At 57.0% G+C, this 119,134-nt stretch overlaps 4 protein-coding genes across 26 annotated transcripts; 3 read left to right on the top strand and 1 right to left on the bottom strand.

Annotated features, from left to right (window-relative positions):
• Positions 1–8,963: 8,963 nt before the first annotated feature.
• On the top strand, positions 8,964–14,341 carry LOC138930773 (extracellular matrix protein 2-like). Its single transcript, XM_070291200.1, has 7 exons — positions 8,964–9,081; positions 9,368–9,483; positions 9,806–9,938; positions 10,156–10,313; positions 11,174–11,313; positions 13,167–13,493; positions 13,931–14,341. Exons 1-7 carry the CDS (start codon positions 8,964–8,966, stop codon positions 14,109–14,111), a joined length of 1,173 nt encoding a protein of 390 aa, XP_070147301.1. The 3' UTR covers positions 14,112–14,341.
• Positions 14,342–20,588: 6,247 nt separating this feature from the next.
• Positions 20,589–35,005, top strand: BGN (biglycan). The gene is made up of 8 exons (XM_070290499.1): positions 20,589–21,256; positions 29,691–29,942; positions 30,213–30,325; positions 31,091–31,304; positions 31,808–31,918; positions 32,171–32,264; positions 32,367–32,505; positions 33,897–35,005. Exons 2-8 carry the CDS (start codon positions 29,702–29,704, stop codon positions 34,092–34,094), a joined length of 1,110 nt encoding a protein of 369 aa, XP_070146600.1. The 5' UTR covers positions 20,589–21,256; positions 29,691–29,701; the 3' UTR covers positions 34,095–35,005.
• A 4,897-nt stretch (positions 35,006–39,902) lies between these two features.
• ATP2B3 (ATPase plasma membrane Ca2+ transporting 3) lies at positions 39,903–101,215 on the top strand. Of its 5 annotated transcripts, XM_070290496.1 has the most exons (23): positions 39,903–40,152; positions 57,538–57,703; positions 58,134–58,465; positions 61,842–62,039; positions 62,309–62,566; positions 62,772–62,897; positions 63,024–63,149; positions 65,908–65,949; positions 67,040–67,204; positions 67,481–67,695; positions 68,181–68,423; positions 68,748–68,989; positions 71,284–71,518; positions 76,119–76,298; positions 76,415–76,502; positions 77,191–77,297; positions 78,101–78,292; positions 79,637–79,850; positions 80,584–80,795; positions 81,971–82,078; positions 83,395–83,577; positions 88,529–88,682; positions 98,359–101,215. In XM_070290496.1, exons 3-23 carry the CDS (start codon positions 58,258–58,260, stop codon positions 98,382–98,384), a joined length of 3,522 nt encoding a protein of 1,173 aa, XP_070146597.1. In that variant the 5' UTR covers positions 39,903–40,152; positions 57,538–57,703; positions 58,134–58,257; the 3' UTR covers positions 98,385–101,215. The 5 variants fall into 5 exon arrangements, with proteins under 5 accessions (XP_070146597.1, XP_070146595.1, XP_070146598.1 ...); XM_070290494.1 differs by lacking the exon at positions 57,538–57,703 and having other exon boundaries at positions 88,529–88,615; XM_070290497.1 differs by lacking the exon at positions 98,359–101,215 and having other exon boundaries at positions 57,525–57,703; positions 88,529–88,886.
• A 4,491-nt stretch (positions 101,216–105,706) lies between these two features.
• On the bottom strand, positions 105,707–115,306 carry CCNQ (cyclin Q). Of its 19 annotated transcripts, none has more exons than XM_070290476.1 (7): positions 114,918–115,238; positions 112,243–112,426; positions 110,827–110,959; positions 109,197–109,424; positions 108,354–108,389; positions 106,113–106,203; positions 105,707–105,979 (listed from the first exon to the last, which is right to left on the bottom strand). In XM_070290476.1, exons 1-6 carry the CDS (start codon positions 115,033–115,035, stop codon positions 106,114–106,116), a joined length of 789 nt encoding a protein of 262 aa, XP_070146577.1. In that variant the 5' UTR covers positions 115,036–115,238; the 3' UTR covers positions 105,707–105,979; position 106,113. The 19 variants fall into 19 exon arrangements, with proteins under 19 accessions (XP_070146577.1, XP_070146585.1, XP_070146582.1 ...); XM_070290484.1 differs by having other exon boundaries at positions 114,922–115,210; XM_070290481.1 differs by adding an exon at positions 113,370–113,560 and having other exon boundaries at positions 105,707–106,203; positions 114,918–115,194.
• Positions 115,307–119,134: the final 3,828 nt, after the last annotated feature.

Genomic DNA, 119,134 nt, shown 5'->3' with positions numbered 1-119,134 from the left:
TGAAGCAGTTTCCCTGGGACCTTGGCCTCCTCTTTCTGTCCCTTCTGATCCCTACGCTGGGACAGGGACGGGGAGGGGAGGGCAGGCAGCTGGAGAACCAGCCCTTGAGAGGGGCTTGAGACAGCCCTTGGCTCTCTGCGCCTGGGACACCCAAGCAAGGCCACATACCTCCTGCTTTAGGGCCCCAACCCCAGGGCCTGCTAGGGCCTGCGGGTCTGCTTGGAGGCCCGAGAGGCTTGTGGGGGTGCGGGAGGAAGCCAGGGTGCATGGGTGGGGCTGTCCCCACAAGTGTGCTTCCAGGCCCTCCTCTGGGGGAGCCTGGGGGAGCCACGCAGGGAGGGGGGAGGGCTCCGAGGGGTTAGCCGGGCCTCCGCGGGCGTTGGGGCGCCCTGTGCTCCCGCCCTCTCGCTCGGGGGTGGGGGCGAGTCTCTGGGGGTTCCGCGCACGCGCCTGGCGCCCCCCGAAGGCTGATGGGGCAGGAGCGCGCGCACATGGCTTGGGCGAGGCGGGGACGCGCACTTGCACGTGCACTGGGGCGCCACAGCGCCCCCCAACCCCCACCCCGGGGCGGCGTCAGAGGAAGTGGCCGGCGGGACGGCCCCCTCCACGGGGAGACACTTGGGTCTAGACAGCTTGGCAAGGCCAGCGGGGCTGAGTCACATGCGTCTGGAGCTGGAAACGCGGGCGCCAGGACTGGAACATGAACGTGCCCACTCCGGAGGGCCGGGAAGGTGGGGGCTGGGGGGAGGCTCGACCTCGCGTTCCCCCTCGCTGGCCCCCAGGCCCACACTAGCCTCTGCCCCACGTGTGGGGCCCCTCGATGCCCACCTGGAGGGGCAGGGGCAGCTTCCACAGGGAGTCAAGCAGGGCCCACATTATTGGCAAGAACCATCTGGAATTTCAGAAGGGAAGGAGGCTGGGAGAGTGGCCCCCACCTTCCCCTAACCTTGCTCCCTCGACTCAGCCACATCAGCCACCTAGGACCTTTTTGTTCCCAAGCCACGCTTGCTGCTTTCCACCCTCCTTCAGCCCACCTTCCACTGGCACCTTCCTCAGGGATGCCCACAGTCCAGAGGATGCCCACGGTCCTCTCCCCTGACCACCAGTGCTTCTTACTACCCATCAGTGCATCCCCAGCCATCATCTGGATTCTGTGTTCCCTTTCCCTCTCTTCTGTCTTTCCTTTAGTCTATCTGTCTATGTGCCTCTCTTCTCTCTCTCTGGCTGTCCCTCCGTGGCTTGCTCGCTCAGGAACACCAGGTCTCAAGGAAGGAAGCACAACACAGGAATCTGGACCACCTGATGTATTTGGATCTCACAAAAGCATCTGCAAGAAAAGTTGTTTAATTGGGACCAGATCCTCTGGGGTTTTCATGGCATTAAAACAAGATGGGTTTTCTCTAGGGAAGAAACGGCTGGCAACAGGAAGAGGGCATGGAAAGTTTGCCTTTTTTCTTCTCAAAATTTGAAAAGGGAAAAGGCCACTGTACCTTTGTTTATATGTGATAGATGCCCACACACGCACACACGGGCACGTGCGCAGACAAGCTTTGATGTTACTGGGACACATTGTGGAAGGCACAAGAACAGGCCTGTCTGCTTGCTCTGGGTGTTACCCCAGGAGTCTGTCTTCAGCTGCAGAGCCACTATTCTTCCCTGGGTCCTGGCAGAAGGCCTGGTACATAGTAGGGGCTCAATGAACTCATCTAATGACAGGCAGGGGGAGGGCAGGACTGGTAGACCAGACCTTGACCCTGAGTTCCAGATGCATACATAGAACCACCTTACAGATTTGACCACTTGACTGTCTGATCACCCACTTTACACTCGACAGGTCAAGAGCTGGCCTCCCAAGTTTCTGCCCCGGGCTCACTCAGCCTTCATTGTTCTGGCTCCACCGACTTCTCCCACTAGCCCCCTCACACCCTGGGCCAGACTCAAAGACCTCTCCAGAGCAGGGTGCAGCTGCCTCCACACTGGCTCCCTCCTTCTGCCCTTGTGCCCTCAACAAGTCTGTGCTCCACCCTGCAGTCCAAAGGATCCTTTTACAATATAAGTCAGATCACAACCTATGAAATGGGAGAAAATACTTGCAAATGATGTGCCCAAGGGCTTACTTTCCAAAATGTACAGAAGCTCATATAATTCAATAACAAAAATATAAACAGCACAATCAAAAACTTGGCAGAAGCCTTAAATCGAGAAATCTCCAAAGAAGACATACAGATGGGCAATAGGCACATGGAAAGATGCTCCATTAGACAATTAGACAAATGCAAATTCAAACTACAATGAGGTACCAACTCACACCAGTCAGAATGGCCATCATTAAGATGTCTACAAATAATAAATGCAGGAGAGAGTGTGGAGAAAAGGGACCCCCCCCCCCGACTGTTGGTGGGAAGGTAAATTGGTGCAACCAGTATGGAAAACAGTATGGAAGTTCCTCAAAAAAACTAAAAACAGAGTTGCCATATGACCCAGCAATCCCACTCCTGGGCATATACCCAGATAAAACTCTAATTCAAAAAGATATACATACCCCTATATTCATAGCAGCACTATTCACAATAGCCAAGACATGGAAACAACCTAAATGTCCATCGACAGATGAATGAATAAAGGAGATGCAGCATATATATATATATATATATATATAAAACTCAGCCATTAAAAAGAATGAAATTCTTTGCAGCAACATGAATTTGCAAACATGCATGGCCCTAGAGATTTTCATACTAAGTCAGAACGAGAAAGACAAATACCATATGATATCACTTATATGCGGAATCTAAAATACGAAACAAATGAACCTATCTCTGAAACATAAACAGACTCACAGACATAGAGAACAGACTTGTGGTTGCCCAAGGAGGAAGAGGGAGGGAGAGGGAAGGATTGGGAGTTTGGGATTAGTAGCTGCAAACCATTATATATAGGATGGATAAACAACAAGATCGTACTGTATAGCTGCTGCTGCTACTAAGTCGCTCAGTCATGTCCAACTCTGTGTGACCCCATAGACGGCAGCCCACCAGGCTCCTCTGTCCCTGGGATTCTCTAGGCAAGAATACTGGAGTGGGTTGCCATTTCCTTCTCTGTACTCTGTAGCACAGGGAACTGTATTCGATATCCTGTGATAGACCATAATGGAAAAGAATATGAAAAAGAAAAACTATATGTGTGTGCGTGTGTTTATAACTATACATTTTTCTGTACAGCAGACATTAACACAACATTGTAAATCAACTATACTTCAATAAAAAATTTTTTTAAAAGTCAGATCACGTGTAGCTCCTCTGCTTAGAAATCCACAGCAGTTCCCTGCTTCCTTCAAGGTCAAAGGCAAAGTCCACTGGCCACACTTTAATGCACTATCAAGCTAGCCCTGCAACCCTTCCCTAGCCTCACCCCTCACTCAGCCTGCTCCACCACACTGGTCTCCTTGCTGGTTCTCAAAGTGGGCCAAAGCCTTTCCTGCCTCAGGGCCTTCACACTGCTGTCCATCCTCCTCGGGGGGTTCCTTACTGGAGCCCTTTTTGCATGGATATCTCCTTTTTACTCACATCTCAGCCCAAACGTCAGTTTCTCACAGTCCTCATCTTGCCGAAAGTGTTTCTTCCTACCAGTCACCGTGGCCAGCCCCTTTCCTTCTGATGGGGTCCTCATGCACCTCAGTAGACAGTACACTCTGTGAGCACAGGGAAGCTGGCCATGTGGTTCACCACTGTACCGCACACTGTGCCAGGCATGGTGTCTGGCCCACTGCAGGGGCTCAGGAATGTTCTGTGAGCAAAGATCTGTTCTCCAATCCTCCCTTGACAGGAGAGGAGCTTTCCGCTGTGCAGTTCTAAGGAGGCTTGAGGGACGAAAGGGCATTGCTTTGTCATCCTCTAGGCTGCCAATTTGAGTGAGTCCTGACTCATGAGGGTATGTGTGTTCTTGGGGGGCAATTGCATGTAGACAGTGGGCCACGTGGAAGGGAAGAACCGGAGGAGAAGAAGCAAGACTCCCTTCCTAGCCTTCAGAACCTTGAGATTGTGCAGCCAGAAGCAATTGTGATCATCTCATCCAGTTTCTATACGTCCCTTCCAGTTCTCCGATTCTAGAACTTTCTAAAGAGACCATATCCACCACAACGAAATGGGGAGACCAAGGCCCTGAGCAGGGAGGCTTCCTCCTGACATCACATGGCTGAGCTGTCCGGGCAGAGCTGGGAGACCAAAACCCTTCCAACAACCCTCAGGCTACATCTCTGGTTCCTGGAAAATCCAGACACCAGGCTCAGGGTTAGTGTTGGCCTGGGGCCCTGCCTGTCTCAGCCCAGTCCACGAGCAAGCTCTGTGTGCCGGCTGTGCTCTGTGAGGGCGGCTGCAAGGTCCCCACGATGGCCAGGCCCCTAGATACTGGACAGAGTAGATGGCCAGGTGGCTGATGAGCCCCCAGTGGGAGAAGGGCAGCGAGGACAGGACTCCATGGGACTGGGGGGCTGAGAGTGCTCCAGGCCTCGCCCCTTCCTGCCTAGGTGGGTAGGAGCTTAGGCCTCCCTCCTCCAGGCCACTGTGCCAAAGAAACCTGGGAACAGGCTTCCCCCACCTCCAGCCCAGCTAATGGGAACCAGATGGCAGGATGTTTAGTCAGCGCCTGGGGAGCGGCGCGAACAGGGGAAATGGGTTGGGGGCCAGGATTCCAGAATCCATCCCCAGGCAGGGGGAGGGTCAGAGCCGGGGCTCCCACCAGTCCATCCATCTCCAGGGGCCCATCTGGGTCCTACCACGTCCTCAAGCAATGCCCAGATTGGGAGGCAGGAGACCCGGTCTCCGGCATCAGACTTGGGCCAACCCTATCCCCTCTCAGTTCCTTCTCTGTACTGAGCGGGGAGGGATTGGGCTCAGTGGTCCAGGATCCCTGGGCAAACCCTGGTCTCCTGTGCCTACATTCTCCCCATCCCCCAGATTCAGCAAAACATTAGCCCAGGATATCCTGTGTCACCTATGAGCACACAAGCAGATGATGGCTTCATCTTTGGCTCCCAGGGCGCTTGATCACAATCCCCAGACTGTCTCTGTCTCATGGTCCCAAATTCAGTTCTTAACCCAGAGCCCCGGATAGGATGGCAGACCCTGTGTGGCTCACGTAGGACTGTTAGGGGGCCCAAGGGCTCTGGGAAGGCAGTGACTGCTGTGTCCTCACCACATCTGGCACTCGGGACTCAGGCTGTTCCCCAGGCACAAAGGAAGACTCACTTGTAGGGGGAAATCTGTGCCCTCTGCCCCATGCTAGGTCTCACACATTCCTCCCTGGCCCCGGACAGATACCTTGAACCCCAGATGACTACAGGCCACTCCTCCACAAGCCTTCCTGGCCCTGTTCCTCACTCCTCCCCCTCTCCCCTCCACCCAAGCCTTGCCCACAATTAACTCATTTTTTAAGATCGCTTCCAAACATAAGTCAATGCTGGACAGAGCTGTAGGAAAAGCTTCCTCAAGGCTGGCCCCAAAGAGCCATGTGGTGAGACCCAGCCGCTTTGCCAGCCCCCGCCTGCTGCCACAGCTGGGCCTAGAGCTGGGGCCCTCTGAGGGCGGGCCAGGGAGCTGTGGTCAAGACACCCCTTCTTTTCCCCTGCTCTCAAACCCCATCCCGACCCAGAGGGACCCATCTGCCTGATGTCAGCAGTCCCAGTGGGACCTGGAAACTGTTAGCCAAGAAGTCTGTGAGGACCTGTGAGATGGCCTCACCCAGGCGGCTGCCAGGTTGCCCCAGGCCAAGGGTTACTGAAGAACCTGGCTGCCCTGGTCCACACACACTCCCATGTTGGGGTGAGGGCATGGAGGGGGCCTGCAGGGTATATGTATACCCACCCTCCATTTTACAGAGGAAGAGGTGGAAGCCTGGAGGAAAGGGAACTGCCGAGAGGTGGGGGGCACTGGGGCCCCATCCCAGCTCTGCCCACGGGTTCTGTCTCCCCTGGAATTGGGAGGCCTCAGCATTGGCAACTGCATTAGAGTGGCTGGAGCCACCATGGTTTGGGTGGCCTGAGAATCTGCCCTGGCTCCCAAGGACGTTGGAGGCCCTGGGGTGTGTTGTTGGCTCTCAAGGCCCGGACCCTCTCTTTTCCCAGCCACTAAGGTAGGACCTGGAAGCCCGAGGTGGGCAGCCCCGTCTGTGGTGGGCCTCACAGGTCCCCCTGTGTACAGAGACAGAAGCCCTATTCACGGGGGCCACTGGGTCAGGGCCAGTGGAGAATGAATGCAGGCTTCTCAGAAAAGGAGCGAGAGTGCTCAGGTCCAAGGAAAAAAAAAAAATCAATCTCTCTTTCTCCTCAGATGAGAGCAGTGGATTTTGTGAGAAGCGGGGGGCCAGGCCTGGGGAGGCATTTATTGGGGGACAGCCTTCCTGGAGGAGGGCTGGGCCAGGTAGGGGAGGCTCGAAGCACTGTAGCTCTGGGAGCCAGACTGTCGCCTACTGCCCCACTGGTGTTCCATCCTTCCCAGCCTTTCATCTCTTTTGCCAGCTCCAGCGACCATGAAGAGGGTGCTACTCCCCGTCCTGGCTCTCTGGGTGGGGTGCTGCCCTGGAGGGGCCTTGGCCAAGCAAGTCCTTGGCCCGAGAGGGCCCGGGGTTCGGCCAACCCCCACAGGGCTGCCCACCCTGCAGCCGCCGCCACCCAGCGCATCTGAGCCCCCAGACGGTGAGTAAGTGGCACTAGCAGGGAGGCTGGCGTGATGGCACTCTCCCCAACTACCGGGACCCCCACCTCCAGGGCTGGTGCAGAGGGAGAGCAAGCAGATTCACCCTGAGGCTGCCCACCTCATGACCCCCCATGAGTGTTCCATGCAGGGCCACAAGGGACCCATGAGCCTCAGGGAATCCATTCCTGGAGGGCAAGGGGGCATGGTGGACTCTGAGAGGCCCTTGTGCTGATTGCCCATGGTGGGGACAAGGGAGAGAAGACACCCCCTTGCCAAGAGAGGCTGCTGCAGCTGGATCTGGAAGAATGGACCCAGGTTTGCTGGTTGGAGAGTACAGTTGGCTGCCCTAATGCCTACCAAGGGGACCAGGAGAAGTGTGGGAGGCCAGAAGCGGAGGCCCCGCCCAGGCCCAAGGGTGGGATGGGAGGGGCCCGTGAGGGGACCCAGTCCCCTACCCACTGCAGACAGCAGGACTTGCAGGACAGGCCCATGGTCAGTGCTGGTTGAGGAGGGGCTACCATGCCGTGAGGGGCTTCCCCGGGTTGCTCAGCAGTAAAGAATTCACCTGTAATGCAGGAGACCTGGGTTCGATCCCTGGGTGGGGAAGATCCCCCTGGAGAAGGGCATGGCAACCAACACCAGTATTCTGGCCTGGAGAATTCTATGGACAGAGGAGCCTGGCGGGCTAGAGTGCATGGGGTCACACAGAGTTGGACACGACTGAGGGACTAAGCATGCACCATGCAGTGGAGGGGAGGCCTGGGTTGGGAGACTATTATCCCTATTTTGCAATGGCTGACAGCCCCTCAGAGTGGCCTGTAGGCTCTCCTCACCCTCAACACCTCCTCTCCCAGTAGGCACTGGGGCCTCCACCTCCAGGAGCAAACTGTGCCATGTGGCAGCGACCCTTCATCTTCCCAGACGGGATCCCTACCCTTCCCTGCCCAGGAAGAAGCCACAGGGAACTGGAGACACAGGAGCAGGCCCCACCTCTCTGCATAGGGCAACTGAAGGTCTCCTGGGCCCACAGTCATAAGCCAAGGACCTGCTGGTGCCTTGTCCCTGAAGGATCCCTGGGAGTTCTGAGAAGCAGGCAGGGTGACACAGCCTGCTTATCACATTGAGAACCTCTCTCCTAATCGGAGTCCCCCACTCTGGCACCGTGAAAATGCAGGTTGGAGATCAGGGAATCTCTGACACTTGGTGGCTTTGGGTTGGTGACAGAAGGCCAAGAGCTCCTGAGGAGAGGAAAAAAAGGCAGAAGTGAGGCCTGGGGAAATACAGGAGAGAGACAGGCAGGCCAACGGCTTATCTCCCTCCTCGGGAAGGAGGTGCTGCCTCCCAGGCACACAGGGGTCCCAGCCACCCCACCCCAAACTGGCTCCTTCTGCAGGTCAAGTGCGACCCATGCTCACGAACGGGAGCCTGGACAGGCCTGACCACGGGCAGCTGGACAGGCCACCGCTGCGGCCCACCTCCAAGGAGAGAGCCCCCAGAGCCTCCACCCAGCCCACAGTCCCTCGCTGGAAGGTCCTCGCCAGACCCAGGCTGACCCAGAGGAGGTTGACACAGCAAGCAACCTGGGAGAACAAACAGAGCCACAACCATGGGGCCAGCACCATGCAGGTCCACCCCCAGGCCACAGATATAGCCAGGCCTGGGGTGGCAAGAACCCCCCAAGCCCAAGAGGGTGCCATGGTTGCCAAGAAGGGCCAGGGTAGGCAGGTCGGAGGCCGGGAAACCAAGAAAAGGAGCCCAAAACCCCAGAGGTCCCCCAAAGGTGAGGACTGGCTTCAGACACATAGCCCAATCACACTGACACCCCCACCCACTGAGACCCCCCACCTGCTCTCAGAGTGCCCAAGCTGAGTGCCCCCATCTGCAAGGCAAGAGGGTAACCCTCTCCAGGCAGATCTTCTACCCCAGCCTTAGGGCCCCAATTTGGGCCTTTGCCCTTGGTGCTGAGGGCAGGAGGCCCAATGGCCTGTTTTTCTGGTACAGCTGGCTGAGTCACTAGCAGGTCTGGGGAGCCCCGGGAAAGACCTTGCTCCTCAGTGGGGCCTTGTTGCCATGTGAGCAGGCTGAGGCCTCTTCTCTTATCCTCCAGGGGCCCCCCAGCAACCCAGGCCAGCAGGCTGGTGTAAGAAGGATCATAGCCGAGGCGAAGGGGGCAGCAACACCTCGGAGACCACAGGTCATGGGTGGAAAAGAGCTGGAAGCAGGCGAGGGCAGAGCCCTGGGCCTATAGGCCCAGGCACTGTGAAGTGGATCATGCCCTCCCTGCCAGCTTCCTGCCTCCTGGCCCAGGCGGCCATTGCCTGCAGCAATGTCAAGATGAAACGTGTCCCTGCCCTGTCCGACCCTGCCCTGACCACGCTTTACTTGGCAGGTGGGTGGGCCCGCTTTCCCACACCTACTCCCATGGCAGGGATAGAAGGACATACACCTAGGTGTCCACCGCAGTTGGTCTTTGGTCCCCATGGCTGCCACCCCGCCACGCCTGGGGACGACTCACCACCCCTCTGACCTGAGAGGCTCTGACTGTGTCAATCAGAAGAGCCAGCTCCTTCAAGGAGTCTGTAACTGCGGCCTCTGGCCTGTGTGGAGGAGGTACGGAGTGGCAGAGTGGCGGGGGATGGAGGAGCCGGGAAAATGGCTGCCTTGTGTGTGTGCAGAGAACGAAATTGCCAAGATCCCAGCCCACACGTTCCTGGGACTACCCAACCTGGAGTGGCTCGACTTGAGCAAGAATAAGCTGGATGCCCTTGGCCTGCACCCCCACGCCTTCAAGGTACACAGCAGCCCCTCATCTTGGTCTCCTAGGGGGGCCAGTGCCAGGGGCATCAGTGATTTAGGGTGACATGGTCCATAGCCGGGAGCATGGAGGCCAACACAGATCCTGAGGTCCCCAAGGGACCAGCACTCTTGGGAGAACCTGAGTAGAGTTCTAGAAATCTCCAGACAAGCCTGGTCCAAGAGGGAACCAGGAAGCCATGATGCAACCCAACCAGGGTGTCTGTGGGAAGGACGAGCCTAAGGCCACACCTGGAAGGCCCAGCCCCAGCCAGTGGCACCCCAGTCTTTTAGCTTGGTCTTCTCCTCTAACCTCCTAGAATCTGACGCGGCTGAAGCGGCTGAACTTGGATGGGAACTTGCTGTCCACGGTGCCAGCCTTGCCCACCTCCCTGCAGGAGCTCAAACTCAATGACAACCTTCTTCAGGGCCTGGAGTACAGCAGCTTCCGGGGTGTGAACAGGCCCCAGGGGGAGGGGCCAGGGGGAGGGGCCAAGCAGAGGCTCCACCCAAGGCAGCCTCCCGGGGGACGGATGGGGAGCACCAACCCAGAAAGGTGGCCCTGGCCTCCAGGGCCAGGGGGGTGTCTCTGGAGCTAAGGTGGGCAGCTCCCAGCCAGCCTTCTGAGCTCGGCAGTCAGTTCACCTGTCCCCTCGGCCTGCTGCCACAGGTCTCAGCCAGCTGCTGACACTGGAGGTAGAAGGGAACCGGCTACATGACGGAAACATCTCCCCCCTAGCCTTCCAGCCCCTGCGCAGCCTGCTGTACCTGAGGCTGGACCGGAACCAGCTTCGGACCATCCCGCCCGGCCTGCCAGCCTCCCTGCAGGTAACTACGAGCCCTGAGGCCACGAGAGGCAAAGGGAAGTGAAGTCACTCAGTTGAGTCTGACTCTTTGCAACCCCAGAGACTGTGGCCCACCAGGCTTCTCCATCCATGGAATTTTCTAGGCAAAGAGTACTGGAGTGGGTTGCCATTTCCTTCTCCAGGGAATCTTCCCAACCCAGGGATCGAACCTGGGTCTCCTGCATTATAGGAAGATGCTTTACTGTCTGAGCCACCAGAGAATCCCTGGAAGTGAGAGTCACTCAGTCGTGTCCAAATCTTTGCGACCCCATGGATTATAGACTCCATGGACTTCTCCAGGCAAGAATACTGGACTGGGTAGCCTTTTTCTTCTCCAGGGGATCTTCCCAACCCAGGGATCGAACCCAGGTCTCCCACATTGCAAGTTGATTCTTTACCAACTGAGCCACAAGGGTAAAGCTGTGGCCAAAAGACTGGAGTGTCTGCCCACAACAGCTGAGCCAGCTGCCTGTGGGGGCAATTTTGATGCTAAACCCACAAGGCCTCAGCACCAAAGGGCCTTTCCTCCGCCTGATGAAACCTTCCTGGAGTCCAAAATTGAGCCTTGAGGACCATTGTGGACCTGCCAGGTGTCCCTGAACAAGGCTCATGCCCTCTCTGGGCCTCATGATCCCTGGTGCTTGGAATGCCCTCTGAGCCTGTGTCTTGCGGGACTCTGAAGAGTCATGGTACAGCTTGCAGGTGTCAACTGGGATCTTTTGTACAGCTGGCCACATCCCTGAGAGGGGCAGAGACAGTGGGATCTAGTGGAAGGGGGCAAGGAGCTGGGCTAGGCCACCACTGAGTGGTGGGTGGACTGCTTACCCTGAACCCTGGCCCTAGGAGCTGCACTTGGGCACAAATGTCATCGAGGAGGTTAGAGAGGGCACACTGAACCACAGCCACAGCCTCAGCGTGCTGGTTCTCAGCAACAACCGGCTCCAGGAGGACCGACTGGCACCCCGTGCTTGGATCAATCTTCCGTGAGTACTGTGGTAGCCCTGGCACTGGCCAAGTTCTGCCCCCATGAGCACAGAGATAGAGGATGCTCACAAAGGAAGCAGAGAGTTATGAGGGAAGGCAGAGAGACTTCACGGGGCCTGGTGGGTCACCTGGGTCACCTGGGTCCTTGCCCAGGGTTCAGGGTGGCCTGGGCCCTCAGTCACCACCTGCTCCTCCAAGATTTCCGTCTGGCCTTCCCACCTGACAGAACTCCCAAGGCCACAAAATCCCTCCTCTGCCCGTGCCCAGAGGGAGGGCAGTCTAGGTGCTGCAAGCTGTCCCCATGCTGGGTTTAGCTAGGAAGCAATGGGGGCAGGAAGGGGCATGGAAGAGATGGCAGCCACAGGAAAAAGGCCTGTGACCTTCCTGGGGCAGCCATAAGTAAGTACCACAAGGAGGGTAGCTTAAAACAACAAAGAGCTCTGTTCTTGTAGTTCTGGAGGTCAGAGATCCAAAATCAAGGTGTGGCAGGGCCGTGTTCCCTCCAGGGTAGGATCTCTTCTGCCTCTTCCAGTTTCAGGGGGCTCCAGGTGCCACTTGGCTTGTGGCCGCATCACTGCAGTCTCTGCATTTTTCACCTGGCTTCCCCTCTGTGTCTGTCTCTCCTCTTCTGTCTTATAAGACCACCTCCCATTGTATTTCCTGCCCATCGTAAAGCAGGATAATATCATCCCAAGATCCTTCACTCACTCACATCTACAAAGACCTTTTAGCCAAATCAGGTCACATACACGGGTTCTGGGAAGCCATATCTTTGGAGGACACTAGTCACCCCACTATAGGAAGAAGGGTCCAGGATGAGTCCCTATGATCTCATTTGGATGGCTGAGTCAGGTCACCAGCAGGAGGGGCTGGGGAACAGACAGGGCCTTTACAGGCACTGCCTAAAGAGTCAGGATGTGACCCCAGGACTGGCCAAAGGGCTGGGGAGGGACAATCCTTGGGGTCTGAAGACAACAGAGGCAGGGCAGGGGTGGGGTGAGGGAGGGGTTGAGAGTCCGGACCGCCATTTCAGGGACCAGAGCCTCCCGCCCTGCACCCTCGTGTTCCAGGAAAAAGTTACTAGGACGTTTGGGTTTAATTATTCCTTTTTCCTCTCCCCCTCTTGCCAAGGGGGCAAAGGAAAGCAGACAGCAGCCTAGGGAGGGGCCGCCCAGCCGTGTTCTACTCCTGCCACGGGGCCTGGGCAGGGGGCTGGCGGCCAGTCAAGCCTAGGCTGGCGCTGGCCAGTTTTTCTCCGGCTGGTAGACAGAGAGGGGGCTGCTGGCTCGGCAGGCTTAGGAGGCACCAGTGACCCACCTGCTTTGGATGGAGGATGGCATCCACCCCAAGGCCAAAGAGCTGACCCCACCCACAGGGGCTGGGTGAGGGGGGATATCAGTGAGAGAAGCCATTTGCCTTGCCCCAATCTGTTCCAGAAGCATCACCACCCTGTGCTCCTATTTTCCCTCCCCATCAGTCTTCAGCTTGCCTTCAGCCTGGGTAGGGCCAAGAGGTCGAGAAAGTGCAGCGTGGGGACTACCAGGGAGATAGCTCTTGGCCCAGACCACTGGCCCCTCCGCTCGGGCTTAGGAGGGAGGGAAAGGAAAGGGAAAGGAAAGGGTCTTCCATCTCTGCCCCAAGGGCCAGCCTCACTAGCTCTGCAGTGAGCAAGGGAGGACCCCGTAGACCTTTTCCCAGCCTTCGTGGACAGAGGGCACACAAGCCAGACAGGGCCTGGCCCTCCCCAGCTGTTGGGAGACTTGGTGGCAGCTGCCATCTTGAAGCAAGTCCCCACCCTCCTCTGGGGCTTGGACCAGGGGCCACCGACTATAGCTCCCCTACTGCACCCCAGGAAGCTGGAGGCCCTCGACCTGTCCTACAACCAGCTGGTGCACGTGCCCTCCTTCCTGCCCCGGGGCCTTCGCCACCTGACACTGCACCACAACCGCATTGAGCGCATCCCCGGCTACGTGTTCGCGCACATGAAGCCCGGCCTGGAGACCCTGCACCTGGCCCATAACAGCCTGCGCGAGGACGGCATCGACAGCGTGTCCTTCCTGGGCCTGCAGGCCTCCCTGGCTGAGCTGATCCTAGACCACAACCAGCTGCAGGCCGTCCCAAGAGGTCTCCTGGGCCTCCGGGCGCTGCAGGTGCTGCGTCTGAGCCACAACAAGATCAGGTAGGGCTGCATCCCGCTGTTCCCTCACCCCACCCCGCCCTGGCCTGTCCCCACCTCCAGTCCGGGAGGGAGGCAGCTCCACTGAGACCCAGAGACCCCGCCTGGCAGGCTGGCCAGATGTTCTGGCCTGTGGACTCATCACCCAGGGGCCCCAGAGGCCGGCGGCAGGACTGTGGGGTCATCCTTCCCTGCTTCCATGGGCCCATCTTGATTGCTGTGATTGGAGGCCATGCCCAGAGGCTGGTAGAAGAATCTGGGCCAGGGGAGGGCAGGAGAAGTTCGGAGCCCCAAGTAGCCAGGTGACCCTTCACCCTGGGCCTGGTGTCTGTGCCTTGGTGTCCCCACCATCCACTGTGGGGCCATGCTTTCTTTCCTCTACCTGATGCCTGACTCTCCTTTCTTGGGTCTCGGCTCCTCCTGCAACCCCTCCTCCACAGACACGTGCCCCTGAATTCCATCTGTGACACACGTGTGGCCCAGGACTCCAACCTCATCTCCACGCACCTGGAGAACAACCTTATTGACCGGCGCCGCATCCCACCCACTGCCTTCTCCTGCATCCGGGCCTACCATAGCGTGGTCCTCGAGCCCCAGCAGGGGGAGGGGGAGTCTGCCTAGCCCCACTGACAGCCTTCCCCGCCCCCTTCTCTTGGGGGACTGGAGGTGGCAGGAGCCTAGGCCCAGCTCTGATGGATTGATGCACCACTGAAAGAAAGTTCTAGAAGACCCTGCTGCTTCAGATGTGCCCACATCCCATTGACTGCCGAGGCCCCTTCACTCAGTAGATGGCCCAGCCTGGTACGGTGCTGGTTTGGACCTGAACATAATAAATGAATCTCATTCAAGCCCACTTGCCTCCACCGCCCTCCCTCCTTCCCTCTCTCCTGGATCTCAGCTGCCTGTACACGCTGGCACTCCAGGGTGCATGGAGCCCTCAGAGCCCACATCCTGGACATGGCTTCACCAGCAGGAGGTTAAGAGGGCCTGATTCTAGAATCTTCTCCAAGAGCCTCCCCACCCCCACCCTCCCTGGCCAGGGTCCTGAAGTCCCCTTGCAGCTTGGCCCTAGAGGCCCGGCTCACCTCCACTGTTCAGGGAAGCATCACTACCCTCTTGTCCAGGAAGCGTCTCTGTCCCAGAAGTGGACACACAAAAGAGGTGCTGACTGTCCGCCTGGTAGGGGAGACAGCAGCTAGCTATGAGTGCTCAGCCCCGCCGGGCCCTCCAACTGAGCCCGTTGGAGGTCATTGGAACGGTTCACAGCCCCTGCCCTGGGGCATGGGGAGCTCATGGCAATATGGCGGCCAGAGAGAGAGCATATGACAGGCACTGAGGATGCAGCGCAGCTGCTGGATGTGAAGGAAGAAGTGCCCACTGTCAAGACCTTGCCCTGCCAGCGCCTTGGCCTGGGGTCTGGGCCTGGGAGCTGGAAGTCCTGCATCAGTCCCATTCTGTAGTCAGCCCCCACATGCCTCAGCCCTGAGTTCTGAGCAGAGAAAAGGCCAGACTCTGGCAGGGGGCGGGGAAAGGCCTGGGAAGCTGGCGGAGTGTTTGCTTTGGACTCATCCTTGCATTCCTTTTCCTCTTGGGCCTGGGCCCACAGATATGGCACTTCCTGTTTGGACTGGGTCAGAGGTCAGCAGCCCTTGAGGCACTGGCCCCGTGGGGAGGCCCCCGTTGCTTTCCCAGCTCTCACAACCCCTCCTCCCCAGTCTGGCTGCCTGCCCCTCCAGCCCCTCCAGCTCCAGTTCAGTCAGCCCCTAGTCCCCTCCCCAGACTCAGAGTTCTGGCCCCCCCGCAGGCACAGGAAGTTCAGGCTGGGCAACCCCCACCTCCAACTGCTCTTACCTCCCTACTGAGCAGACCCTCTGGGCTAATTCCACTTCACACAGAGAGTGCTTGGCCCTTGGGGCTTCTGTCAGGTGGACTGAACCAAGCAGGGACTGGGCAATCCTTCTATGACCCTCCTCAGCCCCGAGTGGGTATTCACCATTGAGCTCCCCAGAAGCTGACTCAGAGGCGAGGAGAGGTGTGAGGAAGTCTCCTCGGAGGCTCTTGAGGGGAGAGGAGAATAAGAGTAGGCCCAGAGAGAAGCTGGTATGTGACCAACAATGCAAGACAAGCCAAGGCCCACAGGTGCCCTGGACCCAAGCTGATCAGGAGCTGGAACAGGGCATAGGACTTTTATACCCCCTGTCATCATTAGGTAGGCCTTCCCAGCAAAGGAGGGGGTGACTGGGGCAAAGACCCTCTGTTCAGCTCAGGCAACACCCCTAGAGGGCCAGGATGTCAGGGCCTTCAGTTCTATCCAGGTGGTGTCCGTGGTGGCATGACCCCAAGGAGGGTGACAACCCCAGACAGACCCCAAGCCAGGGGAGCAAGCACAGTGCAGCCAAGACCTGGCGGCAGGACCAAGCCCACCCTGTACCCTCTGTTCACTGGTGCCTGCTGGCAGTGGTGCCCAGTGGTGGGCATGGCCCAGTGAGTAACCCAGGAACACTGGGCATCAGAGGGTTCCTCATGGTCATCACGGTGATGGTGGTGATGACAGGGTAGGGGTGACTATATTCAGGTGGTGAAAAGCAAGGCATTCATCAGTCCCTGGACCAAAGTGGCAGAGGTCTTCCGATGGCAGGGGTACGACTGAGGATGAGACCAGTGGGGACAGTGGGAACCAGGAGCAAACACAGAGGCTAATGGCTGCTAGGAGCAGAGAAGGGGGACAGGGAACCAGGGGGCACTCCTTCCAGGAACCTCAAGGGCCCCACCCCACGTACAATCCCAGAGTCCTGCCCACTGACGTTCTTCCGGCCACCTCTTCCTCCTCCCCAGGGCTCCAATCCAAGGGCCTGCCACCCAGTCCTTCAAGGGGCTTCCCCCAGCGGGTTCCAAGCCTTCCTCCTGCCTCATGGTCTTTAAGAAAGACAGGCTGAGGAAAGGGCGTTAGAGAGTGAGGAGGATAAAGGATGTGACGGGCATGCTGCCCCCGCCAGGCCTGCCTCCCCTGACCCCGACCTGTGAGCAGTGGCACCATGGGGGGCACGCAGGGCCAGTCCAGCAAAGCTGGCTGCCTTGCCCCCGGCCCTGCACCTGCTCTCAGCTACAGCACCTACCAGAGCCTGCTGGCCCCAGGGCAGCAGGCAGATCCAGGGCCCACTCCTGGGGGCTGGCGTCTGCCAAGGGAGGACCCCGCCCTGTTTCATGGCCTTCTGGGGTCTCCCTGGCTTTGCAAGCAGCCGCAGATGCAGCCCTGTGGCACAGTCCCCTGTCCAGCTGCCTCCTCTAGCCACACCCAGAGCGTGCCTCTCTAAAGATAGCTAGATGTGGGCCAGGCCCCCACGAAGCCCCCTTCGAGCCCTGAAATTACAGCCCTAGCGGCCTGGGACACAGAGCCGCTGTGTGATTATGTCTTCAAGGGAAGGTCAAAAAAAGCTCTGGCATAGAGAGTGCCAACTTTCACCGACTACGCCTCAGCCATCAGCGCTGGGAACCTTCCAGAATGTGGAGGTTCGGCCCACTCTAAGGAGTGGGACTGGCCCCCGGCATCCAGCGGGTCCCCTGGGCACGTTACACCTGCTGGCCTTGGAGGCTCCAGAATGCCAAGGAACCAATGAGGTGGGAGGGACTGCTCCTAGTTACTGTGGGCCTGGCCCCTGCCCTGGCCCTGCCCAGCCCATGAGGGTGCAGAGATTTGGGCAGTGTGGATGAGGGCAGTGGATAAAACCAGCAAGCTGAGAGTAATGGCAGGCAAGGCTGTGAACTTGGGGGTGTCAGCTTGGGTGCAGGGGCTGCAGTGCCTAGGAGCCTCGAGGGCCCTCTCCAAGATCTTGGCTGAGTTCTAGGCAAGGTGGCATGTTCAAGAATTAACCCTAATGTATGTGTGTGTCAGGTCCCTGCCTGGCAATGGGGCTTCTATGGGTGATGCCCCCTACTGGGCTGGCTGTGCAAGAACCTTTGGGAGCACTTCAAGGAGGGGCTGGAAAGCAGCCCTGGGACACCACTGGGAGCCACCTCCTCCCAGAAGTCCTCCCTGCGCCCCTCCTCCCAGAAGTCCTCCCTGTGCCCCATCCACTGAGCTCCAGGCCGGTGAGGGGGACCAGTGGAAGTTGAGGCTGACTAACTCAGTGTCCAGGGAAGTGACAGAGATGCAGAAGAGATACCTGAAAAAGGACTGGGAAACCCAGAAAAACAAAGAAGGGGAGTGATTAGCAGTGTCAGAGGGGAGCACCAGCCAGACACAGCAGGGCAGGGAGGCCAGGAAGGCCCTGAAAGGGGGCTGGCTGAGGGCCCCTGAAGGTCAGGGCCAGGCTAATCTCTCCAGACCCTAGAAGCACACAGGATGGGGGCAAGAATCTGGGTGGGCTGGCGCTCAGGCTGGGGCAGGCGCTCTCTGAGCCTCTGGGAGCCTGGCCCACTGGGCCACCTCCCAGGCTACCAGGCTCTGCCCTTTAGGGATGTACAGCAAAGGCAGCTTGAGTGGGCTGTATTCTTGACTCCTGGCACAAGGGCCTTCTAACAAGTGGAGGCTGCTAGGGTATCCTGGCTGAGGGGCAGGGGGCTGCTGGCAGGATCACCCAGTCCTCTTTAGTCCCTTGGGACTAGTGTCCAGATTAGGGCTTTGGGGGCCTGTGCAGTGATGTCCCAGAGGTACAGAGCATGCTGGGTAATGGCCTTAGTTACCCCTGGGCTCCTGCTGGCAGACGCTGGCCTCTGCCTTCTGGCCCACCCGCCCCCACCTCCAGTTCCTCAGCCAGCCCTGTCTGCGCTGGTTCTTGTGGAGCTAAGACAGCTGTGCATCAGCCTCCTCTGAGGGCCCGGGGGCCTCAGGAAATGCCTGCTCTTCCTTCCTGCCTTGACCCCATGCCTGCCCTCCCCTGCCTCCTGCTGCCTCCTCCCAGCCCCAGGAGGCCAGAGGCCAGGAGGCTGTGGCTCTGCTGGCCAGCAGAACGTGCTGTGCTCAGCGGCTGCTTCAACTGGGGGTCCCAGTTGTTCCTCGGCTGCAGAGAAGAGGGAGGGGGTGGGGGAGGCCCAGGACTGAGGTGCAGCCTGGCTGGTCTGGGAGTGGCCCCCAAATTAGAGGGCCAGGCCCAGTGACTCAGTGGGCCTTGGGCCGGGCGTGCAGTTATGGCTTATTGCAGACTGCAAACCACAGACAGAAAAGCCTTCCAGGCGCAAGAACCGTATTTACAGACATATTGCCCCAGACGCACCTCCAGCTGTGGGGAAGAGCTCCAAGGTGCAGGGTGTCACCTCACTGCTGCCCCAAGTTCCCTCCAGGAGCCTGCCTGGCCCACCACTAAGCTTTCCCACCTAACTGCCCTCCTGCTCCCCTATGGTCTTCCTTCTGCCAACAATGTCCCTCTTCTCTACTTGTCTGCTCTAAGTTCTCTCCTCCAGGAAGCCTTCCTGAGTGCCTCTGGCGCTGTGTATGGCCATGGCCTGCCCCAGTCGCCTCCCCGCAGAGCTCAGAGCCCAGCCGTAGAGTCCCCAGAGCAATGCAAGGCTCCACAGAGGGTGGCTGGGGGCACCAGGCCAGGTGGGACCTTACTCAGTAAGCAACTTGGCTCCTTGGGCGGTAGGCATGCCTTGTGCCCTTTTTGTTTGCTTGGTTGTTTGTTTTTTTTTTTCATTTAAAAAAGATTTCAATAACTTTATGGAGCTATATTGCATTGACCAAAATGCTTGTCCAGAGTTTTCTATAATATGTTTTGGAAAGATTCTATAGCATACAATTAATTCACTTATTTAATGTGTACAATGGTTTTTGTTTGGTATCTTCACAAAGGGTCCAACATCATCATAGTCAATTTTAGAACATTTTCCTCAAGTCCTAAAGAAAATTCATACCTTTGGCTGTCGCCACTCTATCCACCACGCCCCCCTAAGAAACCACGAATTTACTTTTTGTCCCTGTCCATGTGCCGATTCTAGACATTTCCTGCAGGCTCATGCATTGTGAGCACAAGGTCTTATATGTATTTTGGACCCTCTTTCTCCTCCTTCCCAGCTGTGAACGAGAGTTGCTGCTCTGTGGGGTGACCTGGGCTTCATGGTATGAGTCCTTCTACTGCCAGAGATATTTCAATATGTCACCAATAAACAGGAAAAAAAAAAAAAGCACACAAACAAATAAGCGAAATAAACCCCCGTGTCTGGAAGGGCACGTGCTTCCAACCAAATGTCACTACCTCACCCATGGGAACAAGAGGGAGCCACCACAGCTTTGTCAAGGCTGTGTCCCAGGTCCAACTGGCCATGCCTGAATGGATGCTTCCACACGGAAGAGATCTGGGCCCAACCACTGCCCTGGTAGAACTTTCTAGAACCTACCTGCCGGCTAGGTGGGCGGGACCCTGAGGCCTCACCCATGTTCTACTTTCATTGGCTCCGCCTCTCCCTGACCTGCCCTCAGCCCCTGCTAGGTTGAGTTTTTTTTTTTTTCCTCCTTTGGGCTCAGTGGAGTTCTGTCTGGCCTTCATTTCTTTCCAGATTCTCCTTTGCAGATCTCAGGGGTGCTCCTTGCCTCAGTTTCTCATCCCATCTAAACCCTCACCTCTGTCTCCCCAAAGCTGCTCTTGCAGGAGGCTCCCTGGGCCAAGACTGGGCAAAAAAGGGTGGGGGAGCAGAATTGGGACCCCACGGGACAGGGAGGAGGGGTGGGCTTGTCTCTCAGGAAGTGGCTGAGCTACCAGGGATGGCGTGGGTGTCATGGCTGCTGACAGCCACTTTATGGGACACTTGGTGGGCTGACCCGGTTACTCCAAGAAGTGGCCAGCACCAGCCTCAGCGCTGAGGAAGTGGCACCCTCACCGCGGTTCCTGCACCCTGGGGGACCTGCTGGATGGAGCAAGGAGGATGACTGGCCGGGTCCGCCTCTCTGAATCAGCTTCTGTGCCTCAGCTCAGGGCAGGCAAGCCGGGGAGGAGGACCCCCCAGAATCTGTGCTGCCCCCTGCCAGTTCCCAGCTGAACCCCATTCTGAGGTCACGGGGACAAAAAGGCTGGAGTGGGCCAGGAAGTGGATCCAGCCCTTCCAGCAATCCACCACGGCTCCCTTCCTGATCCCAGACAACCACCTCCTCCCCAGACTGCAGCTGCCACAAGTTCGTTCTGGGAAGGCTCAGGACAGGATACCAGGGGCCCCTCGCTGGACTAGCACTTGGAGGCCACCACCTCCTTGTCCCCCTTCCATTTCTGCCCTCTTGCCTTCCTCTTCCAGGCCAAGCGCCGGCCAGCCAGCCGGCTCCCGCCCCCCTGGTTGGGCCTCAGTGTCCCCATCCGGATGGTGGAAAGTTTGAATCTCTGAGGCTGCGTTGTTGTTGGCCTGGAGACGCCAAGGGGCCTTGTCTGAGTGAGAGAGTGTGCCTCCCCGGGGTGGGGGGCAGGGGGTCGTGGCCTTGGAGTGGGAGGGGTCGTCCTTGGGGTGGGGGGCGTAAGGGGGAGGGGCACAGCTAGCCCAGCCGTCTGCAAGAAAATTACTCCCTTTGAAGCTGCCAGGGGGGCCGGGAAGCCTGCCCCCTCCTTCCCTTCCTCCCTCCCTCTCTCCCTCCCTCCCCGCCCCCTCCCCGCTGTCCCCTCCCCTTTGGCCTACCCGCCCGCCCAGCCTTTACCCTCCCTCCTGCCGCCTCCCTCTCCCTCTCTCCCCGAACTGCCCAGGAGTGAGCAGCTGCTCTCAGACGACACAACACACAGACGGACGCAGGGACTGGCTGACGCCTCAGGCTGCCCACCAGCCACCGCGTGCCCACCGCTTGCCCTCCTCAGGTAAGCCCCCCACCCCACAAGCCCCATCCTGTCCCCCACCGTTCCTACAGCTGGCCTGGAACTGCCCTCGCCCTCGCCCTCGCTGTCTCATCCTCCAGATGCCCCGACCCTGCACCCCCCAAACTCACCCTCCTCGTCCCTACCCCTGCCCCTGCAGACCCCCTCACCGCCATCTCCCGCCCCCACCCCGCCGCCCCCAAGGCTGCTTGCAGATTCCCACCCCACCCCACCCCACCCCCCGCCCCTGCTGCAGGATCCCAGCGTGCCCCTTCATGGCCACCCTGCGGTCCCTCCTTGGTCCCAGTCCCATCTTGGCCTCTTTTCCTCCCTGGGTCCTCCAGGCACCTTCTCCATCCCCTTCCCTCTCCCCTTGCTCAGCCTTGCTTCACACTCCACATCCCCCTGGGCTTCTGCCCCTTGGCAGCCATCCCAGAACCTCATCAAGTCCCAGGTGCGCCCTGCACCCCCTCGCTGGCCTGACTCCGGCCCCTGGTTAGGACAGACCTTCGGGCTCCGGCCTGAACTCAGTACTGGGGAGCGATCCCCAGGGCCTGGGGCTAGACCACGGTGTGGGCTCCGCGACTTCGTTTCCCAGGCACGCCCCAGGCACCCTGCCCAGATATTCCTTGCTTACTCGCAGGCGAGTGTTCTGCGTTCACCTCCTCCTGGGTGAGGCGTGGGTCCACAGAGCCGTGATTGGGGATGGGGTGGGGGGTGGGGGATCTGAGTGGGGCTGCCTGAGTGGCTCAGGCTTCTCTGTCCCCAGAACCTCCTTGAATTGAGGCTCCAAAGAGGGGTGCAGAAGGAAACCCAAGCCACTGTGCCGTGTTAGCCAGGCCAGCTTGGCCTGGGGCCCCAGAGGGCTCTGTGGGTCAATTTGAGGACATCATCATTCCAGGATGGGCACCTTTAGGGAGGGGTGGAGTTCAAGAGATCCCAGGCTAGGTGCTCTGTTCCCCAAAGGCCGCACCCCGTGGGTACCTGGGGGCACCTCTAGAATGGAGACAGCATCCCAGATCTGAAACCAAACAGTGCTAACAAGGTTGCCCTCCAGAACTGGTCCCACGGGACCCCCTACTCCACCCATTGTAGAGGGGGCAACAGAGGCCCAGAGAGGGGCAGGAAACTGCCAAAAGTGGCCCAGCCAGTCAGGGGCAGAGCTGGGGCCAGGGGTCAGGGCTCCTGACTGACAAACCCGGACTATTGACCCCATAGCATCCAGGGAGCTGTTAGAGGCACTCGAGTGTTGATCATGATAGCTTATGGTCAACTGCAGGGTGTGCAGATTAGTGTGGGAGGCAGCCAGGCCCCAGGCCTCTGTCCTAGCAAGCTCCCAAGATGGCTGGCATGCCAAGGGACCTGCCAAGGAACATAGCAGAGTGCCCTGGAAGACTCAGGGGTGGGAGCCCCACCTCACCACTCTGTGGATGGGTCTGGGGCCTAGGCACGGGTTGGCAAGAGCTTCCTGAGTTGGCTCTGCTCAGTGGAGCAGAAGGCCCAGGGTCCTCTGAGGCAGAGTGCTGGTGTGGGGCACAGAGCAGACCTTGCTCAAGCCTGGGAGATTGCTCTCACAGTTGAAGTCTTCTTAAGGGCCGCTCAGGTTGCCGATGTGGCCAGTCCCGTGCACTGGGGTCTCCTGCTTCTGTGCCCACTCCCCTCCCTGGCCAGCCACCCTGTGGGGACTTGTTGGAATTGAGAGAAGCTGGAGGTGCTCTGGAATGTGCATCCAGTCTCTCGGGTTCACGAGGAGGGATAACACATGGCCGCCCCTGTGTGCACACAGGTGAGCACCTGTGCCACCTGCAACCACCTATACAATCCACACCGTGGTGGTTGGGCAGAAGCGCTTTTGTGCAGAATGCCCTATGACCAGCTGTCATAGGCACATCGAAAGGAAGGCACATGGCTGTCTCGCAGCCACAGGGGCCAGGCCGTGGAAAGAGGCTGGCATCAGGGAGGGCTCCCATCACCATGTAGCCAGCAGGTGAGTGGCCGCCCCACAACCCTGGCTGGCTCACCCACTGGCCCACCTTCAGGTCGCAAAGACCCAGGTCACAGAAGGCATTAACCAGCCTATTGCTTTTAACGTCTTGCCCTGGAGCAAGGGCCTCACTGTGTTGATGAGGAGTCCGAGGCCCAGTCCCTTCAACTACAGGTCTGGCGACAGTTCTTTGCCAGTTGATTTTAGGGGCCCAGAAACGTAGGGTACTAGCCCTCTCACCATTGCACAAGATGACATACAAGCCTTGGCCTGAATTTCTCCCCAATCCCATCAGTGGCCCTGGCTCATCACAGAAAGGTGAATGGGGAAGGACTGGAGCAGAGGGGGTATTCAAAAGACAGGAAAGCATCTCCTCTCTTTAGCGATGTTCTGTAGACACTCAGGACCGCAGAGGGTTCCTTCCAGCATCAGCGTTAAGTCCCAGAGGAGGAATCAATCATGAGCCTTCTTCCCAGAGCCACCCACCGCCGGCCCTCCTCCACTCCCTGGAGAAGCCCCAAGGAGACAGTCCCGTCCCAGTGGTCACTTGTCCTTGGTCGCCTGGGACAGTGGCCGGCCCCCAGGGCCACCCAGGAGCACATGAACAGCAGGCACAGCCCAACGCCCAAAGTGCCCATAGGGCCAGGCACTGTCTGGCATGTGCCCCCTGCCCTCAGGCAGGACACCAGCCCCAGCTCCAGGGTCTCCAAAGCTCCACCTGCTAGGCCACTGAGCCGTTGGTCCTTTGGCTAGCATGTCTGGGCATCCCCCTTCCTTGCCCATGTGCCAACATCCTGGATTGTTAGAAAAGGTCTTCCCACACCTACCATGACAGCCTCCCAATCGTCCTCATCAGTTACCCCAGGGTGGGAGATCTCGGTCCCTGCCTTGAGCTGGGCACCCCTCCCTGAGCCTCTCTGCCCTGCTGGTGGGATGGGACACACCAGCCCAAGGGTGTAGCTCTACTCGAGGGGCTGGAGGGTGACAGTGACCTTCCTGGGGGCCCCTGCTATGAGCTGCAGTGGGGGAAAGGGGGATAGGCATGGGCTCCTGAAAGCGGGCACACAGGATCCTGCCAGCTCCACCCTCCTCCTGTTGGCTGGTTCCCGGGCCAAACAGTGCCCTCCCATCCCCTCTGTCCTCTCTGCTCATGTATTGGGCCCACCCACACTTCGATTACACACAAAACCTTTTTGGTGAATCCCATCTTCAAGGAAGCCAGTGGGAGACAGCCTGGGGGGGAATGGGGAAGGGGTCTGCTTAGTCTTGCTCACTGGGGCTGTGGGTCATCTAAAGATGAACCTTCTAGATAAGAGGTCCTGGGGTGAAAGCCTTCCCGTACCTGGAGCCGTCAGCCCCAGGGTCCCCCAGGACTTTCTTCACCCCCTCTGGGAACCTCCCCCAGGCTCTTGGAGCGCCAGCCACAGTTCGGCCCTCTTTGGCTTGTCCCCCACCCTCTCAGCAGCCCAGTTTGTGCTCCTCGATGGGCTGGGATCTCTGACATCCCAAGCCCACCGAAGGTGCCAGGGACTCTGACGACTCCCCCCTGTCTCTCCCTGGGTAACACATCCAGGGTCCCAGCCAGCTCACACCCAGCTCTCCCGGTCCATGGTGTAAAGTCCCAAGTCAGCAGAAACTGCAGCACAGGGCGGAGCTGCAGGACACAGGGCAGCGGGCTGGGAGAGGTCCCAGGCTCTACGCAACAGCAAACCTGCCCCCGCATCTCGCCTACCAGCAGCCTCTAGAAGAATCAGATGGCCCAAAAGGGACACAGCAGTCAGAAGCCCGAATGTCCAAGGGATCACGGATTTGGGCAACAAAACTGGGACCTGAAGGAGCCGGACAGAGGGCAGAGGGAGACTGGCTCTGGGAGCCCTGTCTCCAGAGACAGGGGCAGCTGGGGAGCTGGGTGCCACCTCCATCCTCTCACAGTCTCAGTTCCAGCTTGGCCTCGATGGTGGTCCTAGGGATTTACAGGCCACCTCACCACACAGAGGGGGAGCCCTGGGAGGGGCTGAAGGTCACAGGTCCAGCAAGACCTCCTAGGCTGGCTGCAGAGAGCAAGCTCCACCCCAAGCTGAGCCCCCAGCCCCATGAGGGAGCAAGGCAGCCAAGGGCCTCAGGTTCTGGGAGCCAGGCTGAGAACATCTCCCTGTGGGGTCTGGCGCCTGCTGTGAGCTAAAGGCTTGGGGGACCCTCCAGGCCAGGGTGGCCTGATGGCTTTCCCAAGCCACTTCCCTGCAGCTGCAGGAGGGGCAGGGCCATCTGTCCCCACGGGCCGAGGGGAGCTATTGATGGTGGCGGCCTGAGAGATGCCATGTTTCCAGAAACTGCATGATTCAAGCCTGGGGGCTCCAGACCCACAGGACAGAGCCTTGTTTTCCATCAGCGTCACCTCCAGCCTGAGTCGGGGAGAGGCGATGAGAGAGACAGCACTTCCTGCTAGCCCTGGGGAAGGCTGTTAGGAAATCACTTGGGCCTCCTGTAGCACCCCTGGGAAGCAACAGCACCCTCGCTCTCCCTCGGGCTTTCTTCAACGAGCAGGAGAAGGAAAGCTCTGGGGCGGAAAGACCAGGTGACCTGGCTCATCTCCTGCCTGATTCCTGGCATGGCGGAAGGCCAGCCCTTAGACCTTCCAGCCTTCCAGAGGTTTCCCAGCAGGATGGGGGTGTGATGGGTGTCTTCAAGGCTGTGGGGAGAAAGGTCTGGCCTGGGTAGCACCAGCCACTGGCCTGGGGCCAGCTCCTTGCAGCAGATGGGCTGGCTCCCTGTGGGTCTCTGACGCCCACATCCAGGTCTAGTCTATGCCTGAAGGCTGCAGGGGCACAGGACCCAGCAGGAAGGAGCCGTCCTGGCCAGCCATGCTTGGATGCCTGCTCCCTTCATAGCTGGAAGGCATGCTGAGGCCACGGTGATGGGTTCAGGGGTGGCTGGGGTGTAGACACAAGCAGGGCAGAGCTCACCCTAATCCCCACTGCAGCCACCAGCCCCTCACACAGTCATCCTCACATGCCTGCACACACGTCAGCTTTAGGAAGACCCAGGGATGGCACCCGTGCCCTCTCTCTGGGTGCCACCTAAGGGCAGACTAGAGCTGGAGGGTGTGGGGGACGATGGGTTGGAGTCTAAGAGGGAAGTGGGCAGAAAAGTGGGTACCAGCAGGGCTGAGTGGAAGATGGCATGCGTGTCTGAGTTCAGGTCGGGTTGCTTGGTGGGGCCAGACACTGGGCTTAGGAGTCCAGCATCTGTGACTTGGCAGCTGTGGGCCACACATCTGTAAGTGAGTTCCCAGGGCCTGCCAGACCTCAGGGCCTGCTCCTGCCACCCTTGGCCTGGCGTGAATGCCTGGCATGGCCCCTCCGTGTTCTCAGTGGTTGCCAGTGTGTCTTGTTTGGCTGGGACCTGGAGATATCCCAGTCAGAGGACTGCACAACCTTTCAGAGGGCCAGACAAGGAGAGCCCTATTGGGTGGGGGAGGCGGTCCTCACTCCCACCCATGGGCGCCCAGCCTGAGGCCTCACCGCCATCACCACTTCTTTCCATTGCTCTGAGGAGGTGGAGCTCGTTGAGCTCAGAGAACCCCCTGATGGGGCCCAAGGCTGCCTGAAGTCCTCGGGGACATGCCCGGGGAGGCTGATGAAGGGAAACTGAGGCCTGGAGGCCTGGCTAGGCTGGGGGGACCAACTATGGTTCTCACCCTCTGTGTCCATAGTGAAAACCCGCCTGAGGTGGGTTCTTTTCTCTAGGTCTCCATTTTCTCTTTCATCAAATGGAACTTTGGTCCTGGGCACCTCCTCCAGGCCCCTCCCTGGCTCCTTCTGGCCCTGAGGGCTGGGGGTGTCTTTCGCGGTCTCTGGCAGGCTTGGTGTCCAGCCAGCCCCCCTCCCCTCTGCACAGTTCTGGCTGTTGAGTCTCTTGCCAATTCTCTGTGGGGAAAGGAGGGCTGTGGCAGAAAGCCCGCCAGCCTGCCCACTGCCTGGGCCCGGCCAGGAGCGGGGGAGAACCAGCCAAACCTTGTCCTCTGCCCTGAGGGCTCTGGGGGCCTTCAAGACCTCAGCCTCCCTCTCCCTCAGAGTGAGTTTCCAAAAGAGCCCGCCTTTCCCCACCCCACACCCCACCTCAGCCTCTTTGCGGGGACCCCAGATGCACCTTGGAACCTGGTTCGACTCCTCTGCAGCCTCCTGTCGCCCCCAGGGAGGGTCCCATGAGCCCATGCAGGGCCTCGGTGGCTAGTCCTGCCAGGGCGCTCCATGTGGAAGGCCCAGACGCAGGCCGAGGCTCCCTGTGGAGGCCCCCAGGCCTTCCCGGTTCCCCAGGCCTGGCTGGACCGCCCCGCCCCACCCCAGCCATCCAAGTGGACGGTGGATCTCAGAGCCTCCCAAGGCTTCAGCGGGGTGTTCTAGCCCTGACTCATTCCCCCTGTGAGGTAGCGGCTTTGGCAGGGGTGCCAGGCGAGGGGGGGGCAGCCTCCTCTGCCTCCTGCTCTGTCTCGCCCTTCTGCCTTCACCCTCCCCTTCACTTCCTCGTCTCAGCCCTGGGTGTCCAGCCATGCCTGGGAAGTCTGGGCCCACCCTACCTTGCCTTGTGCTTTGAGAACCTGTGGGAAGGAAAAGGGACTTGTGGTCCAGGTAGGCAAACCCAGGGTCTTCTCCCCACTCTGTGCCGAGACCCTTGGGGCTGGGGGTGGGGTGGGGTGGGGACTCCTCCAGTCCTATGGGACCAGCATAGGGCTGGTGAGCCCTTGAATGTGACCATGGGCGCTCAAGGCCCAAAGGAGCCAGGAAGGCCAGGGGCTCCCCCAGCCAGGAGGGACCCTCACTTTGCTGTGTGACCTGAGAGGCAAGGCTGCTTTTCTGAGTCTATCAGTGGGGGCTGCACGCTCAAGAGGATTGCCAGCCTGCTGGGGGCGCTCTGGGGCTGGCTCTGAGGCTGAGGCCGCTGAACCCCCGGCCTGGGCACCCCACCCCCCACCTCCAGCATCTGCCCACCAAGCGCACTGCCCACCCCAGCTGCTGCAAAGGTGGGAGCCAAGACAGGTCACGTGACCAGCTCTGCCGGGCGGGAGGGGTACGAGAGAGGGCGGCCAGATAGCGATCAATGGGAACCCCAGGGGCAGAGCTGTTGCCCCCACGGGTCTGCAAGTGGCCACAGGTCCTCCCACTGCCTGAGGGTAGCAGGGCTCCAAGGCAGTAGCCCCCCAGGCCACTAGCCCAGCCCCACATCCACTGGGCCTGCCTGGGGCCTCTCCTCACTTTGCAGCCAGCCATCAGGCTCGGGGGGCTCACCCCAATCCTGCTGAAGCCCCAAAGAGCCCCTCCCCTGTCCAAGACAGGCCCCAAGTGAGGGCCTCTGTGGGGTAGGGTTGAGGTCCGCACGCGAGGCAACCCCAGACACCCTGTGCTTGGGTAATAAGCAAGGCAGGCACGTGTATCCCTGTGTCATACTTGGGAAAATGAGGCTGGGGCTTGCCCAGGAAATCTAGGTGAGGGGGCAGCCTCTTCGTGGACAAGGTTTTCTGCTAGAGGAGCCCATCTGGATGGGAGCAGCCTCTGCTGGAGGAGGAGAAGGCAGGCAGATGTAGGCACCAGGGGCAGCCTCGGACAGAGCGGCTTTCCCCCAACTCCCACCCCTAGCCTGCTTCCCAGCCTGAGGGCCTCCAGAGAAGCCTGACCCTGCCCGCCACCCTGGCAGTAGCCTATTCCCTTCCAGTGGCCTTTCCAGGGGGCTGGGCCATGGACAGAGGTCAGGGGAAGGCTTCATGGGCCAGAGGAGGAAGCCAAAGCGCCCTGGGAGCAGCAAGGATGGAGGGGGACGCCAGGGTTCTCCCTCCATCTCTGGGATTCCACACATGGGCTAGGAGGATGCCCCCTCCTCTGCTTTGCTCCAGGGCTAGCCCAGCTCTGCCAAGCATGCCCACCCTAGTGCCTTGGCCTCTTGACTTTCTTAGAAAAACATGGGTGCACTGCAAAGGGGGCTCAGGCAGGAAAGGATTGACCCCAGCCCTGGTAGTTATCTTTCAATCTTGATTCTTCAAGGTCTGTGGGGGCAGAGGGCTGGGTTTCCCTCTCCACCACCTCCACTAGCCTCCCCGATCTCCCCACACACAGGCTGAGGCTGACTCAGTGTCCTGTGCAGGGAGGGGAGTGATGCATGTGTGTGTATGCTCATGCATTGGAGGGGTACAGACTCACTAACTGGAAAGACACAGCATAGCCCACGGTGGCCAAGTCCTGCCTGAAAATGGAGCAGGGCAGAAGGAAGCCAGCCATGCCCCTACCCTGCCCAGGACCTTCTACCCACCCACACCTCCCTCCTGGCCACTCCAGCTTAGGGTCTGGCTGCTCTGGGGAGGTGTGACAGACATGAGGCCAGCACACACACAGAACCCCAGCCCCCCGGGTGTAGGCATCGGCTGGCCTCCCCTGATGGCCCCTCCTCACCTTGGCTTTGCAGGCACGCCCACCATGTGGCCCCTGTGGCCTCTTGCAGCCCTGCTGGCCCTGAGCCAGGCCCTGCCCTTTGAGCAAAAAGCCTTCTGGGACTTCACCCTGGACGATGGGCTGCCCATGCTGAACGATGAGGAAGCTTCGGGTGCAGAAACAACCTCGGGCATCCCAGACCTGGACTCCCTCCCACCCACCTACAGCGCCATGTGCCCTTTTGGCTGCCACTGCCATCTGAGGGTCGTTCAGTGCTCCGACCTGGGTCAGTCTGGGGGGATGGACGTGGAAGGCTGAGGGTGGGCAGGGAGTGACCTGGAGCTGGCTCAGGGATCCTGATTTCACTGTGGGAGGGTGTCCCTGGGTCTGCTTGAAAGCACATGGGGAGGGAGAAGAGTGTCCAGCCCTGGCCTTGGAGCTGCACCCACTTGGAGCCACAGAGTCCCCATGTGTGGGTCTGCATGTGCGCCCCTCTGGGGCTGTGGCCGTGGCCATGGCCGTGGCTCACACTGCTGACTGCGGTGCTGGCCCCCAGGTCTGAAGGCTGTGCCCAAGGAGATCTCGCCCGACACCACCCTGCTGGACCTGCAGAATAATGACATCTCTGAGCTCCGAAAAGATGACTTCAAAGGCCTCCAGCACCTCTACGTAAGCCCACCCCTGACTCTTCCAAGGGGCTGGGACGAGGCAGCAGGCCTGCAGCCCAGCGGGTGTGTGGAGGGGTGGGGTCCCGATGGGTGTGGGCATGCACTTGTGCAATGTGAGAGGGGACCGGGGACCCAGGGAGTCCTGAGAGAGGTTAGGAGGCAGCTGTGGCAAAAGCACTCAGGGTCATGGGCACATGTGCAATGTCAAGACAAGATAAAAGGAAAGTGAAGTTGCTATTTCACTTTCCTTTTATCCTGTCCTGACTCTGTGACCCCATGGCCTGTAGCCTACCAGGCTCCTCCATCCATGGGATTTTCCAGGCAAGGGCACTGGAGTGGGTGGCCATTTCCTTCTCCAGCGGATCTTCCACACCCATGGATCAAACCCAGGTCTCCCCATATTGCAAGCAGATGCTTTCCTCTCAGAGCTACCAGGAAAGGACAGGATCACCCAGCCCAATTCTCTCTGTTGACTGTTACCTTTGCATCTTACTGGCTCCTCCCAGCAACACAGTAAGGAAAGGCTGCATCTCAACCAGGGTGCAAGTAGGGTAACCAGGGCATGAGCTGCAGCAGCCTTGCTGGACCTGAGTGCTGGCTCCCACTCTGCACTTTGCCCATGAGCAGAGGCAGATCTCCTGAAGGCTGAGCTGGGGCTCCAGCATCTGTGAAGCCCCGACAACGTGAATCACTAGCTCAGGGGCAGGGAAGAGGAGAGAGGAGAAGGCAGGCAGGTGGAGAACTGAGGCTTTGTGTGCCACCTCAGGCCTTGGTCCTCGTGAACAACAAGATCTCCAAGATCCACGAGAAGGCCTTCAGCCCCCTGCGGAAGCTGCAGAAGCTCTACATCTCCAAGAACCACCTGGTGGAGATCCCTCCCAACCTGCCCAGCTCCCTGGTGGAGCTCCGCATCCATGACAACCGCATCCGCAAGGTGCCCAAGGGAGTGTTCAGTGGGCTTCGCAACATGAACTGCATTGGTGAGCTAGGCCCACCCTGTGGTGGTCCTCACCCCTCCCCCACGGTGGTGAGGGTGGACAGGGAAGGAGGAGGGTCAAGGAGGAGGGCTCTGCTCGCCAGAGCAGCCGGGTGCCATGGACAAGCCAGCTGGCCTCACAGAACATTCTGGAGGCTTGCCTAGGGTCACACCCCATAGCTGCCAAGGCAAGGTGAAGAGAAACCCAGGCCCATAATGAAAGGGCAAGTATAGAGCTGGCACAGCCTGCCAGCCAGGGGCCAGGTGGGAGAAGCTGGGAGGGCTCCCCTTGTCCCCAAGGGTCCATGCCAGGCCCAAGGCCCTTGGTAGTTTGTGGTGTTCAACAGCAAGGAGTTTGCAGCTTGTCCAGTAAATTAGTGGCACTGCTTTCAGGGGGAGATGAGGGAGCGGGTGCTTAGTGGGAGTCCCTTAGGAAGTGACAGGCCCTGAGCGTGTGGGGACAGATGCTTAGCCTTGGCTTCAGGGCTGAGAGAGCCTCTCTCCTAGAGATGGGTGGGAACCCCCTGGAGAACAGCGGCTTTGAACCGGGAGCGTTTGATGGCCTGAAGCTCAACTACCTTCGCATCTCCGAGGCCAAGCTCACTGGCATCCCCAAAGGTAGGGAGGCATTCTTTCTTTCCCACGTTTTGGGGGTCAGCACAGGTAGCGAGCCCAGAGACATCTGGAGCCACCCAGTGTACTCAGGGAGGGCTTTGGTCACCCCTCTCCCCACCTGGGGCAGAGCTCGGCTCTCTGCTCCACCAAGAGTGAAATCGTGCAGACACACATACACACACACAGGACCAGGCCTCCCCCACCCCACAGTCTCCCCTCCTGGATTCAGCTCAGAGCATCCTTTTTTCCTGGCAGACCTCCCTGAGACCCTCAATGAACTCCACCTGGACCACAATAAAATCCAGGCAATCGAGCTAGAGGATCTGCTCCGCTACTCCAAGTTGTACAGGTAGGCTGCGGAGGTGGGGTCTCAGGGGGTCCTGAGTCTGCCCAGTGCACTGTGGCCCATGGACCCCATCACATCGTCATTTATTCATCTATCCCTTCCCAGGCTGGGCCTGGGCCACAACCAGATCCGCATGATTGAGAACGGGAGCCTGAGTTTTCTGCCCACGCTGCGGGAGCTGCACTTGGACAACAACAAGCTGTCTAGGGTGCCAGCTGGTCTTCCAGACCTCAAGCTCCTCCAGGTGAGAGCCAGGTTTTTCTAACACGCAGCAAAGGGAGGGGGCAGTCGATGTCCCTGGGGCAGCTGCTGAGACCCTAGCTGTCAGTGCTTGGACCCACCGCGGAGCAGAACGGGAGTTCGCTGTGCAGCTGGTCAGATGTGTCCTCTGGCCGGTGACTCCAGCTCCTCATCTGGAAAGACACTGAGAAAGCGAAAGGGGAAAGTAGGGACCCCACTGTGGACAGCGAGGAGGCTGGGTACAGGGGTGGCAAAGTGGCAGGATGCGCCAGAGCCAGCCTGGTAGATATTTGAGCTCAAGGTCTCTCGGGTGGGTTCAGTTCAGTTTGGTTCAGTTCAGTCGCTCAGTAGTGTCTGACTCTTTGCGACCCCATGGTCCACAACACACCAGGCTTCCCTGTCCTTCATCAACTCCCAGAGTTTACTCAAACTCATGTCCATTGAGTGGGTGATGCCATTCAACCGTCTCATCCTCTGTTGTCCCCTTCTCCTCCTGCCTCCAATCTTTTCCAGCATCAGGGTCTTTTCAAATGAGTCAGCTCTTTGCATCAGGTGGCCAACATATTGGAGTTTCTTAGGTGGGTGGGACCCCCACAAAGGTGCCGCAGGCCCAGGGGCTTGGGAACAATCTGGGCAGGAAGTGGCTTGATGAGGGGGTCAAAAAGTCCTCTCAAGGTCTTCTTTGGCCTTGCTCTGGACCTCAGACTCTGCCTACATGCCAGAAGATTGGCCATTCTTGCAAGCTGTCCAGTTGGGATGAATCCATCACCCAGCCCTGCAAGGGGATTGCCAACCTACAGCGGCAGTGCCCTCTAGTGGCCATATCCTGCCACCTCTAGAAAGCACTGTTGCAGCCCTCCAGGCCGCATCCCTCTGCCCCACCCCATCAGACAGTCCTCACGCTCCCCACACTACAGTCCCATAGAGAGAAGCTTCGAGGAGTTGGGGGGTGGGAGCAAGTGCTCCTGAGGACTAGGAGGAGGAGGAGACCCTCAGTCCAGGGAACCCAGAGGAAGGGCCAAGGACTGTGTGAACCCAGGGTGGCATCCTTCCCACATCAACAGCACCATTCATACCCACCCCATTAACCCCCAATCCCAGCATCCGGTCACACACCAGTGCCTGAACACTGCTCAACAGCAGCCTGACAACCATACGTAAGCCAGTTGTACTCCTCCAGACAAAGGAAGAATCACCTCCAGGCCCTCAAAGGGTTGTATGGATGCAGCACAGGAACCCCTGAGGCGGCCAGGCAGGACTCGGCTGGCACGGAGGGCATCAGCCTTGCGGGTTCTGCCCACTGCTTGGGCTCCCCAAGTGGGGCCGACTCAGGGATGGGGTTGGAGGGGGGGGCAACGGGGCCTGCTGCCTTGAGCTACGCCTCTCTGTCCCCAGGTGGTCTATCTGCACACCAACAACATCACCAAAGTGGGCGTCAACGACTTCTGCCCAGTGGGCTTCGGGGTCAAGCGGGCCTACTACAACGGCATCAGCCTCTTCAACAACCCCGTTCCCTACTGGGAGGTGCAGCCGGCCACCTTTCGCTGCGTCACTGACCGCCTGGCCATCCAGTTTGGCAACTATAAAAAGTAGAGGCTGTGGCAGCTGCTGCAGTGGCGGCCTGGGAAGGGTCTCTTGGGGTGCACGGTGCGTGTCCTGAAGGGGTGGCAAAGCAAGGGAGCCAAGCCCTGCCTTCGACCCCCACCCTCCACTCACGGCCCCTTGACACCCCCACCCTGGCTCCCAAGCGTGCAGGTGGGGTGTGATGCCTGGCCCCCATCACATGCCCCTTGACTTCAGAGCTGCCCCTGCCCACCTGCATCATACCCATTCAGAGGCACCCCCCCACTCAACCAAGCTTTCTTCCCATTCACCCCAAAAGGAAATAATCTGAGGCTCCAGTCCAAGGTAAATGGTCCCTGGGGGGCTCCAGGATGGAGACCCCACTAAGCCCACCCCACCTGCCAGACACACATCCCTCCTCAGCCTTTTTTCCTTCTCAGCCCCCCACCATCCTTCTGCAAGTTCATGGCCCCCCAGGACAGCCTCCTGGGTCTCCTGGCCCCTGGACCGGTCTTGTTCAGCTCTCTCTGTCTGTCCCTCCCTCTCGTTTCTGACATCCTTGGGCTAAGTCTGCTTTCTGTTTCTCTGCCCAGCCATTACCCAGGCAGGTGGAAGTGGGGGACAGCTGCCCTCCTTCTCTGCCCAGGCTCACCCGAAGCCTGGGTGATCCTTCCAGAGGCCAGCAGATAGGGAGGTGCTGCACCCCCTCCTCCACAGCCAAGAGAGGAGCCCTGGGCTCAGCCAGACCCTGAAGGTCTGTCCCACTGGAGTTCCCATCACGCTTCTCACTGTCCCCTTTCCCTCCATGATGGCTCAGTCTCCCCTCCCCTTACCTTCCAGCCTCTGGTCTGGTGGAGGTTTCAAACCATCACACCCAGCTTGAGGAGGGGCTGCTTCTGAGGTTGGTTGTTGTCTTTCAATTAAAGAAACACTGTGCAATACGGCTGTGTGTGTGCCACCTCTCAGGGCGTCTGGGGACCCAGCAGAAGGGGGAGCCACAATGGGCTACCACAGCTGGCTTCCAGGTTCTGCCTCTCTGTGCCCATGCCCAGCCTTGGGTTGCCTATTCACTGCTTTCCCTGCCTTCGAGGAAGGGTCCTGAGCACTCTCAGGTTGGAGGCTAGACCTAGAGGACCTGAGAAACCAGGCAGAAGGCCCCAGGCTGCCCCCTTTCCCTCGCTTCTAGTCCCCTCTGTTGCCCAGTCTATCCCTGAAGCAGAGCTGGCTACAGACCACCAGAGGGAGCTGGTCTTGGAGTCTGGGGGCTCAGAACGGTATGGGATGTCAGCTGTGGGCAGAGCCATGTGCCACACCCATGTGAGCACCAGGGTGCGCACTCCTAGGAGGTTCAGGCCTCACATGGACAGGATCCAGTGCCATGTACACCTACCTGTTCTGACTTGGCCTAGGCTCCCAGCGGCATGTCCATTCAGTAGGTCTCCCAATATGCCAGCAGAGCCATGCCCAGGTCGTAGCATGCAGGCTCAGGCTCACTAGGAAGGACCGGGGACACAGCCGGTGAAGCTGGGGGACATAGATCTGCCCTAGAGAGGATGAAGGGAGAACAGTCCTCAGAGAAATGCCCCTTGGATGGCAAGCCCATCGGGCTAAGCAGAAGGCAGGCTGCCTCCAGCCTGATGTCTCTGTCCTCGTCCTGCACCAGGGTCCTGGGCACTGGGCGATGGGAGCCAGGGCTTCCCTGAGCAGCCATGGGCCACTGATGGAACACGAGAGCCTGGATCTGTTTGAAGCCCCTGTGTGGTCTTTTGTCATGCTGGTGGCCCCGGGCAGCTCGTACCAGCCCTGACCTGGCAGTCCGCACTGGGTCCCTTCAGTGCTGGAGCTGCCCGGGCCCTCTGGGTTGGCAGGGGCCCTGTGTCACCCCTGGCAACAACGCTCTGCCCCAGGGGTCTGGCGTGGAACTGCCTTTGCCTCTTCCTGAAAGCCCTGCCCTCCTGAGACTGGAGCCCACGGAGGTGGGGGCCAGCAATGGATGAACACCACCCTTCCCAGGTTCTCAGTGTAGGGCCCTTCCACCCCTTGGGCCCTTCAGGAAGCAGGTTTTTCCTTTGGGGGATGGGAGGTGCTGTTCAGTGTGGTTGGCCCCACGATAGAATGCCACTCGTCGGCATCATAGCACTATTCTGGGCCATGTGTCCCATGGCCCCCGCAATCTCTGCTGAGCTGGGCAGGCTTGGGGCAAGGGCACTGGTGTGGGGCCAGGAGTCAGGGCCTCGATCAAGTCCCCTCACTGGCGGGAGCTCGGGGCACCAGATCCTGGGGCACGGCTTCAACTCAGCACCGCCCCCCCCCTGCCCCCGCTGGGAATCGTGGATGCCTGTCTTCTCTCCTGGTGGCCTTGCCCTTCCTTCCCTCCCCGCCTCTGTCTCTCTCGGGAACATGGGTGCCTTGACAAGCCAGTGGGACCTGTGTCATAATGCTGGGAGACACAGAGCTGACCCCTGGGGTAGGGCCCCTGGGAATGTGGCCCATGGACCTAGTGGGTCACCCTGCATGAGAGGTGCCAACACCCCACAAGCATGACCAGAGTGTGGCTCTCAGTGACCCAAGGGACCACCCAGGCCACCCACTATCCCACCTCCCCACTGCAGGTTCGGAGACCGGTTGGAAGGGAGGTCTCCATAGCCAGAGCCCCAGGTCCAAGACCAACAGTCCTCTTAGCGTCAGTCGGCTACGGGGTGAATGGCAAGGTCTGAGATGACAGCAAGAAGAATGCGGAAGTGGAGAGTGACCGGCCTTTGAAAAAAGCCTAAGGCCACATCTCTGGCAGCCCACAGCCTGCCGAGTACAGAGAGCTGTGATACTGAGCTGTGAGCTGGGGTGGGGAGCGATGGATGGGTGGAGGGGAGTCCAGTTCCAAAGCCACAGTAACCCCCAGGGAAAGAGGGGGGAGGAACTGGCTCCAGCCGACCTTGAGTTGGACTGGGTCCAGCCTGTCCTTGGGTACAGTCTGGACATGGGGGAAGAGCTGGAGAGGGGGCAGGGGGTGGCGTGGGGCCCCCTGGGGAGCTCTGGGCACGCAGGTGTGACTTGCAGGAGGGGTCTGACCCTGAGAGTGAGCTGGGGCCGGTGCACACACACACACACACACACACGCGCGCACACACACACAGGGCAATGAAAGTCATGGCAGCAGCTCGCTGGGGGCCAGCAGTCCCGTGAACAGAGAGGCCACCAAGGGGCTGCCTGAGTGACCCAGGGCTGGGGCGGGGGACATTTCCCAGTCCTCCTGGCAGGTCAGGTGCCTTCTGGATGTGGCCGGGCCCAGCTGGAGCCTAAGCTCAATCCACCGCTGGGGTTTAGACAAGTTGGGGCTTGTCCGGGGGGCAGTCAGCCAGGTGCCTGAGGGCAGGGGCCGGGGCACTGAAAGTGACAGCCCCTCCTGAAGGGCCCAAGGGCTGGAGGGGCCCCAATCTGAGAACCTGGGGGGAGTGTTCATCCATTGCTGGCCCCACCTCCGTGGGCTCCTGTCTCAGGAGGGCAGGGTTTTCAGGAAGAGGCGAAGGCAGTTCCACGCCAGACTCCTGGGGCAGAGCATTGTTGCCAGGGGTGATATAGGACCCCTGCCACCCCAGAGGGCCCAGGCAGCTCCAGCACTGAAGGGACCCAGTGCGGACTGCCAGGTCAGGGCTGGTATGAGCTGCCCAGGGCCACCACTTTGACAAAAGACCACACAGGGGCTTCAAACACAGATCAAGTCTCTCGTGTTCCTGAACGCAGGAGTCCAAAATCAGGGTATCAGGAGGGCTGCAAAAACTCACTCCTGCCTCCCTCTTAAAAGGACACGTATCACAATAGGTAGGGCCCACAGCTTGAGATGGTATGGCCCCTGCAGCCTGGGGTCTTCTCTGCCTGGTTGTCCTGGCCATCCTTGCATCTGGGCCCTGGGGGGCACCCGCTCATATCTGGAGCTGGTGGTCAAGCTGGATTTTCATTGAGATGGGTGATGGGATGCAAGCCTGACCCAGTCATCCACACCAGGGAAGAAGAGCCCCGAGCACTCTGAGTGTGTGTGTGTGTGTGTATGAATAACTGAATGCATACAATTGTGCACGAGTATGTGACTATGCATGAATAATTGGAGATGAGAGGGTAAAGGTGTGAGAATAACAGCATATGTGTGTGTGGGTGAGTATGAGTGAGCCCTGTGAGGTAGTGAGTGTGGCTATGAGGAATTGTGGCTGAGCAATTGTAAGTGTGCACATGTGAGGCTGTGACCATGGGTGAGCTTTGGTGTGAATGTGCATGCATAAGTGTGCATGTGTTCTGAGTGAGCAAGTAGGAATGTCAGCATGCGGGAGCATGTGTGTCACTGTGTGTGTGTCAGCGTATGTGAGTGGCAGGGTGTGTGAGCGTGTGTGTGTCACCATGTGTGTGTCAGCGTGTGTGACAATGTCATCATGTAAGAGTGTGTCCACATTCAGGAGGATGTATGTCAGCATGTGTCAGAGTGTGTGTGTGTGTGTGTGTGTGTGCGCGCATGCACCCACGTGGAACGTCTGAAATGTACCAGATCTCAAGAGCTGTCCGGAACAGTTACTTCTTGCAGGAGGGACAGACTGTGACAAGGTGGGACTGTCCCCTGACCTGGGGAAGACCTCCTGCAGTGCTTTTGTGGCCTTTAGGTCCTGCCATCCTGGCACCTCCTCCCCGAGCTCCCAGCACCATCTTATGTCTCCTGCGGCCTTTACCCCAAATGCCATGTCTTGACTTCAAGCTCTGCCCACCAGCTCCCTGTGTCAGGGTCCCAGCCACACCCCCAGCACCCAGCCCGGGCCTGGCACTCAGGATACCCTGGGGCCCTGTTTGTCCGAGGCAAGAAAGAATTAGTGGCTGTGTCTGGGCCTTGTGTCCCTGCCTGCTCGGGGGTGGTGATGCTCCCTGGGGCCTGGCACTTGTCTTCCGTACACTCAGCCCCCGTCCTATGCCACCCCACCCTGTGGCACTCTGCCCACTGCTCCCAGTCGGGGTGTAGAGGCACTGACTGCCCCTGGGGTTGGGCAGCTTGGGGCTTTAAGGACCAGGGGCAGGGCTGGCCAGCTCCTACCTGGCCACTGGGTGGCCATGGGCACACACTTGAGTCTGTCTGTGAATGTCACTACGTGCATTTGGCCACACGGTGGTGATGGGGGGGGGGGGGTCTTCTCCTCACTAGAGTTTGGTCTGTGTGTCTGTTTCCATGTGTCCGTGAAGGTGTGCTCTTGTGTGTCTGCCTCTGGGTGTTCACCTGTGTGCAGGATCGCCCTGGGTCCTGTATGATGGTGTTTGTGTGATAACCTTTGGGGTCATCGACTTTGAGACCCTGTCCCAAGCTCTGGCCACTCTCCCGGAATACTGTTTAGATGTCTTAACTTCCAACCATTAGCAGGTAGTTTCCTGAGAATAACCAACACCTCTGAAGCTGCGGGGTGGGGGTCAGGGGCCAAAGAAGAGCAAAGACCCCCACATTACAAGTCAGCAACGCAGCTTCACGCCCCATTTGACTGTCAAGGAGACAGAATCCGGGCGGTGCCCTGGAGAGCGAGAGGCAGCCCGCCGCTCTCTGCGCCCTTTCTGTGAGCTCCCGGGTGCCAGGGTCCCCCAGTACCCAGCCTGCGCCCACCCCCATCCTTGGCAGCCGCCCTCCGGGGGTCACTGCCAAACCAAGAAGGGCAGGCACCCCCGCGCGTCCTGGGCGCACACTGGGCGCGGAGCTCCGGAGTCCCGTGGCTTGCGCCCCGCGGCCCCCGAGCCGCGCGCCGCCCCCCGCGCCGGCTCCCTCCTCCCTCCGTTCTCCTCCCCCCTCCCGCTCCCTCCCTCCTCCCTCCCTCCGGGCTCAGAGCTGCGGCTGGAGCCAAGCGCGCCGCGTCGCCTGCCGCTGCCGCTGCCGGTGCAGAGCGTGGGGAGCACTCAGCCGCAGCCTTCGGCCGCCGCGGAGGGTCGTGCCCGCGTCCCCGGCCAGGCCGCCCCGTGCCCGGGCCTTGCGGTCCCCGGAGCCGATCGTGGCCCGCCGGGCCGCCCGCCCGCAGAGACCAGAGACAGCGCCCGCCTGAACCGAGGCCGCGGGAGCGGCCGTGCCCATGACCGGGTAAGTGGTGCCCTAGACACGCGGCCGCCGCCGGGGTGGGCGCGGGCGCGGGCGGAGCGGGCGGCCCGGCAGGTGGCCCGACCCGCAGGTGGGGGGACCCAGATCCCCGCTCGGAGCCACCTGCGCCCCGCGTCTGGCCTGCGTGTCCTTGTGGCACCGCTGCCGCGCGTCACTCTCGGGGGCCCTGGGTGGCCGGGCCGGCAGCGCCCCGCAACCTGCGCCCGGCGCCCCGCATCCTGCGCGCACGCGCATCTGCGTCTAGGGAGAAAGACCGCCGGGGGCTGCGGGCGGGTCCAGGAAAAGGAGGGGAGGGTCGCACAGCCCGAGGGTGGGTGCCGGGCCTGGGCTGGAGCCGGCGGCTTGCACACGCACCTTCTCGGAGCCTCTAGGCACCCCTCCCCCACACCCCCGCACCCCACGCCCTCACACTGTATCATCCTTCCCAGACCCACAGTCTGAGAAACCCTCACACGCTCCCACACTGTCCCCCCCTCCCCCACACACCCACACAGCTGCTGGGCAGACCCCGCCACCGGCCCGGGCAATGCGACGGGCAAGCAGCCCCGGCCACACTTGGCTAACTCCTCCATCACTCCGTGCGCCAGCGTCCTCCCCCTCCTCACCTGGGTGACCTTGGCCGGATGGCTTCTCCCCACCGGTCCTGCCGCGTTCTCTGAGGTTTCGGATTCTGGCATTTGGAGCACTGGTGTGGCACGTCCCCACCCCCCTCCTCCCGAGGCTGGGAGCCCTGGGTCTCCTCTTTGCTCTCTGGCAGACTTGGTCTCCTTCCTGCCCCTGGCCCCTTTAGGGCTTAGCGGCCTGATCAGCTGCGGATGGGTGGGGGCCCGGCATGGGGCTGGGAGGACCAGAGTCAGCCTTGGGGAGCCCAGGGCGGGGGTCTGGTGAGGGGCTGGGAGAGGTAGTGGCGATGCTCGGTGAAAGTACAGGGCAGGCCTGGGGCCCTGGAACCCGGCACTTGACACTCCTCGGGTCTGGGGCGAGGGAGTGGGGCCACTTGGTGGATCAAAGCTGAGCCTATTGGGCCCCCAACCTCAGGCGCATCTCTGCCAGCCACGGGGTCAGGTCTAGCCTGACCCCAACCATTCCAATTTCCCTTGGCTGCCCCAAGGAATTGAGTGCCAGCCTGGGAGGCAGCCCCCTCCTTTGCCCCCCAGCTCTGTCCCTTCCCAACCCACTGGCGTCACCCCTCACCTATCGGTGAGCATCTTCAGGCAGGGACTGGGTAGTCATCTACACGGGGTGCTCAGGTGCCCAGCAGAGGAGGCCTGACTCAGAGTGGGCATGGGTTTCTGCATGGCATGTTTGCGACCTTGACCTCACGGAATCTGCAGAATCACCCAGGGAGGGAGGCCAGGCCCGCATTCTTGTCCCCATTTTCCCTAGGGGATAATCGAGGCCCCAAGAGGGGAAGGAACTTAGGCTTGCATTTGCCTGAATGGGCAGGTGGCTGCTGGGGGAGCAGCTCCAGAGGCCCTGGCATGGTTCTCATAGGGCATCTACTCTCTGGCTGAGTCTCAACAAGCATCACCACTGTTGCCATCACCCCTTTTCCCAGACGAGGAGGCCAAGGCCACGTGGCTCCTGAGAGGGGAACTGGGGTGCAGACCTGAGTGATGGGAACACCCGGCCTTCTCTGGCCCACGGAGAGAAGGGTTGGGGGTTACTGCCCAGGCCTCTGAAGGTCTCAGTTGAGGCTCAGCAGAGGGTCTGAGGGTGGAGCCAGTCCCTGGAGAGCAAGTCGTTAGGAGGGGGCTGGGCAGCTGTGATCTGAGGGCATGGATTGTCCCCGCTGCTAGCCTCAAGGAGGAGGGCCAAGGACACAGGCAGTCTGGATCAGACCAACCTGGTCCATGCCTAGCGCCACCAGGTGGTCTGAGCGAAGGGGCAGGCGTCTCTGGCACAGAAGTTGGGGGCTGGGGGAGTAACGCAGGCAGATGGAACCGGGGTGGCGTGGGAGGGGGCTTTGTGCAGAGCCAGAAGGGAAACCAGTCCTCCGGGGAAGGAAGCCCCAGAGGTTAAGAGCGCTGGCGGCTGGCAGGCAGGGACTTTGCAGCAGGCCCCAAGGGGACAAAGAAGGTGGCCAGAAGTGCCCCACTTTGGTGCCAGCTCTGGGCCTGCTGGTCTTTGTGACCTTGGCTAAGTCTCTTCCCGCTGCAGGCCCAGGGAGCCCAGGGGTGGGCCTTGGTGAACTCCGCTGACATTTGAGGCTTCAGAGCTGGAGCTTCAGAGGCTGAATCATTTGGGAGCGCAGGGAGGCCAGCCGTGACTCAGTGTGGACTCTCTGTCCGGTCCAGAGCAGCCTCTCCCAGCGCGCAAAGAGGCAGTGAAGGGTGCTGGGGTCAGCAACAGCCTCTCTGCCCCTCCTCCAGCCTGGCTTTTAGAGAGAGACCCTCGTCTCCTTGGTGGGCAAGATCAGAGGATCCTGGGCCCCTGGGGACTCTGAGAGCTCAATTCCAGCTGGGACTCTCCCAGCTGGGCAAAGCCAGGCCCAGCTTCCTCCTACCACCTTACAGAGTTGTCAGCATACATGTGGACTTTGCATGCTGCACTCCCTTCGGTTTGTAAACTGAGGCTGTGTGTATTTAACTGATGGCTGCTGTCTCTGTCAGAGGTCACCAACACGTCAACTACTGTCAGCCCTGATAGTGATAACTTGTGCCAGACATGGTGGTCAGGGCTTCCCAGACATTCTCTCACTTCAGTGAAACAACCGAATGAAGCAGCAACTGTTGCTGTCCCCGTTTTGCAGATGAGGCCACTGAGGCCCAGGGTGGTTAAGCAAGTTGCCCAAGGTCACACAGCCAGGAGAAGGTGCTCAAAGCCAAATTGGAAGGCAGGCCAGTTAGACTCCCGAGTCTGGTTTGTGAGTGTCGCCACTGGTTCCATCGCCTCTGGGAGTCTGGGTGGAACTCAGCAGAATGAAGCGTTGGACACATGAGCCTATTCGGGTCAAGGGCGCTTCCAGTCCTGGAAAGACCCTACACCTCACACCTCACTGAGTCTTCAGAATGACCCAGTAGCTGGGCCCCCAGATACCCCCTGAGGGAAACGGATCAACTGTGGGGTTTTACGAGTCCAGAACAAGTTGGGGGCACTGTCTGCCCTTCAGTATTCTTCCCTGGGACCCCTCTAGGGCACCTCTACAAAAGTGGGTAGGTGTCTGCTGATACATGGAGACCTGGGCTGTAGCAGCGAAGGCAGACGGTTCCGTCTGACCTAGGGCATGCTGCCTGTGAGATGGGCTCAGGGGGCCGGGCTCGGAGATGACTTTACTGGGAACAGCAGGCAGACCCTTGCACTGCACAGATGCTGCCACACCCCCTATGCTTCCCCAGAAGGCCAGTTCTTTAGCTGGTACCCCAACTGCTGGCTGTTTCTCCCTGCTCTGCCCTGGTTAAGCTGGCAGAAGACAGGCCAAGCAGTGCCTGGTTGCAAAGCCCTGCCTGTGCACCTTCTGTTGGGTGGGAGGTGCTGGAAGTGGGCCTGGGAGCGCTGCTTGGAGAGCAGGATCTGAGCCCAAACATCCCCAGGACAGAGGAAAGAGGCTCCCTGCCAGAGGAGTCAGGGCTGGGTGTCATCAGACTGCCCAAGCTTGGGAAGGGGATGAGGCCAAGGTCACGTGGCTAAGAGGTGGCAGAACTAACTCCCAGAACCACAGGGCAAGGAGGACCAGTGCCGCTGTGGGGGCAGAGCGGGAGGTTTCTACTGAGTCCCAAGTCCAAGGCAACTCGGGTCCACATCAGAGTCTTGTGAAGTGGGTGCTGTGGTCAGTGTCCTTGGGGATCGCCTTACATAATGCTGTCCTGAGCCTGACTCAGTGTTCTGTAGGTGGCTCCTCAGTAAAGGGGAACCATTGTCTTCAGATGAGAAATGCACTTCCTATAGTGGCCAAGGTTCAGTGTGGTAGCCACCGGCCACAAGTGTGAGTGGATGAAAATTGCAGTTGAAAATTCCAGGCTTTGGCCACACACCATGTTTCAAGTGCTCAGAAGTCACACACAGAGAACATTTCCATCAGTCCAGGACGTTGTGTCACCCCATGCCACTTTAAAGCCAATGCAGACCGATCCTCATGGGGACCCTGAGTCTACTCCCACACTTACCAAGGGCCAGCCCAGATGTGCCCACAGAACTGGGCAAACTGAATCTGTCTCCTGCCTTGGGCTTGGGATCTCTCACTGGGCATGCTGAAGGCACCTGGGCAGCTCTGCAGATGGAAGCTCTTGGGTGGGTTTTTCTTTTAATAATGCTTATGTCTTTCATTTTAAAATAATGCTCTTAACATGCATGCTTTTAACAGAAAATTCATGCAATGCTGAGAAGTAGAAGATGTAGAAACAGCCCTCCCCATCCTATCACCAAAATGCCAGCCAGTGTTTCCCATTTCATTGGACACATTTCTGCTCCGTTTTCTTTGCATGGGCTATTTAATTTCACATTATTGTAATTATACCGTGGGCACCATTGTGGAATGTATTTTTTTTACTTCACACGAGCATTTTCTTTATTGTAATTCCTTTCTAAATGATTTTTTTTTCAAAATGGATATGGTTTAATTCTTTTTAAGATTATGAAAGCAGTCAGTACTTATCGCACAAATAAAGTACTTGAACAAGGCAAAGAAGGAGCGACACATGATGGTTCGCTCAGTCGACAGCAGTTTCTCAAGCACCCAGGATGTATCGGGGCGCTCCTCAGGGCTGTAATTACAATTTTTAATGGCTGAATAATATTCTCTCAGGAGATTGTAATTCGCTTAATTATTTGGCTATTTGTGGAGATTCAGGCGGTCGGATTCATTTCACTCTCCTCCGTGAGGCTCTGTTGAGCATCTCGGCGGGTGACTCCCTCTGTCCCAAGGACAGAGTGCCCAGACGGAAGTTCGTTCTGCCAAATTCTGCTCCAAAGGGCTTTTCTGGGTGTCTGAAGGGCTGGCTCACTGCAGCCTTGCCAGCGTTAAGCTTTATAATCAAACAACCTGGCATAAATATCTAGGTCCAAAATAGCTACTTCAGTCTCTATGTCTTGAATTATTCCCGAGGATGAGCATTTTTCCATGTTTATTGATTGTCTCTCTTCTTGTTGAGTGATTTGTTTCTTCCTCACCTTTATTTATGAAGGGCCAAGAGTTTCCTCTTGCTGTTCTGGGTAAACTTGATCTGTGAAAGATACTGACAGTTCAGCATTCTGGTTGCAAATAGTTTTAAATCCCCTTTGTTCTTTGCCTTTTCATGTTTTCATGCAAAAGGTTAACGATTTCTGTCTCACAATTCTGTGTGTGTGTGATTCCTTCTATTGCTTCTAGGCTTACAGAATCCCTTACAGAAAACTGAGAACTGTCCAGGGCTATCTGGGTTGGCCCTATGTCTGTGTGTGTGTGTGTGGAAGAGGAAATGTCAAACCACTCCAGTATCCTTGCCTGGAGAATTCCATGGACAGAGGAGCCTATTGGGCTATAGTCCATGGGGTCGCAAAGAGTTGGACACGACTGAGTGACTAACACACACACACACGTTGCATGTGTGTGAGTGAGCATATGTGTAGCTGCGTTTTTAAGATGTCTAACTCTTTCATCCAGGGGTGGGCAAACTTTTTCTTTGAAGAGTCAGAGAGTAAATATTTTCCACCTGGCAAATCACAATGCCTCTGTCCTGACTGTGGCTGTGTACCAATAAAACTTTATTCACAAAACCACTTCACAGCCAGATTTGGCTTTGAGGCCGGAATTGGCCAAATCCAGTTTAATCAAAAAAAAAAAAAAAGCATGTTGGGAAATAATACAAGGTGAGGCTCCCGAGTGGTGAGCCATCATCTCCATTTCTTTTATTAAACCGTTGTTCCCTGGCTAATGTGTGATCTTGATGTCTGGTCGGGCCTGTGCCTGGGTCATCTGCCCACACCCTGTGTCCTTTGATGCCTCACCTGCAGGTCCCACATGAATTATCTGAAAGCAAAACTCCTTTGCTCTTCTTGCTTGCCTCTTCGTCCCCTGGCCTTTACAGCTGCTTGTCCAGTCCCTCGAATCAAGCTCTTGTTGTCTGGGTCTCTTCAGCCTCTGGAGCAAGGATGCTTCCCCGCAGACTTGGCTGGAATCTGGCTCTCCGCAGACACTGGGTTTTCCTCACAGAGGGACACAGGGGTGGGTGTGAGAGCGTGATCAGAAGCAAAGGCCCACAGTAAGGATGGCCAGATGGCCCAGGGTCACCAGACCCTGCTGATTAAGAAGTAGGAAGACAAAGCCGGCCACCAAGCAAGGGGCCGGGAAACACGGGCGTCACTGCCAGCCACCTCTATCCTGGCCACAGGGGACCTCAAAGCATGGGGCTCTGGTCCTCCTGGAGCCCTTTGGCATCACAGGTCTGAATCCAGGCTGGACCTGAACACAGGTGGATGCCACCCAGCCACGGTGGACCCTTCTTCCCGACGGGCCTGGGCACGTCCTCCAGCCCCAGACCACGGTGTGCTGGGCATCTTGGCACAGCCGCATGCTGACAGCCACCCTGGACCCCCCGGGGGTGAGGACGGTGGCAGTGGGCTCGGGGCCAAGCCTCTGTGAGACAACCGCTGGGCAGCTCGTGGTGGTGGGACCAGCCCGACCATGAACACTCGGTGCCCTCAGTTGGGGCACCTGCTTCCCTGCCTCGTCCGGGTGTCCAGCTGCCAGGCGGGCCCAGAGGGACCTTCCCTGATGCCCGCTCCCCAGCCCTGGGCCTCAGCTCCGTTCCTGCTGGAATAGTCTGGGCAAAGTGTCCTGTGTTAGTTTGGAGCCAGGGGCCTGGGAGGGAGGCTCGTGAGCCAGGGCCGGGGGTCCAGGCTCCTTGGTGCTGGGGTTCTGGCTGTCCTGGGGGCCCCCCACCCTACCTGATCGCTCCCTCCTGGGCCGCTGACCATGCCCTTCCTCCCAGGTCCCGGTGGGAGGTGCCTGGATGTGCTCCCCTCCTCTGTCCTGAGGAGCACAGCAGAGCGAAGGTGCCCCCAGCACCCCCATCCACCCACAGGGCCAGAGGGCAAGGACTGGCTAGGGGCTGCTGCCTGGGACCCCAACCCTGGCAGCCCCTGGAGAGGCCCACGTGGCTGCAGCTCTGGGTAGGAAGGGAGCAGTTTGGTCAGGGCCCCTGGCCTCCCTCTTCTGAGGAGGAGGCAGCACTGTCATCTGATTGCAGGGGGTGCCAGACCTGTCCCCCCAATTCACACCCCACCATCCACCAGCCCCTTCCTGGCTCTCGGCCTTAGTGGGCCATGATCAGCCCAGTGGGGGGCACTCGGACCCTGTATTGTTGTGATGGGGGCCCTTCTGGCTCTGCAAGACCCCCTACTCCCTCCCGGGCACCCCCCTGGGGCTGCAGGGCTTTGCTGGAGAGGCTTCTGCATTTGTGTGTGGGGTCCTCCATCAGAGATAGCTTTCAGGACCCAAGAGTGCACAGGGTCCATGATTCAGATGGCAGCCAGGCCCCTGTTGTCTGGTGCCCTGGTGACCTTCACATTCTGCCATGGCTGCCAGCTGGGGTTGGTAAGGATGCTGGAGCAGAGCCTGGGAGTCATGCAGATGCCCCTCCCTGGGCCACAGCTTCTGAGCTGTTCTCCAGGGTGGCACTACTGGCCACTCTCTCATCCTCTGTCCATGCTCTTGGCAGCAGGTCAGCCTGGAAACGTGGCCCGAACACTCCGGTGTGCTAGCCTTTCATGTGTGGGTCACAGAAGGTCAGCTAGACTGGACTCCCACATTCAGTCTGAGTGCGTCTCCTCTGCTCCACCCAGCATCCTTGCCATTCATTCGTCCCAGTGGGGTGCCCACGACCAAAGTCTTTGCTACATACTTGGTGTGGCCCATGCCCAGGGTCCCTGTATGGTAATGATCCTCATCACTTCTTTCTCCTGGCCATTAAACCTACCTCCAACCTCCGGGCAAGCTGGGTCCTATGAGGGACCCAAAGAGACCTGCTTTGCCATCACTCAGAGACCCTCTAGGTGGGGCCCAAGTTAGCCCACACATCTCTGGTCCCCTATCTGCAGCCCGGCCTTCTGGACTCTTCTGTTGGCCGAGGGGAAGTGGGGGTTCTTCCCTGACGGTCCTCCAGCCCCTGACCTTGACTTGAAGAGTGCTTCCAATCTGCCTTCCCAAGGGGAGACAGAAAGCAGACCCTTCCCTGCAAGGACCCATAATGGGGCCCCCTCCGTCCCTAGGAGGAAGTGTGTGTCCTGACAGTCTCCTTATCTAGTCCCCCTGGGCCTGCAGTGTCCCATGGCCTCCAGCTGTCTGTAATTTCCTTAATTACCTGCTTAGGACTTGGCTGCTTCCGGTGACTTGGAGCTGGCTCCAGGGAGTGGAAGCTGGCAGGGTGGGCACTGTGGTACCATGGACAGAGCCAGGGAGGATTTTTGTGTGTGTGTCGGGAGGGGGGGGGGGCGCGGGGATCAGGATTGAGGGCCCCTCATTCTATCTACATGTTCTTGGTGATGAAAGCCTGGAGGTCAGGGCTCCGCAAGCCCCATGTGTGTGTTCTCTGCTCCTTAGGGGACCAGAGGCATGCCCCAGGGGCCAGGCCCAAGTGCTTCTGGGTCTCCCCCACAAGCCCACCATTCCTGAGCCCACCAGCCAGGCCCGGCTCTGCGGAACAGGCCCAGGACCTAAGCGGCTACCACCTGCTTTCAGGGTAAAGCAGGAGGGCAGAGTGTGACAGCCTGGCATGCAGGGGCGGGGCAGCTGGCCCGGGCTCCCTGCTGCAATGCAGCGCTCTCCTGGCACGGCGGCCGTAATTGGATAATTAGTGTCACTATGCTTCCTGCCCGTGGGCTTCTCTGCTCCTGCTCGCTCACGCTGTCGCCTTCCCTGGCAGGAAACAAATGATTGCTACCCCCCCCCACCTCCAGGGTAGAGTCATGACCCCCATAATGCTGCAAGGCCCCAGTAAGTAAAAGGGCTTCCCACTTCCCTCAAGGATGGAGAGGTACCTGGGAATGTGAGGCCACCCATGTAGGAGAGTGGACTTCCCCCCAGAAGCATCCTAGGGACTCAGTTCCTCTCCAGGCCCCCCACCCGGGCCTCGTGGTCCCCAGGAGGGATTTGGGGCTGGGTCAGCTTGAGGATGGCCCCAGAAATGGGGGAGCATGTGAAAGGCACCCCCATGGGTCAGCCCCTGGCCAAGCAGAATGGTCTGGCCTCCCTGGTGGAGCCTGGTCCCTACCCACGAATTCTGGTCTACAGGTTTGGCTGCTGGGCTTGAGAAAACCCTCCAGGGAAACCGGCCCTTGGGGCCCCTCCTAGGGGGGCAGTGTGTGGTGGTGGCAAGTTCACAGCAATGCCACCAGGAGGAACAAGGGCACCTTTCCCTGATTCCGAAGTGGAGACCAAGAGAGGTTGAGAGATTTGTGCCGGGCCTCACTCTAACCCCAGCACCCCCAATCTCTGAGGTATATGGAAACAGATTTCCTGTCTGGTCACTTTGGTGAGCTCTTTGAATTGGTTTGAACCACATGTTCGTCACTTTTCTGGGCCATCACTTGGCAGATGAGCAATGTAGAGTTCTCTGGAATCAGAGTACTTGAGTCCACATTGGCCTCTGCTCATTGCTGGCTGTGTGATCCTTTTCTGTTTTAAGAATGGTTTATTGACTATAGAAGACTTTTGTTGCAGCCTGCAGGGTCCTTGATCCTCGCCGAGACATGTAGGAGCTGCAGTTTTGGCATGTGACCTCCAAGTTCCCCAACAAGGGACCGAACCAGGGCCCCCTGCCTTGAGAGTCCAGAGTCCCAGTCACTGGAGCATCAGGGGAAATCCCTGGCTGTGTGATCTTGAGTGAGTTCTTTAACCTCTCTGTGCCTCAGCAGCTTAGTCCTAATGTGGGGATAATGACTCCTCCCACCTTCGAGGCTTGGGGCACAGAGGGAATGTGGAATTACACCATGATACAGAAAGATGCTCAGTATTGCCTGTGACCTGATGGCTTGTCTGTGTCTCTCTCTCCTAGGACAATATCAAATGACACAGATGAGAGGGAGCCCAGTTCAGAACCATCCCATGTTCCAGGGAATCCATGGAAATGTCACTGGTTAGCAGGTCATGGAAACTTCAGGGAGGCCTCCTGGATCTCTGAGAACCAGGGCTGACTTTGGTCAGGGAGGGAAGGCAGGCATCTTACCTGCTGGCTGAGTTCCTCCCTATATACCTGAATTACCCAGGAGAGAGGCTTAAGCTCTGTAACAGAGACCTAGCTTAATGGACATAAAAGTGAATGGGAGAGAGGATTTCTTCTGTGCATAAAAGTCTAGGGAGGCAACCTTGGGCTACTTGGCCATCAGGGATCTGGCTTCCTTGCGTGGCATTGCCATCTGTGACATATGGATTCCACATGCCAGATGGAGCAAGATAACTGCCTCTGCTCCAGTCTTCACATCAGCATTCCAGTCGGCAGGAAGGAGAGGGGCAGGGGAGAACACATCCTTCTCTTTAAGGACACAACCCTGGAGTTGGCTCTGTCCCCAACTTCTGCTGAGAACCCTTAGTGCTGCCTGAGAGTAATGCAGTTCCATGTCCCTTTTGCTCGCATTGGCCAGGATCTAGTCACATGGTCCTCTGTAGCCACACTGGAGTTGGGGGAGGATAGTCGTTAGCTGGATGACTAGACTAGCTAAAGATTAAAATACGACGTGGGAAGACGGGAATAGAAATCAGGAAAAGTCTAGCAAGTCTCTGCCATGAGCTCCTGGGGATTGGTGAGCAGCTCCTAAGGCTGGATTGTCTGCTCTGGCCACACCACCTTCTGGTTCCTTCGGAGGACAGGATGGGGTCAGCATCTCTGAGGAAGTGCACATGCACAGCAAGGAGAGAGGGGGCACCCACGGAGGCCCTGGGAGCCACACGGCTTTCGAGAAGGGGACAAGAGTGGTGGCAGTGGCTGCCAGCAAGTCTGGCCTCTCAGCTCATCTGTTTCTCTGCCATGTATTGAGGCAGCCACCCAGCTGAGGCAGGCTGTGGGTGGTGCTGAAAGCCCTTGAGGCCGCAGAGTTGGGGTGCGGGAAGGTCTGCTTAGGTTTCTATGCAGGCAGGTGCTGCTCCAGGAAGTTAACATTTACATGGGCCAAATGGTCAGCTGATCTGCCGGTCAAGGCAGTGGAAATTCTGTGATGACTGTATGACCTGGGGCACCACAGGAAGCTAATCTGGATACAGAGCAAAGGGGCCACGTGGCCTCTTAGGTTTCTTAACTGTGGGAAAGCACACAGAACTTCCAATTTAGCATCTTGACCATTTTTAAGTGTCCAGGTTGGTGGCATTAAATACATTCACGTGGGTGTGCAGCCATCCCCAGAACGGTCCATATTCCCCAGTGGAAACTCTGCCCCATTAGACTCTAACTCCCCCTCCCCCAGCCCATGCCCCCTCTACATCTTCCTCTCAGTTTAGGGTCTGACGACTCTAGGCATCTCATACCAGCGGAGTGATATGAGGTCTGTCCTTGTGTCTGGCTTCTCTCACTGACCATCACGCCTTGTCGGTCCAGCAGTATTGTAGCGGGTGTCTTTTGAAGGCTGAATCACACTCCATTGTGGGGCTGGACCACATTCTCTACATCCAGGCATGCATTGATGGAGTCTTGGGTGGTTTAAAATGTTTTAGTTGTTGCAAATAAGGCTGCTGTGAACACGGGCAACGAGTATCACTTCAAGGCCTTGCTTTCCCTTCTGTTGGGGAGATTGCCTTCAAGTAGGATTGCTGGATCCTATGGTAATTGTACATCTACATTTTCGAGACCCACCCGAAGGCAAGAGCTGAATCAGGGAGACCCCAGTCCCTGCCACCTCTAGGAATCCAGACTTGTGTTTCTCCAGGTTCTAGAATCCTTCTGGAGTGGACTGTGCTCAGTGGGGAAGTCCAGTGTCCGGAGTCCGTGCATCTGTGGTTCAGTTGACCTCACATGGTCCTTTGAGTCTGTCCCTGGGGCAGCTTGGGTGTCCTGGTCACAGCACGAAAGGGACAGCCCCACATGGGTGGAGACGGGAGTGGGTGCTGCACACGAGTATTGGCCCTTTTCTGCTGTTATTGTTTTTGCCCAAAGCTGTTCCCTGGGAGAGCCACTTGGTGGGTGCACAGATTGTACCAGGAACAAGGGGGAGGGAAGGCATGGAGGTGGGGGAGGGGAGCTGGGCTGTCCCTTTAAATCTGTTTTCTCTGTTTTAGTTCCTTCTTTTATCCCATCCTCCTCCCTCCACTAGCACAAGTGTCGGTGCTGTGAGGGCCCAGGAGCTGCAGTGATGGCGCCTCTGAAATATTAATGAGGCTGTTCTCTGCCTCAGCGCCTTCCCCCCCAGCCTCCCTCCCTCCCTCCCTGGCTGAAAGCAGGCCTGGTCCTTGGATCCCTCCTTTCCCTTGCCCCTGTGGTTGTGGTCACCAAGGTGTGTTGGGCAGAAGGGAGGGGGTGGGGCCAGCAGAGGGCGAGGGCCTGGCAGGGAAGGGGTGGCATGGGTGAAGTCAAGGGGGAGGGGGTGCTGGGATCCCCGGCCCACCTGCCTGGGATCATAGGGATCTCCTGGGCAGAACGAGGGTAGGACGCCCACTCCCCTTAGTCTCCAAGGGCTCCTGGCTCCAAGCTCATCTGCAGGTTCCAGGTGCCTAGACGTAGCGAGAGGAGGGGACTGTTATTTCAAGAAATCTCCACAGCAAGTCTGAATGCTCAGCCCCCTGGTCCCCACGCAGCTGGGTCAGCCAGAAGGGCACGCACGGGGCGGGTGTCAGGTGGCATCTGGTGCCCTGGGACTCTGCCTCGGATGGGACTCAGATGGGACTGGGGACTCTACCATGGGGGTTCTGCTCCCTGGCGGGGGTGTTCTCGGCCCCAGCTTACTGCCAGGAGGGCCCAGGGACTTCTGGCTGATACCACCAGCCACAATCCGTCCACCCCAGGGAGGTGGCAGTGCCAGTCACAGATGCCCGGTCAGCCCTGTGGGTACAGATGTTCTCCGCTCCTCGTCTCCTCGGAAGGGCTATCTCTCCTGGCAGCCCAGGGTGGTCTGACCCTCCCTTTTGGGACATGGAAGGCAAGGCCTGGAGGTCTGAGCCTCAGTTTTGCCTTCTCTGAAATGGAGTGAAGGCGTCTCTTTGCCCTCATGGGGTGTCTGTGAGGAGGCAGTGAGGGAAGCCTCTGGAGCTGGGGCTTGGGAACGGAAGCACCCCCATCTCATTCAGAAAGCTCCTAGCTGCCCAGGGCCCCAGGGGGAGGGGGTTCACAGGAGGTGAAGTTGGGGACCCAGGCATATTAAGTCAGAGGTACTGGGCCAACTCCCAAAGCCGGTCAGCGGTGGCCAGGGAGGGCCAGCGCAAGGCAGAGAAGACTCCTGGGTTTCTGGTTGAGTGGACATGAGTCACAGGGCCCAGGGGCAAGAGACATCGGAAAATCCAAGCACGAACTTGAGCAGTCTCCAGCTGTGCCCCACGAGACCCCACCCCCACCCCCCCAGGTAGCAGCCTGTTGAAAGTCACACAACCGGGGGAGGTAGGTCAGGAAGCCCCCAGCAGGTCGGCTCCTGCCACCCCACCAGTGCCAGCCAGTTTGGGCCAGGATGGAGCAAAAGCCAGAAGGTCCGAGTCCCCTCTCCATGGAAGTTTACAATTCAGTTAAGCCAATTAAGGTTTGAGAGATGGAAGTGTACAGAAATGGTATGTTCCCTGCCCTTTCAGTGCCTACAAACCGTTCTAGGCAGCCAGCCCAGGCCAGGAAGTCTCTGTCAGGCCTGCAGCCCTGATAGGCCTGATCACTTCTGCTCTTGGCCATTTCGGGATGACTGCTGTCCTTTTTTTCAGGCGGAGGGAGGCCATCCCCCAGGCTTACAGGGAAACCAAAGGATATGCTGTTTGGTCTTGATCTTACTGATGACTCCTATACCCGGTAGCCTGTGGAGTTGATGAAGAAGAACGTTCTTAAGAGCACACTCTCCAACTTGGGGGGTCAACTTATCATCCCTGCATCCCACCTCCCAAGGACCCTGGCTTCTCTCAGACCACCCAGGCCTCCACTCACTCACTTGTCTAGCTCCCTGTCCCCAGCCACAGCCCACCACGAAGTGGGCTCCCTAGCCACTCAATAACCACGTGTCTCAAAGAGATGATGACCCAAGCACAGGACAGACCCACTCTCGGGTCGGCGCCCTGGCGAACAGAGTGAAATAAGGATTTGGCCATGGGATTCTAGACTCAGCGGCAGTTGGTTTGGGCAGGACTGTGTGGAGAACCGTTCATGTGAATTGCCGCTCAGGTTCATCAGAGGCTGTCGGGGGAGAAGGGGACAGGACCATGTGCTGACCGGGCTATGGGATGGAGCTGACCAACCAGCACAGGACAGGAGCTGAGGGGGCCTTTAAAGAAATGTGCAAAAGGGAAGGCTAAGAGGACTGATGCTGGGGCATGCTTTCTGGGCAGTGCAGCTTGGAGGCACAGACTGACAACTCTTGAACCAGGCCACATAGTGACCAGTCACCCAGCTGGAGGGAGACCTGTCGGGTGGTAGACGGGGAGATCCCTGGAGCCTGCCTGGCAGGCGCTGAGGGCCAAGGAGTGGGCCACAGCTGCAGGCAGGAGGCCAGGCTGCAAGGTGGAGCAATGGCAAATCCAGCCAAGGGACCGCAACGAGAGGCTGGGAGAGCTCTGTGCCCTCGAAGAAGGCCAGGCCTCAACTCTCCGCCTGGTCCCCTTACCAGGAGTCACTCTGGAGCCAGTAAGGCCACAGCAATGACAGTAGGGAGCCCTGGTGTGGCTGGGTCTGGGCAACCGCTGGAGGAGGATGAAGGCACCCTTGGGTGAGCCCTGGTTGTCAGGGCCAGGAGGGAGGGTGCTGTGCCCTAGAAGGGTGCAACCTTCACCTGGATGAGCCCACCTGACTCATGTGGGCGGGACTGAGTGCCTTCCAACCAAGTCTTGTCTGAGTGAGTGTAGAGGCCAAAAGGATAAAAGGAACAGATTGTTCACCTGGCTTCCCTTTTAGAGCAAAGCATTGGGGAGGTGGCTCAGTGGGGGTCCATGAAGGCACCCAGCTTGTCCTTGGGACCCTGGGGTCGAACCCACAAGATCTTGGAATGAAGGCCAGTGGCCTGCCTGCCAAGGGCATCACAGCCTGGGGTGAGTGCCGGCCAGAGCTAGGGACTCTGCTCAGGGACAAGTGACTCACATATTTGCCAGATGCCCCCCAGCCTCCCGAATTCATAGTACCCCCAGGTTGATCAAGCTGCCTATCTGAGCCCCAGGATCAGACTCCTGAGGCCGTCGGTGCCCTGTCCATGGGCCCAGGGCTGATCAAAGCCAAAGCCAGGGCCTCCACGGACGGACGAGAACCCCTCTCCCCTCCAGCAACCAACAGGCAAAGGGGCTGGGGCGACTGAGCCCAACATGGTCAGTTTCATCCAGGGTGCTCCCTACTGGGAGTGTCGAGGCAGAGGCACAGAGCTCAAGGCAGAGAAAGCAGGGCAGACAGGTATCCCAGCACAGGCAGCACCTAAGCAAAGGTGGAGAAGGAAGCTGCAGGGGTGGGGGGGGGGTGTGTGTGACAGTTCGGGGCATCTGCAGAAGACTCAGGAGTGTGACTGACAGTCAGAAGCTGCCATTTCGGCCTCCAGCGCTTCCAGAAAGAGCCTGAAGTCAGAAGCAGGAGACCCGGATGTCCCTGTGTCTCTGCCCCTTCACCTGGCCAAGTGACAAATGGGAGGGGGATTCCTGCCGTGCCTGCCTAGGTGTGTAACGCCTTCACAGAGCATCCCAGAAGGAGCCCACCTGGCCTCAGACTAATGCCTGGAATCCTCGCTTCCTTCAAGTCCCCTGAGCTCCAGGCACACCCTGGGGTCCCCACTCCCCCTTCTCCTGCAGTCCCAGCCCTCATCTCCTGCCTCCCTCCCCTATTGTGCATCATCAGCCAGCAGCCCTCTGCTTGGTGGTGGCCTCTGCCACTCTCGGTGGCATGGGATCGGCAGCCCAGTTTCCTGTCTGGGACCCTGTCCCGTTACCTGCCTCCTTCCTGGTCTCAGAACACTCTTCCAACCAGAAAGAATGGCTCACTCCTCCATCCCGGCCCCCAGCTGAAACTGTGCCCCCCCCCCAACACTCCGAAGCTGTTATGGCCATGTGTCTCAGCAGCAGGACCTGCTAGGTACCCACCTCCTGGCCAGAGAGTGCAAGGACCTGTTCAGTCCTGCCCACCCCTCCGTAGCCAGCAGGGATGGCCAGCATGGACACAGAGTAGGTGCTCAGGAAAGATTGGTCAGATGGCGAACAGGAGGGACAGGCGGTGGGGAGATGCGTGGGAGCCGGAGAGGACCGTGCATTCGCGAGTCTGCCATCTTGTTCCCACGTCTTCCGGCAGGGAAGGCTGCTTCGTGCAGAAACTGTCTAGAGTGTTAACACTTAAGTGCCCAAACTTTGACAACCTGGCTCACTTTAGATGGCCATTGGCTGAGATGCCTTTCAGGCTACACCTCTGTGGCAGGAACCGCCTCAGTGTCCAGAGGAACTGAGAGCCCCTCTGTGTTCCGAGCCCCCTTGGGCCGGTGGGCAATGAAAGAAATGAACCTTGTTTCCCAGAGACCTTGGTCTCAGCCCCTGAGGACTGGGGCACGTCCCTGCTCCTGGCATTGGCCAGCCTCTGAGAGTAGCCACAGCTCTCCTGAGATCAGAGGCCACACGCCTCTGGGCCGTTGTGTTTCCATGGGCAGTTCTAGATCAGAAACCTGGGTGGGTAGCCAAGAGCTGCTTCCAAGAGGATCCTTGTGAGCCGGGAGCTTCCCCAAAGGTGAGGGATCCAGCCCAACTGAGCCACGTTGCCAGGAGCCGTCTGCGCCGGTGTGAAGGCCAAGGCCACATGTGCTGAGACTCGTTCAGTCCCGGGAGCTTAGTGCGCGGCCTTGGAGATGCCGCCACTCCGCGCAGGCCACAAGCCGGGATGAGAGGAGGGGAGAGACTAGCTAGAGAAGCTCGGGACCTGGGACAAGGCAGCCCAGCAGCCCCTGTGGCCCACACCAGCAGACCTAGTGAGGGCTCCAGACAGGGCAGCCAGGGGTACCAGAGTTCCTCGGGCAAGTTTCAGGATGCTCCGTGGAGGAGGAAGGTGGGTGGCCTGGGACTTAGCCAGCTGTTGTTAATTTCGGGGAGACCCCAGCTCCTCACTTTGCCATCTGGAGGGCCGGAGGGTGAGGGGGACGGGGTGGCACTGTGTTGTGGGGCAGGGTGACAGAGAAGTCACCCGTGACCTGTGGCTGTTTTCTGCTTTCTCCTCCGCCCTCCCCTTCCACTCCCTCCCTCCCTGCCTCTTTCCCCTTCCCTCTGGCCCTCTCCCCTCCTTTTCCCCTGCCCACCCCACCCTCTCCCTTCCTAGCCCTGGACCCCAGGTGCCCCCAGGGTAGCAGAAACACCCTGTGCACTAAGCCCTGACCTAGTGCCCAGCTGCCTCTGTCCATGGCTTGCCCTGTTCCCTGGACCCCCACGGGCCTGAAACCTTGAGCCGCAGGGGCCCCGCCCGAAGACCACTGCCTCCAGGGACGAGTCTTAAATCAGGCAAGCGAGGGAGTGTGATGGAGCGTCTATGCCGGGGCAGGACAACCTACTGTTCGTTCCATCCCAACATGTCACGCCTGCTCCAGTGTGGGGGCCCAGGTGAACTTGGGGGGCAGCAAGAGCCCCCATGTCCCAGGTTGCCTAGTGCTAGCAGTTGTAGCAGAATGGGAGGCTCTCATTCTGCCTCCTGCCCCCAGTGGCAAGCCCTGCCAGCTTGTGTTCCTGTGGTGGGCAGGACTGAGGGGTAACCTGGCAGGCAGGCCTGGTAGGCATGAGGGCCTGGCCCGGCCTGGGGGTGGTGGTGGGGGGGGGGGGTGGGGGAATTTTGCACCCAGTGAGTCATGGCTCAACCTGAGTGCACATTTGCAGAGAACATTCCAGAGAGGGGACCTTGGTTTCATCTCAACTGCGCTTCTCACCTCCTCCCCAGGTGTCTGCACTTGACCCCCCCCCCCCGGCTACACCTCACCCCAGTGCTGGGACCTCGGGGGGCCGCCTGCCCCCGGCGGAGGCTGCACCTGCGAGAACACCCCCGCCCCCGTGCCACAGGCAGGATGGGCGACGTGGCCAACAGTTCCATCGAGTTCCACCCCAAACCCCAGCAGCAGCGGGAGGCCCCACATGCAGGTGGCTTCGGGTGCACGCTGGCCGAGCTGCGCTCCCTCATGGAGCTCCGGGGGGCCGAGGCACTGCAGAAAGTCCAGGAGGCCTACGGGGACGTGGGCGGGCTTTGCAGGAGGCTGAAGACCTCACCCACCGAGGGTAAGTCTGCCAGCAGGGCGGGTATGCCAGCGGTGCAGAGCCATTACCTCCCCACACTCCTCCCTGAAGAGGCTCTGTAGCCCCAGGGCAGACAGGGCTTGCAGCCGCTTCCCAGAGGCACTCTTCACTAAACCATGACCACGATTGTGCCCTTATGCCCTCCCTGGGCATCCATTTTCCCCTAGAGTGGGAGATGCTCTGCATGGGGCAACCTGCCCCCCTGCTCCCTGCCTCCATCACCAGTGGTTCCCACTTGCATCTCTTCTCTGGATGAAATAGCACTGAAGTACCCAAGCCAAGTAAGGGAGGAAGCTGGCACCGAATGGCACATGCTGGTGGTATGGGCCCTAAACTGAAACCTCAGCAAGAGATGAGCAGGGCGGCCCTTGACCAAGTGTTCCCCACATGCTGTCCCCCTTCTGTGTCCTCCAGAAGGTTCTGGGCGTGGAGGCCTTATGGGTCTGTTGGGAGGCCAGGATCCCCTGGGGGGGACCCAGGCTTGGCCCCGGGTTTCACCAACTGGAGCATTTCTGGCCTAGCTGCCACCTCCCTGGCAGGGCTACTGGGGCTACCCCAGGCCGGTGCCAGGATGGTCCCTGACCAGCACAGATGGATCCTATCGGCCCTGTCTCAGCTGGCACACTTTTGTCCACCAGTGCCCTGGCTTCCACCCTTGTCTCCTGCTCCCTGGCTCCATCTGTGTGCAGGTGACACCAGGGCTGCAACAGGGGGTAGAGATACGCCCCTGCTCCCCGCAGAGGAGGTGGGCCTGAGGCTGGGTGAGAGCACACCCACCTGGCCAGATCAGGAGCACCGAGGGCCCGCCTGGGTCCCTCCTGCTTTGTGCTCTCCAGGGCCCCAGCCTGGTGCAGGTGTGTGATCGATCAGGGGCAGATGGCTTGGCTTGGGGCCAGAGGATCTCTATCCTCCCCTCCTCCTGGCCCGTCCCCCCACCCCCAACTTGGGGCTGGGTGGAGGGAGGCCCGAGGTAGAGGGCCATTTAGCCACCAGGGCTCTGGCCTCTCCCAGATAAAAGGAAGCAGATGGGCTTCAGCTGGCAGCTCCTTCCTCTGCCTGTCAGGCCTTGTTAAATATTTAAAATGTCAAGGCCCCTGGGAACATGCCCGATTCTGTCACAGTGGCTCTGGCACTCACCCGGTGGAGGGGCAGGCCTAGAGAAGAGCAGGTGCCCAGGTGGGTGGCCCGGCCATGGCAGAGGGAGCCAGCCGGCCCACTCTGCATCCAGAATAATGTGGTCCTGGCCCACCTAGATGCTCCCACTGCCATTCAGACACAGTGACCTGAGCTCCAGGATGGACAGGGAGGTGGGGTGCAGCATAGCTGAGCCTCAGGGCCCCCGCACACCCCCTGGCAAGGTGGGGGGAAGGCAGCAGGCCAAGCAGGTGCATGCTATATTGGAGGAGGGGACTTTGGGTTTCCTCTCGGCAGTAAATGCATCCAAGAAAATTCCAGAAGCTGGGAGCCTAGGCCAGGCTAGGGTGAGCGGCCCTTCCCCTTCCTGGCCTCCACTGACACTCATGGAAAGGAGGGGCAGATGATTGGAGAGCCGCACGATGTGGTCCTAATCCAATTCTGATGGCATCTGGCCTCTGGTCCGGGCAGGGTGCCCATCTGTGTCCATGCCAACCGCCGGCCGCTGCCCCTGCAGCCTAGACCGGGGCTGGACCAGTGTGTGCTCAGAACCAGAGGGGCTGCTGCTGGCTGTCTTGGGTTGCCCTCGCGAGCACTTCTCCAGACCCCGGTGCCAACAGGAAGGCCAAGGCCTCGGGCTGCTCTAGGGCAAGGGAGAGAGAGGCATTGCGGCAGCATCAAGGGCAAACCAAGGCCAATGGCCAGGCCAAGGGAGGGAGAGAGGAAACTCCTGGGAAAGGGGCCCTGAGGGCTTGGCTGGGCAAATGGGGTTGGGCAGGCAGCATGCAGATTCTTGAGGCGTGACAGGGGCCCAGGGGCTCTCTAGATAGTGGGTTGGGCCTCTGTGGTTCTTGGTGGCTTCAAGTCAGCACCCTTTCCCAGAGTGGGGGTAGTGGAGACCCTGGGTGTCTGGGAGATTCAGAGTTCAAGAACCTTCTGAGTAGTAAGCCCCCTTTTCATATGTTCTGTAGGTCAGGGGAGTGGGACACAAGCCCTCAGCTGGGTCACCGAGCCCTTCAGAGCTGAGGTTCTCAGTTTCTCCCAGTGGGAGACCACAGCCTCCAAAACCTTGACCCGTGGCCGGGCCCAGCACAGTGAGGCCAGCAGAGAGGGACAGAGATAGCTGTGGCTGCTGCTGGTGAGGGAGACAGTGTGTGGCCGCAGCCTAGCTCGGAGGGCGCATTCTTGTTGGTCCTTCCACCCCGAGGCGCCATCGTCCCCTCCCCAGAAACAAACTTTCCCTACCCAGCACATGCCCACCCTCCTTCTTTCGGATCCTCTATACCACCCTCAGCACGTTCATCTTCTCAAGTCATCTGGGACCATGTCTTGCGTGGGTTTCCAAGCCGACAAGGAGCACCCCACGGGCTGGGACCCCAGCCCTTCCGGTTGCTCTACCCCGACCACCGCCCGTCCGCACTGGAGGCCTTGGGAATTGTAGCTCCTCAGGCCTGGCAACTGCAAGCCACAGAGTCCATGAGGTGTCAGTGTGGGGTCAGGCAATTGGGGGGGCCAAAAAGCCAGAAAGCTTTGGGGTGGAGGGGTCCTGTGGAAGGGCCTAGAAGGAAGCCAAAGCCCAAGGGCTGAGGTGGGACCAGGGCACTGTGTCTGCCCCTGGGGAAGATGGCCAAGTGGATGTCTGGCCTTGGGAGGCAGTGGCCTGAATGCCAGTCCCATGTGGAAGCTTTCGCTGCCTTCAGGAATGAGCCTGAGGAAACTCACCCTGTGAAAGCAGAGACCCAGAGACCTTGGTGCTGACCTGGGTAGGAAGTGGGTTGTCCCAAGAATGAGAAGTCAGGCCACAGATTCTGAAATGAGTGCCTGGGGCCAGCCCCTTTGTGGGTGTGGATTTTGCACCCTGCATTCCCTCCCTGCCACCCCACACACAGCAGCTTGCAAGGATGCAGAGGGGGTTGTTAGCTCCTGGCCCCACCCAGGAATATGGGAGGGTGGTCCAGCCCTTCCTCATGCTGGGATCTCTGCACTATCACGTGCTCGCACACCTGTGCCATCCAGGCAGCTGGAGACACTGCCTGCGCCCCCTATGTGCCCTCCAGGCTTTGCAGAAGGGCTCCAGGCGCTGGGCCAGCGTGGTTCCGCTTCCTGGGAACTTTCAGTCTAGAGGGGGAGACGGGCGGATGTGGAAAAGGGAGCGGGAGGTGCGGGGCTGGCCTTTGCCATCATCTCCTTCTGTGCCTCTGCTCTGCATCCCTGCACTGCGCAGGCCTGGCTGACAACGCCAACGACCTGGAGAAGCGCAGGCAGATCTACGGGCAGAACTTCATCCCCCCCAAGCAGCCCAAGACCTTCCTACAGCTGGTGTGGGAGGCCCTGCAGGATGTGACCCTCATCATCCTGGAGGTGGCCGCCATCGTGTCCCTGGGCCTTTCATTCTATGCACCGCCCGGGGAGGAGAGCGAAGGTGAGGGGCGGGGCGTGGAGGGGAGGGGCGCCGGGGGCGGGTTGTTGAGGGGGCGGAGCATTTCATTCTATGCACCGCCAGGGGAGGAGAGCGAAGGTGAGGGGCGGACTCGGAGGGGCGGGGCGTGGAGGCGCACTGCGGGCCGAGGGCTGCACCACCGAGGGGCCGGAGGAGGGGAGGGTCCTAGGAGGTACCTGCAGCAGGAAGGAGCCAGTGAAGGAATTCATCTGCCGCCTCCATCCTTCCCTTCTGTCCTCGGGCGGGCGCAGCCTGTGGGAACGTGTCGGCTGGGGCCGAAGACGAAGGGGAAGCCGAGGCGGGCTGGATCGAGGGGGCCGCCATCCTGCTGTCTGTCATCTGCGTGGTCCTGGTCACGGCCTTCAACGACTGGAGCAAAGAGAAGCAGTTCCGAGGCCTGCAGAGTCGCATTGAGCAGGAGCAGAAGTTCACCGTCATCCGGAATGGGCAGCTCCTCCAGGTGCCCGTGGCCACGCTCGTGGTAGGGGACATCGCCCAGGTCAAGTATGGTGAGTGCACCCAGGGCAGCACCTCCAGCACACCCAGCTGGGTGGTTCTGTGGGCCCGGTTCCCTAGCAGCTGGATGACGGGACTGGGGATGGGTGGCTACCCAGGCCCAAGGGGACATCCTCTTGGAGTGGTGGGAGGCAGTGGGGAGGAAGGCTGCTCAGACTCTCGGACGGTCTGTGGTTCTGTCTGCCTGGCCGGCCTTAGGAGACCTGCTGCCTGCTGATGGCGTGCTTATCCAGGGCAACGACCTCAAGATCGATGAGAGCTCCCTGACAGGCGAGTCGGACCATGTGCGCAAGTCAACAGACAAGGACCCCATGCTGCTGTCAGGTGAGCCCCGGGGGAAGCAGGGCTCCTGGTCCTGGGAGGCCTAGGGGGACAAGACCTGGAGGTACTAAGCGTGCCTCCCAGCCCACGGTACAGATGTCTGTCTCAGCCTTTGTGTTGCTGTGCCAGGCACTCATGTCATGGAAGGTTCTGGAAGAATGGTGGTGACGGCCGTGGGTGTGAACTCCCAGACGGGCATCATCTTTACCTTGCTTGGAGCTGGTGGAGAGGAGGAAGAGAAGAAGGATAAGAAAGGTAAGGCAGCACTAACCGTTGTATGAAGCCTGCTTTCTCTTCTGAGCCTGCCTTCTGGTGGTCCCTCGCTCAACCCGTCCCTGCTCTGGCACTGATGAGAACCAGCCCTTGGCGGGTGGGAGCCCATACCCTCTCTCCTGGAATTCCTTTTGGAGGCCCCTCTTCTGAGGTCTTTGCCCCAGAGCCAGCAGGTTGGGACCCCCAGTCTTGTGTGAGATAATTTCCTTTGGATGGCTGTGCCCTGAAGGCTTTGGGGCATATGTGCCCAGGCACAGGTGTGCCAAGGTGTGGGGAGGGCCCTGCTTTAGTAGGAAGGGAGTTGGAGGGCAGAGACCAGCCACCCTGGCTTGGGAGAGCACTTCGGGGCCATCCTTGGGGGAGGTGTTCAGCCCGCAGGGGGAGGTGTTCAGCCCACCTGGTGAAGTGCTGAGGGCCCCAGGCCACCATGACAGCTAGGTGTCATAGCCAAGGTGGAGGGCTCCCAAGTAGGAGGGCCTGGGCACCCTAAAGGCCATCATGGCAGAGGAAGCTGAGAGGGGGCTGGGGCCCTCACCCCAAGGGAAAGCACTGTCAAGGGACAGATGTCTTCAGAGATCCCAGCTCTGTATCCAAACTGGCACATGGCTACCCAGCTGCTTCCCCTGAGCCCCAGACATGGCAGTCCTCACAACATCTGCTCACAATTCACCTTGCACTGACCTGGATCTCCCCTTAGGCCACTCCTGTGACAAAGCAGGTGAGGAATGGCATTTGCTCCATGTGCACCCCACCTCTGAGTGAAGCCCCCTGCATCCACTAGAAGTACAAAGACACACAGTGGTACGAGGGGACCATGTGCCAGATGCCTGCAGCCAGGGTCCTGTGGACATAGGCAGCGAGTCACCAGTCACCAGCTCCACCCCAGTCAATCAAGGCCACTGGGCCTTGAGCGCAGGTGGGATCAGTCTGCCAGCCCAGGAACATGGGGATGGGTCAACATAAGGAAAGACTTCCTCATGTCCCCCTTCCTGGGCCACTGTGTTCCTTGGAGGAAACAGGTGAGCTGCTGTTGCCTAGAGGCTTCCCAGGGCCCCAGGTCCTGGCATCCTGGGCCTGGGTTCCCTTCGTGGACTCCCCTCCCTGCAGGGCTCAGCCCAGTGTCTCTGCACAGTCAGTACCCTGGTGCCCCCAGGACGGCCCAGTGGGTGGGTAGGCAGGCCCCGGACCTCCCCTAGGCTGGACTGGAGTCCCCGGTGACCTCCAGTGACATCCTGATGGCTGCTTGGCAGGTCACCCCCCTCCGTGTTCCTTCCCGGGCTCCTCCCCTCCCACTAGGTCCCTTCAATGTCAGAGCCTGAAGGCCTCGGTCCTAGCCCCTTATCTTTGACCTCCAGCCCCCTGGGTCCCCGCAGCCCCGGGTCCTGTCCCCCACTTGCTATGTCAGGTAGGAGGTATCTCTAGCACCTGGCTTCCTAGAGGAAGGGAGCCCCGAGGGGAAGCCGACCTGGCCAGGCTCTGGGAGGGGGCGTTGCACCCACTACTGCACACTGGAGACTGGAAGGTGGGGTCTCACTCTCTCCCCACCTCCGCTGCGATCCATCCTGCCTGCAGGCTGAGCACTCCCTGACCACCAAAGGCTGTTTCTTGCCTTCTGGCCTGACTTCTCGGGGTCCTCTTTGGGCTGACTTGTCTTTCCTCTTCCTCCCCTACCTTGGCTCCTGCCCCCTCTGCAGGCCAGGTCCAGCCATCATCTTCTGGCTGTGCTCATCTTAAACCTCCCTCCCCCCTCCAAAAGGCTCCCCCAATCACAGGGCAATACCCTTTCCTCGTGCCGGATTGTCACCCACCCCTTTGCCTCTGAATGCGCCCATGGGGCCCAACCAACCCCCCATGAGGGTGGGGAAGGAGCCTCTCCTGATTGCCTGGAACCCCCCAGACCACACCCCACCACCTGGGAGCTACGTTTCCTCCAGTCTGCATCTCAGGATCTCCAGTGACCATGAGCTATTCTGTGGGGGCTGATGAGCCAGCCCACGCGAGCCCTTCCTGCCTGGGATCAGTGGTCTTTGGACGTAGGGCTGTCCATGTGTGGTTTCTGGAGAGCTCTCTTGGGTGTAAGTGAAGCAAGAGAAGCTGGGGTACAGAACCCGAACCCCCAAGCCTGAAGCCCCTCACCTGCTGGCTCTCCTGAGCCCTCCCAGTGGGACAGTCCTTGCCAACCTTGCAAACCAGAGGCACGGCTGGCACCATTTACGTTGACACGGGGAAGCCAGTCACTGCCACCATTCCTAGCAGCCAGCTTCAGGCTTTATGGTGGCAAAGCACATCAGCAAAGGATCCCCGCACAGATCCACCTGGGGTCCAGCCCTGATGCTCCCTCCAGTGCTGTGGGTGTCCTGACCCTGGCCAACTCCTCTCCCTCCATGGCCATGCTGTGTAGAAAGCTGATCTCTAGGCCACCAGGCTTAGGAACCATCTAGGCCAGGGAATTGCAACCCTCTGAGCCCTGGATAGATACCGCTCCATGTAGGACCTGGGCTGCACAGCAGGACACGAGCCGTTGTCTTCCATGAAAGCAGTCTCTGGGGCTAGGAAGGTTGGGGACGGCCAATCTAGGCAAGCCCCTTGTGCTGGTTCTGGCCCGCGGGTTCACTGCCTGCCCCTCCTCCCGCACACACTGGCTGCAGTGTCCTGTGCCCCGCTGTCCCATGTGCGTGTGTGTTACCAGGGCCACGTGGTGTTCTCAAGTCTCCGTGTCTGTCGTTCCTCTCCGTTGTAGGCAAGCAGCAGGATGGGGCGATGGAGAGTAGCCAGACCAAAGGTAATGGGCGCTCTGCACTCAGGATGGGTGGCAGAGGGTGCCAAGTGGGGTGGGGGGGCTGCCTGCCTCTGCTGCAGGGGCAGGACCTGGAGGCCAGGTGAGTGGGGCGGGCAGCCAGTCAGCAGACCCCGCCAGGAGTGCACAAAGATGGCCCGTGAGCCCACATCCTGGTGAGGGATCTGATGCTCTGGAAGGGGGACTCACCCAAGACCTTGTGGGGCCAATGGGTTCCCGGCTCAGTGGCCTTTCTGCTAAGGCTTTGAGGCCTGCTGCCCTCTTGGATGAGGCAGACAAAGAGTTCAGAGGCTGCTGGTGGTTGGGCGGGCACTTGGGACTGGAGGTTAGTCTGATGGCCAGGGCCCAGGCTGGGACGGGGAGTGGCAGACTGCATTGGGGGCAGAGACTAGAGTGGTCCAGCTAGGTGGGATGTTGAGTGTCACTGAGGCTGCAGCTAAAGGGCTAGGAGATGGGGCCACAGGGATTGGCTGATGTGCAGAGTCACTGAGAGCTCATTCAGTGGAGATGAGGATGAGTGGTAGCATTGGGTACACCCTCCGGGTAGTGGAGGGACCATAAAGGGTGGTGAGGAACACAGTACCACTAAGTTAGGGCAGCAGGGGTGCTGTGACGGGACTTCTAGTTCCAGAGAGGAGGTAGACAGACAGCTAGTAGAGAGGAGCAAAGAAAGGCCTGAGCCAAGAGCAGGGGAGGACAGCGCGGGGATTCTTGGGCCTCCCTGAGGGCAGTGGGGACATGGCTTAGACGCCAGTGTGCCAGAGTCAGCTCTGGGTTCTGGAACATTCTGTGGACCCCAGGTCTCCACTCTCAGGTATTGAGGTTTGGGGTGTCACAGGACTGACCACGCTGTGTGCATTCCCCAGTTAGCAGTACTTCTGTCTGTCTTCTCTTCCCCTGCAAGGCCCCGAGAGGAGCATCTCGGTCCTGCCCTGGACAGCGCCCACTTCAGGAGGGCCTGGGCTGAGGAGAGAGGAGGGCTGGTGTGCCATTGCTTGCCCTGTGAAAGCCCCCCTGTAGCCGTCACCCCAGCAGGCAGGTCCTAACCTTGGCTTCGGGCTTCTCCTTTGTACAGCCAAGAAGCAGGATGGGGCTGTTGCCATGGAAATGCAGCCCCTGAAGAGCGCAGAGGGCGGGGAGATGGAGGAGCGGGAGAAGAAGAAAGCCAACGTGCCCAAGAAGGAGAAGTCAGTCCTTCAGGGAAAGCTCACCAAACTGGCAGTGCAGATTGGGAAAGCAGGTGGGGGCCGTCGACGGGGTAGCCCAGGGGGCCACCTGGTGGGCAGAGAGGGCGCTGGGCTCCTGGGCTTGAGGTTGGGCCAAGGAGAACAAGTGAGCAAAGGAAAAGTGATGGGGACCCAGGGGACCGGCCAGGGACACATGACAGCCTTCAGGGCCCGCTTCTGCCTCTTCTGGTGAGGATGGACTGTGACCCTCCAAGAGTCCAGGGACAGGCTGAAGCATCCCTTATCTCTTCTGTCTTGCTCTCCCTTCCTGCCTCTACTGCCTGTGGCAGGGCTGGTGATGTCCGCCATCACTGTTATCATCCTGGTCCTCTACTTTGTGATCGAGACCTTCGTCATAGACGGCCGGGTGTGGCTGGCAGAGTGCACACCTGTCTACGTGCAGTACTTCGTCAAGTTCTTCATCATTGGTGTCACCGTGCTGGTTGTAGCTGTCCCAGAGGGCCTGCCTCTTGCTGTCACCATCTCCTTAGCTTACTCCGTCAAGGTAATAAAATCAACATACCATGGATTCGAATCCCGTGGTACCAGGATACAGAACCAGGACTCGAGGCACAAAGCCCTTAAGCAGCTTGAACAAGCGAGGACCAGATAAAGTTTGGGATCGCTCAGGGGCAGAATGGGGGGGGGGGGTTGGCGAGCAGGGATGCAGAGCTGGGTTTGGACATCCTTCTCCAACCTGGCCTCCTGGACATGGGGGCACGACGAGCCAGCATCTGCCAGATGAGGGCAAGGTCCCAGGGCGGCAGGGAGTTGAGGTGGGGGAGAAGATGAAGGACGACCCCTAGGACACAGTGGGGGAAGGCAAAGATCGTGGTGGGTGGGGAACCCAAAGGGCCTGCCTGAGAGGGGCACCGGGCAGGGGCATCATTCTGGCCCATCTGAGCTGTGTTTCTTACTCCCTCACCCCCTGGGCCAATCCCCTCCCCCAGGACAGCTGGCTACCCAAGCCTCCATCTGTGCCCTTTACAGAAAATGATGAGGGACAACAACCTGGTCCGCCACCTGGATGCCTGCGAGACCATGGGCAATGCTACGGCCATCTGCTCTGACAAGACGGGCACACTCACCACCAACCGCATGACCGTGGTGCAGTCCTACCTTGGGGACACCCACTACAAAGAGGTTCCGGCCCCCAGTGCCCTGACCCCCAAGATCCTCGACCTCCTGGTCCACGCCATCTCCATCAACAGTGCCTACACCACCAAAATACTAGTGAGCTGGGAGCCAATGGTGGGCGGGCCCAGGCAGGGGCGGCAAGGTGTGGCTGCAGGGTGGGCTGTCACCAGGGGCTGGCTAGGCTCCCTTAAGGACTTTTTTGAGCAGGGCCACAATCATTTCTGGGGTGCTGGGCTCCCTCCTCATCTGTGGACCCTGGGCAGGGCCTGCAGGTTCTGGAAGCCCTTCACAGCCCAGTGAATGGTGGGAAAGCTGCCCATCTAGTCCATGCTGGAGGCCAAGGCTGGCCTGGGGTCCAAGGACAGTAAGGTGGGTGGACTTGGGGCCCCCAGGGCCATGTTGGTTCTCCTCACCTCACAGCCTCCAGAGAAGGAAGGCGCCCTCCCACGCCAAGTGGGCAACAAGACAGAGTGCGCTCTGCTTGGCTTCGTCCTGGACCTCAAGCAGGACTTCCAGCCGGTGCGGGAGCAGATTCCCGAAGATAAGCTTTATAAAGTGTACACCTTCAACTCGGTCCGCAAGTCCATGAGCACGGTCATCCGCACACCTGACGGCGGCTTCCGCCTCTTCAGCAAGGGCGCCTCAGAGATCCTGCTGAAAAAGTGAGTGGATGGAACTGGGGCTAGCCAAAGGCTATGGCTTTTCTGGTTTTCCTATTGCAATAGACAGTAGCCTGAAACTGGCCCTTTTAATCACTTTAAAGTGCATTCAGTCCCAGACAAGTTGATAACCCCAAAGGAAACCCCATGCCTATCCCCATCCCCCCAGTTCTTGCAGGAGACTCAGGTTTAATTCCTGGGTCAGGAAGATCCCCTGGAGAAGGAAATGGCAATCTACTCCAGTATTCTTGCCTGGAAAATCCTATGGACAGAGGAGCCTGGTGGGCTACAGTCCATGGGGTCACAAGAGTCAGACACAACTTGGTGACTAAAACAACCAAACAAATAACCAACAACAGCTGTTTTTCTGTTTGTGAGTTTACCTATTATGGACATTTCATATGAAGGGATCATACAGGATGTGTCATTTTGTATCTGGCTTCTTTCACGGAGCGTGGCTTGCAAGGTTCACCTGAATTGTAGCCCTTATCAGTGCTTCATCCCTTTCTGTAATGGAATAACATTCCATTGCATGGACAGACCACCTTCTACTTATCCAGTTGTCCCATTGACAGACCGTTGAGTTGTTTCCACCTTTTCGCTACTGTGAGTCGTGCCACTTTGAAGGCTTGCGTAGAGTTTCTGCTTGAACACGTATTTTCAGCTCTCTTGGGTATATTCCTGGGAGCAAAACTGGTAACTCTGTGTTTCATCTTTTGATGAATGCCAAACGGTTTTCCTCAGCAGCTGCCCCACTTTAGCTTCCCATTAGCAGTGCCTAAGGGTTCTAGCTTCTCATCCTCACCGAGTTATTACCTGATTATTGTTGCTGCTGTTGCTACAGCCATCGGGATCACACAGCGGTTTTGACTGGCATTTTGCTGATGACTAGAGATATTTGGTGCCTTTTCATGTGCTTGTTGGTCATTTGTTTAGCTCCTTTGGAGGAATGTCTACTCTAGCCCTTACCCATCTTGGATCTGAATTCTTCATCATTGTATTATTGAGTGGTGAGAGTTCTCTGTATGTTCTGAATATTAGATTCTTAACATATATCTGATTTCAAAGCATTTCCTCCCATTCTGTGGGCTGCTGTCTTTTCACTCCCTTGATAGATTTCTTGTTCCTTATCTTGATTTGTCCTTGGACGCACAAATGTCTTTCAATTGGGAAGTCCAATCTATCTCTCCTTTTTTGTTGCTTCTGCCGGGTTCCTTTCAGAGGTTAGTGATGTTCTCAAGGTGATAGTGGTAATAGCAGCACAGCTATGAATATACTAGGACCCATTGCACGGGTGAATCATGTGCTGTGTGAATTAGATCTCAACAGAGCTGTTAGGAAGACTGAGGTGGTGCCCTGCCCAGTGCCCTGCCCCCCCCCACCCCTCAGCATTCACACCTTCCCTTGGGCTTGACCTCTGCAGCCCTCAAGCACCCTCCCCCGCCCACCTGGCTCCTCAGCTGCTTTCTCCAGAGGAGCCGCCTTCTAAGACTTGACCTAATTGTACCTCAGTGCTCACCCCTCCCCCCTCCCCGCCTCCTTCCGGAGCCTTCAGGACAGGCAAAGGCCTGAACAGAACCTCCACAATCAACATTTTTTCCTTCCTCACCAGTCTTCTCAGGGCCTCCACTTGTCCAATGGCCATGCCGGCCCCCGGGGCTCAGGTTTCCTTTGCTCCTTCCTTTTCTGTGCCCAAATCCCGTCAGCCCTCCCCATCCCAGCCCTTCTGGGGCCTTGGGTTTTTGCTAACATCCCCCCTCTTGCCCCAAAGCTCAACAGGGCAAACGCAACACACACACACACCCACCAGGTCCCATCGAGTGTGCAAAGATGTGCTGCACAAGTGTCTGAGCTCCTGGCTCCCGGGAAAACAGAGTATCATCAACCTGGTGCCAGAACCGGAAGTCCTCAGTCAAGGTGTGGGTGGGGTCACCCTCCCCGGAAGACCTCCAGGATGGGATGCTCCCTGGCGTGTCTCCTTGGTCTTCCTTGGCTTGTAGCTGCATCTCTCTGGTCTCTACCTCCGTCATCACACAGCCTTGTCCCTGTGTCTGTGTCTCTATGTGTTTTCTCCTCTTTATAAGGACAGCAGGCATTGGACTGAAGGCCCACACTCATCCAGGATGACCTCATCTTAACTTGGCAACAAGCCTCTTTCCAAATAAGGTCACATTCTGAGGTTCTGGTGAGAACAAGGTGGGGGTTCTTCTAAGCCCCAGCAGCAGCGGAGCACCACCTCCCTCAGAGAAACCCTCTACCCTGCCTCACACCAGCTCCTCCTGCTCCATCCGCCCCAGGTGCACCAACATCTTGAACAGCAATGGGGAACTCCGCAGCTTTCGCCCTCGGGACCGGGACGACATGGTGAAGAAGATCATCGAGCCGATGGCCTGCGATGGGCTCCGCACCATTTGCATCGCCTACCGGGACTTCACCGCCACCCAGGAGCCCGACTGGGACAATGAGAACGAGGTGGTGGGCGACCTCACCTGCATAGCCGTCGTGGGCATCGAGGACCCTGTGCGGCCCGAGGTAGCTTGTCAGGATGGCTGAGGCAACCGTTCTTGTCTGCACGGGGCCTCGGCCTTGGGACACAAATGCGAGGAGGGGACTGCCCCTTCCTCCTGCCCTCCTGGCCATCACGACCTCCCTGCCAGGCTTTCTAGATAGAACACACGGCAGCCGGCCAGAGTTGGACCAGGTGAGAAGGGTGGACGATGGCAGAGCATCGGGGACGTGGCCGCCATGGCCCAGGTCAGACCTCCCAGGCACACTGGAGCCCCCTTGTTCTCTGGCCCTGGCGCCCTTCAGGAGGCTCTGTGCTGCCCTCTGGAAGGTCCCCTCTGGCTTGGCATCCACGCTTGGCTCAGGTTCTGCCTCTGCCAGGGGAGAGAGGGCAGCAGGTAGAACCCTGATGGCTGCCAAGGCTAGCAGAAGTGATGGACCGGAGAGGATGATGAGGAGGGGAGGGACAAACCAGGGACAGCTGACTGGGCTCTGGTTCAGAGAACTGGGTACATGGTACTTGAGGAGTGCTGGTAGATAGGAGGACAATTCTCAGCTGAGGCTTTGATTGGGGCTGAGTGGGGTTCCAGACATCCCTATGGAAAACTCAGAGCAAAGGTTCTGGCCAGAGGGACATAGTCCGGAAATGACTTTACATGACTTAGTGTCATGAGGGTAGCCAAGAAGACGGTGGGAGGAGCCTGCAAAGGAAAGGGCCAGGCAGGGAGGTGAAACAATGGGAAACGTGTTGGCTGGAGCAAGAGGGCAGGTGGCCCGCCCCACCCTGAGCTAAGCAGGTCCTGTGGGACGGCGCAGGGAGCCAGTGCTTGGAGATGACTTCACTCGGAGCTTTCTTGAAACGCACCAACAGGGCAGAAGCTAATCAGGGCCTAGAGAGGAAGAGCAATGGGGAGAGGTATGTGTCCTTCAAGACGGGAAACCCCATCTTGGAGGAAGAGAGCCTATTAGGCTGGCCTTGGAGTGGGCCCAGAGAAGGTGGGCAGTGGGAGGAGCTGCCCAGGAGAGCAGGATGAGAGGGTGCCATTGAAGGTGGCAGGGCCACCCCGGGGGACCCAGGGAGCAAGCCTTTCCCCTCACCAGACCAAGGAGAAACTTTGAGGCAAAGAGGAGGGCTGTGTCCACACAGCGAGCCAAGTTCTAAGGCCATGTGGCCCTTGCCTAGACCGACGGCCTCCCCCTCTGAACAGAGCCATTCGCCACTGCTGTCCCTAGTGTTGACGGCAACAACTCTACACTTTTCCACCCAGCTATCACAGACAGAGGAAGATGAGGTTCCCAGATTCCCAGGGCCATGGCCAAGGCCATGTCCACAGCATCATAACCAGGCCGTCTGGCCCTTCCACCTCAGCCCCCTGGGCCAAGGAGCCCTTCCAGTTTCCCCTCATTTCCCCCATAAATATTCATTGCAAACTGAAGCTCTGGTCATCGATACAAAGTTGGAGGCCTGAGATGTATGCATACATTCTAAGACAGAACTGCAGAGGCAGGTCCACGGTGGCTTGAGACTAGGGACCAGGGTGGGGGCTAGATGGAACAGTCCAGAAGGCAAGCATGTGGGTGGGGCAAGGCCTAGACCTTTCCCTGTTGGTGCTCTTCTCAGAGATACATTTAAAAAAAAAAAAAGTCTTCATCTTAGAAAAAACCTGGATAAAATTTCCAAAAAGGTCACCACGAAGGCTCAGCCTCAGTGGCTGCCCCAGTGGGCTGAATCAGAGAGGGAGAGCACCCTCAAGGCAAAATAATGGGGTGCTTGTTTTAGAACCAGAAATCACCTTGGTAAAGGGGCTCTGGGGGCAAGATGTCTTGCCTCTGGCTGGAGAATGGCTGCATGAGAGACTGGGCAGCAGGTGGCACCAACACAGCCAGGACAGGGAAGCCAGGCAGGACGCCCCCCCTACCATGGGGACCAGCCAGCAGACAGTGGCCAAAGAGGACACCCTGGGTCCCAATGGCAGGCAGGAAGACCGATGGCACTGTTAGACTTGCCAGGATGTCTGTGGGCCTGGGACAGCTGCAACCCAAAGATGGCCTGTCAGTGGCATGTCTCTGCCCCTGGGGGATCACTTGGCCCCTGTAGGCATGCTGTATTTATGCCAGGGGGTGCAGGGGCTCATGCAGACATGGAGCCGCCAGGCATCAATGGACCAGGGCTGTGTCCATTGGGACAGCAGGGATGCAGGTGAGGAAGGACAGTCACCCGATGAGGGAGAGGGCACGTACAGATGGAGGGGAGCTTCCTGCTACCTGCCTGGGAGGCCAAGGGCCTTTCAGACCAGAGAGGGAGCCAGTGGGGCCCCAGCCACTCGGAGACAAGCAGAGGCTAGATCAAAGCTCAACGTGCTCAGGCGCATCATGACCACTGGGTGACAGCAAAGAGCCAGCTACCAGACGCTTCAGAGCCAGGAGGGAACTTGCTGGAAGGGAGGATGTCTCCGGGCAACTCCCAAGGATCCCCAAAAAGCAGAAAGGGTCCTCGATTGAGGCTAAGTGAGGAGACACACACATTACGGAAGGGGCGGGATGCAATGCCCCTTCCCGGGGCTGGGGCTTCTAGGTAACTTGGCATAATGTGTAAGGTCACTCTGTCCCAGCCCTGGGTACCCATCCACTCCCTACTTTCTCCATGGCAGAAATCACAGCCACTACCCCCTGGCTTTGGGGGCCCCCAGTGGGCCCCAACGTCCCAGGCCAGGGCTCCCCCACAGCCCACCTGGCCCAGCCTACTGGCCACCTGCCCTGGGGTCTCATGGATGCCCTGCCCCCCACCCTTGGCCCATGCTCCCCTGGCCACCACACATGTGTGTCCCCATCACCCCTCTGTCCCCGGTGCCCAGGCCTGGTTGCCAGGCCACACCCAGGACACGGCGAGCTCTCTAACTCTCTGTCCCCAGGCTCACATCGTCCCCAGGTTCACATTGTCCCCCGGGCTTCCAGTGGTGCCCACTAGGAGCTCACAGAGGGTTGCACTGGGGCCAGCAGACACAGCAGGCAGCTGGGTCTCCTCAGGCTGCACCCCGCGCCAGGGCCCCATCTGGACATGTCACAGGCCTAGGTCTCACCTCCTAATCCAGTTCCCTGAGCTCTGAGCCTCCTGTCCCCTCCCAGCCCTCAGGCACTGTCGCCCTGGCTCCCCTCCACACTGCCATCTCAGGGCTCACCAGCCCATCCTCATCGAAAAAACAGGAGTGTCTCCACTCTCTGGGACAAGAGCACCACCTCTCAGTTAGTCTCCACTCCCTACAGCCCATTTCCCCCTCAGCACCAGAGGGATCTCTTGTTCTGTCTTTTCTGGAATCTACTCTTAACGGAGATGTGAGGAACCACAGCGATGGCCCATTTCCCCCTGAGAACACCTAATCATGTCAACCCTATGGCTCTAAAAGTCTTGAAAGTGAAAGTGTTCATTACTCAGCTGTCTCTGACTCTTTGAGACCCTCTAGACTAACCCGCCAGGGTCCTCTGTCGATGGGATTCTCCAGGCAAGCATACTGGAGTGGGTGACCATTTCCTTCTCCAGGGGATCTTCCCCACCCAGGGATCAAAGCCACATCTCCTGCCTTGCAGAAAGATTCTTTACCAAAGTTAGTCTTGTGTTAGTCACTCAGGAGTGACTGACTCTGTGACCCCCATGAACTGTAGCCCCCCAGGCTCCTCTGCCCATAGGATTCTCCAGGCAAGAATACTGGAGTGGGTTGCTATTTCCTCCTCCAGGGGATCTTCCTGACTCAGGGATCAAACCTGTGTCTCTTACATCTCCTGCATTGGCAGGCAGATTCTTTACCACTGAGCCACCTGGAAGCCCATCTGTGTATGTATGTGTGTGTATGTTTGTGTGTGAATTTATATGTGTGAAAGTGACAGTCACTCAGTCATGTCCAACTCTTTGCAACCCCATGAACTATACAGTCCATGGAATTCTCCAGGCCAGAATACTGGAGTGGGTAGCCTTTCCCTTCTCCAGGGGACCTTCCCAACCCAGGGATCAAACCCAGGTCTCCTACATTGCAGGCAGATTCTTTACCATCTGAGCCACCAGGGAAGCTGTTAAAGTCTTAGGTTTTATATTATTTTAAAAATAAAATAAGAGATGCAGAGACAAGTGAATCAAGGCCTGGGAGGGGAGGCCCATGATGGCTCCTGCCATCTGACCGATGGGGCAACTGGGACCAGAAGTTCTTTTCTCATCCTTCCGGACCTCACAGACATGGTACCCCACCAGCTAGCCTGCTAATGGGGCTGGACCTAGCTCAGCTACTGTGGGTCTCCATTTCCCTGGTGGAAACTGGGTGATTTCTACAGTCACCTTGCTGGACACGGCCCCAGTAGTGCTGCTCAACAGCGTTCCCGTGGCTTCTCTCGGCCTTGCTCCTGGGGTCAAGGCCTAGATCTGAGTTGTTGCTGCTCCCTGGGACTGGCACAGGGAAGGAGGCACCTGGTAGGGGATGGGGGGGACACTGCTTCCTGTGGGTCAGGCCACTTCCCCCACCACCTCCAGGCCCCATGGTGAGACAAGGGGCACCTCAGATCTGGACGGAGGAAAGGGTAGAGCTCAGACACTGGTGCATCTGGCCTGGACAGCTGCACCCACCCATCTTATCCCTTGCAGGTCCCTGAAGCTATCCGCAAATGTCAGCGGGCCGGCATCACGGTCCGCATGGTAACGGGGGACAACATCAACACAGCCCGCGCCATTGCGGCCAAGTGTGGCATCATCCAGCCCGGGGAGGACTTCCTATGCCTGGAGGGGAAAGAGTTCAACCGGCGGATCCGAAACGAGAAAGGCGAGGTAGCTCTCTGCCCCTCAGTGGCCCGGCGGGTCCAGGGTTCTGGCACTTCCTTCACCCTGCCCCTTGGTTCAGCCCCTCCAAGACTCTACAGCATCTATGTGCTTTCCCCTCCCAGATAGAGCAGGAGCGTCTGGACAAGGTGTGGCCTAAGCTGAGGGTCCTGGCGCGATCATCTCCCACCGACAAACATACTCTGGTTAAAGGTAATGGAGTGGGCTCGCTCATCGCCCCACCTTCCCCCTGGCCCAGGTGGCATGACGCAGGGGGGAGGGGGCGGTGTGGCTGTCACCTCGATTGTGGGTCGTCTGCTCCCAGATGCCCAATGCTGAGCTTCCAATTGGGTGTCTGGCCCTGCCTAAGAAGCAGGCTACTCAGCTCTGGATACATGGCTCCTGGAGATTTTGTCCCAGAGGAAGTCACTTGTCCTTCCCAAACCTCAGTTTCCTCAGTGGGAAAATGGGGATAATAATGGAGACTCCCTCCAAGGGCTGAGTGGCCAGAGCTTGCCCCTCCACTCCCCTGCACTCACAGTATCAGTGGAAGATGCCAGCAGGGGCCAGCCTCTCATCAGAGCAGATGGAAAAACTGGGGCCTGGGAGAAGGAGACATTTTTCCAAGTCACCCAGTGCCAGGCCCCTGCCTTGTACCAAATCCCACCGCCCTGTATTGTCTCACTGGGTGAGGACCAGGGTGGGAGAAGCAGGATGCGGCTGCCAATCAAGACACAAGACTTGGTCCCAAAGGTGATGGAGTGTATGGAGAGTTGGAGGCAGTAGGCTTGGTGGCAATCTCAAAGGCTTTCCAGAGCCAACTGGCCTCCCACAGCCCCTGGGCTGGTCACCTGGGGCTGCAGATGGCAGGAGCCGTGCCCTGCACTGATCTATGTTCCAGGGATCATTGACAGCCACACGGGTGAGCAACGGCAGGTGGTGGCCGTGACAGGAGACGGAACCAATGATGGGCCAGCCCTCAAGAAGGCGGATGTGGGCTTCGCTATGGTAAGCTGCCTGCTGTGCCAGTCTGGGTCACCGTGGCAGATGGGGCCCTGTGACAGAGGATGTGTAAGCTTTGGGCAAGTGTGGGAGCTAGCATTGAGGCAAGTTTACAAGTGCCATACATTTCTTTCTCTCACGTCCTGACCACCTCTGCCAGTGATTTGTGCCAAGGTATTTGGTGTGATGGTACCCAAGGTGATGAGGGACTGGCTGCATTGCTAGGGGGTCGTGGGGACTTGTCTGCTGAAAACTTGCCTCACCATCTCCAGGTCCAGTCTGAGTGAACCTCAGCCCCACGTGTGATGAGCCTAGTCCCCACATGAGCTTTTCCTCTGTGCATCTCTCTCATGGCTGAAATAAAGCTGGTTCTTTCTGTAAAAACAGCTGAGCAGGGTGGCCTTGGCACAAAACAGGCTGTGCTTGGCTGCCAAAGGCAGAAAGCAAGCGAGGCCTCTCCCAGGCCACCTCAAAGGAGGGGCACGGCCCTCAGAGTGCAGGCACCAGGGGCACAGAGCAGTCCTTCCCAGGGCCATATCCAGAGGGGGCCCAGCCCCAGCTCCGGGCACTGAAGGAGCCCAGCTGGGCAGCACCATGGTGACCTGTGTGGGCTAGGAAGCCGTGTTCTCTCTCTGGGACTCCCAGGGGCCCCTTACGCAGGGACCCGACAGAAGACCAGGGGGAGGCCACTGCAGGCATGGTGTCTTCTTCATTTGTGAGCAAAACTTCTGTAGTACAAGGATACGTTTGGAGTGAGCAAGGAGGGCTGGGGAAGGGGCCTGTGGACATGGAATGTGTGTGCCCTCCAGGGCATTGCAGGGACAGATGTGGCCAAGGAGGCCTCAGACATCATCCTGACGGACGACAACTTCACCAGCATTGTCAAGGCTGTCATGTGGGGCCGCAACGTCTACGACAGCATCTCCAAGTTCCTGCAGTTCCAGCTGACGGTCAACGTGGTGGCTGTGATTGTGGCCTTCACGGGCGCCTGCATCACTCAGGTGGGTGCTGGGGCTCTCCCTTCCATGACCACAGCTCTCCCACCTGGTGTGCCTGGGCCTCAGGGCCCAGTGGCAGAAGCCAGGTTTTTCTTTGCTGCTGACTTTTTTTCCGTTTAGATAGAATTCACCTAACAAAAAATTCACCATTCAATGACTTTTAAGTACATTCACAGCACTGTGCCGTCATCACCTCTGTCTAGTTCCATCGTGTTTTCATCACCCCAAAGGAAGTGCCATCCTCATCAGCAGTCACTCCCCACTCGCCTTCCACCACTTCTGGACATTTCAACTCCATGGAAGCAAATCATAGGTGGTCATTTGTGTCTGGCTCCTTCACTTAGCACAATGTTCTTAAGGTACATTCATGTTGTAGCAGGTACTTTATTCCTATGGATGGAGGACTGATGTTCCATTGTATGGATGGAGCACCTAGCTTTTCTGCATCCTTTCATCAGTGGGCATTTGGGTTGTTTCCACCTGTGGCCACTGTGGACTTGTGTGTGCAAGTCCTGTCCTGGGTCTGCTGGGAACTCTGTGGTTAACCTCTGTAGGAGCTTCTTCCCTTTTTTCTGTCATCCAATTCTCCCCATTAGTGAGTATTCAGAATTTGTCTCTCTTTCAAACGTATTTTTTAATTGAGATAAAATCCTCACAACATCCTCTGTACCATAATAGCCATTTGAACCAAAGTGTACAACTCAGTGGTTTTTGATGCTGTCTCCATCTTGTGCAACTGTTACCTATACTTGTACCCACTAAGCAGCCACACTCCACTCTCCTCTCCCTCCACCCCTGGCACCCACCCATTTGCTTTCTGTTTCCATGGATCTGTCAGTTCTGGAAGTTTCATAGGAATGGACTCCTACAGGATGTCCTTGGTGTCTATCTTCTGTGAGGCTCATTTTTAACCAACAAGTCAGAAGTGATGAGGAGGAAGGCCCAGGTCAGTTTCTACCTCTTCCTGGCCCGTGGGCATGGGAGCACAGGAGATCACCCATTCATCATGCTCTTTTATGGTTTGGGGCAACTGACAAGGGGGTGGCAACCTCCTGCTAACAATTGGGACCACATCTTCTACATCAATGCCAGCAGGTCAGAGAAGAAGGGAGACTAACAACATTTTAAGAGCAGCAATCTGAGAGCCAGTGAAAACTCTCTGCTCACCTTAAGGCAACATAGGGATAGAAATGTCAGAATGTTACGGGAAGGCTGGATTTGTTGCAATTTCACTTGAATTAAATTCCAGTGACATTGACCCCTAGTTGAGTTTCTTCCCAGGGGGTGGGGGTGGGAGGTCAGTGAGGGTTCCAGACCCATGTTGGGGTGACTGGCTGCTCTCCACAGGACTCTCCTCTCAAAGCCGTGCAGATGTTGTGGGTGAACTTGATCATGGACACATTCGCCTCTCTGGCTCTGGCAACAGAGCCACCCACTGAGTCACTGCTGCTGCGTAAGCCATACGGCCGGGACAAGCCCCTGATCTCGCGGACCATGATGAAGAACATCCTGGGCCATGCTGTCTACCAGCTCACCATCATCTTCACCCTGCTGTTCGTCGGTAGGTTGATCCAGAACCACATAGCCTCTGGCCCTGTGTAGCAGTGGAAGGGACAGTTACTTGGGAATCTGATTTCCAGTGAGGACCCCTCAGCCCTCACTTCATTGCTATCCTGGGAGTTTTCTTCTGTGTCTGGCATCAGCAACTTTTATGTGATTCTTTTATTTACACCAAGTGGGATTGTCACTTCTTCTGTTTGTGGCCTCTCTGCCTGACATCAGGGGGCTCTCCATGGGTCAGGTGACCCTTGGTGGCTTGGCTTTCAGCACACATTCCTGGGAGCAGACTTGAAGCTCAGTGCAGGGATGGTGCTGGCCAAGGGTAATACTCACGCAAAACGTCTTTTGGAGGCACCAAAAGATAGCCTCTGGGGATACTCTCATGGGACCTTTCTGTGCAATCTTGGGAGCAGAAGCTGTTCATGGCTAAGCCAAGGTTGGTCCTTGTAACAGGACAGGCAGGGCAGAGGAGGGTCAGGCCTGCCCTGAGACTTCAGTTCCCATTCCTTCCCTAGCTCAAGCCAATGCACAAATGGGTTTCAATGTCTTCACTCATGTCCTGGGGACACTCCTATCCTGGGTGACAGCTCCCGTGGTCAGGATCCAGCCTTTGCTGTGACCTAATGTGGGTTAGCCCGGGGGTGCTGGGAGACTCATGACTTCCCCCTGTATCACCCAGTGGGAGGTATCACCCACCTGGGTCCAGCTCTCCTCATGTGGCCCTGGGCTTGCAGGGGAGCTCTTCTTTGACATTGACAGTGGACGGAACGCTCCCCTGCACTCGCCACCCTCCGAGCACTACACTATCATCTTCAACACCTTCGTCATGATGCAGCTCTTCAACGAGATCAATGCCCGCAAGATCCATGGCGAGCGCAATGTGTTCCATGGCATCTTCAGCAACCCCATCTTCTGCACCATTGTGCTAGGCACCTTTGCCATCCAGGTAGGATGGGCGGCTCCACTGTTAGAAAAGGTGGGGGAGAGGGGATCATCACCCCACTCTCCACACCAGCCTTGGCTTCTGTTCCCCTCCTGCCCACATTCCCCGATGCCCAGCCCTCTGAGCATCTTTGTCTTCAAAAGCCCTGGCCTGGCCCCAGGCTCACCTGTTCAGTTCCAGAGGGTTTCAGTGGATCTTCCCCAGAGCTGACCTTCTCCCAGGTTTTCTCACAGGTTTGCCATCCCCATGTCTAGCACTCGATTCCTTGGCAAGAGACCACTCTAGCTTCAGAAGTTTCCTGTGACAATTCTCCCTGTGCCAGGCTGGTCACTCAGCTCTCCAAGAGGTGCTGAGCATTCAAAACCAGGGCATACTGATAGAAAATGTGAGCCAGAGTGAGGCCAATAGGCTAGGACAATAGGCCAGTTTTTTTCTTGCAGTTTTCAGAGGAAGGCCTGCCACACCATGGGAACACCTGGGGAAGCACCCAGGCTTCTCGGGAGGCAGAGGGAGAGTAGGGAACAAAGGCAGGACCTGTGAGATTGAGGGAGCAGGCTGAGGGTCTGATGGTATGAATAATCTCTTGGCTCTGGGGTGTATGGCTGTCTACCTCATGGTCTAAGACCTGGCCCTGGGTGGTTAAGGCAGGAGGACACTGGCATGGAGGGTGAGAGTCCAGGAACAGAGGGAGTTGGGGTGCAAGCTCAGGACCAGTTGGTCTGGAGTTAGAAAGCTCGCCCTTGGGAAGAGGCCACCTCCCGTGGAGCAGTGATGGGGCTGCAGGAGGCCCATTGGAGTGTCCAGCACCTAGCACATTCAAACACCATGTCCACAGAAGCTGGGGACTTGGCTAGCACTGCCAAGCCACACCTGCATGCTGGAAAGAGGATGGTCTGGGGCACCAGGGTCAGTGGGCTCCTGGCAACAAGCAAGGCCCTGAGCCCATCTGGCATGACACCCACAGCCTATGGTCAGCCGGTCTGGGAAGCTTTCTTCAGCACTGGCTGAGGGGGAGATGAAGGGAAGGAGCCTGGAGAAAGGAATTCTCCCATGAATGGCCTGTCTATCTGGGTGAATCAAGAGGCCCTCTGACTCCCTGAGCTGGGCCCACAGGCAGGGGTGCCCCGAGGACTAGAGGTGCTGGCTGGACCCACCTCCTGCCCACCCCTCTCCCACAGATTGTCATCGTCCAGTTCGGTGGAAAGCCCTTCAGCTGTTCCCCTCTGTCCACGGAGCAGTGGCTCTGGTGCCTGTTTGTCGGTGTTGGGGAACTAGTCTGGGGACAGGTAAGCATCTGCCTCAGCCACTTTTCCAGCCCTGTGCTCCCTTCCCAATTGTCTGAGTAAGTGAAGACAACCCATGGGCTCCTGTCTTGCCTCTGGGACAGGCCATGACCTAGGTGCAAAGCTACAAGTGACAGCATCAGTGGAGAGCATGCAAACGACCATGGCCAGGATGTGACAGGCCCTGGTAAAACCGCCTGCCACTCCCTTTTCCACAGTAGGAGTTGAAAATCGTGCTTTAGAATTGGGTAACTTGGAAGATGTTAACACATTTGAAGCTACACAACACCTCTCTGAACCTTCAAGAGGACAAGAGAACGTCTCAAGGGAAATGAGGAAATCCTCTGAGCTGACAGAGGGCAAGTCTCACACTTCTGACTCTGTGGCTGCCGCTAAAGCTAGTTCCTAGTGCCAAAGGTTACATTAGGAAGAAAGGGCTTGGGTACTGGGGCTGGGCAGAGGCCAGGAGGGGCCAGATCAGGCCCTGGGAACACAAGAGGCCCCTAAGGATATTTCTCCAGAGTTCTAGAACATTGGTGTAGGAGGCTGAGTCCAGTATGTACTTTACCCTGTGTCTCAGGCCACCTCAGGCTACCACAAAGTATCATAGACCAAGCAGCTTCAACGTCAGATGTTACTATCTGGAGGTTGGACATCCAAGATCAAGCTTACATAGGGTAAATCCAGGAGGGAACAGGAATAGGCTTCCAGGTCCCCACCACAGGAGCCACCAGCAGCACAATTTCTCCCAAGAGCCACATGTGACAACATGCATGGGTACCATCACCAGGAAAGTTCCCCTGAGCAGTGCTTGAGGGGGAGTCACTCCTGGAGGCCTGGAGCACCCATGTGGCTCACCTCATTTTCTTGATCTCTGGGCCCCGGAGGTCAAGCTGGTATGAGGTCCAAGGCCCTGCCGGAAATCACGCTGCCATGATTTCCAGCATTTCCGTGATTTCCAGTGGCATAGACTACCGGCCCTCAGCCCCTGACAAACCAAGATCCACTCATCAGGCAGGGCCCTAAAGGTCTCCTCCCAGGAGCCAGGCCAGAGCCAGACCTTGGTCTGGTAAGGCGAGTCCCTTATGTCACATACTGTGTGGAAAGGTGACATGCATTGCTCCTCTGGGCACACACACTGCCCCCTCACTGGGAGGAAGCCTTGAGAAAGTAGCCAAGCATGGTGCAGGGCAGGCGGAGGGAGCAGCCTTGGCCTGGGTCTGAGGGAGGTGGGCAGTGTGGGTCCCTTCCTGGACCCAGCAGCCCTCCCACTTCTGACAGTCACTTCTGCCTGCTGTCCCTCACCTCCGGCAATCCAGGTCATCGCCACCATCCCCACCAGCCAGCTCAAGTGCCTGAAGGAAGCAGGACATGGGCCCGGGAAGGATGAGATGACTGATGAGGAGCTGGCTGAAGGAGAAGAAGAGATTGACCATGCTGAGCGGGAGCTCCGCAGAGGCCAGATCCTCTGGTTCCGGGGCCTCAACCGGATCCAGACACAGGTAAGCCACTGGGAGGCTTGGCCACTCCAGCTCTCCCACCTCAAGACAGGGGCCAGCAAGCCAGAGGTAGAGAATGGGTGAGGTGAGCCTGAGACCAATAGGGCAGCCCTGGGGTCTGGTCGCCATGAGCGCAAGGGCAGTTTCTTGGAGTGCCCAGGGACAGAATGTCACTGAGAAGGCCTCTCCCTGACACCCCCTCAGAGCCCAGGTGGCCCTCCCCAGAGTGGGTGCAGGTGGCAGCTAAGAGTGTTTGCTGTGACCAAGAGCTGTGTCTTGGAGAGGTGAGGGCACAGGCCACCTGCAATTCGAATAGCTACTGGGACTTGTTTTATTTCCTGGGGGTGGTCCCAGGTCACGGGAAAGGGACCTTCTCAGGCTGAGGCAGACGCCCACTTCAAATAGCCTTTGATGAACTCACCATTTATTGGGTTATATTGAGAATTCTAGGGAAAGACTTCATTGGGAAGCACACTCTGGCCACCAAGGTGGTCCATTCTGTTCATCCCAATCTCCAAATGTCAGTGCTGGTCAAGGTCTAGGCCATCAGCAGCTGTCCTCTAGAAAGTCAGACAGTCGTGATGGGCACCCCGCTGGGGGCGATTGCAAAGGCTTCATGAGAGCCTGCCTGACAGAGCCACCCTCACTTCCTGCCCCCACCTCTTCCCGGCCAGCCTTCTTGCCAGAATGTTCCATACTTGCTGTTTCTCCGGGTCCTTCCCTGGCACTCCCTGGTGATTTCATCATGGTCTGACATCAGTCCTCACCAAAGTCTGCGAGACGTCCTCCTGGCTCCCGAGCTGGGCCATCCCTCCATTCCTCCTGCTGCCTCCCAGCGCCTTTCCGGAAGTGCAGTCCACCCTGCTCTCCTGGCAACTTCCTGTCCCCTCTCCCTCTTCCTTGCCTGTCACTCCCACCCCCTGTTGAGATCTTGGTCTGCCCCCGCCTCTTGGCTATGACTCCAGCTTCTGGAAATCCCACAGGCCCCGGGGCAGGGTGGAGGGGGAAGGCGCCCATTCCCCGTAGCCTGGCCCTCCTTGCATAACCTCCAGATGGCGACCACCTCCTCCTCTTTCTGGCCAGATAACCAGCAGCCCTGGGCTGGGGCTCTGCTCAGCCCAGACCACAGGCCCCACCACCCCGAGCCCACCTCCTCCCAGCCCCCCAGCCGCTGATGAATGGCTCCATCACTTCTGCACAAGCCAAGAACCTGGAGCTGCCCCCAGCCCTCTTCCTGTGTCCCTGAACACTTGGGTACATGTCCATTGCATCTGTAATCCAGCCACCGCCAGCCTCCTCTGGGCCTAATCACCTGTGTCTCTGCCTGGTTTGTTTCCTGTGTCCACCCTGGACCCCTGCAGCTCTTTGTCAACCTAGCCAGTCTGTGACACTTACCACTCCCTGCTTCTCCCATGTGTTTATCCACACTCTGTACTGGACCCCCAGCCCCACTGCCCTGAGCCAGCTCCAACTGCTTCTTCCCCTGGAGACCCACAGGAGGGACGAACACTGCCCAGCCCCTGTTTAGGCAACTTCCCGCCATGGGCCCCTTGGCCTGGGTGGGGACCTCAGCCCATGGCTCTCACCGGCATCTGCCTGCAGCGTCTCACCCATCACCATGGGTTCATCCCAAAGTGCCCTCCTGGTGTCCCTGGCTCACCAGCTGCTCCCGCACAGACCTTGGGGTCCTAGCCTCCAGGCACCCCTCTCTCCTCCCCGAGCCCTGGCCAGAAGCTCTCAGGCTCTCTCCTGACCCATGCACCCTGCACCCCGAGAACCCCTGCTGCCTTTCCAGACTTCCCACTGCTCCCCCACGCTGCTGTGCCTCCATGCTGGCTGCTGTCTGGGCCCCAGGCCTCCTTAGCTCCTCATCCTGTGAAGCCTTCTCAGAGTCCACTCCCTGCTGCCACCAGGGCACACACACTCAGCTGAGCCTCCACTTGGCATCAGAGGCGGGCAGGATGCCCCGGGGGACTTTCCAAAACTGCAGGGTCCCGGGTCACCCAGAGCCTGGGATCCTATAGGGCTGGGTGAGGGGGCACCAAAGAGCACCATGTGAAAGAGCTCCCTGGGGTCCCAAGGGGCTTCTCCCAGCCTCTGGCTCATGCCTCCTGGCATCCCAAGCACCAGCATGGCCAGAGAAGGATGTCTTCAGCCCAGCCAGAACAGCGAGTGCCCACTAGAATGGGAGGAGCCTCTGATGCCAGCTGTCTAGCTCTCCCCTGTGGCCTCCTGCTGCTCATCTGTGAGCCTCTACCCACCCTGTCCCGGCCTCGATCGGCTCTGGGGTGTCATGCCAGGCAGGTTGTGTGGCAGAGCCTATTCAATCCCATCAATGAGCTGAAGACAGCAGCCCTGCCCCCATCCGAGGTGTCTGGGTGGAGGTCCTTGGTGCCCCAGCTAGCTGTGTCCCCTCAGAGTCTGACACTTCTGACCCCTGCTTTCCACACAGGGAAATGGGGCCCAGAGAGAAGGGACCTACCTAAGGTCACTCAAGTCTCCCTCCCCTTGACTTGGTCACATCGAATCTGCCATGCTTCTCAAGAATGATGAACCAACGTTACTGTAGCTCACTTTTTAAAGTTCTTTTTTATTCAAAATACCTACTTGAACCGAGAAAATAAAGCCCAGGAAAATTAAAGTCCCTCAGGTTGTATATACCCCAAGCCAAGAGAACCATTAGATTCTAGACAGACAGCCTTAGATTTCTGACTTTTGCAAAATACAGAATTGCTCCCAAGATTTCAGAGGCCACAACTTTTTAAGTTGCTAAATGGAGGCCTTTCCTAACCTGCTGCCCACCCATCATGGCAGTGCACCAGCCAGGCAGGACATCATTTGAGAATGTGCAGTGCTGTGCTCAGTCACTCAGTCATGTCTGACTCTTTGTGACCCTATGGACTGTAGCCCGCCAGGCTCCTCTGACCATGGAATCCTCTAGGCAAGAATACTGGAGTGGGTAGCCATTCCCTTCTCCAGGGGATCTTCCTGATCCAGGGATCAAACCCAGGTCTCCCATATCGCAGGTGGATTCTTTACTGTCTGAGCCACCAGGGAAGCCCAAGAATACTGGAGTGGGTAGCCTACCCCTTCTCCAGGGCATCTTCCTGACCCAGGAATTGAACTGGGGTCTCTTACATTGCTGGTGGATTCTTTACCAGCTGAGCTACCAGAGAAGCCCTCATTCCAGAATGAGTCCTCAAATCTAAGGACTTAGAGTTTTTCAAAGCACTCATGACGTGGTCTATTTTGCATTCCATTATAAAGCAAAGAGAAGCTTCAGCAGTGACTGTGCCTTGTTCCTGGCCCAGTGTGGGGGCTTCTGGGATGGGGGGGGGGGGCGAGGGGAAAATGATGTGGTATTTTGACTGATACCATCATCCCATCAGGACACCACCTGGAGAGGCCCAATCAGAGACAGGAAAGGCATTTTTTTCCTTCCTTTGTTGCCTTTTCCACAGTAAGAGTCCCCTCTTGAGACAGACTTATCTTTGTAGCCTTAGAAACATCTCAACCTAGGGAAGAAATAGAAAGAGACAGCAACATCATGGCATGGGTCATCTTTCTTCAGTGTGTTGCGACACTCAGCACTGTGCCAGCCCCATGGGCACTCAGCAGTGGGCACACAACAATAAGTCTGTCTCACAGTGCATCCAAGGGTTGAAATGATGGACGTCTTCATTGTGATTGGGATGGAGGGAATCCAAGCACTCAAGTTGCTTTCTTCCTAGAGGCTGGCCCTATGTCAGACGCACCACAGACCCTGGTGGCTACCACGTAGCCACCTGGGGGCTTGGGAGCAGGGGCCATGGCCTTGGGCCCAGAGCAGGCAGCCAGTGTGCTCTGGGCTCCAAAAATGCATACTGCTCACATCATCCAGTGAACTCTCTAGAAATAGTTCTAGATAGGCACTTTCTAGAAATTGGATCCACCTTCTAACTCCAAAAAATTCCATAAACACACACACACATAGCCTGCCCAAGAGGTCATCCCCTAAAAAGCACCCCAAGTGCGTCACAGCAGGCTGCTGTCCCAGAACCTAGACACACAGATTTCTGATGGCAGGATATTCATAGTGCCCACCCACCCACAGTCACCTGGAAACCCATGCCTGGCTTTGCTCCAGCCCCAGCCTCCCCCCACCCCCACCAGCCAAAGGCAGGGTCGGGAAATCCGAAGACACTGTGTCTCTGGCAAGTTCACCCCCATGGCACTTCTTTCCCAAAGGCTCCCTGGAAGCTTAAAGGGTGAGGGCCAAAGCCAAAGCCATCTTTGCTCCCCAGACCTATCTCTCCATTTTCCTCCCATCCTGCCTGTGGCTCTGTGGGTAGGCATTCTGATAAGACAAAGTGGTGGCTTTGAGAAAACCCCTCCCCCTCTTGTAAAATCCATTCTTCCATTGAGATTTCCCTCTGAGTACCCCTCAGTCACTTGGATGAGCCACAGAAGCAGAGTGATGCCAGGTTAGAGCCATGTAAGCAAGGACGGGCGGGAAAGGGCAGCTGTCCCCACCATCCACGACCTCGTTCTTAATGGGAGCATGTCACATCCCTCAGGTGTGTTGGGGCAGCAAAAAAGTTGAGCACTACTGACCTAGGATAACAAAGTATTGCCAGACACAGGTATTTATTGACAAGTGGCTTGCAATGAGCATATCGTGAATGCAAATGGCTCTCCCTAAAATCGTTTGTGGTGCACCTGATCCATCAGTAATCCCCGAGAGCCCCAAGTCTTCTGAGCCGGAATCATTTGCTCAGCAAACCGTCTCTTGATGGATGACGCAGAGGCCGAGGGCCTTGGCCACGGTCCCACCGGAAGCACCGCGACGACCCCTATGAGGCTTTGCTGTCACGATATGCGCCCAGCATGGTCCCTGTCCCCACCTAGCCCCACCCCCATGCAGTCCCCAGGACCACAGTGCAAGCCAACCTTTATCTCATTTTCTCTCCCACAGATGGAGGTAGTGAGTACCTTCAAGAGAAGCGGTTCATTTCAGGGTGCTGTGCGCCGGCGGTCCTCGGTCCTCAGCCAGCTCCATGACGTAACCAATCTTTCTACCCCTACTCACGTAACTCTCTCTGCTGCCAATCCCACCAGTGCCGCTGGGAGTGAGTCTTGAGTCCCCTTTTCTCTCGTAAATGGCATCTCTGGGGAGGAAAAAGCCTCCAACTCTTCCTTCTCTTTTTTTTCCAGTCTTGCATCCTCCGCGCACCGTGGCTTTTCCGTTCTTTCTTTATTGCCCTGTTCAGTCCTTCCCACCAGATGGTGTGTCACTCCAAAGCCATAGCCTCTTATGAAATGTATTGAATCCATGGCACTGCTGGACCTTCGTTCTTTTCTCTGTTTGGTTTATTGTAGTTTATTTTATTTTCGTTTAGTACTCCTTCTGTCATTGGTTTTCTTTTCTTGAACTGGTCTGCCTTTGCTGATGGTTCTTCACGAACTTGGGCCGTATTCTAGTGGTGCTGGGGACTTGGTGGGCACTTGGTCAGTGTTCTGCGGGGCAGCATGAGGTTGGCGTGCGGGCTCAGGGCCGTCTCCGGGACTTGAAGGAGAAGCCTTTGCAGCATCTTTCGCAGTGGAAGAACCCAGCCCACCAACTGGGGACTAAAGAAACAGCTTCCAGAACTCTCCTTGAGGTGGTTTCCAAAGGCAGTAGACCTGAACCACCAGGCATTAGAGGTGTCCCCAGAAGCCCTCCTCATGCCCCAAATCCACCCTCGGCCACATTGCCATTTGTCCCCAATGCATCTTTGCTCTTTCCAAGCAGGCTTGAGGATTGGAAGGTCTTAACCTGATCTGGTCCATACTCTCTATCCTCCTTCCTTCGAGAAGTTGGGAGATATTGATTCCTTGCTATACGTTCCACTGAAAACTTCCCGCCATGTCATCACATTTAGAAAGGAACCCAGGGGGCAGTCCTGAAGAGGTAGAAACTTCCACATTTGCTCACATTTCTTTACAAAGACAAAAGGAAAGCCATCAGACCATTGAATCCACTACCCCATGGTCCCCCGAATGACAATGCAAGGAACCATGTGTGCCCCACCCACCCAGGGTCACCTACTTCTCGTAACAAACTTGACATTTTCAAAAACAAAACAGTGAACCTTCAGATATGAGCCTCTTTCCTTTCCTTCCAGTGGGACCTGGCAGCTCTCACTCCGAGAACACACCACTCCCCACAGACAGGAGTCGTTAACTATGCTTTTCCCACCAGACTCTGGGATTTTCTTTTACCTTGATTTCTTCTCTTTTCCTTTTTTTCTTTTGTCTTGTAGTTTCTTTATGGTTTTTGGTTTGTTTGTTTTCTTCTTTTTTTTTTAGGAACTGGTGAGAGGTCCCCAGTGGAGGGTGTCCCTCCTCTTGCATAAGCCATTGTTTCAGGCCACTCTGCCCTTTACAGAAGGGATGTGGACTGCACTGGTCCCCACTGGGGTCACCTTGTCCCCTTTGGAAATGTCACGCATGTGAACGCACACACACACAAATGCATTCTCCATCCCACAGGCCACACATATGTCCGGCTACCTTGAATGCTCACTGAGACACCCACCTGAGCCACAAATACTGGCTGATGGCCCTCATGGGTGAGCTGGAAAGCTCCAGCCTCATCACACAGGGGAGTTGCCACCACTCCACCCAGAGAGACTTACAGGAGGCTTGGCCAGGGCCCACTGGGCAGCTGCTGCCCTCCCCCTGCCCCACTTCCTCCACGTGTTCCTTTGCCATCTCTCTCTGTGCTTTCTGTCTGTCTGTCTGTCCATCTGCCTGTCTGTCTGGGTGCCTCCAGCTTCCTCCCTTGGGGCAGTGTCTCTCCTGTATCTTCCTTGGCTCCTAGTGCCTTCCTTCTTTCTGTGGCCATGTGCCGCACCCCGCTTCCCACTGCCGGGAGCCCAGCAGTGCAGAGTAGGAGCCACTCTCCAGGGACCCAAGTAGCTCCTGGCCAGAAGAAGTTTGGCTGTCCCTTCCACACCTTGTGCCACTGGGAGATGAGTGCCTTCAACCTGCGGAGGGTTCTGATGTTCTGATTCACAAGGGGCGGCCTCAAAGGCACAGCACCTCGGAAAGGACCCCTCTGCAGAGGAAGATGCTGGATGGAGGACCAGGTGACACCAGGGGACATTCCAGATTCCAGATACTGCCCACCAAAACTGCTTCCTCCCACCATCACCGCGTGGCAGGTTGGCTTGGAACTCTAAACTGGTTCCCAGTCTGAGCTTCAAAGACCCTGAGAAATCACCAAGCCTGGCACCCGCATCATGCAAATCAGGGGAAGGCCTGGTGGAGTAGAGGACAGCCCCAGGCCTTAACTCTCTCCCTCAGAACTTACCAGTGGTCACGGGGCACAAGGTTTCCTCGGGAAAACCTGGCTCTTTCAGGAAGGCTCCTGTCCTCCTTGCCCACCACTTGGCCAGGCCATGCCTCGTCCTGAGCACCACAGCCAGTCTCAGCCCAGTGTCACTTCTACGGAGAACCTCGGGCTCTCTAGGTGGAAGGCCCGGTTCAGGGTGTGGACGAGGAATCTGAAGGCCAGAATGAAACATGACACAGATCACCCAATGCAGGTCCCAGCATGTAACATCAGTGCAAGAAGTGGCCAGAGAATGTCCTCAGAATCTGAAGGGGAGGAGAATCCTTCCAAAGGATGTTTGCGGGGAGGCTAGAGATGCAGTGATCCTTGGGGCTCAATGTGCCCACATTCACAGCCACCCACGCTTCCTAGTCAACCTCTGACATCCCCCCAAGCTCGGCTTCCCATGTCTATATGTGCTTGCGAGTCTTTGCTGCTCCTGGATTCAGGAGTCCTACTCGGTCCCCACACCCCTGGTCAACAGGCAATGACCTCCCAGCTCCACAGTGGCCTTAACTGCCTCCTCCTTGCTCACTCAGCCATTTCTCCCACCTGGCTCAGTGGCTGCCCCACCACAGCCATTTCATTCTTGGCCTGCCACCTCATTTCACAGGACCTCAGCCATGCTTGGCCTTGAGGCCACCCATATGAGTGGCTTAGGGAAATTCATCCTTTACTAACCACCTTCAGTCTTTTGGAAATGAAAGGGGTGTGAAATCCTATCCTCTGCTAGTGTGTCAGTCACCCCCATTCCTGCCCTGATTACACTCTCACACAATAATGCTGGCTGTCAGGATGCCAAAGGTAGAGCCAGACAGGGAATGTCTAGTCACTCAGGTTTACTAATAAGCAGCAAGCCCAGGGTGCCAGGTGGTTGCCCCCAGGTGTGAGGGGGGACACACAGACACACCCCAGGCCCTCCGCAGCCACACATCCAAAGCCCATTCCACATCAGCCCAGCCGTCTATACGCCAACGTTTACTGTCGCAGGGGCAGCTTGTGATTTTGGTCAGATGTGGCCAAAAGAACTCCCTCAGGGCGGTTTTGTTCTGATCAACCGTGCCAGAAACATATCATGGCAGTTGTTTTATTTTAATTGGCTTTTGCAACGTGAAAACATTCCATCCAACTTGGCAAAGCCCAGCTAGGTGGGGCCTTGGGTCTTCCATGGACATGCCCTTCTGGAGAGCAGGGAGAGTGCTCCTTACATGCTCACAGAGCAGTAGTTAAGGCAGCCCCATGGAGGATGGAGGAAAGAGTCTGCAAGTGAAAGCTGTCTCATTTGCTAGAGTTTGCTTCCTTCTCAGGAAATCCATTGGTTTCGAGCCTACTCTGCACGTGTGGGTTTCTGGGAATAGTGTATTGGCATTTGCAGTTGGCTCTTTGACAGTGTGCACACTGTCTCCACACTAGGAACAGTATCAACCCTGCCCAAGCCTTCATGCAGGTAGGGGCCCTACCACGTGGAAGGACCTTGCAGGCAATTCCAAAAGCACACACCAGCTGAAAGCCTAAGGCCGACCCTGGAAGCCCTGCTCTGGAGCCCTTCCCAGTAGGCACTTCCAGGCCAACTCCAGGGGCTGAGAGCCAGGACTGAGACAGCTCAAGAGACTTAGTTGAGATCCTGAAGCTAGAGATGGCCAGGGTGAGAGGCAAGGCCAAGCTCCCAAAAAGCCCAGGACTCTCCATGCCTTGGTCAATTGAGTGCAATGTTGTGCTGATGCCAGCCACTGAGGCTGGACTATCTCAGTCCTGGGCACGCACACATGCCCACAGAATGGGGGGTAATCTTCACAACTTCACCAGCCACCAGCATTTTCGGTTGGCCAACACCCACAAATCCATGTCTTTTGTTTGGGATTCAGTACCTCAGTGAAAGGGCCAACTCTGGAGTTTGCATTTTCACACCTCCTAATCCCATGGTTGAGGAAAGGGAACCTTCCCCTTGCTGTCCCCTCAACTGTGGTTCCATCACCTTACATGTCTTTGTGTTGCTTTCAAGTCATGAATCACCTTCATGTCTATGGGGGGGGGGGTGGTGTTGGGAATTGAGAACCTGAAATTCATGGAGGCCTCATGGCTCTCCCCAGCTGCTGTGTTCAGAATTTGCTCTAAATCCAAAGCCCCAATGCCAGGGAAGCTGCCAGCTTCCTTCTTCCTACAGAAAGTTCTGGATTAGTAGTTGGTCCAGAGCCAGGCATATCCATCAATCATGTACAGGCTTTCAGGGAGTAGAGCAAGACAGGGCAGGAGTTGGCCAGAAGAATTCTGAGTTCTGTGAGCCTCATGCTGAGACAGGAGCCGAGGGTAGAGAGGATGTCAACCCCCCCAGGGCCTGTTCATCCCACAGGACAGAAGGCGTCAGGCCCAGTTTCTATTGTGACTGTTGTTATTGCTTTTAGTTTTCTCTTCTCTCCTTTTCTTTTCCTTTAATAGGGTAGGTGTTCCCTCAGTCCTTCACCATCCTGTCTGCTTTCATGGCCCTTCCCCGCCTCCACCAGCACCTCCATTGCAAACTCCAGCGATTAAAATTCAAAACCAAAGGACCGCCCATCCAATTTGAGCTGTGACCTTCACAACCCTGCCTCCTCAGGCCCCAATTATTCATCAGTAGCATGGCCCCATGGCAGAGTCTGACACAAGCACCCCTCCTCCATGTGGCCCCAGTGGTCCTGCAGGTCAGGAGTGCAGGGTGAGAAGAAGGCAGGCTCTGGGCAGCAGACAATAAAGAAGTAAGCTTGCGCTCAGTGCAGATGCTCACCAGCCTCAGAACAAAAGGAAGGAGAACAAGAGAAACATTAGGGGCGCTGTTTGGGATAAAGGTTTTCTGAGACAGCCTCTTAGACGGAGGACTGTCAGCTGAGTTCCAAATGAGGAGACAAGGCTGATGGGATGATCTGGTGGAAGAAAAGTCTAGGCGGGGGAAGGGGGCAGGTGTGATGGCCTTGTGGGACACTCAGGCTAACTGTTCTGAGCAACGCGGGTGGAGAGTGCTGGTTGGGGGAGCTATGATGGGAGACATGTGCCAGTCCATGTGGGCCCCCTGCTCTCAGGGGTCTTATGTTCCAGTGACAGGAAACAGAGAAAAATAGGATGTGTGAGGTGTTTGAAGGTGAACCGTGCTGGGGAGAAAAGGAGGCAGAAGAGGTGCCGGGCTGCTGAGGGAGATGGGTGGATTGCAGCTACACATGGAAAGAAGTGAAAGGGAGCCATGAAGCTCCCTGGGGAAGAGCCTTCCTGACACAGGGAACAGCCAGTGCAAAGGCCCTGAGGCAGGAGTGTCCCACTTGAGGAAGAGCCAGGGGGCTGCAGAAAGTAAAGGAGGAAGAGGAAGATAATGGTCCAAGGCAGGCCTTGGCAGTACTTTTCCTTTGAGGGAGACAGGGCTATTGAAGGGTTTGGAGCACTGGAGGGTGTGACTCAGTCTGACTTGTGTTTGTTTGAAAACATGGCTGGGGCTTCCATGCCAAGAGAGAGCAGAGGTCAAGAGAGGCAACAGCCAGACAAGGGAGGAGACCTGGGAATGGGAGGTAAAGTTGAGGAAGCAGGCAGAGCCCTGAGTATGGACATAGAGATGAGGCCTCCTTACCAGACAGATGGTTAGAAGCACCCAGGAGATGCATGGACGTGGGTGGAGAAAAGGCCCAGATGACCCGGTGTCCAGCCTGGAAACGGGTTGGCATGGAGAGCAAGGGGCGGAAGAGAACAGAGCCAAATGAAGCTGGGGTCCTCCATAGCCACAGCTGGAAGGACTGCAGGACCAAGAGAGGGGCAAAGAGTAACCTAGATGAGGTACAGGGAAATGGCCAGGTGGCACGCCAAAGCAGTGAAGGAGAAAAAACAGCAGTTCTCATATGCCAGGAAGTGGGGGTTGCGACGGGTCTCAGGAAAGATGGGGCGAGAAACTATAGGACAGCATCCAGCCCCAGCCAGACCTGCCCTAACCTAGGCGTCCTCTTCGCTGGCTGGTGCTTTTCATGTCTTTCACCTTTAAATTATCTTACAGTCACCTGGACTTGGGGTGGGGTGTCCCACACTGCACAGACTGGTGTGAGTGCCACCACGGTAGGACCCAGAGCTGCCTCAGCAGCCTCTGGGATGTTTGGAGTCCTCACCTGCTAGACACAAGGGCAGGACCCGACTCAGTGTCAGACAAAAGGGATGGAGACAGGGAAGATCCCCCGGGACCCAGGGAAGATCCAGGGGCCCAGGCCCCAGTGTCTCTGTGCTTGGGGGTTGTGGTCCCCGGGAAACACAACTGCAGCCATGGAGGTGGGAAGGGCTCCACTGGAGAGAGGTTTGAGAACTAGGGGCCGCAAGATATGCTGATGTTCGGCCCTGGGGTTGCAGTACTGGGTGCCTCCAAGGTTCAGCCAGAGCCCTGCCCCCTGGATGAGAAGACAAGGCAAGGGGCAGGGTTGGCAGAGGCAAGGCTGGGGGTCCCTCCAGGACCTCCTTCAGTGTGAGAGGCCTGTTAGCCATCCACAGGAGGTGCAGGGGCAGCAGATGCCAGGAAGGGTGGGTCCTGGCTGCAGGTGGTCGTGGTGCAGGGGGTGTTGATGGCATTGACTTGGGCTGTAAGCTGTGGGCAACACTGGCAGCCTTGAGTGCAGTGACATCCCTTTGGGGTTCTCGAGATGGAGAGGTGACCTGAGGGCCTTGCCCCGGCCTCTGGGACAGCCCCGGGCCAGGAGAGGAGCTAGGGCAGGGTGCTGGATCCACTTGGCTGTGACCAGGCTTTCACAGGGAGGCACCAACGTCACCATGGGGACATCCTCAGGGCCCTGGGTGTGAGCCCAGGCCTCCAGGGTGGTTCTGTCTTCCCAGTTCCAACCAAACCCATGTCCCAGAGGTTGGCTGTGCCCTTTGGTGGGAGGTGGCCTGAAAATACCCCATTGTAAGACCCATCCCAAGCCATTTGTTAAGAGCCCAAGATTAGGATACAGGGAAACGGAAGCTGGAGGGAAGCTGACTCATGGTCAGCTGTAAACACACTCAGGTTGACTTGAGCCAGAGGTGCATGTTTGAGCAGGCAGCCCTGGCACCTTGTGTTGGTGACTGAGCAGCTGCTCTGTGCCAGGCTTTGGCACCAGGCAGCAAAGAAGGCTAGTGACAGACATTCAAGTGAGTCTTTGAGTACAGCCCGGAGGACGGCCCTGGCGAGGGTGGACTGGGAGAGCTGAGGGTGAGTAAGCAGAGGCCTGGCTTGATCACATGACCCAGGCCCAAGGGAGGGCAAAGGAGGTGGCCAGGGCACCGGATGACTGTTGGTAAACTTACCACGAGGGCCACCAGGGTTGAGGGTGGCAGGATGCCACTGGCTCCCGCTTCTGTGGCTTAGGGGGTGTGGCTGAGAGCCAAACCAAGCCCTCCAGCATGACCATGCAGCCAAGAAGCTGCCCGTGGTTCTCCCACAGTCCTGGCACCAGAAAAGCCCCAAATGATGAGGCCACATCTGCCGTGGCTACAAAAAGTGAACTGTTCCCTTTCATTAAAAAAAAGTCAAAATGACACTCATTTTGGTGTCAGCCCCATCTCAGAAACCAGTCTGGGGAATGAAGGGGCCGACAGCAAATGATGGCCATCTAGCAGCCAGAAGATGGGTCTTCACCAAATTCCAAGCAAATCCTCACAGGATTTAAGATATGCAATTAGAAAATTCCAATTTGATGGCGCACTGTGGTTCATTTTTTGGCACTTGACTGCAAGGTTCTCCTGGTTTAAACTGATCACGGAGCACTGAGCCTGGTTGACACTAGAGGGTAGCAAAGGACTCATTGTTAACAGTAGGATTCATGGTCAAAACCAGAGGGCAGTGAAGTTGTCCTATGAAGGGCCAGGGAGCAAGTACTTTTAGCTTCTGGTCCAAGTCACTGTGGAAGCTATACGGCTCCACCCTCCAACACAGCCAGACAAAATGCTCACAGGGATGGGTGTGGCTGCGGCCCCACTAAGACTTCATTCACAAAACCATGTTGAGGGCCAGAGTTAGCTCTTGGGCCACAGTTGCCAATACCTTCTCTAAACCAAGAAAATCCAACCCTAGCACCTTGGACTTGGAAGTAGCTTTAGAACTGACATGTGTCCATTCACTCACATAGGGAGTCTGGCCTCTGAATCTCAGCACAGGGCCAGCTGGTTAGCATGGGGGCCAGCTTAGGGTTTCCCATCCATTCTGCCTTCTAGAAGTATGAGAGCGGCCAGGCTGGGGGCCCAAGGATGGAGCAGAGAGAGGCAGCAGCTCTGCAGCTTGTAGACCCAATGAGACTTGAGCATGCATGGAGGTGAAGGCAGGGCCATCAGAAGAAGCCGAGGGGCTAGGCCTGCAGGAGGTGTGGGGCTCAGGGCTGCCTGAGTGCAGCTAGAGCTGTAGTAGCAGGGGAGCAAGGCATTGTGGGAAGCTCTTTCCTGGGACCCTTGTGCTGATCTGAGGCCTGCAGATGCCAGTGGGGTGGCCAGAGAACCTGAGAATAGGGCAAATATGTCAGATTCCAGAGACTGAAAGAAGTTGTCTGTCTTGGAGACTGAAAAGGAGGAGGGTGAGAAAGGCTAGAGGGGCGGGTTAGGCGCACCCTGCAAAGGGTCTGTGAAAGGAAGTGATGACCTGGTCAAATGCTGGGCATCCGAGCAGGACAGGCTTGGTGGGTAGAAATCAAAAGTGGAGCCATTTTCCATCTTGGGTGCCTCCAGATGGGGGACTGGCAGGGGCCTGAGCCACAGTTCCCGGTTTCAGCCAGATGAGCCCTGGGCTGCAGCCAGGGCCAAGAGGTTGGCCTGGCAGCATGGACAAGGAAGAGGAGGGACAGGGACAGGCCAGTGCTCTAGGCACCCTGGGACAGAGTAAGGAAGAGTGGAGGAGAGGGAGACAGAGAAACTGGTGAAGTAGGAGGGCCAGAAAGGGGCAGTGTCATGGAAGTTTCCATAAAGAGGGGCAGTTGCTGAGGCATGGGAGCTGGGGGACAGAGGAGAGGACCTAGAGAAGCCAGAGGGGGACCCACTCAAGAAAAGCCTGCCGTGTGCCCAGAGGCTGGGGACTTTTCTCATGCCAGAAAGTTCCAGATTCTTTGGAAAGAGAAAGTAGAGAGCCCAGGGCCCATCACATTCCCTTTTCCCAGTCAACTTTCTCGACTCCCATGTTGGAATCCCCCCGCCTTCCCCCACCCCAGTGTAGTCAGCAGTCCACTGCAACTGCTGCTCGTGAGTTCCAGAATATCTACCATTTGTCCTGCATGCATGTCAGATGATGGGAGGTAACCACACCCAGGCAGAGGGCTCCGACCGTTCTCTTCCAAAAGACCAATGTTTGTCATGCAGTGACCCCTGCCATGGATGTGGGCACAACTGGCAGTGCCAGCCGCCGCTCATGGTCTCCTTCCTTCTTCCTTCCTCCCCCTCTATTCCCTTCCCTTCCCTCCCCTATCCCCCTCCAGATTCGGGTGGTGAAAGCGTTCCGTAGCTCCCTCTACGAAGGCCTGGAGAAACCAGAATCCAAGACCTCCATCCATAACTTCATGGCGACGCCCGAGTTTCTGATCAATGACTACACCCACAACATCCCGCTGATTGACGACACGGACGTGGATGAAAATGAGGAACGCCTGCGAGCCCCCCCTCCACCCTCCCCCAACCAGAATAACAATGCCATAGACAGCGGCGTCTACCTGAGCACGCACGGCACCAAGTCAGCTACCTCGTCACTGTTTTCTTCCAGACCTGGGAGCCCGCTCCACAGTGTGGAGACATCCCTCTAAGCAGGACTGCTCTGGGCACGCGCACCATGCACACACACGCACTTGGATGGGTGGGGTCACGGGCAGTGAGGACTGTTGAAGATGCCCGACCACGCTTGCCTGAAGCCAATCCATTCTAGGAGGGGGAGGAGGACGAAGGAGAGATCAGAGAATGAGAAGAGTTGTGTGTCCCCCCTCTTTTTCTATGGAAGCTTTTTTAAATGAACACTGTCATCCCACCAAATGTTCACTGTTTAGGCCATGCAGTGGGACAGAAGTCTCCTTGTTTTTTGGGGGGAGCACTCACTGCAGAGCAATTGGGTCAACAGTTTCAGCAGGGGAGTGTCACTCTGCAGGAAGGATGCTCTCACCCAGGTGGCCCACCAGCCCAGCACCCCCTCGCCGGGATGGGTGCAGTTGGTCTGTGTGTGCGTGTGTGCATAGCCCCGTGTGCACATATATACATATGTGCGCACACAGAGGACCAGATGCATATCTCAAGAATAAGGAACTACTTATCGGCATGATATTTCCATTCCTCTTATCCAGTATTTTCATTTTGAAATTTCATTATTTATTGTGCCAGGGTCGGTTTTTTTTTTTTTTTTTCAGGGAACTAGACTGCAAGAATCTCCTTTTGGTTGCTTGGGGCACACTTCACTGCTCCTCCCCCGAAAGTCCCCTCCATCCCCTATCCTCCCAGCACAGTTCCTGGGAGCAGGAAGGTCAAGGAAGGCAGGTGCAATTCAGAACACTGGAAACATTTACACTTTGAGACCCCTGCCTATAGAGGAAAAAAAAAAAGTCAAAATTGTTCTTTCAAAGGAAAATACCAAAGTATTATTGAGAATGATCCCCTCCAGTAGGTAGAAGGGGGAATTTTGCTTTCGGTTTCCTTTGGCTCCAACTCCGATTCTCTAAGTCCTGAATTCTGGCCAGTGGGTGGGTTTTCTTTGTCTGCATCTCCACTTCAAGAGCACGAAGCCCGGCCCTAGACGTTCCTGACCTCCTGGGGACAATCCAGGAGAGCTGGTCTGCAGGTGCAGGTAGGGCAGAATGCAGAGTCAGAAAGAAAGCAGAGAGGGACCAAACCCAGGAGGAGCTGACTTGGCCACAACGCAGACCTCAGCCCCCATCAGCACCTCCAGCTGGACTCCCACTCTGGTTTAGAGAATGCCAAGAAGTCTCTGAGCTGCCCCTAAAGAGACTTGGATCAGTTCTCAGTCACCCCTCGCCAAAGCGCTCTCCTGACCCTGGTCTTCTCACTCAAAGATAACTATGATGCATGAGGGCATGGATTTGGGTCTGCAGCCACCTACGGTGACCTCGGGGATGCCAAGCCCCTGGGGGCAATGGTACCTCGTGTCTGTGGCTGTAATTGCGAAAGTGGGAAGCTGAGGAAGTCAGCTCTGCCACGTGGTTGGCTGAGCCCACGTGGAGGGCTAGATCTGGGTTCCCCAGACAGTTCCCTTGGGGGCCTCTCCTGGCAGTGTGGGCCCCCAGCATGCCCTCAGTTTTCCTCAAATTTATGATATCCCAGGAGGGAAATGCAGAAAAAAGCAGCGGTTCTTTTACCTTCAGAATTCTTGTCTCCCATTTTGCACAGAGGAGGTTGGGGTCCAACCACAGCCTGTGGCTTGGGCCTGGGAGCTGAGCCACTGGGGGACAGTTGGGAGCTGAGGGGCGGAGAGGCATTAACTAGACCACTGGCAAGGCTGGTTCGCCCATCCTGGGCCCATCCCACAGCCCCTGGCCAGGGCTGGTCTGACCTCGACCTGTGTCTGTGCACGTCTGGATGGGTGGCGTCCCAAGCGCGCTCAAGTCCCCACTGTTAACATAACACCATGTCACCCCTGAGCAGGAGTAGTCATATCTCGGGCCAGGGTATTTCGGTTAGAAAGGCAAATCCCACTAACAATGCCAGCTACAGATAACTTAAAGCCATCCCTTTTTTCCAAAGGGCACATTGAGAATGTTACCCATTTGTAAATTGTTCTCCAATGTCCTTGTTTAAACAACAACAAACAGGGCAACTCAATTTGTCGCAGGTCTGTGTGTTCTTAAATAAGAATTCAAATTGGAAATGTTGAAATGGAAGAAGATGCACGCGGAACACTATGCTCACGGGCTTCTTTTCATCCTCTGTTGTAGACACACTGGTAGGACACATGGTTGACATATAGCGCAAGCCTCACTGCTGCTATCCAGTCGCCTCCTGTGCTCGGCGACTGTTTAGTCCCCGGGTGCCTTTCCACGGGGTGTGGGGTGCAGACCGCTGCTCTCGTTTCTGTGTGTCTTCAGACTAGGGGGCCCTGTCTCACTGGGAAGCCCCTCTCTCTAAAGCATTATCTTATACGGAATGGCTTGGTCAACTGTGTTCAGTTATTAAATCTGTTTTACATTTTTATCTGCCTGTTAAAAAAGATGAACAAATATAACTTAATGAAGAAGACCACAGATGCATCATAATTTAAAGTCTGTAGTTGAATTTCCTAATTTTAAGACTAGACCAAAATTTCTGTATATTAAAAAAAAATGCAAGGCTGCTACAATCTCACTCTGGGTAATGTGTGTGATTTATTTGGTGAATTCTCCTCTGAAGCTAGAGAGGTGGTGTGCTCCCCTTCATCAAGCTGAGGTGAGCCCCAGGGACAGCGGGGTTCCTGGGGGTGCAGCCACCTTGCTGATCCTAATGGAAGGAGGAGAGTGCTCAGCTCACCTGTTCTGTGTGGTCAGGCTTGACTGGTCTTGACCTGGAAGGGCCTCACCTGAATGTCTAGACTAGCATCCTCAGAGGTGGGTGGGGTGGGGAATACCACCCAAATGCCGGAACCCTGGCACACATGCAGATGGTGTCTTTTTATTTTCACTGCTGCAAAGTACAAATAACATCACATTTAGCATCTTGACTATTTTTAAGTGTTCAGGTTGGCGGCATTAAGTATGTTCACGTGGGTGTGCAGCCATCCCCAGAACTGCCCATCTTCCCCAATGGAAACTCTGCCCCATTAAACACCATCTCCTCCCCCAGCCCATGCCCCCCAATCCTACTCTCTCTAGGGTCTGAAAACTCTAGACACCTCATACCAGTGGAGTCATATGGGGTCTATCCTTGTGTCTGGCTTCTCTCACTGATCGTCATGCCTTGTAGGTCCAGCCATGTTGTAGTGGCTGTCTTTTGAAGGCTGAATCACACTCCATTGTGGGGCTGGACCATGTTCTCTTCAACCAGGCATGCATTGATGGATGCGGGTTCCTTCTACCTTTTGACTTCTGTGAACTGCACACCTGTGAACATGGACGTACGCATATGTGTTTGAGCCTCTGTGTTCACTGCTTTTCAGTAGATACCCAAAAGTGGAATTGCTGGATCCTATGATAATCTTTTTTTTAATTAATTAATGTATTTTAATTGGAGGCTAATTACAATGCTGTAGTGGTTTTTGCCATACATTGACATGAATCAGCCATGGGTGTACATGTATCCCATATCCTAAACCCCCCTCCCACCTCCCTCTCCATCCCATCTCTCAGGGTCATCCCAGTGAACCAGCCCTGAGCGCCCTGCCTCATGCATCGAACCTGGACTGATGATCTGTTTCACATATGGTAATATACGTGTTTCAATGCTACTCTCTCAAATTATCCCACCCTCGCCTTCTCCCACAGAGTCCAAAAGTCTCTTCTTTACATCTGTCTCTTTTGCTGTCTCACATATAGGGTCATTGTTACCATCTTTCTAACTTCCATATATATGCATTAATATGCTGTATTGGTGTTTTTCTTTCTGACTTACTTCACTCTGTATAATAGGCTTCAGTTTCATCCACCTCATTAAAACTGATTCAAATGCATCCTTTTTAATAGCTGAGTAATACTCCATTGTGTATACGTACCACAGCTTTCTTACCCATTCATCTGCCGATGGACATTTGGTTGCTTCCATGTACTGGTTATCGTAAACAGTGCTGCAATGAACATTGGGGTACACATGTCTCTTTCAATTGTGGTTTCCTCAGTGTGTATGCCCAGCAGTGGGATTGCCGGGTCATATGGCAGTTCTATTTCCAGTTTTTTAAGGAATATCCACACTGTTCTCCACCTATGGTAATCTTCTATTTACTTTTTGGAGGAACAGCCAAACCATTTTCCATGGCACCCTTTTCCATTCCCCCCAGCAGTGTACAAGGGTTACCATCACAGATTTCCTCTTTAAACCAAAGCCATGGAAAGAAAGCCTGTTATTGCCCTCATTCCCTGGCTCCGAGGGTCACTGCACCATTCATGCCTTCACACATCAAGTGTCTTTGAACATCTGTGCTGGGGCCAGCTGTGCGAACATCTGTCCTGGGGACAGCCAAGCTGCATGGCCCAGCCACTCTGCCCCACCAGCAGAGCCACAAGGGCAACCCTGGCTCATGATTTGCAGATGACTTGTGTGGAAACAGGGCCCAAAGTCCCTGCATCCTGTTTCCTCGTATTTCTATTCCTCCACTGTGCATGTCACCCTGGTAGACATGGCAGCGCCAGGGGGAGCATTTTCCAGGGAAACTGCCAAGAAACAAGCGAAATGGCTCCTAAGCTCCCTCCCAACCACCTGAGGCCATACTTGCAGAAAAGGCCAAAGGCAAATGGCAGCAAACAGCAGAGAAACGAATAGCAAGAAGTTCTGGCTTCATTGATACATGAGGTCCTCTCAAATAAGAAGGTGAAGTCAGTGGAGGTTGGGCCAAACACCATATCAAGATAGCTGTGCCTTCTGGGGAGATGTTACTCGTCTATATCTGAGTTCTCTTTTCCGTAGACTTCCATGAGCAAATAGGACTCAGGTTGCCAAGGGGAAAAAAAAAAAAAAAACAACTGGTCACTCACCAACGCCTTGAGGCAGGGAAAATACTACGACACCCATCCCTTCACAAAGCTGGGAGCCATTCTTATCAGCCGGCAGCCTGGGAACACAGGTGGCTGCCATGAACTCCGGGGACCTAAGCAGCAGGCCTTTCTTCTCTCCTGGTTCTGGAGGCCAGAAGGCAGATTCTAGTTTTCCCGTTTCTGGCATCACTGGCAGTCCTTGGCTTATAGACAAATAAGTCTAGTTTCTGCCTGCATCATCATGGGGCCTTGTCCTTATGAGCTTGGGTCTCCACCTGGTGTCTGTCTCTCTTCTTATAAAGGACACCAGGCATATTGCACGAGGGCCACCCTACTCCTGTAAGATTGCATCTTACCTTGATGACACTGCAAAGGCTCTATTTGCAAATAAGGTCCCATCTCCACAGGTTCTGGGGCTTAGGACATGACCATGTCTTTGGGGGACACCAGACACTCCATCCCAGCTACAAAAGAAGAGATGGAGAGATGGACTGAGCCCCTACAAGGACCTGGTTTGCCCACCCACCCCCACCCCCCGCCTTTCTCTGGCTTGACAGGCCAAGGAAGAATTTATCACTTTAAGATGTGCTCTGGACTAAAAAGTTCCCAGAGGCCTGGGGTTCTAGAAAATCTTCATCTCTCATTATTGACCTTTTTGAATCTAAAATAAAAAAGACAGAAGACCGTATCTCTTTAATCCTTATTATCTTTTACAAAGCCTCAGTAATAGGAAGCCAAAGCAAACAAAAGAAAACCACTCTGGACCAGATTTTAATTCATATTGTGTGACTGAACTGTCCTTACAAAGCAGAGCTGGCCATGTCACATATTCCCCAAAAGCATCACATATGTCCCAATACCATTCCTTACCTCTGTTCCAATGACAACACACACATACAACCCCTCAGTGACACCCTAAGTCCCCAGCGCAGTGTGACAGATAACACACATGGGATGAGGGAGTTAAAATAGCTATCACATTCTGAAATGTTTTGGTCTAACCTGCTTGATTTACACAGCGGGAAACTGAGTCCCATTGAGACAAAGGAACTTGCCTGATACCTGATTATCGTTGAGAGGAAACTTAGGGCCACAAAACCTCCAGAGAGGCTGCTATTAGCCCTGCAGCCCAGAGCTCACCCAGTTCAGCTCTGTGGCTCACAGCTTGGCTTGGGACACCAAGGACAGAGCTAGTCAACACAGGCCAGGCAAGTCCCAGGGTCGGGGGCTACACCCCGCCTGTGGGGAGAAAGGGGGTGATAGAGGCAAGGTGCCTTTTTGAAAGCACAAGGTGGAAAGGACTGGCAAGAAACCCAAAGCCGCCTTCAGAGCCCAGCCAGGCCCTCACCCTCCACCATCCACACTCCGAGCCCAGGCCCTGGGCTTGGGCACCAATTCTGTCCTCAAAGGGAAGGACAAAGTGGAAAAGGGGACCTTGGTTCATATCCTTCACCTTGAAGCCAAATAACACAGTCACTTCATAACTCAAGGGAGCCTTGCTGCCTGACTTAGCACCAAGGTATGACTCCTCCTTATGTCCCTGACCCAGTGGACCCCAGGCATGCCAACCAGCTCCCACACCTGTGGGTGCCAGAGGGCACAGTGGCCAGTGTCCAGAGCCCACATTCCCTGGTGACAAGCTCAGAAATGCAGTGAAGTACCTGGGACAGTCCCCCAGGCCCCACACTATCATGGTGAAGGGCGGTCCCACCAGCATGCGTGGAGCCTGGACCCTTTCTCCCAGGGAGAAAGACATTTGGGCCGGAGATTAACTAGACTCTGCATCTAGACTCACCATCTTGGCACTTTTAAAAAAAATCTGTAACTTTCTAGATACATTTTGGTCAGATCTAGATTTCTTGATCTCAAATGATAGTCCTTAACCCCTCCTTCCAAAATGTAAGTTCATTCACCAAGCAGAATTACTGCCAAGCCCTACAAGTATCCCAGCAGAGGAAGAAGGTCACGTGGGCTCCTCTAGGGGGTGCCATTGTGACATGGGCACAAGTTGTGTCATCCTGCCCTTCCAGAAGTGGTGGAGGGTCTGCCCTTGGCACCTCAGATTGTAGGAAGGGCAATTCCACCTGGAGAGCCTCTGAGGAGAAATCAAGTCTGGATGGTACCCACAGACCTCCAGGGCAGCACGGGCTACAGAGCAAACACCAGGCATCTCAGCTGATTTCTATCATCTTTTATTACACAAAATAAAATTCCATCTGTGTTGAACATTCGTTCATACTTTCTATAAATCTGGCTTTTAAAAAATCCCCAGGGGTGCAGTCCCATAGCTTCTTAGATTTTCCTGCTGATGACATCCCTCTTCAACGGCAGTCAGGTCCTCTCAAAGCACAAATGTTGACGCGGCGACTGGCCTTGAGCCACCTCACGCGGTATACTCTCAGCCTGCCCGCTGAAGGCGTGACTCTCGTCATTATCCCCACCACAGCTGCTGGGGACAGTCATCGCCTTCACCAGCCCTCCCAGCTGGTCCTCTGGGGGCTGGCCTTCACGGCCCTTTGGCGGTGCTGTCCCCAGGCTGCCAAGCGTCCCGGACTTCTCTTTGGGGAGGCCTGGACCAGGGCTTTAGGGGATCTCTGTGTCCATGGTATAAATCTGAATGAGATCAGACACAATGTTATCAATGGTTGGCTTGGTAAGGTCTTCACTAAACACCTAAAAAGGAGGAGAAGGAAAACAGGCTCTGGTTAGACTCCCTCTGGGTTAAACAAGGCACCTGCCACTAAGCACAGAACCACAGTACATGGGAGTGGAGATTGCATGGGGACTCTGCTATTGGAGACCATTCCAGACAGAAGAGGCTTTGGTGATCATCCAGCTCACATAGAAGAGGGGACTTGTCCTGAGTACGTGGGGAGCTGGTGACAGAGCTGGGCCCAGAGCACAGGCTCCTACCCATGAGTTCTCAGCTCCATGGTTTCTGGGGGGATCCATTTCCAGAAGTAGACTGGACACACCCCACCTTAGGCAAGCCCCTGAGGAACACATGGACTTGCTCTCTACCCTGGACCAGACCACCTTTTTTTTTTCTTGGTGGCAACACTCGGCTTGAGGGATCTTAATTCCTGACTAGAGACCGAACCCAGGTCCCAGCAGTGAGAATGCAGAGTCCTAACCACTGTACCACCAGGAAATTGCTCAGACTGCCCCTTGACTGTGCCACAGAGCTTATAAAATTGCAAGATGAGTCCCCAGGGGCCCAAATGAAAGGGGTTACCCTGCCTGTTTCCAAGTAAGGTCTGGCCCTGGCCCTGCTCCTGGGAAGGGACTGCTAGGCCCTGCCTGACGAGAGGGGCCCTGCCTGGGAGCTTGGACCTGCTCTCTCCTGGACCATACCTCCATTCCTCTTATCTTGGCTGATTTCAACCTGCATCCTTCCCCAGGAACTAACCCTGACACACATAACCATGAGTATAATGGCTTTTCTGAACTCTGGGAATCCTCCCAGTGACACATGGAGCTTAAGGATGCTCCTGAGGACCCCTGATGACACCAGAAGTAAAAGGCAAAACAAGGAGTCCCTGGTTGGATGCTGTGGCCCCCAGGCCTGGGGGTTGCTGCCTGGGCTCCAGGTCTGGGGCTGAGCCAGGGCAAAAGCTGGACTTGAGTTCCTCCTGCTGCATGGACACCCAAGGAAGCTTGAACCCATCGTGGGCTGTCATCTCAGGTGGGAGACAGTGACCTGGAAAAACCCTGCCCTCCCCATCCAGCTCAGGAAGATCCAGCCATTCCCCTCCCTCCCCCTGCCCCCACACTCTGGGTAGAAAATAAATATCTCAGAAACAAAGGCTTGCTTGTCAGGATCCACTACCTGAATGCTTCTGGAGACCCCAAGCCAAGAAATGACCATTAAAAAGTAGCCCAGGGCCAAAATCTGGAAGCAACCCAAGAGTCCATCCACAGAGGATGGACTAACATGACGCAGACCAGCTGTACCAAGGAACGGCACTCAGCCTTAAAAAAGGATGGAAATTCTGAGTCCTGCTACAACTCACTACTGCTTTAGAGATGGAGTGTCATCGACCCAGAGGACAAATGTAGTTGGGTGCCAAGGGCTGCCCCACTGCCACCACCACACCCAAGGGCAGACAGGCTTCACGGGGGATGTCAAGTCTCTTGAGCAGTGTGGGAAGTCCACCCAGAGCAGACAAGTGGCATCACAGAGGTGGCAGCTGGGTGCACGTGAGCAGGAAGTATCTCTCATCAGCAAGCAAGTGGCCTTCACACGCCCAAAGGAGGCCCAAGAGCTCTAGCACATGGAGCCCAGAGCCACCCAAAGAGAGCAAAGAACAAGGGGAGCGCAGCTATGCTGCCCAGAGAAGTAGGCTCACACAGGGGAAGTGTGTCACCCAGAAAAGAGGCCCACTACCTGATTCAACAGAAGGGGGACGCAGGGGGTCACACAATCTGGAAGTCCCCAAGAAGTCCAGCACAGAGCAATGCTTTTGTCCACACAGCCACCCTTCCCGCTCCCCCCTCTAAGCTGCCATCAGGCTACATCCAGCCTGAGGTTGGGGCCAGACACCTTTGTTCGACGATACTTGCACACCTACTACCCGCCAGGCCCAGGCGCTGGGCTTGGGGCCGCTGATGAAGCAAACAAGATCCCTGGCTTCAGGAGAGGGGGAAGGACAGGCAGGCAGGAAAGGACAATGAAGCACAGAGAGAAGCTGCTATCTCCAAGGAAGGGCAGCCTGGCGGGGGTGGGGAGGTGGTCAGGAAGGGGGAGGCAGCCACTGTAGGTTCACAGAGGAGGGGTAGTGCACAAAGAGGGGGAGTCTTCCAGCAATTCAAAGTCTGCTCACATGGAATCTCATTCCAGGACGAGGAGGGACAATGAGCTTCGTTTCATGAAGAAAGGAACAGCAGATTTCAAGCATGGTAAAGGAAAAACAAAGAATGATCTCAAAATTCCATTTTAAGCAATGGTGGGACTACTGAGGGAAACCTGCTAGGACTGCATGCAGCCTTTCTGGTGGACACAGTTGACCCAGCTCTCAATAAACTGCTCCCTGGGTCCAGCTGGTCTTGAGGAGGAAGGCTGTCATTTATCTCCTCTGTTTATCCATTCATCCACCCACCCATCCATCATCCGTCGACATTCCCATTCTAACATCTATCCACCCAGCCATCCACTCATCACTGATCCATCTCTGTATCTATCGCCTATCTACCTACCTACCAGCCACTGTCATTTTAGGGCACCCCTGATACTTCGAATGTGATGCCAGACTTACTGATGTCTCACCTACAGCAAGCTCCCACTCAATGCAATAAAAGTGCTTGCTTGAGCTCAGTAGTTCTCAACCAGGGATGACCCCTCCCCACCCCAAGACACTTGGCAATGTCTGGACACCGCTTGGGTTGTCACGGCATCCAGTGGGTGGAGGCTGGTGATGCCGCCCTGCACCCAACAGTGCCCAACGTGACCCCCCAAACATCCACAATATCAAGGGGGAAGAGCCCAGCTTAGGCTATGGTGACAGGATTATTTTCAAGCTTCAGGGTTCCCCAGTAGCCTGCATCTTTCTTTGCAGGTAATTACTACAAAGACATTTGACACCTGGTGTGGGGACTGCTGAAGGTCCTCAGGGAGGGAAAAGGCGGGGGGCGGGGGGGGGAGACACACACCAGTGCAGTCACCTCACCTGCCACCATGGCTTCTCGGCCTCGGCCTCAGCAGGCACTTCAACCCCATAGGCTTGTAGGGCCAGGTGGATTACTGCCACGGCTATGTGCTGAGCCCGGAAGCGGAGGCATAGCCCCCCATGGTAGCTGTCCTGTAGCAAAGCCCAGGCGGTAACGGAGACAGGGGTCCGCTGCCAGCTGTAACGGTTCAGCCAGTTCTTGAGCGAGACCAGGTAGTGGAGCAGGTACTGTAAAGACACACCAGTCAGCCGCCCCCCACCATCACCTGCCTCCTTAACCGGGAGTCTGCAGGCCCTCCCCCTGCCAGCCTCTCTCTCCTAAACTGCCATGGTGTGTATACATCACAGATCAGATGCCGTCTCCCTGTGTCCACCTCCAGAGACCCTTGCCCCAGGTCCCCACCGGTTTGCCCACTCTTGTCCTCTGAACCCAGCTCCTGAAACCTGCCTGGGCCTTTCTGTCAACATGGCCCTGCTCCGGACACCATCAGCAATTATTCTGCTCCTCCCCTTGGCCCAGCTCAAACATAAAGCTCCAGAAACAGCAGCCTGATCTGCAGAACAGACCACAGCCCCCACGGGCCAGCGAGAGACAGGACATCAGGGGAGCTCAAGTCTCTGAACACCCTCCAGCTTGACTGTCAGCTCCTGTTCTACCTGAACACATGCTCTCCTTGAGCCCATGGGGAGGGGAGCCCTGCACTGTGCACCAACACAAACCACGACTGCTGAGCATCTCCACCATGGGTTCTGGGATTAGGGAGGTGGTGGGGGGAAGAGATGGTAACAGGGGAAATAGGAAGGCCTCCATGGTGACCAAGTTGTTCTTTCATACGTTAACCAAGGCAGTGGCCACCAGTACACGTGACAAACAAGCAACACCCAGAACTTGGGCAGGGGTGTTGTATCAGTGCCCACACCCTGACTGTTATCTTCTATTTATTCGAGTTTTGCAAAATGCCATTTGGGGAGGCTGGGCTATTTCTTCTGACTCCTTCTAAATCTACAACTCACTCGACAAAAATTCCAATGGGAAAGAGACAAAATCACAGTGCAGAGGCCCACATCACAGCACCTCCCCCTTCTCTCTGCAGTCCACCCACCAATAGCCCACATGAGGCCTCAGGGCCCCAAATGAGTCTGCTGCAGGGCTACTTTCTGTGATAGCTCTGCTGTTGGGAGGAATGTGTTCCTAGCAGTGAAGTCAGTGACCCAGCTTTTCTCAGGGTTTTTCTGCACAGATGAGCTGCGTGTGAGCTGTGAGGCGGAGTAGCAACTCCCAGGAACAGAGACTCCAGCAGGTCATGAAACCGGCCTTGCCTCTGCTTTTGTGGGTCAGTGAACACACAACTTATATGGGTCTAGGGACAGGTACAGGCTTCAGAGGGCACATGGATCCCAGCTTTCAGCCACAGCCGAGTGGGCAGAAAGGCAGAAGCTGAAATCAGAGCTGCCTGAGAATCCTGGGAGTGGGGATGAGACAGGCCACCTGAGCGTCACTGTGCCTCCTCGGGGCCCTGTGTGGCTCCAGGCTCAGGTGACTGCACTTTCCAGATAAAGAGCAAAGACTTTCATGCTGCTGGGAACCATAAGTGACTGCTGCCCTTCTACCAACCCCCACCACATGTACCTTGTGCGGGTGCTGGAAGGAGACCTGAAAACGCAGGACCCGCAGCACGAGCAGTTCGCACTGTACGATGCTGTCCCGGATCTCCCAGAAGCGCGAGTCTAGCTCCAAGGGGTCACTGCCCGGGTGGAAGTACCTGAACAGAGAAACAACATGGCTGGCAATAGAAGGGGATGCCCCCAGGAGCCCTGTCATGGGGTGTCCAGATACACACACCAGAGCTCCTCTGTCATCGACCAGCATAGGGTCCACCTACATTTCTACACAGAGGATAAAAACAGGAACCAGGGAGGAAAGAAGCTGCCTCCAGTGTTAGCCCCAGTGGCTGTGCCATGGCACTCAGCAAGACATGGGCTCTTTGCACCCGGGGGTGGCAATGCCCATGGCATTCAGTCTGGGCCCAGGGAAGGTATTTAAACACAGGGATGATACACACTCAGAAACATAAAAGTATTTGGCTGTTTCCCAGATTGTCTTTCTTTCACTCCAGATCTTTCTGTCCTTGTGTACACCTTATTTGTCTACGAGACTCCCACCTATGCAAGATCACTAAGACGTATGGGAACAGGATTTACACTCGAGTGATCAGAACTCTCAGCCACTGAGTCATCATTCTCAGCTCCCCTCTCGTCTTCTGAGCTCCCCACAGAACCCACCTGGGTGCCCACATTCAATTAGTGAGCCCTACAACTTCCCCTCGTGCCCACCCGCACTCCCTGCTGGGCCCTGGCAATTACAAGTGGACTCCGGCTGGCCCCCTGCAGTGCCCTCTCTGGTTTTATCTCCTAGTCATTCTCAGTACATCACGAACCTGTCATGTTTATGGGGTGGGGAGTGCTTTTCCATTAACTGTTTATTAAAAGAGAAGCAGCACAAAATAGCTTTCTTCCTTAATGATTACAGAGTTCCTAGAAGGGCTATGACGCACTGCTAGTCAGTAACTTTCCAGAAACTGCTTTCTCCCAGACCCACTGGGCCTTGGCACAGCCCATCCAGCTGGCTGGACCCCACGTTCTTCCCCAACAGAAACATGGCTACTCAGGCCCAGGGCTGCGAGAGACACTCCTGGGCTACTCTGACTCAGTTTCCACACCATCTAAATAGGACAACGGCCCCAGAACCCAACTGCTTTGATCTGTCCTGTCCAAGACACCTTGAGAATCTTCTTTGGTGCCCCTCTGCAAGCTCCCTCTGCTCTAGCCTGTAACAGCCTCTTTCCACCCTTCTCTGCATGCCATCAGGCCTCTGAGGTTTCCTGCAAATCTGGCCCCAGTTGCTGTTGCACACGTGTCCCTAGACTTCTGACACTGTGCTCACTTCTGCCTCTGCTGCTGGAGCTCCTGGCCCCAGTTCAAGGCCACCCAGGTGCCTCCTTCTGAGTTTGACTGCTGGCACCTGGGAGACACTGGAAGCTTCTACCTGTTGGAAACATTGATGATGTCACGTGTGCGCAGATGCTGTTCCTCCACTTTGCCGGCCAAGTAAAGGGAAGACATGGCCACCAAGTAGGGGTCATAGGCGTCCAGGTTGATCTCGCAGAAGAATTTATGGTAAATGGTACAGGCGGTGGCGATGGGGATGGACCGCATCCCTAGCTTGATACCTACCAAGAGAAAACACACACGGGAGAGCTTCATCCAGAGCTCACCCCTTGTGAAGTGTGAGGTGTGCCAATGAGTTGGGCACTGAGGGTGCACACGCCTGCTCAGACAGCACCGAGAGCCCAGGGCCCAGCTGACAGGGGCTGCCGACCCTTCCACGGGGTCCTTGACCTGAGGAATTTAGAGGTAGGCTTGTCAGACTCTGACAGCTAATGAGCCCCTGGAGGTCACACTCAAGTGCGGCCTTCCCTTCATAGCTCTGCAGGTTCCTCATGTCTCCCAAGCCCCCAAGGCTTCAAATTTCTCCCCGATCTGTGCCTGGCATATCCCTTTCTGCACATCTCAAAAGCATCAGCTGTGTGTCTGTTTCCACGTGAGGAAGTATTTAACTAGAGGTCACTCCCACCTCTGCAGCTTGTAACCAAAACCCTGCCAAGGTGACAAGAGGAAGAAAGGCCTCTGAGTGCCACACAGATGCCACAGGTCCTGATGCACTAGGGTACTAGTCCACAGGGTCAGAAAAGGCAAGCAAAGGAAGCAGGGTGACTGCTAAACGCAACCACAGGCCGAGCAGGAGAAAAGCAACATCAATGACCACAGCCAGGCTTGAGGAAAGAAGAGCAAGATACTGAAAAGGGAACAGAAAGAACTCAAAAACTGGAGCATGATAGTCTGATTTAGGCCTTAAAAGCCCTAAATCCCTCAGAAAGCTACTAATGAAATCACTGCACTGGGTCACAGAACTAAAACAAATTCACAATGACCAGGGTTAACAAGGGAAGGTGAACTTGACACCCCACAGACTGAAGGAAGATGGAGAACAACCAATAATCATTATAATTGTGCTCAACATTCTCTACCTAAAAAGATGTATTAGTTCCCTTGAGCTGCTGGAACAAAATACCATAAACAAATTGGCTAAAAACAACACGTTTTTTCTCTTACAGGGCCGGTTCCTTCTGGAGGTTCCAGGGGAGAATCCATTTCCTTGCCCTTTCCAGTTTCTAGAGGTGCCTGCAATCTTTGGCTCGTGGCCTCTTCCTCCAGCTTCAAAGCCAGCAGTGCAGCATCTTCTAACTGTGCTTCCATCATCACATGGCCTTTTCCTCTGCCGTCTACTTCTCCTGCCTCTATATCTAAGGATGGGTGTGATTATATCAGGTGCAGCAGATCATCTAAGACAGTTCCCTGACATCAAGATGCTTAATCCCACCTGCAAAATCTCTTTCACTACATGAAGTTAACAGTCCTAGGTTCTGGGGATTAGGATGGGGCAAACTCTGGACCAGTATTCAGCCTCACCGAGAGAGCAAGGGCATATGCAAAACATGAGAGGAAGGACATATGCAAACATTTTAGCATTAGCTTTCAACATTCAGCACTTAGTAAAACCTAAGCATGTCAAGGTTTAAACCTGACTTTAGACAGTGAAGTTCTATGTAGACAGTTCCTACATGGGACCCATCATTCTCAGAGATGTCAGATGAGGTGGTATTGCTACATGTGAGCCTCAAAGGGTAGCATGTTTTCCTGGTTTACACGGACCTTATAAGCATATGTGTGGCATATATGAGGGGCCACTGCCATCCTTCTTTATACACTTTTCAAAATGTTTTGAAAATTAAATGTACTCACCACTGGGATTAATGGTCCTAAACTATTTCTCCAGAGTCTGCTTATGTTGACTTGAAAGCAGACTCACTCAAACCACTCTTCCCCGGAGTGTACATAAAGTAACAAAGATTGGAAACAATGTAGCACTTTTGACAGAGAAACAACGTTTCTATGGAAATACAACTGGCTTCCTCGCCTGTTGGGAATAGGGGCGTTCAACATGGACACCGCGACAGGGTTGGAAACACTCAAACCCCTCTTCTGCAGGGTGTACACAAAGTAACCAAGATCGGAAGCAACCTAGCATTTTTGACAGAGAAACAAGGTTTGCACGGAAATACAACTGGCTTCCTAGCCTCAGCCTTGGGAGCAGGGGCGCCCAACAGCACAGGGGACCCCATGTCAGGGTTCAGAACAGAGGGTGCGCCTTGGGTCCTCGCTATGACGGGACCTGTCAGGAGCGCCACCAATGGCATGTTCCAGAAGGTTCCATATGACCAAGTGCAGGCGTCCCCTTATGCTGGGAGACAGGTGTGTCGGAAGGCACCTTCTAAGCTATGGCCAGTCCCTTGCCACATCTTCTCCTGAGGCCTAGGTGCCAGTCGTGAAATGGCCAAAAGCCCAGGAGGCAGGGCGTGGCATCAAGGCTGAGGCCAGAACCCACAGGCCGAGCCTCAGCTAGGGCCCGGTCTCTGCCTTCCATTCAGCCACGCCAGCTCCGCGTCTGGCAGGTCCCCCTCCTCCGGGAAGCGGGTCCCCTACTCCAGTAGCCCCTGCCCGCCTGCTCGCGGCTCCCGTGACAGACTGGGGGCCGGCTGGACGCAAGGGCAGCACTGCGGCTCCGGCCACCACGTCCCGCCCTCTTCCTGGCGCGGTTACCTGCCTCCATGATGAACCTTGTCACTCGGAAGTGTACCCTCGACTCAGGTGCCAGCCGCCCCTCCGAGCCCCGGGTCTCAGCCCCTCCTCCGCAGGTCCCGGGGCCACTGGCCTCCATGAGGCCCCGCCCCACAGACCCAGAGCCCCTCACCGGAAGGAGAGGCGCCCAGACGCGTGGCGCCTTGCTCCCGGGGTGTCCTCGCCGCGGGAACCGAGGTGCCGCCCCGCCCTGCCTGGGTCGGCCCTCCCTACCCCCCCGGGTGAGGGTGCTGAAGGCGAGCCCGGCCGACTGCGCAGGCGCCAGATCAAGCGCAAGCGCACAGGCCCGCCCTGTCAGGCGTCTGTCAGGCGACTGTCGCACTCCCCGCCCCTCAGCCTGGACTCCGGAAGTCATCCCGCGCCGCCTCAGGAGGCGTAGGTCCCGCCCCCGGAGACTCACACTCCGCCCCTGGGAGCCCACAGGCGGCCTCGGGGAACCCAGGAGGCTACTCCTCCAACGCGCAGGGAGGTTACTACAGTCCTAGGGCCAGGGCGCAAAAACAACCCCCCCTAACGCCTGAGCGACAAGTCCCTACGGTGTCGCTCCGGGCTGGTGGCCCAGCGTGGGGCCGAGGCGGCGCTTACCAGAGCTCACAACAGTGTCTTCCAACCGGACAAGACATGGGGTTCAATCTCAGTGTTCCTAAAACCCAAATCCGGCTTTGCCAGAGTTTCCCAGACCTACAGGTAAACCCTGAAGAAAGCGGTGTGCACAAAATGAGGACAGTTAGTAGGGCTGTTTGTGTCAGGCTTTTCCAGGGGCCCAGCATCCCTGGGGGACCTGCTTGCGGCTTTCCTTTCCAGACTGGCAGCAAGGGAGGAGCTTAAGAAATGTTTGCTCAATGAGTGTTAATTGAATATCCAGCTCCCAGTGCAATCCCACACTTCGTGTCTTCCACAAGTAGGAAATTCTGCATCAGGCATTAGGGATGTACAACCCCAAAGGGACCGCCAAGCTACTGATAGACAGTGCACTCTGGTCATTCTGATACAGCCAGACAGTTCCTATCATTTGAGAGAGTTTGGAAGGTTGAGAGGAAAAAGTCACCTTAAGGCCAACCTTTATCTTCTTTAGCCCCTCCCTAGTCAGTTTCCCCCACCTGGTTCTCTCTACACCAGCTGGCTTGGTTTCCTGGCACTGCTATAATAAATGACCAGCAAAGTAGGTGACTTAAAACATTAGAACTTTAAATCAAGGTGTCAACAGGGCCATACTCCCTCCAGAGGCTCTGTAGCAGCATCCTTCCTTGTCTTCCAGCTTCTGGTGGCCCCAGATGTCCCTTGGCTTGTAGCCGCATCATTCCGGTGTCTGCCTCCGTTGTCACATGGCCTCTTCCCTTGTGTCTGTCTCTTTTTTCTGCCCTATTTGTCAGTGCATTTATGGACTAATCCAGGATGGTAGCAACTTGCAGTCCTTAATCACATCTGCACATCGGCATAGATCCTTTTGCCAAATAAGACCATATGCACACGGTTCCCGGGATGAGAACATGGACACATCTCTGGTGGGAGTGGGGTGGCTACCATTGCCCACGACTGCAGCCACCAGAGTGAGTTTTTTGCAGGTCAAGACTAAGGTGACCCTGCCTGGCTTAACAGCCTCCAGGGCCCCTTTACCTCAGGAGAAAGCCCAAGGCCTTGCCTGACCTTCTAGTCCTGGAGAAGTCACCCTGCTAACTGGTCACTTGTGGAAAAGGCCTTGGGCAGCTCCCCGAAGGTTATGGTCTCTCTGCCCAGTGAAAGAACTGCTCCTCACATTTTATCCCTGGCTCCCTCTGTCCAAGGCAAGGGGCAGGCCCTCTGGGCTGATTACCTCTGAGTGTGCATGTATTTGCATGCTTGTGAAGGAGCTTGGGACCCCCAGCCTCCTGGGCTGGTATAACAAATGACCAGCAATCTAGGTGATCAAGTCATGCCGTGATCACTCCATCACTGCTGTTTGTCCCTGGGACCAGAGCAGTACTCCCCTGACCCCTCCCAGCTCCCCACACCTGTGTAGGATGCACATGCCCCCGCCCCCTGAAACACATGCGCACACAGACGCACACAAGAGTCAGACACTCCCTCCTTGTCCACTGGGGTGTGCACGTGCTCACACCCAAACTGTACCACTCTTCCCTCTGGCCCGTGGCCCAGCAGCCTGCCTGTCACCTCCTTGCCCACTGGGCATGCTGGTTAAACAGTGCCCCTAGGATTCCTCCTCCCCTGGGCCTTTTGTGGTCTGAGGAGTCTAGGCTCAGCGAGTAATAGGTGCCTGCGAATGTGACTCAAGGGAATGACTCAACGAACACATTCATTTTGAAAGCGCTGGGTCACAGGGCACCCTCCTGGCAGGCCGCCTGGGTGCAGTGGTTGATAAATGAATCATTCACTAGCCACCAATTGGAGCCAGCCAACCTCGGGGTAGCGTTTCTTCTCTCACAGGCAAGCCACACCCGCTATCGAGGCACTCCCTGCCTTGTCCCCCCTCATTCTGCCCCCCCGACCTCACCTGGGGATCACCTCCAGGCCCCGCAGAGAGAAGATGGTCAAGAAAGGCAGGGTGGACATCATCTTGGAAGAGGACTCTGTGATATTTGCCAAGACTCCTTATCTACCCCTGACCATGCTCCGTAACCCCGAGGGAGCCGCAGCCTCCTCACAAGGATGAATAAGTGAGTGAGGGGGTCACACTGAAGCTCAAAAGATGAGGCAGAGGAGGGCAGAGGCATTTGGGGCACAGAGGAAAGCTGTGCCCGGGCAGGACCTCAGGAAAGCCCACATGCTCTTCAAAGGCAGGGCTCACCTCCAAAGTGCCTGCCCTGCACACCTGCTTCCCAGGGGCCTCCACCCAAGAACCAGTCAGTGGAAGCCCTGCCCCTTTTCCTTGGAAACTTCTCACTCTATCACTTCTATCACACTATCACCGTTTCTTCCCTGCCTCCCCTGCCCCCCTACCCCCGCCTCACTGGCACCTTCTGGACCAGTGAAGGCAGCTGCTCAAGCCTCCCTGTGGATCCCTTTACCCGCCCACCCCCCACTGCCTTCCGCCCACCCACCTTTCTCAATGTTGCATCCTTGAAGCTACTTGTGTCCCTGGATTCCACGCTGTGCCTTTGGTCCCCCACCCTGCCCCCATTCCATCCTCTTGGTCCATTCAGGCTGCTGGAACAAAACCACCAGAGACACGGATTTCTCGCAGTTCTGGGAGGCTGGAAGTCCAGGATGCCAGCAGGATTGGGTTCTAGGGAGGACCCCCCTTCTGGACTACAAGCCAGCCAGCTTCTCACTCTGGCTTCACAGGAGAGACAAGGCAAGGGAGCTCCTGAGATGCTTTTGGAAGGGGACTAATTCCACAAGGGCTCTGCTTCATCACTTCCCAAAAGTCCGCCTCGGGGTACCACCATCACCTTGGGCCTTCTGACTTCACCAGATCAGTCTGGGGGAGGGCCTATTCGGACCATAGCCCTCGCCAAGGTCAAGGGTCACGTCTGAGCTGTCTCCTACCTGCGGCCACTCGTTGCAGTTGACTGCTTGGTACATGGTCTGGCTCTGTACCTGGACGGCTTTGAAGATTTGTGCTCCGTGTCTCCTCAGGCACCACCCCCCACATCTGGGCAAGCTTTGAAGCCTTGTGCTCCCTGTCCCCCCACGTCTGGGCAAGCTGATCAGGATACCCTCCCCCCAGCCCCAGCCAGAGCAAAGAGTCTACCATGCACTTGAGCTGTTTTCCCAGCACCTTGGGGGGGCCTCAGACTCAGAGCCAGGGATTTTTTTCATAACCTCTTAGTGGGTGTGGGGCCATCAGTCTCCACATCCAAACCACATTCGGGGTGGGGGTGTCCGTCTCACTTGCACACAGTGACCACAACACACGCCCTCCTGCCCCAAATGCTTTCCCTTCGGGGATTCCTAGGTTCCGGGCCTGTTCTCCTGGCTCGTCTCCTCCCTCCCAGGTCAGCTGAGTGCCCAGTGAGTCGGGCTCACGCCTGGTGCTGGGACAAAGCAGACAGTGTCTGCCTTCGGTAGCCTTGCTCTGGCTTCAGACACAACCACCTTTGTAAAAACGAAGTCCAATCAGTGCCCTTCCCTCTCCAAGCCCCCACAAGAGCCATACCGGCTGCCAGAAGGCAGCTCTATTTACCCAGCAAGTGTCCTCCCAGGCACAAACACTGGTGAGATTATAGTTCTTGGTTTAT

This window comes from Ovis canadensis, chromosome X (assembly GCF_042477335.2).
Source record: "Ovis canadensis isolate MfBH-ARS-UI-01 breed Bighorn chromosome X, ARS-UI_OviCan_v2, whole genome shotgun sequence".
Lineage (NCBI taxonomy): Eukaryota > Metazoa > Chordata > Mammalia > Artiodactyla > Bovidae > Ovis > Ovis canadensis.
Note: the sequence above shows the minus strand (reverse complement) of the source record. Positions and strands in the feature narration are given on the sequence as shown.

Bases quoted from the DNA above. Each gene is read 5' to 3' on its own strand.
- ATP2B3 (XM_070290494.1), top strand. The intron at 62,898-63,023 runs GTGAGCCCCGGG...TTGCTGTGCCAG, and splicing joins GGACCCCATGCTGCTGTCAG to GCACTCATGTCATGGAAGGT. The intron at 80,796-81,970 runs GTAGGATGGGCG...CCTCTCCCACAG, and splicing joins TAGGCACCTTTGCCATCCAG to ATTGTCATCGTCCAGTTCGG.
- CCNQ (XM_070290475.1), bottom strand. From the start codon at position 115,035: ATGGAGGCCAGTGGCCCCGGGACCTGCGGAGGAGGGGCTGAGACCCGG. The intron at 109,425-110,826 runs GTACATGTGGTG...GTGTCTTTACAG, and splicing joins CCTTCCAGCACCCGCACAAG to TACCTGCTCCACTACCTGGT. The intron at 106,204-108,353 runs GTGAGCAGACTT...CCTCCTTTTTAG, and splicing joins GTCCTGGAATGAGATTCCAT to GTGTTTAGTGAAGACCTTAC.
- LOC138930773 (XM_070291200.1), top strand. From the start codon at position 8,964: ATGCCCTCCCTGCCAGCTTCCTGCCTCCTGGCCCAGGCGGCCATTGCC. The intron at 9,939-10,155 runs GTGTGAACAGGC...CTGCTGCCACAG, and splicing joins GGAGTACAGCAGCTTCCGGG to GTCTCAGCCAGCTGCTGACA. The intron at 10,314-11,173 runs GTAACTACGAGC...CCCTGGCCCTAG, and splicing joins GCCTGCCAGCCTCCCTGCAG to GAGCTGCACTTGGGCACAAA.
- BGN (XM_070290499.1), top strand. From the start codon at position 29,702: ATGTGGCCCCTGTGGCCTCTTGCAGCCCTGCTGGCCCTGAGCCAGGCC. The intron at 31,305-31,807 runs GTGAGCTAGGCC...CCTCTCTCCTAG, and splicing joins TCGCAACATGAACTGCATTG to AGATGGGTGGGAACCCCCTG. The intron at 32,265-32,366 runs GTAGGCTGCGGA...ATCCCTTCCCAG, and splicing joins CGCTACTCCAAGTTGTACAG to GCTGGGCCTGGGCCACAACC.